The sequence below is a fragment of the Cornus florida genome, unplaced genomic scaffold (assembly GCF_030987335.1).
Source record: "Cornus florida cultivar Cherokee Brave unplaced genomic scaffold, ASM3098733v1 CherokeeBrave_3.0.0_Hap2_Chr01, whole genome shotgun sequence".
NCBI classification, from domain to species: domain Eukaryota; kingdom Viridiplantae; phylum Streptophyta; class Magnoliopsida; order Cornales; family Cornaceae; genus Cornus; species Cornus florida.
The window spans coordinates 122,015,487-122,159,665 of NW_026775571.1; the positions used below are offsets into that span (position 1 = coordinate 122,015,487).

Genomic DNA, 144,179 nt, shown 5'->3' on the forward strand with positions numbered 1-144,179 from the left:
GTTTGATTTGGGGTTCCTCTTGGGTGCGATTGGGTTCGTCATGGATTCGATTGGGTGGTGATGATGGTGGTAGAAATAGTGATATATATATATATATATATATATATATATATATATATATATATCTTCGATTTTGGGAAAGAAATCCCAACATGATTCACGTCGGCGGCATGGTTCAACCTGCGACACCTGCAATCTTTGGCGTGATCCAACTCTTCCATTGTTGTCGCAACGATAAACAAATCGATTTACACCTGCCATCGTCGCTTGATCAAGATCTTCACTAAACTCGCCCAAATCTGAACTCCCAAGAACCCTAAAAAATAGGAGTATCAATCATCTCCCACAACCATAATTCGGCTGTGATCTAAACTCTTTCATAAAGAGGATCGAACATATTGGTCACCTTACTTCAAAAATCGTCTCCCACTGTTGATGTCCCTAAAGAAAAAAGACGATCTTCCTCAACCTGGACGAGACTGTGGTTCACTCCACGCCGGAAAAGTACAATTTCATTATCCGGCCGACATGACAGTGTAGAGAGAATATGTAAAGTTGGTGTGGAAAGATAATAGAGGTGTAATTTTTCTGGACAGATGGATAGCTAGGATTGTCTGGGACCATAGATGAGGTAGTGCACTGGGACTACCTAATAATCTCGTTGAGGGGTAGTATGGGAAGTCCAAAAGGGCAATGTTGGTATTTAGGAGCATTTTTTGGTCACATGACATGCACATGTCGCTTTTTGGGGTCAGAAGCCCTCATTTGCTCACTTTTCATACTACAGGGGTGTGATTTGATTATAAGGGGTGTTATTTGCACTTTTTTCAAACTAGAGGGGTGTTTTTTGCACTTACCCCCTTTACAAATACATATACGTTTAGGTCCAAATTATCAATTATAAGGGTTACAAACGAAAAACACTCATATAATATGCATATAGAGTGTATAACCTTTTTAAAAAAATCTAAAAATAAGGCCTAAATGCTTAAAAGAGTAAATTGTTCTCCATAAGTGAATACAAAAAACGTAAAAAAATAATTAAATGTGAAATGATTAAAGTGCCCCTCTTTTTTTTCCTTCTTCTTATGTATAAGGGCATGATTGGAATTGAAAAAGGTATTTTCAGAATCTTATATTTTAAAAATGTCATGTGCAATGCAGATGATTAAATTTATAACCAAACAGTGACCTCAAGTCCTTTAATCATTTTTTCAAATATATACTTAAAAAAAACTTTATTAGTGATATTTGTCCAAAATTTAAATATTATGATTATTTTTCTCACTTTATCTTAATAATAATTACATAATTACATTTTTTTAAAAAAAATCATCATCCACCATCAACCCACCCACTATCGACCACCAACCGCCACTCACTCTCTCTTTCTTGCACCTGCGACTGTAGAAGCACAGTCGCACCACATGTCAGCAGCCTATTGGCTGCCGACTTTTGTTATTTTTATTTTTTTTCCTATTTCTAGGTCTTCCTCTCTCTCTTCGCTCTCTTTCTCTCTCTAGGTCAGCGGCCTTACGGCGAAGCACCTCCATTCCAAGCTGTCGACTCTCTCCTCACCATACTTGGCTTCCTCATCTTATCCTTCATCTAGTCCGTCCTGGATGCCCTCATTACCAGATCGTCCATGACAACATCAAAGCTTCTAACATACTTCTTGACGAAATGACTGCAATTTTGGGTTTGCAAATATGGGGTTCTCTTCCACTGTTTTGCGACCATCATGGACACCTCTGCAATTTTGGGTCTGCAAATATAGGTTTTTTCTACCGTCGATGCATACTCTCTCTATCTCACTCCCCCAACCCCCAAATCAAACTCCTATGCCAAATGCCTTTTTTGGTCAGTATACAATGGAGAGATGCAAAGAATTGAATTTACAAAGTTTCTTCAGCTTTGGAAGAAGAAGGTAGTGTTCACACACCGATTAGCATCATTTCACTTAAGTATATAGTTTTCAAAACGAAGTATTTTTTATGATGGGTAAAATTGTCTATTAGCATTTTCGGTAACAACCGGTGATCATAATGCCTTTAAATGCAATAAATCAGTAGTTTAAGGGGTTTTCTTGTAGTTCAGGGTTATTTGCAGAACACCAATAATTGAGGGGGAATTTATTGTTCTTTACCCTTTTATTAAATAATTCTTATATAAATTAACAAATTAAATATGAATTATGACTAATTCACCTTAATAATTTGATCAAAATAATATAATATGTAATGCACCATAAATATATTGAATATCATTCAATTGGTATGGATTTCATGAAAATTTAATAAAAAATGTTAATTACTGGTGTTTTATTATGTATAAATATTTTCGTTACAACTAAAAAAGAAAGATGCATGATTTAAGAAATTAGTTCATAATAAATGAAGGTAGCATTGGAGTAGCTTCCGTATTAGAAAGTCCTTTCATTATAAAAATCACACGCCTTCTCTCTCTCTAGGATTGTATGTAACGACCCAACTCCGGTGGATTCGAATCGCTATTGGGAGGTGCAATACAAGTTGGGTCCTTACTTGAACCTGTGATTGAACTAAAGGCAAAGTGGTCATTACGAGTCATACCATAGCCTATGAGTCGTATCAAGGCTATACTAGTCATTATTGAACGTTATAATGCGATTCGAATGGAATTGCGGATAAAAGTGCAATTTTCCAACATATGCAAAAATATGGAATTAAGATCGATCTTAGCTGGTGCATAAAAGACCCTCTTTCTGGTGAATAGTTAAAAGAACGATCTTAGGGGTCAAAAGATTGATCTCAAGGTGAAAAGATCGATCTTTCTAGGACAAGCTCTATGTGTTAAAGTCATAATTTAATTGGATTTGATTTCAATGGAAAAAGATCGATCTTAGAGGTCAAAAGACCAATCTTAGAAAACCAAAATGGTTTTTTTTGCTCATGACAATGCACACAAGCACTCCCTCTATCCTAAGCAACCCTACTTGGACCCTAGGAGCTCTCATAGCTCATCAAATACATTATAAAGATGTATATCAACAATATTTAAGCTATTACAAAGGATAAGAGTGATTGTACAGATCAAATTATCAAACAGTAGTAACAAATCTTCATTATATTGAATATGTGGCAAAAGGGCAAATCTGGAATTTTGTATGAACACAGACCACCAAGTGGTTCTTACAGCCTTATATTTTCAATACACACATACTCAAATGATAATCATAATGATACAATCATGGTATAACAACAATAGCTCACAATAGGCCTTATATAGTAGAAAAACCCTAAAACTAGGGTTTCAAAGGTTAAAACCACAAATGACCATATTCTTATGCAAAACTCAACTTCAATAACATTGATTTAGCTATATAAACTTGCTCAAATGATAAGAGTGCAACTCACAACAAGATATAAACTATATATAATCATATCAGAAGGCTAAACCAGAAAATGCAAGCACCGATGGAGGTTTGAGACATCAAAATCAACTACAGCAAAAATATGCATATGAATACTAGTTCTGCATTTGTAAAATGGTAAAACAAACTTGTCTTAACCTCTGGAAACCTTTAAAATGGGCTCAAACCTGGATTGAACCTCTGGAGCAGTCCTCAGCAGCAGCAAACCAGTAAATCCACAACCTTGAACATTAGCTTCAAATGTATACACATACCATATGAATCTTTGAGTTGAATTAGCTCACAAATTATTCTCAAAACTCAGATTATATTCATTGTTCTTGGTGTCCTCCAACTTCATTGCCTTGGGATATAAAGAAAATCACAAGCTGGATGGAAAAAGTAGTGGTTTCTAGGAATTGGCCTTTCGTGACTTGTCGATCTAAGGTAGAGGAAAATGGTGACCATGTCATCTTATGTCGTAAGTGTTTTTTCATTGAAATTTGTACTCGATAATTTGGAACAACTGCTCATAAAAGGGACAAAAAAGGCAATGTTCCTTAGAGGACGACCGCCACGATCTCTCCTTTTTTAACTCGAGAATCGAAAGATGCATCAAATAATTTATTTTACTTTTCGCACATGTCAAAGAATTGTTCTATGGAGAGTTCACAACTTTTCTTATGAGATGGTGCTCTTAAAAACATTATTCAATGTAAAATGAGACAATTCAGCTCCTAATATATATATATATATATATTCTTGAGGTATAAACAAAGTCGTGATTTTAGTAACAAGCGGTATTATTTATAATAATAATTAAAAAAAGAAAAGTGGTATATATGTAATCGGCCAAGCTTAAAAAGACAACCTTAGCTCGGCCAAGTTTCAGACCAAACAAGCTGTATTTAACTGAGTTAATCCATTAATATCTCAACAGTCCATTCATGGGCTTCACTACACCTGTTTCACAATTTGAAGAATTGTTGTGTAACTTGAGCGGAAAATTAATTTAAACCCAACTGCGAATCTTTAGACGGGTTTGGGGGTAAGACTTTTATGTTTCCAAGTCTAGATATATATATTTTATTTTAAGTGAAAGCAAACACACACTCGTACTGTGGCCTTCGTAGAACTCAAAATATTACCTTTGAAGAGGACTAGAAGTCGATTGTCAAATAAGACATTCTTATTTTCCACGTGTGTATGGAAATGCATTTGTAGGGCCTGGTAACCACTCCACCTAGTCCGCTTCATTTGAGGGAGGTGTGATGTTGAGAAGCTGTGATATGAAGTATTGAGATTGAAAAAACTGATTGTGCTGCATATTTATGGGGACAACAACCCACTGATTATAGGAAATTAGGCTATCAACTCTAACATAGGAGTCCAGTCGAAGAATTTTCCCATCAGCAAGATTGAGCTGTGAGACAATAGGTTCATTTGGCAACTAGTAGTCAAGCCACATCATTCTATCAGTACCAGCTCCAACTCTGTACCTTATTAACCCTCTTGCCATGTCTTTGAGCTTGAGCAGTCTCCTTCAAAACTAGAGCTGAGTGAAGAAGCTCTTACATTCCAAATGCTTTTAGTCTTCATGAGGTATTTATGAGTCCATGCAACCCAAAGACTCCTTTTTAGCACAAAGTTTCTAAATGTGCTTTAAATTTGAAACTCTATTTAATAACTCAAGAAATGGAAAGCCCAGCCCTCCATGAATTATTGGCCTACAGATAGAGCCCATGGTGGCTATATTGGAAACAAAGGTAGCTCCTGATAATATTGACAAATCCATAGAACTATCTCTCCTGGTTGGTCTCTTATACATGATTATGACTTCTCAAATTTGGGAAGAGTTTGGATTCTTTGGAATCCTGACATGCTTAAAGTGGAACTGATCAATGCAAATAGGCAAGTTATGCACTGCGTAGTGACCATTATTTCTGACAGCTCTAGATTCTATGCTTCATTTGTTTATGGTGCTAATGATGATGTAGAAAGATTGGAGCTTTGGGGTAGCATTAATGAGCATTCTACTCTTTTTTCTTTATCCCCATGGGTCATTCTTGGTGATTTCAATATCATTTATTCCCCTCTTGAAAACTATGGGGGTTCTCAGAGGTGGACAACAGCAATTAATGACTTTAGGGATTGTCTCTATCACTCACAGTTGGAAGATTTAAGGTTCTCAGGAATTCAGTATACATGGAATAATATGAGCTTGGGGCAGGCCAACATTGTTAAGAAACTAGACAGAGCACTAATTAATGATAAATGGACAACCTCTTACCCTATGTCAGACTGCACATTCTTGCCTCCTACCTTATCTGACCACAGCCCCATCCTAATCAAGCTGGGCTCACCTTCTAGAGCAAGGAAAATTCCATTTAGATATTTCAACTCTTGGGCTGCTAATCCTCTGTTCATCTCCACAGTGGAACAGGTTTGGTCCACTCCTATTTGTGGAAATGCAATGTTCCAGGTCACATAGAAGCTCAAGTCCCTCAAAGTGGCACTTAAGCTCTCACGGAGAATGGAGCTCACTCAAGTTTCTTCACTGGTGAATCACTCTAGACAAGCTCTTGCTTCTTTTCAAATGCTCCTTGACTCCAATCCCAGAGATGCGCAGTTGAGACTACAGGAGAAACAACTTCTGGCACAGCACTCCAGAGCAGCTCTTGCTCAGGAGCAGTTTATTAAGCAAAAAGCTCGAGTGAAATGGCTGAGAGAGGGTGATTGCAACTTTAGCTTTTTCTTTAAGGTGTACAATTCTAAGCTCAACAGGAGAAAAATTACCTGCCTTACTGCAGGAAATGGGGATACAATTACCTCTGAACCACTTGTGATTGCAGAGGCAGTTACTCACTTTCACAGCCTTTTGGGCAGCTCACCCCCACATTATCCAGGCCTAGAAGCATTACAACCTTTTATAACCAAAACAATTCCATCTACACTTTTACCGATGCTGTGTTCAATTCCTACTGACTCTGAAATTAAATAATGCTTCTTCTCCCTCAGTAAAGACAAGTCTCCGGGTCCAGATGGCTTCAATGCTCATTTTTATCATATGGCTTGGCCAGTGATAGAAGAGGATGTGACTAAGTCCATCAGAAACTTTTTTGTTAGTGGCAGAATGCGTAGAGAGGTTAACAATTCTTACATTGCACATGTCCCAAAGATCCCCAATCCTACCACTCTCAATGATTTTAGACCCATTTTATGTTGTAACACCATTTACAAATGTATTGCTAAGCTTTTGGCCAATAAACTAAAACAAGTGCTACCATCCATCATTGACCCTTGCCAAAATGCTTTTGTAAAAGAAAGGCATATTGGGGACAGTGTGTTCCTAGCATAGGAGCTTCTTCAGGGTTATCACAGGTCTCTCTCTCCCTAGGTGTGCAGTGAAGATCGACCTTAAGAAAGCCTTTGACTCAGTGGGGTGAGACTTCCTGCTTGACACTTTGGCCTTGCTTGGGTTCCCCCTCCTCTTCATTGATTGGATCAGAGCTTGCATCACTACTCCATCTTTCATAGTTTCCCTAAGTGGAGAGTTTCATGGCCATTTCAAGGGGTCAAAGGATTACGACAGGGGATCCAATTTCACCCCTTCTTTTTGTTGTGCCTATGGATGTACTATCATCTATAATTAAGAGATTCATTGTTGATAGCCTAAATTTTAAGTATCATTCTAGGTACAGGAAATTAGCCATTTCCTACCTAATCTTTGCGGATGATCTTCTTCTCTTCTCACATGGAGACTTACCCTCTATAACTACTCTCAAGCAGGCACTTGACCATTTCTTTTTGCTCTCAGGCCTCTCTATTAATAGCTCAAAAAGTTCATTTTTTGTCTCTGGAGTGGACAATGCTCTAATTGGGGACATCAAAGAGCTACTTGAGTATGAGCATGGCACACTACCTATAAGGTATTTGGGAGTCCCCCTTATCTCTACTAGACTTACTGCTAATGATTGTAGAGGGCTGGTGGAAAGGATCACAGGAAGAATTAACCATTGGTCCACTAAATTCCTCTCATATGCTGGCAGAATGCAGCTAATCCAATCAGTGCTATACAATATGATCAATTATTGGTCCAGTCTCTTTATCCTTCCCATGTCAGTCATCAAAGAGGTTAATAAGCTAATGCGAAATTTCCTATTGACAGGCACTGATTTTAAGCACACAAGGCCAAGGTTAATTGGGAAGTATGCTGTCAACCCAAAGAGTGTGGGGGCCTTGGGTTCAGAGGGCTTGAGGTTGCAAATGGAGCAGCAGCTCTTAGACATATTTGGACTCTCCTTTCCAACCAAAGGGATAATCTCTGGGCTCAATGGGTGAGGGTTCAGCTGGTTAGAAACAAATATTTCTGGAAGGTTAATATCCCACAGTTCTGCTATAGTAATTGGAAAAGAATCATACAGCTTTGTGGCCTAGCAAGATCTATGATTAAGACGAAAATTGGGAATGGAGCATCAACCTATTTTTGGGAGGACAATTGGCTACAAGGAGGACTTCTATCCTTAAGAGTATCATATGACTTCATTGCACACTCTCCATTCTTACTTGATGCAAAATTAACTCAGTTTATCCAAGATGGGCAATGGAATTTCCTAGAGCTCCTTACTAATCATTTTCCCGAGCTAGCCAACATTGCACCACCGATTCTGTCTGCTGATCGCTCTATTTGGATCCCATCACCATCGGGTATTTTCTCATTGAGCCATACAATGGGATGGCTTGAAACTCGGAGATAGGCAAAACCATGGACTCACCTAATCTGGAATCCCTTTCAATACCAAGATGCAAATTCTCTTTCTGGCTTGCGGTGCAAAATAGGCTACCCACTCTTGATCGAAGCAGCATGAGTTCCTTCTCTGGAGCCAGAAGTTGTCGTCTCTACAACTTAGTTGATGAATCGCACGGCCATCTTTTCTTTGCGTGCTTCTTTACCAGGCCAATATGGATTGCTCTCCAGCAAAAATGCAGATTCCGCTCGCCCCCTTCATCTTGGGTTGATTTTGTTGAACGCGCTGGGCACGCAGAGATCTGAGATCCTCGGTGAACAAACTTATGCTCTCCACTGCCATCAACAGGATCTGGCAGGAATGCAATAATAGAATCTTCACCAATCAGAAATCCACGCAGAACATGGTGTTTAGACAAATTGTTAATATGGTACGATTGAAATTACTCACCATCACAATCAAAGACTCCTCTCTTGCTCGGCGGTTGCAACTGGACTAAGAATTGCCGTCATTTATCAAGCCACCGCCTGAACCGTCGGATCGTGTCATTTAGGGTTCGCATCCCTCTGTTCTCACCGGAAGCTTGTATAATTCAGACACGCATAGTCTAGGGTTCTCTAGACTAGAAGTGTCTCTATAATACTGAGGTTGGACTGGGCCGATCTATGGCTTTTGTTTGGGCTTAGCCTGTTTTTTTTTTTTTTTGCTGTGATAACTCTCCCATTCTATATCTTCTCCCTTTATTCTCTCTCCTCTGTTTTCTCTCCTCTATTTATTTATTTATTTATTTTTGGGCTGTGATAACTCTCAAAGTAAGTTGTATAGTGACTTTTAACCCCCCAAAAAATATATATATATATATATATATATATATATATATATATATATATAAACAAATAATAATATAAAAAGGAAAAAAATTGCTACGAGTGAGACCAAAAAATTAATAAATTTAGGAAAAATTTCACTGACACCCCCACTAGTTTGACCAAATATCAGTCTAAAACATCTTTCGAAAATAACTATCACTTAGGTCCATTTTTACTTTTCCGTTACAGCCTCCGTTAAAAACATGGAAAAAGACATGTTTGCCCCTAATTTTTTAATCATATTTATTCCAAAATATTAGATAACGGAAATGACTTCTTTACCCCTACACACACTGTTTCTCTCTCCTCTATCTCTATATGGCTACAAGTCGCAGACCCAAATTTCCCCTTCTTCCCCTTCACTCACCGGTGGGCGAAGTACCGGCTGTCTAAGCCACCGGCAACCAAAATTCGCTTCTTCTTTGATGTTGATTTTGCTGGTACTATTTGATTGCCAGAAGAAGAGACGCTCGCTTCACCTAAAGCTGTGGAATCATTCATGGCGGATGAGTTATTAAAGTTTGGTTGTGTTGGGAAAACTAGAGGGTAATATTTTGAGATTGTTGTGGGAGAGGTCAAGAACAGAGAGGTTTCGAAAACCAGAGAGATGAGCTAAGTTAGTGAACCTGTTTGTAGAAAGATTGAGGACTTGAATCGATGAAAATGAAGCTATATCTGAAATGGGTTCGAACCCAATGGTCCCTCCGAATTGATTCTTGGAGAGATTGACTTTGGTGAGAGATGGGTTGGACTAGAACCAACCTGGAACAGAGCCTTTGAGAGAATTGTTGGAGAGGTCAATGGTTTGAAGGTGAGACATGTTTCTGAGGAACCACCATGAGAGAATACCAGTGAGGTTTCTGGAGGAGAGGGCCGGAGTTGAATCTATGGTCTTCGGGATCGTTGCAATTTTCCGGCGGAGAAGTGGTTGGTGCAGAGAAGAGGTGGTGGAAGGAATTGGGCATAATTTCCTAAGTGGTCTACCGCACAATTTCGGATTTCCGAAAAATGATTTCGTTTCGTGGTTGAAGAAAACAGGTGATTCCAGAATCTCTCCGGTGAAATTGTTGAATGACAGATCAAGAGTGGAGTTCGCCGGAATTTTGTCTGCGAAATAATGTTTGGACAGAAAATGAAATTAAGAATATGAATGTAGTTGGTGGTATTAAGTATCGAAATATATTGTTTTACAGGTATGCGAGTACTGTTTTAGTAATACATAGTGTTTGTATGAAATAGAGTACATGAAATGTTTGGTTTTCCTGTTTCCACCATTACTTCTGACAAAAAATTGGAATAATTTTTATTTTCTTCTGAGAGAAACGAAGTGTGTTTTTTGACAAAGAACCAGTATTCGGTACTCTGAGCAATAAAGCAACTGGGAATTTCCTGCAATGTAATACCCCTAATTTAAAAAGGATAGGTTTGGAATTTATTTTATTGTTTAAATTATATTTTTATTTATTTAATTATGAATTGGTTTGTTTTAATTAAAAATTTATTTAAATTTCATTATGAGTTTATTGGGTTTTATGTTTATACCTTGTTTTAGTTTAATTGTTTTCATGGTTGTATTTTGATTGCATTTAGTTATTTTTTTTAATTAGGATTAAATGCTTTATTTGATTTAATTTAACTGTTTAATTGATTTAATCTAATTTAATAAAATGGTTTGATTAATTTAATTTAAGTGGTAATTATTTTAATTTAATTGTATTTTTAAATAGGGTTTTGTTTTAAAAGTCAGTTGTTGCCGACGTAGGTTTTATTAGGTTTCTTTGGGTCGGTGAGGATTTTTAGGAGGGTTGGAATTAATCTAGGGTTTAGTAAAACCCTATAAATATATGTGAGATGTCTGTATAGGGTTTTTAGAAAAACAAACAAAACCCTATTCACGTCTCTAGAGATAGAGAAGCAACAGAGTAATTTTGTAGTGTGAATCGTCGGAAAGCTTTAGAGACGGCGTAGAGATTTTGAACAAAGATCTCAAAGGCAAGTTCTAACCTTACTCTCTCCCTTATACTCGTGTTCTTTGCATATTAAATTGGTTCCAGGTTTATTATATGATTTTAAAACAAAAAATAGATAGGCTATCTGTTACTAGGACGCAAACTGTTAGTCCTAGGTTTGGTTTGATAAACTGTTAAAGCTTGGAACTGATCTTGCATTGTGCTTGGTTAAATCCATATTAGTAAGTATAATCAAGGCTTAAACCAACATTAGAATTTACGGGGAATTACTTAGAAATTTCTGGTAATCAAAATGGTGATCTGTAGAAGGGTTTAAACGTAGCCGGAGAAGAGAACACAGAGCAAAGGAGGGGGAGAGCCGGCTCCTTTAGGGTTTGGAGCCGGCTCTACATGCTTAGAGGCGGCTCCAAGACACTTGGGAGCCAGCTCCAAGGCCATGGAGGCGGCTCCAAGGTTTTCCAGAGCCTGCTCCATTTGGTTATCTCCAGTTTTCCACGTTCCGTGAGGTTTTGTTCCAGTTTTCAGTGAGATGGCTTTATGGAGATTGATTTTCTAAGTTATCTAAATGGAATGGTTACTGTAATGGATGGTTTAACAAGGGTCTGGAGTGGGATTAAGTTCCAAGGTATTAAAGGTTGCACCATGATTTTTACTAGTTTTCCTACACTCCATTTTGCTTGGTCCTGAATGTATTTTCATGTTATAATTTCTTCATTATGTTAAAATTTTATTTTAGTTCAATGAAATTGATGAGTAATGATTTTTAATTAACTCTATATCATGTTGGAAATCAATGGAATTAATTTTTAGTTACAAGGTTGATGTGTTAAAACAGTTGGAGTTTGGGATTGCATAAACTGCTAGTATTAAATTCTTGTGCAAAGTTTATGTTTTAATTAATTTTGGTAACTGAGCAATGAATTTAGTGGACTCTGGAATTAGTTGGAATCTAATTTAAACATCTAAGACTCTTAGGATTGAAACACAGTTTAACAGAAACTCACCGGAGTTGGAAACAGAAGAACAGAGAAGAAACGGCTTAAGTTTTCAAAGAGACGGCTCATAGAAGCAAAAAGAGCAGGCTCTTTGCAACCAAAGAGCAGGCTCCAAGCAAAGAAAGAGCAGGCTCTTTCATTTGAAAGAGCAGGCTCTTTCCCGAACTTCTAGTGTGACGTATTCTGTGACTTGTTTGGCTACGGAACTCGGATTTTGGATTTTTCAGAAGCTGTAGGAAGCTATACTTGGGTGTTTTGAGATGTTCTAAGTCTAATTAACACTTGTGAGAGTGGATTAAAGTATAATAAACCAGTAGGTGTTTAGAGCTTAGATATTAGTAAGCATCGACGAAAGTTGTTCATTGTAATGCAGAGGAATTATACTTCTACTGAATTTAATTTATATTCTCTGTGGATAGAAAATGGATTAATATGATGCTATTAATAGTGACAAGCATGGTAATTAATATAGTTAAGGTTATTGTACTTGTCATGGATTCGTGGACGAGAAGGATGAATTATCTGCATGCTCAGTAATATGATAATTTATAATGGAGATGTGGGATGAATATGATAACTTATATATTTATTTTATGTTCGTCATGGTATTAATTGATTTGTCTTATGGTTTTGGTTTGTCAATTACTGGAGTAGGCATGCTAGTCTATATCTCTATTTATGCTTATTACGGTTCAGTTGCTATGTGCATTGTTTATGTATGGTATCAACTGTTGGATGGATTGGATTGTATGTACCGGTATGGGACGGTGACATACTAGGTTTGGACAGCACAAGTTGCTAAGTTCTACCTATTTGGAATGAGGGTACGGGTTATTAAATAAATCCTCCTTATATGTATGTAAGTCGGTGCGGTTGACTACGCCGAACGACTTAATGGATTTCTTGTGGATGGATGGAATTGGAGTTTAAATATATTTTATGGTACCGTGACATGAACTTGAGTCTCAGAGTCAACGGTTAGGATGCGTATATGCAGTTGGATGTGTAGCTGACTGTGGGGATTGAGGTATACCCTGTTTAGGCTTAAGTACTCATACCCACTCAGGTGCGATTTGTGTGATGCCTTCTATTCAGGTTGAGACCCTCTTCATGGTCTAGCGAGAGTCCAGTAGTGTGGATATATATTTATGTACGGACTATTAGCTATTGTTGAACTATTTAGTATGTACATGCGTATCGGGTCTCTGCTTGGATTGCAGTAGGATAGAACTTGTTCGTGGGCCTGACCCACTCCTATTTTACAGGTGTATGTCAGTTCTAGGCTTGAGCTTGTTCGTGTGGAGCAGAGACGGTCACTCATTCTTCCGACGATGTAGGATCTCTTTCTAGATGTTCGACTTGGATTTTATCTTCAGTTTTACTTTGATTCAGTTTGGGATTTTTATATTAGGGGTCCACTAGAGATGGATTCCCGAGTTGTTAAAAGATTGGAGATTTTGGATTGTAGGATTTTAAGTTATTAATATTTTAAGGTTTTTATATTGAGGATTTCTTTTATAGTATCTTTCCGCTTATTCTTTTATTTCTGAAATCATTTTTTTGTAATCTGTGTTCATTTAAAATACTTTAATTGTTTGATATTCCCTCGGGTTTGGGCCTGGGCCTGATCAACCCGTGTCTCGGATCCGAGGGGTATCACATGCAACAACTTCCATTTTCTGTTTCCCACTATATAAACACATTCAATTTCTTAAAATGTGCGATAACCCTTAAAATTTCATTAATTTCCTTAAAAAAATATATATGAATGGATGATTTTTCTTATTTTAATTTTTAAATTTTTTCTTATTTTTCTCTTTCTCTTTTTAAATTTCATTAATTTCTTTACAAAAATAAAATTTTCTTATTTAAAATTTCATTAATTTCCTTAAAAAAATATATGAATGGTTGCTTTTTCTTATTTTATTTTCTATTTTAGTTTTTAAAATTTTTCTTGTTTTTCTCTTTCTCTTTTTAAATTTCATTAATTTTCTTAAAAAAATAAAATTTTCTTACTTAAAATTTCATTAATTTCCTTAAAAAAATATAAAACCGAACACTTGTATGACGTATAATAGCCCTCAATACTAAACTGTATGATGTTGATCACCTACTTTATTTATTCTTGTATATGGAAAAGGAAGGGTAAATATGTCATTTGAATAGTCAACCTAAAGTCAAATGAGGGTAAACATGTAATTTTAATCATTAAAAAAATAATTTATTGGGTCAAACCAAAGTCAAAGGGCAAGAATGTCGTTTTACATGTAAAAAGTGGTCTGACACACCCATCAACTAACTTTTGGGGTGTGAGTGAAAAACGGAATAAACGTTTGTAATGTGAGTGATAGTTATTTTCGAAAGATGTTTTAGACTGATATTTGGCCAAACTAGTGGGGGTGTCAGTGAAATTATCCCATAAATTTAATATAAAAACATTTTTTTATATGCTTTTTTGGTATTCAACAATTAAAATAATTTAACAATTTGTATTTAAAAATATTTGGGTAATTGGGGTTGGGTGTGTGTTAATTAGCCCATTTAATACCCAATCCTTTTATGACCCATCATAAATGGGTTGATAATAAGTTATTAACCCACTATTAACTTGCCTATTCATGATCAGCCCAAAACCCGCCCAAACCCGCCCAATTGCCGCCCCTACGATAGAGGAAGTCAAACATAGGTGATTGGTAGTGAACCAGCTTCAAATTGCAGCAATGAGAGAATATCTAATTTGGTGCTTCCATCAACCCCAGAGAAGAATGTAGAACTTTTAACACAATTAATTGATAATCCAGAGTAAGTAAGGAAAGTGTTAAAAGCTGTAAATAAAACATGGACTAATGCAACATTTCCACGTGAGAACAATAGAATATCATCTGAAAAAGTTAAATGTGATAAAGCAAACTTGCAACGTCTGATGGCATTGTTGATAGAAAGGGTGAGGACCTCCATTGCAAGAACAAAAAGCAAGGGTGAGATGGGATCACCTTGCTTGATGCCTCTCCTACCTTTGGAGAAGCCAAACATTTCTCCATTGAGTGATATGGAGTAAGAGGGTGATGTGATACATTGGGCAATCCAATGAACAAATTGTTTACATCAAGGATGAACTGCCAATGTAGAGAGTCAAATGCCTTTCTAAGGTCAACTTTTAAGGTACAACTAGGTGGGTGGGAGGCTTTGTGGTACCCATTAAGCAACTCATGAGCCATGATAATGTTCTCGGTGATTTTCCTACCTTTAACAGATGCATTTTATGATGGACTAATTAGGGAAGGCAAGACTTTTATGATGGACTGATTAGGGAAGGCAAGACTATACTCAACTTAGCTGCAATTAGCTTGGAAATGCATTTATAGATCAGATTGCAACATGATAGAGGTCCAAAATCATTAACAGAAGAATGATTAGGCTTTTTAGGGACTAAAGTAATGTAAGAGCAATTGATATTAGAGAGCATCCTCCCAGAGGTGAAAAAGTCCTTTATAGCAGCAATAACATCATGACAGGCCAAGCATACTTGAAGAAACATGAATTAAAACCATCTGGACCAGGACTTTTAAAAAGGTGGAATGAGAGGATGCTACTCTGGATTTCCAAGTCTATGGGGATAGCTGTGAGGGTGGACAAGAAGTGGGCTGGAACAGACTTGAAAATGAGAGTAGAGAAAGAGTCCATACCTAGGTAATGTATGTAGGTTTGACCAAGTAAGGATTGAAAATGAGTAAGAAACTCCCTCTGCAGATCCTGGCCATGAACAACCACCCCTTCTGAATTCTCAATGGAAATCACCTTCCTTCTATTGGCTTTAGATAAGAACCGTTTCATAAAATAGGAGGTATTTTGATCACCCTCTCTTAACCAGAGCTTTTTGTTTGAAGAACAATTTTTCAGCAAGACACAACTCAGAAAACTAAGCAGCCAACTCCTTTTCATTAAGTCTTATCTGATCATCAGCAGCGTTCAAAACAAGACTAATTTGACACTGAGCTAACTCTTCTCTACTGGCCATCACTCTAGAGGCAATGCAACATAGTCATTCTTATTGAGAAGCTTAAGAGGCTGCTTCAAAGCTCTAAGCTTCATAATCACTCCGAACATTTTAGTACCAGAAACTTCCAATTGCCAGCCTTGAGACACTATAGTAAGAAACTTGTCATTCAAAGTCCAAAAGTTAAAGAACCTAAATGGAATATTTCTCTTAGGGGTGATAGAGCCAAAATTGACCACCATTGGTGAGTGATCAGAGACACCATATGGTAGAAAATTACATTCAGCTTGTGGGAACTGCATCATCCAAGCTTGGTTGATCAGCACTCTATCCAATTTCTTTGAAATATTAGCACACCCAAAACTCTTTTTGGTCCATGTAAAGTAGATATTTGAGTACCTAATATCTTCCAACCCATTTTTGTGAAGGCAAACCCTGAAGTCCTCCTTACCTGTGGTCCACCTGAATGCACCTCCAAATGATTCATTGACATGTAGGAGGACATTAAAATCCCCCGTAAGAATCCAAGGAATATTAGGATTACATTGAAGATTCAAACTTCTCCAAGGTGATTTTCTATCATTGGCAGCGTTAGCTGCATACACAAAGGAGACAATGCACTTGATTTTGAGGTCATTGAGAAGCACTGTGCAATTAATAACTTGGAAATTTTTAAAGAATGAGATTAAGGATGGAATCTGAGGGTTCCAAAGGATCCATACCCTTCCCATTACAGAGGAGCTGTAATTACATCTAATGTGCTAACTTGGAGCAATGAAATTGTGCAAATCATCAACATTATCCACATTGACTTTAGTTTCTAGCAGAGCCACCAAACATAAATTGGAGTCCTAGGTTCTTAACCTCTACTTGCCTGAGAAGAGAGTTCAACCCTCTAACATTCCAAGCGGCCCAGATTATTGAGAGGTGCTAGTGGGACTACACAACCCCCTAAACCCCTTAACGGTAGCTGCATTAGATAAACTAGGTTTTCCCTTTTTTGCCTTCTTTTCAATTTTGGAAAGTTTGGTGTGCACAGGCTTTCTAGACTTGAGAACCTTGTTCATAATAGGTGAGTAAGTGGGATCATGTGTCCTTGAGTTTGAGACTGAATTATCATCACAATCAGAGGATACAACCAACTCCTCAGATTTATCCTCTTCCCCATAGGCTTGATCACGAGGTAATGTGGCAAATGAGTTAGAGAGTGGCAAGGCCTCAAGAGGAAGTGTAAGACCTGGTGAAGCAGGCAGATGATAGGTTTCCACGGATATTGAACTTTGATGGTGACCAAGTTATCTCCTTTTGTTCTGAATTGAAATGAATTTGGTAGTGAAGAAAGAGGATTGATTTCAACACATATCATTGCAAAGTCCAACCAATTCCTTTCTTGTGTATTAGAGTCAGCAAAGAGTGGCCTCCCAATTGCACTGGCCAAATAACTGAGGCCTTTAGGAGACCAGAGTTCAAGGGGTACATTAAAGAGCTTGATCCAGATTGAAATAGAACCTGGTGCCATATCTCGAGGAGAAGATGAGTTTTCTTGTCAATGCCTTAGAGAGATTGGTTTCCCTGCAAAAAACCACTGCCCTCCAGCAAGAACACTACTACATTTGTCAGGTGATTCAAACTTGAAGAAGAAAGCTCCATCCTTGTAATCGACAACCTTCTGTAACCCTTTACTATCCCAGAATTTATGAGCCAACCTAGAAATGAGCTTAAAGGGCATCCTTTTCTGAAAGAATCCCAAAAAGGCAATTTTGCCAAATACACAGCACCCTTCAAACTGTTCATAAAATGTTGACACATTAGTAGTTGTGGGCCTTGTGGCTCACAAGAGCATCGCTGATCAAATAACACGCAAAGAATGTGTGCTAAAATTTTGTGAGGCAAACTGCTTCCAAACCAAAGCTTTGATACCAGAGATGCAACCTTGGATTTAGTAAAAGTCTACAAAAATGTAAGAAATGATAAGAGAATTTTATGTGAATAGTGTCTGGAAGCACCAATCTATTAAGCATGCTACAGAAAATTTAAAAACCAAGAACAATCAAATCGGACCTAGCTAAAAATATGAATAATCAAGTAGCAGTTGAAGTAAGAAATATTTAGAAAATAGCTTTATTCAATAGAGACTTAATCCAACATCAAACAGTTCACTATTTGCCATAAATGTTTGTATAAATTAACTACCAAACAGAACATTATAAGCTCAAACAAATGTTGGGAAAGAGGAAAATCAATGATGCAGATGATATAAAGGAAGATACCGAATCAAATTGTGGACTTCTGCGAGCCAACAGAAGTGCAACAAACTGTGTGGAGGAGACTTCCAAACTCCCAAATAGTCCAATCCAACTTCAGAGAGAATATTCATAGGAGAATGAGAAGTCCAAGAAGATCGAAGGTGTAGAGAATGAAAGAAGGGGAGGAAAAGGAAAGTTGAGAGGTATAGGAGCTAGATCAGATTAGAGATAGAGAGACTAGAGAGAGAGGACAGGCCCTGATGTTGGACCAAAAGTGCTCTGCTATCAATTGATGTAGTAGAACAACTAATGAAGCTCTGAAACCAAATTGATGTGGAATAAGAATGCTGGGATACTAAATTTTTGATGTTGAAAGCAAAGGACTCTATTACCACTTGATATCAACCCCACTAGGTCTCTTCCAATGTAACCAACAAGCTTTGAAATAGGCAAGAAAAAGGTATCTTAATTAACTTGAGATCCTAGCAATTTTTGTCTGGGTTAACTTATGTATCATATCCTCATGCAATCCCAAGTGCCAAGTCCACCTGGTTATTCTAATCCCTGTTTAATTTAGACTACAAATCAAATATGCACAAGGACAACAATCAAAATCTATAACCTATAAAACAGCAGTAAGCAAAATTGAAGAGTGCAATAATCTGCAGAATCTAAACGCAGCACAAACATAATAGTCATTTTCAAATGCTTGTCAAGACTAAATTAGAAAGATAGAGATGACATACTACCACCTCCAACAGCACAGTCACATTTCTTAGAGATATATGGCTTAATCCTCCAACTAAATTGTATTTGGTATTATGACAAAAAACTAAAATTTGTGCCAAATAATAAATTGAGAGAAACCCTAAAGTGAAAAGAGTAACTCTCCTCCTCCTCTATTCGACCCAATTCGCAATTATCCGATCAAGTAACTCCTCGGACAGTTTCTTCTTCTTTACATTATTATTACGATCACCTCCAATATCCCAAATGGAAATGGAACCCAAAGCCTCATCCAACATTTGCGCTTCTCTAATCCTCGCCTCACTCAATAAAGCCCTATAAATCCTCATCCGCGTCTCCGAGCCCGGCACCAAATTCGCACCTACCATTGCCCGAACAACCTTGAGAGCATCAAAAACCATCCTATTCCTGCAAAATCCATTGACCACAATGGCGTATACAACCGAATCCGGGAAGCACGGAGAGTCCGGTCTGGACATCCAATTGAGAATTTTCATTGCCTCCTTGACCTTGGGTTTCTTAGCCTTGTTGAAGTAGGAAAATAGGAGCATCTTGGTAATGGGTAGGAGAGAGGGGTGAGCTGGAGGGTTGTGCTTGAGGCGGTTCAAGAAGGACATTGGTTGGGTGAGGTCCGGCTCAGCAGAGAGGCGGTTGATGAGGATGGAAACAGAGAGTGATTTAAGAGGTGGGATTGGGTTTGGGTTTGGGTTTGCAACGAGGGCTGCATCGACGAGGCGGATTGCTTCTGGGAGATGGTTTGACAAGCACAGGCGAGGGATTACGAGGTTGATCTCTGTGATCTCTTCTTGAGTTAGACTATTCATATGTTCTTGTGTTTCGACATCATCATCATCATCAGAAGAAGACGACGTCGATAACGACACTGACTTGGGTAATACCAAGATGTGAGAGATGACTACTTTTGAGGGTGAGTAGAGGAATGAAGGGGTAGAGACGATACCAAGTTTTTCCAGGAATTTCATTTCATAACCGTGGACAGTCGTCGGTTCCTTCCTTCCTGCTAGTAGTAGCTATGCTCGCTCACTTGATTTTCCAAGCAAAATAATCAAATAAGGCCTCACTTTCCAGCGGACAATATTTGGGTCCAATCTAGGTTGGATGAAGTTCATCCAACTTGATTATGTGGACCAATCAATGTAAGACACGTGTTTAAAAATAAAAATAAAAATAAAATTAAGTTAGGTATTACACAATTATTTGGGTTTGACCAGGGACCAAAATATCCCTATCTTCTATTTCTTCATTCTCTCTCTACTGGTGGCTTGTCTAATTCAGTGGAATCTGAGTGTGTTGTGGAGGAAACCTTCCAAGGCTGTTGGCCAAGGAAGGCGAAAGAGAGGGAAGAACCGTAAGGGCGAGGGATGAACAAACTGTGAAGCGATTCAATCATGTGACTGGTTTTGGGTTCATCGCTCCGAGTGTTGGCAACGACGATCTCGTGGTCTACAGGTCCTCGATCCGAGATGGGGGCTTTTTCGGTCTTGTGGAAGGTGAGTCGGTAGAGTTTTTTGTCGAGTATACCGAAAATCGTATCAAAGCCGTTGACGTCACCGGCCCAATGGAGTCGCTGACCCAGGGTGCTATCCGCCGCGGCGGTTATGGGTATGGAGTTATTGGTGGTAATTAGTAATATGGTTGTGTTTGGGTTTGTAATTGCCAGAGGAGCTCTAATTTGGGCGAAGGTGAGCTCTGATTTGGGCGAACAGGAACGTTGATTTGGGTACGATCTTTGATTAATTTGGTCTTGTTTATAATTGGTGATGAGGTTGTGTTTGGTGGGTGAGGTGGTAATTGGTGTTTGTTGTGTTTGGGTGCGAAATTGGCTTCAGTGTGTTTGATGGAATTATTGATGTTGCAGAGAATGGAATAAAGCCTGAATTAAAAAAATAGGGTTTTTGAATTCAACCCAGAGAAAATTAGGGTATGAACAAATTCTAGGTTCTTCTTCTCTTCTCTCGGTGCTATATATGCCTGCCTGTGTGCGTACAACTGTGTGTATGTGTGTGTCTATATATGAAGATTAGGCTTTTGAGCATAGTTGCGGCTGCAGGTCAGAGGAGGAAGAAGGGGGTGCAGATTAGAGAGAGAATGAAGAGGTAGAAGATAGGAATATTTTGGTACCTTTAAAAATGTTTTAGTAACGGGTCAGACTCGAATAAGGGTAATACCTAATTTAATTTTAATTTTATTTTTATTGGTCCACGTAGTCAGGTTCAGGTTGGATGAATTTGGTGGGTTGAACCCAAATATTGTCCCCGGCAACAGTGGTTATCAATTCTAAGAAGATAAAGTCTAGAAAACACCCTCCTAATTTTAATTTAGTGCATATTACATCCTTTTATTTTGTGCATATAAGTCCAAACTAGATCCTATAATGTTGCAGCTAACCACCGCCTGTCAGATTTTCGATAGAGAATGGGGTTAGTAGGTCATGTGTCATGCACATGACAATTCTAAAACATAAGAAAAATCCAAAATTGTCCTCTGATATTCCGTAATTGCCCTCACCAGATTCAAGGTACAACTGCTTGTGCTAGCCTAGACCCTTACGACTTCTACAAGCTTTTCTCGACCATGTGAAGAAGAATACATGATAGCAATACACTTTAGTATTCATATGAAATTCTGAAATCTTACATTGCATTTCTTAATTTCACTATTTCATATTCCTTCAGTTATGTCATGAGTATTGCACAGTATTGTACTCATACTCACTCATTTGGTTCAAGCACTGTTTATACAATCAGAAAAGTCCTATGGAGTTGACTTATGGGTCTCTGTTAACAGGGGTGGTCTCTGTTTTGTCTGCCGTTGATGAAGATGGTGCAGGAGGAGAGAACGGGTCAATGTGAAACAAAAATAGATCGGTGTGAGAGAGGGGTATTTTAATATATTTGTAACTCATCGGAAAAGAAGCAAAAGGGACTAATTCGCACATATTTTTTGATAAAGGGGTGGTTAACAAACATGAGGGGGTTATACGCACAATATGCATATTAAAGGAGGTTATCTGCAGCCGATCCATTAGATAATAAAAAAATAAACACTGATTACCACTTTGAATTAATTTTTTTATACAAGAATAAGTAATTAAATTTAAAGTATTAGTATGTTTTACCATTATTCTTAAAGGTCACGTCTTCTTATATATCTCAAAAAATTTCCTTTGGGTTAATGGACTTTGAGTAATTTGAATATAAATTTTTTATAGTTTAGGACTTGTCCTTAAATTTAATTATGCATTAGTATACAAGAAATGACATTATTTAGAACACAGGATCTTTACTCAAATTTACATTTAAATTTTAAATCCTCTTTTTATTTTAAAAAAAGAAAGAAAAAAAGAAAGAAAGAAAATCCATTATCACTCTATTTACAAAAATAAATTTAAAAAAAATCTGACCTTAGCATGTCCAACCGTTGTGTATATATTTTTGTGTAAATCTGATGTGTCAGAATAGATTTACACAAAAATTTTGTACTACTTATTTTTAGCTCCAATGGTTGTTTTATACCTTTTGTGTAAAAAAATATCCCCCAATAACAACCAACCACGTGTCATACCCAAGGCCCTACATAACTTTTACAAAGTTACTTAATTCATTTACTTTTTCGCGATTAAACCCCACGTCCCAATCCTTCTCAATTAGGAAAAAAATAATAATTTGCCCTTATATTTCACTTTCTACAGAAATAAAAAATATACAACAACAATTGCGATTGAATTGACTAATCACCAAAAAAGAAAGAAAAAAATTATAATTTGTGTAATTGTATCAAACAACAATTATATAAAATCGTGATTAAAATATATATCTAATCTTTGGCTAGTATAGATTTATTTCATTAGAATAGAATATAAAAGGATAAAAAATCTAAAAAAACCCTATAATCTAAAAAAACCCTTTGTACAGTAACCCAGAGGTTGAAGAGGAAATTCTCAGAGAGATCGAAGAGAAGTCCGATTCGCCGATTTACGAAGAAGTGAAGGACATGGTTTACACACACGCTTCGTTGTGTGAGAGCATGAGACTGTACCCGCCGGTCCCCGCCGACAGCAAAGAAGCAATGGACGACGACGTCTTACTGGATGGGACGGTTGTGAAGAAAGGGATGAGGGTTACTTATCATCCTTATGCAATGGGGAGGTTGGAGAGGTTGTGGGGGTCAGACTGGGAGGACTTCTGCCCCGAGAGATGGTTGGAGAAGGAAGCGGTCACCGAGAAATTGAGGTTCGTGGGGAGGGATGCTTACACGTACACGGTGTTTCAAGCGGGACCCAGGATTTATCTGGGGAAGGAGATGGCTTTCCTGCAGATGAAGATGGTGGTTGCTGGTGTTTTGTGGCGGTTTAGGGTGGTGCCGGCGATGGAGGAAGGTGTAGAGCCGATGTTCATATCGTACTTGACGTCTAAAATGAAAGGTGGTTTTTCGGGGATTATTAAGGAAAGGGATGACAAATTTTAATCTTCTTCAAGTCCAGTTGTGTTGTTACATGTTGCTGTTGTGTTGTTTGTAATTTTCTCAATACTCTTTGTGTTAGCCCCTTGACGGTTGTCCAAGGGAAGACATGGGCATTTCAAGGCCATGCCATGTCTTGGGAATACTTTGGCTTTGGTTAGACAGCCATGAGGGTGCTCAGTGGGTTGTCAGCGTGCACAAGATGCTCAGCGTGCACACAAGATGCTTAAAAGGATGCTCGGCGTGCACTGGGGGTGCCCAGTGGCACTTTCGTAAATATGGCGAAAAGTGGAACTTGGGGTTTTGACTCGGGATCTTTATGGGAGGTACCTTGAGTCCATAGAAGCTGGTTGGCGCAGACGGCACTTAATTTGGATGTCGGGAAAGGCTTGAAAGACCATTACGACTCCTCAAGCATGGGTGATATTTACTCCTGTCAGAGTGCTGGATTTCCTTAAGACTATACTAGGGGGGGTCTGTTGAGCACATCAGTTGGGCTATGGCATGGCTTGCTTAGAGGGCTTAGCCAACGTGCATGGGCACGTGTTGCACCATTCCAAGATGGTTGCACAAGTGGGGAGCATCCAAGATATTGAAGGGCAAACAAGTGGGCACCGACACGCGCGCTGGTGTGCAGCGGCGCGCGTGCGGGCGTGCAGGTGGACGCGCGGGTAGGCGTCCAACCTAGTGTGCGCGAGCGTCTAGCTCGGCGTGTGCACAGGCGTCCAGGTGGGTGTACAGCCACGGGCGTATGAGGGTTCAAACATGGCGCGTGAAGAAGGGCACTAGTGTGTGCGCCGGTGTGCACTTTAGTGTGCACCCGAGCGTGCGCACGGGCGTGCATGGCTTGGCACGCCGTGCACTCAGAAACATATATATGTGGGTGCAGATTGGTGGACTTGGCTTGGGTTAGGTTCACAAGGTTGACTCAGATGTGGCTAGAGCATGGACAACACAAAATCATGGCTTGCGGTTACAAAAGGTGGTGGCTTAGTAGGCTCGGTCGGTTGGGGGAAGTTACTAGCACTTCCCACTCATCATGGGAAGTGGGGGAGTGCTGAGTAACCTCCCAAACATGTGGCACAATTCTAAGAGGACCAACACACAGGCGGTTAAGGGTGGTTTCCTTCACTATGCAGAATGTAACTTCTTGTGGTTATGTGGCATGAGCAGAACACGCCAACAAGTCTAGCAGTTGGGCTTGTCAACTGCATTATAGTGCTGGCACATTTAGAGGGTGCCAGCACGACCCTAGGTGGATGGGGGTGTCATCCATCATCTTAGTGGGCAGTTATGGGCGGTTTTGAGAGTGGCCTATATAATGCTAAGGTGGGCTTTATAGAGGGACAGAGAAGAGGGTGTGAGCCTTGGTTGTTCCTTGTACGAACTCATGTTCCTTTGTAATATGTTTAATATGAGCAAAGGTTGGGGCTTGTCCCTGTAAACTGTGTGTGCCTTCTTTACATTTCTATACTGTGTGTATTGTGTTGTTGTGTTGGCTGAGACTTGGTGGCCCCAAGTGCCATTGCAGAGGCAAAAATTCGTGGTGTAATTTAGCCCTGTGACAATTGGTATCAGAGCCCCGTTCTACGATGGCTGGAGGTAATACACGTGAGAGAGTTTCCCATTTGGAAGGGTTTGTGGGTTTTCCTACAGACACAGAGGTACAAGATGGTGCAGAGAGCCTTGTTGTTCAAATTGAAAACTTGGCTTCTGAATTGGAGATCTTGAAGACTGATCCTGATGGGTTTGGTGACTTCATGCAGGCCACCAAAGAGCAATTGACCCGTATCTCTGAAGATGTTGAGTCGTTGACTGACGTCTTCAAAAAGAACCTGAAAGACCTTGAAGATGAAGTGTCCTTCGTGAAGAGGGCCATTCATGGGAGTTCTAGAGGCGGTGGTGATCCTCTTTCGCAGAAGATCAAGGTGTCGGATCCCAAGTCTTTCAGTGGTACCCGAAATGCCAAAGAGTTGGAGAATTTCCTATGGGACATGGAGCAGTACTTCAAGGCTGCTCGGATCCACGACGGCGAGAAGATGACCATTACAAGCATGTATCTGTCTGGTGATGCAAAACTATGGTGGCGCACACGGACAGAGGACGATGCTTCTGCGGGTAGGCCTCGAATTGAAGTTTGGGAGACCCTTAAGAAGGAATTGAAGGACCAGTTCTTGCCTCAGAACACTGCATGGATTGCAAGGGAATCTCTGAAGAAATTGAAGCACACAGGTACCGTTCGTGACTATGTGAAGGACTTTAGTTCCTTGATGCTGGACATTCGAAATATGTCAGAGGAGGATAAGCTGTTCAATTTCATGTCCGGATTGCAACCATGGGCTCAGGCAGAACTCCGTAGGCAAGGTGTGAGGGACCTTCCTACTGCCATGACAGCGGCAGATTGTCTTGTAGATTTCAAGATGACTTGGTCTACTACACAAGACAAGAAGAAGTCTAAGGAGGGGAAGAAAGATAAAGGCCAGTCCTTCAGGTTCAAGGACAAGAAGAAGGACAAGAATCAAAAGAAGGATAAAGGCGGTGGCTTTGTCAAGGCCAAGGCAGATTACAACAACAAAGGGAGTAGTAGTGGGACTAAGCCCAACTACGGTTGTTTCATCTGCAATGGTCCCCATCGTGTTAGGGATTGTCCCAAGAGGGAGAAGCTGAGTGCTATTGTCGCTGATTCAAAAGGAGACTCAGACTCGGAATCTGGTCCAACCCGAGTTAATCCTCTGCAAATGCTGAATGCTCTTACTGAAGAATAGTCCATGGAGTTGAAAGGGCTCATATTCATTTAGGTGACGCTGAACGGCAAGGAAGTTTTGGCAATGGTGGACACGGGAGCCACTCATAACTTCATTGTGCAGAGGGAAGTAAGTAACTTTAATTTAAAGTTAATTCCACATGCTAATAAGATGAAAGCTGTGAATTCTGAAGCCAAGCCTGTTTTAGGCATGGCCACCACTTATATGAAAGTTGGTTGTTGGGAGGGCGTAGTTAGTCTTATGGCTGTACCCTTAGATGATTTTGATCTAATTCTTGGAATTGAGTTCCTTACGAAAGCCAGAGTGGTAGTTGTGCCATATTTGGGAGGAGTTTTTATTTGGGATAGGAGTTGTCCATGTTTTATTCCATCAGTGGCTCTTTATGGGCACCAAAAGAAGGAAGATCGTAAATATGGCTGCATCGAAATAATCTCTGCATTGCAAGTGAAAACAGGTTTGAAGAGGGGAGACTCTACCTTTCTTGCAGCTATGATAGAGATTAAACCGGACCAGCTTGTTGAAGTTCCGGATTCTGTTTCTGAAATTCTAGAGGAATTTGCAGAAGTGATGCCACCAGAACTACCTAAGCAATTGCCCCCTCGACGTGCTGTTGATCATAAGATTGAGTTGGAGCCGGGTGCAAGGGCTCCTACTCAGGCCCCATACCGGATGGCACCTTCAGAATTGGCTGAACTGCGTAGATAGTTGGATGAGTTGCTGGAGTCTGGCTATATTCAACCATCCAAGGCACCGTATGGCGCGCCAGTGTTGTTCCAGAAGAAGCAGGATGGCTCAATGCGGATGTGTGTGGACTATAGGGCTCTGAATAAGGTGACTGTGAAGAACAAGTATCCAGTGCCCAATGCCGCTGATTTATTTGACAGGTTGTCAAGGGCATCCTACTTTACTAAGCTGGATTTACGTGCAAGCTACTGGCAGGTGCGTATAGCAGAAGGAGATGAACCCAAAACTGCATGTGTAACTCGTTATGGGTCTTATGAATTTCTTGTAATGCCGTTTGGGCTAACAAATGCCCCGGCAACCTTCTGCAACTTAATGAATAATGTGTTTTATGACTACATCGATCGCTTTGTTGTTTACTTGGATGACATTGTAGTCTATAGTGAGTCATTGAAAGATCACTTAAAACACTTGAGATTGGTTTTCTCAAAACTGAAGGAGTTTCAGTTATTTGTCAAAAAGGAGAAGTGTGAGTTTTGTCGCCAAGAAGTGATGTTTTTGGGGCATTGGATCAGTAAGGGCCATGTCAGAATGGATGAGAGAAAGGTGAAAACCATCATTGATTGGTCTGCACCTACCAAAGTGACAGAATTAAGATCTTTTCTAGGGTTGGCAAACTACTACAGAAAGTTTATAAAGGGGTATTCCAAGAAGGTTAGTCCTTTAACGGACTTGCTGAAGAAGGACAAACAGTGGGTTTGGTCTGAGGAGTGCCAGAATGCTTTTGAGATGCTTAAGCAGGCAGTGTCTACAGAACCGGTCTTGAGACTGCCTGACTTTGGTTTGCCATTTGAAGTGCATACTGATGCCTCTGATAGAGCAATTGGTGGGGTGCTAGTCCAAGAAGGACACCCATGTGCCTTTGAAAGCAGGAAGCTTAAGGATGCTGAACAGAGGTATACAACTCACGAGAAAGAGATGACTGCAGTGATACATTGTCTTGACGCATGGAAGCACTATCTATTGGGTACCAAGTTTACAGTGGTGACTGATAATGTGGCCAATACCTACTTCAAGACACAGAAAAAGCTTACTTCAAAGCAAGCTCGTTGGCAAGAGTTTCTTGGGGAGTTCAATTTTGTGTGGGTTCACAGACCTGGAAAGCAGAATCAGGTTGCTGATGCCTTGAGTAGGAAAGAAGTGCAGGAGTATGTGGCGTCATTGACAACGGTGTATACTGATTTCCTTGACAGAATCAAAGAGCAATCTCAGTCCGACAATGCCTATCAGAAACTTAAGCAACAGGTTGCTGATGGTGAAGTCAGAAAGTACTGGATTGAAGGTAATCTACTCTACGCCAGAGGAGGTAGATTATATGTTCCTGTTGGAGGTTTGAGATGGGAACTAATGCGGGAAATGCATGATCCTCAGTGGGCTGGACATCCAGGGGTGGATAGAATGTTGGCGTTGATATCCAGATCATATTACTGGTCTAAGATGGAGGATGACATAGAGTTATATGTCAAGACTTGCTTGGTCTGTCAGAAAGACAAGCATGAGAGGAAGAAGGAGGCAGGGCTACTGCAACCCTTGCCTATACCAGAGCGTCCATGGTAATCAGTTTCAATGGACTTCATTTCTGGTTTTCCTAAGGTGGAAGGTATGAGATCTATTTTTGTGGTTGTAGATAGATTCTCTAAGTATGCAATTTTTATTGTTGCACCACATGCATGCCCAGCGAAAGTTGCTGCTGGTTTATTTCATAAGTTTGTGGTGAAATATTTTGGCTTGCCCAAAGATATTGTTAGTGATAGTGACACCAGATTTACGGGAAGGTTCTGGACAGTGCTATTTGGCTTGATGGGTTCTGAACTGAAGTTCTCCACAGCAAACCATCCTCAGACTAACGGACAGACTGAAAGGATGAACCAGTTATTGGAAGAATATCTGAGGCACTATGTCACTGCAAGTCAGAAAAATTGGCTGGAGTTGCTAGACACTGCACAATTCTCTTATAATTTGCACAGGTCTTCAGCAACAGGAATGAGTCCCTTTGAGTTGGCAACAGGGTAACAACCTTGCACACCACAGGAGGTGGCAGTGCAGAGGACTGGTGAAAGATGCCCTGCAGCATACCGATATGCCGTTCCATGCAAGAGATGGTGGAAGAGGCACAGGACAGCCTTGCCAAGGCTGCGAGAAGGATGAAAAAGTATGCAGATAGAGGGAGAAGGCCATTAGAGTTCCAAGTGGGAGACAAGGTTCTGTTGAAGTTGACTCCACAGATTTGGAAGAAGATAAGCAGCAAGACTGTTCACAGAGGGTTGATTCAGAAGTATGATGGTCCATTTGAAGTTGTGAAAAAAGTGGGGAATGTTGCTTACAGATTACAGTTACCTGAGAGACTGAAGGTCCATCCTACTTTTCATGTGAGTTTCCTCAAGCCTTTTCATGAGGACACTGTAGATACATCAAGACAGCAGGCTAAGAGAGCCCCACCTGTTATTTGGTTGCAGTTTAACAAGGAGGTGGAGAAGATTTTGTCTCACCGGACCCAGGGTCAGAGTAAGAAAAATCGCAGAACTGATTACTTGGTGCAATGGAAAGGATGCAGTGAAGCAGAGGCGAGTTGGGAAAGAGATGTGACATTATGGCAGTTTGAGAAACAGGTAAGGGAGTACTTGGACAAGTCAACGAGGGCGTCGACTTCTTCTGGTGGGGGTGGTTTGTTAGCCCCTTGACGGTTGTCCAAGGGAAGACATGGGCATTTCAAGGCCATGCCATGTCTTGGGAATACTTTGGCTTTGGTTAGACAGCCATGAGGGTGCTCAGTGGGTTGTCAGCGTGCACAAGATGCTTAAAAGGATGCCCGGCGTGCACTGGGGGTGCCCAGTGGCACTTTCGTAAATATGGCGAAAAGTGAAACTTGGGGTTTTGACTCGGGATCTTTATGGGAGGTACCTTGAGTCCATAGAAGCTGGTTGGCGCAGACGGCACTTAATTTGGATGTCGGGAAAGGCTTGAAAGGCCATTACGACTCCTCAAGCATGGGTGATGTTTACTTCCGTCAGAGTGCTGGATTTCCTTAAGACTATACTAGGGGGGGTCTGTTGAGCACATCAGTTGGGCTATGGCATGGCTTGCTTAGAGGGCTTAGCCAACGTGCATGGGCACGTGTTGCACCACTCCAAGATGGTTGCACAAGTGGGGAGCATCCAAGATATTGAAGGGCAAACAAGTGGGCACCGACACGCGCGCTGGTGTGCAGCGGCGCGCGTGCGGGCGTGCAGGTGGACGCGCGGGTAGGCGTCCAACCTAGTGTGCACGAGCGTCTAGCTCGGCGTGCACACAGGCGTCCAGGTGGGTGTACAGCCACGGGCGTATGAGGGTTCAAACATGGCGCGCGAAGAAGGGCACTAGTGTGTGCGCCGGTGTGCACTTTAGTGTGCACCCGAGCTTGCGCACGGGCGTGCATGGCTTGGCACGCCATGCACTCAGAGACATATATATGTGGGTGTAAATTGGTGGACTTGGCTTGGGCTAGGTTCACAAGGTTGACTCAGATGTGGCTAGAGCATGGACAACACAAAGTCATGGCTTGCGGTTACAAGAGGTGGTGGCTTAGTGGGCTCGGTCGGTTGGGGGAAGTTACTAGCACTTCCCACTTATCATGGGAAGTGGGGGAGTGCTGAGTAACCTCCCAAACATGTGGCACAATTCTAAGAGGACCAACACACAGGCGGTTAAGGGTGGTTTCCTCCACTATGCAGAATGTAACTTCTTGTGGTTATGTGGCATGAGCAGAACATGCCAACAAGTCTAGCAGTTGGGCTTGTCAACTGCATTATAGTGCTGGCACATTTAGAGGGTGCCAGCACGACCCTAGGTGGATGGGGGTGTCATCCATCATCTTAGTGGGCAGTTATGGGCGGTTTTGAGAGTGGCCTATATAATGCTAAGGTGGGCTTTGTAGAGGGACAGAGAAGAGGGTGTGAGCCTTGGTTGTTCCTTGTACGAACTCATGTTCCTTTGTAATATGTTTAATATGAGCAAAGGTTGGGGCTTGTCCCTGTAAACTGTGTGTGCCTTCTTTACATTTCTATACTGTGTGTATTGTGTTGTTGTGTTGGCTGAGACTTGGTGGCCCCAAGTGCCATTGCAGAGGCAAAAATTCGTGGTGTAATTTAGCCCTGTGACACTTTGTATGTTGTATGTTGTTTGTTTGTTACATGTTATTAAGGTTGGATAATGATTTTAAAGACTAATATAGTTTGAACGTAATGAAGGGCCAAGACATTATTTATTATTGCCTAATTAAGAGAAATTATTGTATCATTTACATTAATTATAATTTGTATCATAAACAAAAATTAAATAAAATTGACATATTTCAATTAAAATTGACCGAGAGTTTATAGTATTTTAGTATATGAAAATATCTCATCATCTAACAGAGTTTACATTAATCTAACAGAGTTTACATGTAGTCCAAACATTGAATTAGTGGTACCTAAATGTGCACATAATCTCCTCTCTCGACCTAATATGAATGGGTGATTTATCATAGAAGCGGATACTTGTAAAATTTTCTTATTTTTCTCTTTCTCTTTTTAAATTTCATTAATTTCTTTAAAAAAATAAAATTTTCTTACTTAAAATTTCATTAATTTCCTTAAAAAAAATATATGAATGGGTGATTTTTCTTATTTTATTTTTCTATTTTAGTTTTTAAAATATTTCTTATTTTTCTCTTTCTCTTTTTAAATTTCATTAATTTCCTTAAAAAAAAAAATTTCTTACTTAAAATTTCATTAATTTCCTTAAAAAAATATATGAATGGGTGATTTTTCTTATTTTATTTTTCTATTTTAGTTTTTAAAACTTTTCTTATTTTTCTCTTTCACTTTTTAAATTTCATTAATTTCCTTAAAAAAATAAAATTTTCTTACTTAAAATTTCATTAATTTCCTTAAAAAAATATAGAACCGAACACTTGTATGGCTTATAATAACCCTCAATACCAAACTGTATGATGTTGATTACCTACTTTATTTATTCTTGTATATGGAAAAGAAAGGGTAAACATGTCATTTGAATAGTCAAACTAAAGTCAAATGAGAGTAAATATGTAATTTTAATCATTAAAGAAACAATTTAGTGGGTCAAACCAAAGTCAAAGGGTTAGAATGTCTTTTTACATGTAAAAAGTGGTCTGACACACCTGCCAACTAACTTTTGGAGTGTGAGTGAAAAACGGAGCAAATGTTTACAATGTAAGTGATAGTTATTTTCGAAAGATGTTTTAGACTGATATTTGGCCAAACTTTAGGGGGTGTTAGTGAAATTATCCCTAAAAAGAAATGTTAAGCACTCATTTTGGGCTAGTTAAATTAGGCAATAGATTGGCCACTCATTCAGCCTTATAGAGTCAAAAGTAAGTTGATACACTTTTCTAATCTTTCCGTTGCTGCTATTAAAATACCAAATAGCCCCTGTGCCGCCAGCTGTTGCTCTTCATTTTCAACTTCTATTTGAAGCCGTTTGATCTGAAGCCACCAAATTAAATCCCTTGGATCATTGTAAGGAGGAGTTGTTTCCTTAGCAACTACCAATGAAAACTTTTATAGCAAAGCACTATTCAACACTATATTTTATAATTTCTTTTACATCCACGACCAATTGAGCCGTTTGAACTATTTCGTCTTTAATTTAAATTTCTCTCCAATAGTTCTTAACGTGTGACCTGCACGAGAAATGACCAGTACGTCCTTGATAGGACTATTAGTGTAAACCTGCTATATATGATTGAATAACATTGTGCACAATTAAATGTATTAAGAATACAAAGCAAATATATCATCTCCATACACACTTGAATTGACATTAAATTCAACACCTTCAATGGTTTGTTGTCATTAAAATATCTCGTTTACCTTAGGCTAAAAAGCTTTGGGTCAACACAATCTATTAATTGAATGATACATTATATTTTATTTTTACATAAAACTTGTCTCTATGTGATGAATCAAGATCTATGTATGAAAATCCCTCAGAAAGTTTTTAAAACTTACACGTTTCCCATTAGTGGTATCAGAGCATGGTTTGATTCATTACTAGAGATCATGTTTTTTTTAATTTTAATTTTTTATTTATCAAAATCATCATTCATGGATCCAAATTATATATGCATATATATATATATATATATATATATATATATATATATTGATGTATGATTTAATATATTGATATATATTGATACATGATGATGTATGTATAATTGTGAATAAATGATGATATATATTTGGGCCATGGATGACTCTTATAGGTTAATTAAATATAATTTTATCTTTAAATGAATGTAATTAAAGCTTTGTTTTAGCTATTTGAAAGTTTAATGATATAATTTAATTTTTTTCATTGTATTTCAAATTGTAAAATTTATTTAAAGCCATGTAATCTTCATCAAAGGATGCTATGAAGCTTTAAAAAGGTCCAAAAGGGTTAAATTAGGCTTCAACAATTTTCTAGAATTTTTTCGGAATTTTTCTGGAGTTTTTTGGGCTTAATTTAATTTTCTGGAATTTTTATTTAATTTTCTGCAATTTTCGGCGATTTTTCGGCGACCGGAGCATCGCTTGTGGCGCCAGAGGAAGACAAGGGATCTGGTGCGGCGCGGTACATAAGCCTACTGTGCACCCGGATCCTCAGTCGCTGGATCAAATCAAGAACAGGAGGTTAGATCCGGTGCAGTGCACCCACATGAAGACTTGGTGCATGGGATCACGCATCGGATTTGGCTGACGTGTCTTCCAGGCTCTTGCAAACGCGTGCCTGCACGTGCCATGTGCTGCAGCGCCCCTTAGGTGCGTGCCAGCGTGTGGAGGCACGTGCCACGCGCTGCTGCACCCCCTAAGCGCGTGCCAGCGTGTGGGGTCCTCCGGGCGCGTTCTAAGGGCTGTTTTACTTCTTCTATCGCGTACCAGCTCCTTACACTTGTTTTTAAGCCGTTGGTGGATGGCTGTACAATAAGAATAGTATTTAAATGTTAAAAGCTGATTTCATTGGCCATTTTATTTGCTTTTGTCTGTAGTTTAATTATTTATGTGATGCATGGAATAATTAATTACTGATTATTATTGTTCGTGCATTGGATCCATGATTTTTTTATCTAAATGACTTGTTTTATACTAATTAAATTATGAAAATTAATTGGATTTGATTACTAATTAATTAGAGGGCACTTATTGGGAAACGAAAAATTATTTTTTGTAAATTTTTTTAAAGTGCGCCTCAAATTAAATATTAGTGAATCATTTAAAAATCCAAATATTTTCTAAATTTAATTAGATTAAAATCAAGGCGTTTTGCATGCATTAAATCATGAATTGAAAACCCTAATTATAAATAATTAAAATTTGAGTGGGGGAGGGGATTTTTATAATTACCCCATGGCCTTCGTTATTATAACCATTGTAATTAGATTTTCAAAAATAAGGCTCTACGCATGATTGAAGAGTCTAAGATTACAAGAATGGTTGTCTTATGAAAATAAAAATATTAAATGTTCATTGTAATTAAATCTTTAAAAAATAAGGCCTTACACATAATTTAAAGAATCTAGATTATAATGACAAGATATTTAATGTTTTATTTTTTGTTGGAGTATTAATAACGTTATACACTTAATCTAAAATCAATAGTGTTAGCTCCCCAACGGAGTGGTCTACACTAGGTGATTTTAGAAAGGCTAAACATAATCGGGAATCATTTCATATATATAGACAAAGCATTGTCATAAGAGATATGGAAATGATGGGATTTGTCCGCCAATAAGAATAATGAACTTCGTCAACTGAACAAGTTATTGGCGTATTGGTTATCCGATTTTTCATGCAAAGTGGCCAAGGGACCCACATATTATTATTTTAATGGAAGTGCTCGTCTAATAGCAAATGAATCTCAACAATAGTAATAATGAACTTCTCTATCAGGATAAATTATTGACATATTAATTGTGTGATTTATTATGCTACGAAGTTGAGGGACCCACATTAATTAAAAGGGATTGTTCACTAATAGTGATAATGAACTCTTATTCTATTGAGATTTATTATAGTATGTGGTTGACAAACTCATTTTAATTTTAAATATGCATGATAGTATTAAATAATTCACCTTGCTTATTGTATGAATGCATTTATATTCAGATTAATTATGTCTAATCTATTTAATCTGCTTACTAACATATTCAATGCAATTGGACCTCTTTTAATACGGACTAGAAAAGTAACTTATATATTTTATTCACAACGTAAGGATACAAAATGTATTTATTACTCTTATACCTAATCTTTTTACTTTAAGATACCCAATTTGACATTAATGCTTTTAATAAGTGAAATAAGGCAAATGATATAACTTGGTCCAATATTTTAGAGTTTATCTCGAATACGCTCCAAAGCTAATATTTGCATTATTTTATTTTCATCAAGCATCATGTTAAATGTCAATGAGATGTTTTGGTGAGATTAGATATAGTGTATGCCTTAGTACTGTGTCAGACTTGAATATCATTGAGATAGCCTAAGGAACTCCAGTAAAAGATCATATTTTGAAAATGAATGTTTATTATTTAAAAATTAACTGGAGGTCAATAAGGCTGATTTGGGTGGTAAGTTTCAAGTTGACATGATTATTGCCTTATTACCAAACTTGTTTGGCTCTTTTAGAGTGAACTAAATAAGGAACCAGTTTGAGTTCATACTCGCTAATATTTTTATAGAGTTGGTAACATATGAAGGGATAATAAAAAATATAGGCGTTCCTATTAATCTAACCTAGTCTATATCATCTTCTTCTAGGCTTAAATGGACAGGCAAAGGAAAAGAAGAAGGATTACAATAGGACTAGGCTAACACAAAGTATGGGGATCTAAAAGATTAAAAGAAATAAGGTAGTGTATGTTGAGGGCAAAGGAAATTGTTTCTTTTGCGGCCAATTAAAACACTTAAGGAATAAATTGTCTGAGCAACTACGTGGCATAGAAAATATATATTTAATCATTGAGCCATGTTATGTGGTTACATCTATTAATTCTTGATGGATAGATTTTGGAGCCACTAAGCATATTTGCAATTCATTGCAAAGATTTCAGGAATCCAAAAGTCTTAATAATATGGATTTATATTTGTCTTTTGACTGGATGCCAAGGTTGTAGCTAAGTCCGTGGGAGTATTACATTTAAAATTAGAGAGTATGGGGATATTAATATTAAATAACTATCTTTATGCACACATGGTAGATGCAATCTTATTCTTGTTTCACTTTTGGCTTAAAAAAATTGTACTGTTACTTTTGGTAAAACTGCTTTTATAAAATTAAATAGATGTGTGATTGCTTCTGGTGCATTGAAGATGGTTAATATACTATAATCATAAGTTCTTAATATTTGCATGATGTAGAAACTAATGTTGCATTTTCTGGATTGAATGTTAAGAGAAAATTTGTTATTCCTGACTCATTGTATATTTAGTGTCTATTATTGGGTTATAATCAGTCAAAATAAGATTCAAAGATTGGTCAAAGAAGGTTTATTACCTAGTGAGGCAGGGGAGCCTAAACCAATTTGTGAATCCTGTATTAAATGATAAATAACCTTAAGGGCTTTAATTAGCCAAATGAAATAGACATAAAGAACAATTGGAGTCGGTACACACTCACACGTGTGGTCTTATGAACATCCAAGCATGATTACTCACGTTTTGGATAAATTTACCTGATGCAATACAAGTCTTAAACTTTTGGTATATTCAGAAAGTGTCAAGAGTGATGTGCAGCACAGATTAGGTAAACTTATCAAAACACTTCGATCTGATCGTGGATATGAGTATTTATTGGGATAGTACAAAGACTATATGGTCAATGAGGGTGTAGTGTACCAGTTTTTTCGCAATTGACGCTCAATGAATTGAGGTGTCAAATAGGAATAACAGAATTCTGCTTAACATGGTTAGATCTATGATCAGGTATGCTTCATTATCTTTTATGAATTGTATTCCATCTTAGTCTGTCTCAAGGATATCTTTTGAGGTGTGTTTTTTTTTTTTAATACTAAATCTTAGTTTGAAACACATGCACATATGGGGTAGTCTTGCATATGTGTACTTGATATGGACAAGTAAGTTGGAAGCAGATCATATGCATGATAGATTTGATAGCTACTCTAAAGGCACTAGGATGGATTATTTTATGATCTCAATGATAAAAGTTGATTGTTTATACTCACTGTTTATCTAAAGGAGGATCAAATTATTAATTTTTATACTTAGTGGCATAATGTTAGAGAATTTGGTATGAGTACCAGTTGTACCACATATGAACACACTTATTAAAGAGATTAAGAATTATATATGAATTCCTTATTGATGCATCGGCATCATCTAGTACACAGATTCCTGCATCGGTACATTGATGTAGTGGGAGGATTATCATCCAATCCGACAGAATAATGTTTTTAGGTGAGATATTTATGGACATCCCTATTAAACATGAGTTGGACCCAATAAGTTACACGGAAGCGTGAACCGATATGGATACAGATCGTTTTGGTAAGTTGCTATGAAATCAGAGTTGGAATCTATGTGTTCTAATAAAATCTAAGATCTTGTAGAACTTTCTAGTAGGGTGATACCTATGGAAGATAAGTTAATCTACAAAAAGATATCAGAAGATTTCTTAGTGAATGAACCATGTGTGTACATGGTAATGTTATTAAACCAGAAGTTTTGTCATCAGTAAAGAGGTAGTTGTTCAATTATTTTGAAATGAAGGATCTTCAAGATGTAAGCTATGTACCTAGGATCAAGTTTTTGCAAGATCAGGTTAAAAGAAAAATAGGCTTATCTTAATAATCCTAAATTGATAAAGTTTTGACCAGGTTTGGTATGAAAAACTCAAAGAATGAATTCTTGCTTTATTGACATGGATTACTCTCTTTAATAAGTAGTTTTCCAAGACTAGCAGAAGAGATTGAGCAAATGAGACTGGAATAATATGCTTCGGGATGTGGGAGTATCATTTATGCCATGGTTTATTCCAGACAGGACATCCGCTACATTGTAGGGATAGTTGGTAGATATCAGTCCAATCCCGAACTTGATAACTAGTCTGTTGTAAAAAATATTATAAAGTACTTTAGGAGAACCAATGATCTCATACTCATTTATGGATGTGATGATGTGGTCCCAGTCGGGTATGCTAGTTCTAATTTTTAATCAGTTGTAGATACTATAAGGTCCATAACTTAGTGTCTGTTCACTCAATGGAAGGAAATCAATTGGTAGATTGTTAAGCAGATTTCAACTGCTGACTGAAACCTGAAGGTGGAGTACATTGCAGCCTTAAAGGCAGCAAATGAAGCCTTTTGGTTTGATCTAACTGATTTAGAGGTTGTGGAGCATACTAGCCTACCTAACGAGCTATATTACGACAATAGTGCAGAACTAGTCTAAACCAATGATCCAAGGCTCCATAGAGGAACAAGGTACATTGATAGGAAGTATCATGTCTTACATGATATTGTCCGGTAAGAAAATGTACTAATGGTTAGAACATTGCATTGGAACATAACTTTATTGATTCATTAACAAAGGTGTCATTGATCAATAGTTTTGATCGTCACCTGGATAACATTAGAGTTAGATGCCATTAGAATTAGCTATGAGGGCAAGTGAGAGCTGTTGGGATTTATATTCCCTGGCATAGCAAATTCCTATTTGAATTAAAGTGACATATGTTCCTAACATATCTAAAATATTTATGCTTTATATAATTAGTGAATTCAATGTATTATGTTTCGATTCATTATGGAATTGATAGTGTCCACTTGATTACAAGAGATATTTATATATGTATGTGATGACGATCAATACATGAATATAAATAGTAATCATAAATATTTCATAGTCCGCGTTAGGTTGAGATATATTGCGAGAGCCGTCGTATGCAATTGCTCCCTATCACCATCATGACATTTGACTCTTAAGCATGAGAAAAATATAGACTCTTTTATTAATTAGTAATTACTTTGATTTGTTCGGCGGAATCTTCGGAATCCTTAGACCGGCACTTTAGGTAATCATGTAATTAATAATTAGAGGGTTATATTTTCAACATTTGCATCATTGCTACTTGTATTTATTTTGTATTAATTATGGTTGATCACAAAGTAAATTCGAAGGCATTCGTGTGTTTTTAGACAAAATGATTTATTATATATTTATTTATTTAAATTATTATTTTTGTCAAATAAATGTTTTATTGTGATAAAGTCAGATATAATCAAAGGTACCAAAATAAATATATTAATTAAGTAGTCGAATTGATGGCTTTATTTTTTCGATAACTAATTATGCATAGAGGGGTCAAAGTGCAACATTGACTTAGATGTTATTTATTATTTAATTAGAGTTCAATTAATTTCTTTTAGTGGAGAAGAAATTAATTTATGAATTAATTGAACTGGGTCTATGGATAAGACCAATTATTAATTCATTGTAACCAAGAAAATAATAAGCCCAAAGTATTTTCACTTATAACCCAGCTTGATGTTGGAATCCTATTAAATTTGAGATATGTGAATTAGAGATTGAGAAGGATTTATTGTTTTCTTTCCTTATCTTTATATTGCCTATATATACATGGTCCATGTATATTTTACGGGAGACTTTTGGAAAAAAAGGAATATATTTTATCTCTTTATAATTTTAGGGTTAGTTTTCTCATCTAATGAAGGCTCCCACAAGCCTAGTTTTCCAAAGTTATTAATGGAGACTTATGGGTAATTCCTAAAGGCGAGACCATTACCAAGAAGATGGAGATCCAAGGAGAAGGTATCTTGCTAAGGGATTTATAATAAGTGAGAACATTCACTTTAGATGAAAGATTTAAAGGTTTACTCAAACCTTTGATGTAAATATTTAATCTATTAATTGAATCATACTTCATAGTTTATTTTTGCATAAAACTTGTTTCTATGTGATGAATCAAGATCTATGTATGAAAATCTCTCAGAAAGTTTTTAAAACTTGCATGATCATAGTTTCCTCCGTCGAATTGAGTTTACAGTCACCTTCCCCAACTGTGTTTGACAAATTTAATTCCAAGCACGCTTGAAGGGCAACACGCAACACCAAACCTTCTGTAACTGTGGCTGATGGTGTATGGGAGAAAGAAATAGAGGCAATTCTCAACAAAATACCTTCATGATTACATAGAACAAGCGCCCCCCTGCATTCGAGTGATCTCCCATTAAAAGAAGCATCGACATTCAGCTTATAAAACCCAGTTGGAGGAGGGTACCATAAAGACCTATGGTTGAGACTGGGAGAAGGCTGTGACCGCATTAACTGGTGTTGACGACGAATCTCTTGGCCCTAAAAAAAATCCTGAATCGTACTGCCTGCTATATCTTTAGGCTCCATCTTTTTCTGATTAAACTCCCCATTGTTTCAACTCTTCTATATATGCCAACAGATATAGAAAGCCAAACCCGCACAATAGGGAAAACAATTCATTTCCTTCTAATCATCAACAAGAGAAGCCCAACGTCTAGGCCAACGCATTAGGAGTGAAACAGCAAAATCTAGCCTTAAAGGACACATTTTCCATACTCCTTAGGATTCAGGACACATACATAACATGTGGTCAACATTCTCGTCGGTTAGGCCACATCTTTTGCACACAGAGTAGTCAATGATACGCTTCAACTTCAAATCAACATTAACATGGATCTTTTCATGCAAACTTTGCCACAAGAAGAACTACACCTTCCTAGAAGAATGAACCGTCCAAACATTTTTCCATCCCTTCCTAAGTTGTTGAAGGTAGCTGCATTGTGAGTTTTGTGGAGGGCCAAATGACTGGGAGTGAAAAATACCTTTAAGATAAGAGAGGGCTAAGAAGTATGCACTATTTACTGAGAACTTTCCTTTCTTTGACCAACTCTAGACCTTCATATCTTTCCCCTTCGCACTACTCACTGGTAGTTGCAAAATCTTCAATTTGTCCCTAGTGTTTAAATTTGCATTAATAATATCCACCTTCTAAAAATTATTACAGTCGTCAATAAAATCAGCCACCAACCGAAGACGTCCCCGATTCCTCTTTGATAAAACCCTGCAATTTGATTTTCCTGGAAGCCACGGGTTAGTCCAAATGTTAATTGACTGCCCATCCCCTATTCGCCATTTTAGTCCCAATTTAACAATTACTTTTGCAGAATTTAGGCTTTTCCACATCCACGAGGCTCCCTTCTTGCAATCAGATTCCAAAAATGAAGAATTTCGGAAGTATTTTTGCCTTGACATTTGAACAAGTAAAGAGTTATCCGCCGTTTCTAAGCGCCAAGCGATCTAATTTCAGTAATGGATCAGTTATTACTTTAGCGGCGGCGGTGGCGGTGGTGGTTGGCCAGTAGGTGAATATAATATATAAAGAGAAAGTGGGTAGAGAATGAGAGAGATGAGCTAAATGAAGGGTAATATGAGAATTTTAATTTATTCATGACATCAGTAAATTCCATTGTTGACTCGCATCGACTGTTAAAAAAGGAGGTATGTCTAACAATGTTTCATTTTTAGGGGAAGTTCGTGTAATTTTGTAAACCATAAGTGAAATCCATGTAATTATGACAAACTATAAGAAAAGATCATGTAATTTATCCTTTGATTTTCAAGTTACTCTAGATCAATTTACTTTTATCTTTTTTCATCTTAAAAATGGAAAGAACAAATTGTTACACAAAAATCATGGAGTTATAAATAATGTTTTTTCTATGGACATTAAAAATCAAAGAGGCCTCTTTTAAATTTTTTGCATGGAAGATGATAATAACATACCACTTTAACTAAAGATTTGGTGGTAAAACAATAGATATACGACCTCCACAATTACAAAACCTTCATCCGCTTCAAGGTGATCAGAATAATCACTGCCTTTTAACTTATTTTTATTTTATAATAAAATATTTACTACAATGTGAGACGAGCAGAAATATTGAGAACAAGCGTGGACTCTGTTTCTTTTTAAGAACAAATAATAATAATAATAATAATTCTTCGAATATACATTATATGACTCTTCGGTGGACCTTAGGAATGTGAGATCTCCTTTTCACGCCTTGCCAATGAAATCCACATCAAACAACAGAACTGAATCAGGAGGAATAATACATGACCCTGCAACGTTAAATTGTTAAAGAATCAAGATTGATACCAGTACCAGATTGATTAGCAAAGTTGATTATGATAAGATATCTCACCTCCTTTACATCCAGCTCCTCTCATGCCATATCCGAGTTCTGGAGGAAGCTTTAGTGTGCGTTTCCCCCCTAAATTAAATAAAGACAAAATATTGTCAGTGCTTGGCTTTGTTATAAAGTAATGTTATACATATATAATAAATTCACAAATTTTTATATGTCTAGTCGGAGATTTTTTTTTTTTTTCAACAGCAAGAACAAGGAATTTTATTGCCAAAATCAACAAGCATCAATACTACATTTAGCAATCAGCCCAACTGGGAAATTATCTTCCCACAATTTATCACCTTTCTCCTCAATAGCTTGACTATATTAAATTTTTTCTTCATTTGTAGTCTGTTGATCTAGTTTCTGTACCTAGAGGAAGATGCATCTTGCTTCATCGCTTTAACCACTGCTTTGGTATCCGATTCCAAGATCACATCCCGTGAACTCCACTGGTGCACCAAGGATAGAACTTTCCTGATAGCCAGTGCTTTGGCTACTGTGGGGTTTGAAACACAGTTGAACTAGCATAAAGCAGCCTTAACCAACTTTCCCTACAGTCCCTAAACACCATACCATCAGCTGCCAGTTTTTAGAACACTAACTCGAGGTTTACTCCACTTAACCAAATACTGGACGAGCCATCCATCTCCTTTTTTGGACCTCAATAATGCCAAAATAACTTCCATATACTCCATGCACTGAACAGCAAAGAATTAGCAATATCAACGCTTCACACATCTGCTTTGAAACACCCACACATTTCTGGCCTTCCAAATTTGCCAGTTGTACGTGCAAAAATTTTGACACTTTAGAATGAAAGACAATATTCAAAGAGAATTGCTTAATGATTGTGTAAGTGTTAAAGGTTCCGGAGCTGATTGTGTTAACTGCACTCAGCTTTCTCAACTTGTGGACTTGTCTGAGCCTTGACCTGTATGTCTATTCTGTTTCTTCCTCTTCCTCGGGTTTTCCATGTATAGCATGAATTACTCGTATGGGATTTGCTTCTGCAGTTGCTTTCTTGTTGCCTGCTCCCACCTCCCCTGGCCTTGTTTGCTCCTTGGGCTGGACGTACTCGGCTAGGTCTCCTTTAGCAATCATGGACTCCACTTGTTGTCTAAGAGTCCTACAATCATTAGTAGTGTGACCATAATCTCTATGAAAAGCACAATGCTTACTCTTGTCCCTCTGCTCGAGAGGTTGCTTGATTGGAGGGGGAATCGGGAACTTGGATTTATTCTCCTAGAAGAGCCTGGCTAGAGTTGTTTTTATGGGAGTGACCCTTTCCTCGGTTTTTTGCCTCTTCTCTGCAGCTGAGAAGACCGAATTTGAAGGATTCCTCGAACTCTTGGTGCCGAAGCTTTTCTCTTTTGACTTACTCTCAACCGAAATCAAGGTTGAGTGGTGGCTTCGGTTTGCTTCGTTCTCTTCAAGCCTTATGTAACTCTGTGCTCGGGCATTGAGTGTAGGCATATCCGGTGGAGAGTACTTAATCAGGGATGTATGGAACTTGGTACCTTGGGTCATAGCAATTTTGAAAGCTTCCACGGCTGTTGGCTGTTGGCAATCAGGGATCCCTGCTACTTCCATATTGAACCGGGTGTTGAAGGTTTGCAACTCCTCTCCTTTCATCTGCCGCAAGGCAAAAAGACCGGATATAGTCTTCTTCTATTTTTTGTTATTGCAGTACTGGGCAAGAACACAACACAAAGCTCCTCGAAACTTGAAATTGACTTGTGGGGTCTATTTCTAAACCTTTCTAAGGCAACTCCTGCTAGACTTGTTGGGAAGGCTTTACATATGAGGCGGTTGTTGTGTGTGTGCATGGCCATCTTTTGAGCATAGCGAGCAAGGTGGTGAGTCGGATCTCCAGTTCATCAAACGGGGTGAAGTCTTGAAGGTAAGCAATCTGAACTTTTCTGGGATATCCATTAACTTGATGTCGTCTGTGAATGGGGTCTTGATTATTGATGTTGTGAATTCTCTTGCATCTCCTCCGGGAAGCACATGTCTTCATAAGCTGCACCCAACCATTAGCAAAACCAATGCATCCCATGACCTTCAACAAACACATTTATTCCACCCAATCATAAGCTATGCTAATATCTAGGGGTGGCAATTCATGTTTGCGGGTTGTGTTCGTATCGTGTTAAGACATGAGTATTATGTTATATAGGTCAACACAACACGACACGATTATTATCTGTGTCAAGAAACCTTGACATAAACACAACACGCTTATTACATGGGTTAACACGACAAAACCCACTTAACTTATTTAATAAATGCGACAAGACACGTATCAGTTCCCCTTCACGTAATGGTCAAAGATGGTCAGAGATGACATCATCAAAAAAGTTATTTATAATTCCCAATTGGCCATCTAATTTTATTTAACAGTTTGCCCCCTCATTATTTAAAGGTAAATTATACGGACCTCCCCTATGATTTGCCATAATTACAGAGACCTCCCTTATGGTTTGGTAATTTACACAGACCTCCCTTAAAAATGAAACTAACCTACACGAACCTCCCCTCCTAGTGACGGACCGTCAAATGAACTAATGGACCTGTCTAATTTACTAAAATGCCCTCAATTTATTATAGTAAATGACTTATATACTCTCAATAGAAATAGAAACGGGCAAAAAATACTATTTAAAATACCATATGTTATCACTTTACCCATAGACCCATTGTTGCGTACAGTACCATCACCAACCACTTTTTCACTCCATCACCACCTCCATCATTCTCAAAATCCATTTCTTCTTTCCAGTTCAGAACTCCACCAAGACAATTAGCATCATCATGGTCATCATCAATCAAAGCATCATCATTCTCTTCCCCTCTTCCTCCAAATACCTTAAATTGTACATTTTTAGATGAAATCGTGGACTTTTTGGGTTCTTTGGGTCCATAGGTCTCCCCCTTTCTCTTATTTGGTTTTTATACAGCTCTTGGGACGCGTTTCCCTTTTGAACGCTTTCTAATATATTTTTATTTAAAAAAAAAAAAAAAACCCCTTAAATCCCAAATTCTTGAAACCTTAAGGGTCAGTTTGGTTGGATGGGTTTGAAGGGAAAGGGAAGGGAAGGGGATGGAGGGTTATAAGAAAATTGTGTTTGGGTAAAGTTAGCGGAGGGAAAGGGAAGGAGAGGGAGGGGTTTGGAGGGTTATTTATAAGCAACGTACAGTAATTTTTTAACCTTCCAAAATTGGGAGGATAAGGAAGGAAAGGGAAGGCAATGGCAGGCAATGGCATACAAAATATTTGTTAAGCCAATTTTACCCTCAAATTTGCTCTTCATATTAGGGCCTGTATTATTGGCCTGCATACACCAACTCTCGGGATTTCTCAATTGCCCAAGAGAGCCGGCTCCAGCAATTACTTGAGGCGGCTCCAAAAAAAATGTGGAGCCGGCTCTACAAAAAGGAAGAGCCGGCTCCACTCGGCACTTCTCAAAAACCCATAAGAGCCGGCTCCATGATTATGGTTGAGCCGGCTCCCTTCAAGTGTCCTATTCCCATTATATCTCGGCACTTCCTAATTTGGGGTCATTATTTGCAAGAAATTGGTGGATCTGTATGTTCGATCCACTTCATGCCTTGGGTTGTTAAGTTTTTTTTTTTTATAAATAAAGTCAGAAAGAACCTAACTTACTGTTTTATGTTGTTGATCATCATTGATTACATTTGTGATCAAACCCCTCTCACCCAAAAAAGTAAGAAGCCAAATTTAAAGATTAAATTAATGATCATTTTTTTACTTTTCTCTGTTGTTACTTACTTGAAGGAAGATCTAGTAATTGGGTTTTCTATGCGATCTGTTGATTGTTTCAGTACTTACCAATATGATTATTTCATTGACTTTATTATTGTTTTGTTGATTTTATCATCTTTTTTGTTGAAGGAAATCAAACTTTTAATAGGAAATTCATTTGTGCTCTTGAGTATGAATGTTATTTCAACTTCATTTTAGGAATAAAAGTGAGTTACATTTTATTTATTTATTTTTTATTTTTGGGTAAATTGCATTTCTTTTTCTTTGTTTTACTTCTGCCACCTAACATGACATAAAATTGGTTCCCAGAACAATTTTTCTTGAAAGGAGCCGCCTCCCATTTTGGGAGCCTGCTCTACTCATATTGGAGCCTCCTCTACTTAAAGTAGAGCCTGCTCCATTCATATTGGAGCCTCCTCCACTTTTACTTGAGCCGGCTCCTTTTATAAGATTTAGCTTACTTTGTGTCCTACAACACAAAGCAAGCAATTAAAGAAGATCTACACTAGTTTTGTCGAAGACTTTTACATTCTCCTCAATATAGTTTAAGCAACCATCATTGGGTACAAATGCAGCGATCTTCTTCCCATTCTTAATCAGCTGCACACGAGCAGATTTTCTCATGGCAGAGTTGGGTTGCTTAGCCTCAATACCACTGCATAAATTAGTTAAGTGCTGTTGAGTTTTGAAATATTGATTTGGAAAGAGAAGATGAATGTGGCATTTGCTACCAAACTGAGCCTTAGAACCGAATCTTGGGGCAAAAATATTGTTGCATATTTAAATCTAAAAATTTATCTGTTAAAATATATAAAGGGCATAATAGTAAATTTTTTATTATCCTTCCCTTTCCTTTCTTTTCCCAAACATGATTGTTATCCTTCCCTTTCTTTTCCTTCACTAATCAACCAAACACGATTGAGGATTAAACTTATCCTTCCCTTCCCTTTCCTTCCCTTTCCCTTATAACTAATGTTATCCTCCCCCTTCAAACCCATCCTACCAAACATAGCCTAAGTGTAAAACCCCTAATTTCAAAAGGATAGTCTCGGTATTATTTTAATTGTTTTAATTGCATTTTTAATTGTTTATTTGATTTCTTGGCTAATTGTTTACTTGTTTAATTGATTTAATTGTTTATGTGTTAATTGAATTATTTGTTTAAATTAAATTGTGTGCTCAAATTATGTGTATTCCCTTTCTTTGTTAAAATTAATTGTATATGATGGTCTGCATTTGTTTAGGAATTTAATTATTTTATTTTTATTTTTATTTTATTTTATTTTTATATATTTTTATTTTTTTAAGGAATTGGATATGGATAGTAGTATTGGACCAACCAATTGGGTCTCATGGACTACTTAGATAAGTGGTTTAATGGGTACGGATAATTATCCATGGATAATTATATATGTATATATAATAAATAAATAAATATATATATATATATATAAGGAAAGTCCTTTAGTAATAATCTGATGTATATTTATATATTATATATAAAAAGGAATATACATAAATTATACGTAACATATATTTTAGTTACCTTTTTAGTATTTAAATTTTATTTTATTAGTTTGACTTGGATTAGGAAAAGGAGTATGGTTATTATTTAGCCTATATATATATAACTATATGGTTGTAAAAGGGACTAAAAAATAAGTCATGTAATATATTTTAGAGAGAGAAAGAAGGAAGAAGAAGGAAGAGAAAAAGGAAAAAGGAGGTTAGGGTTTTTATCAAATCCCTAAAGGCGAGTTTTAATTCTGCTCTTCTCCTTTGATTCGTACCCTATGCATGCTAGATTAATCATATGTTCTTTAAATATATTAATTGAATCAAATTATCTGGATTAATTTAGAAATTTCAATTCGTGTTTTAATAATAGGTTTTAATTTTTTTTTCTTCTTCTGCCTACATTGTTGGTGGCCTTGGTTTTATTTTTAATTTATTTAATTATTATTTTTTTTCATGACTTATGCTAGCATGAATCAGTGGTGTATTTAAATTTAGAATTAAAGTTGTTCCAACATAAATTTTCATGACTTATGCTAGCATGAATCAGTGGTGTATTTAAATTTAGAATTAAAGTTGTTCCAACATAAAGCATGCACATGAAACGAGGAGGTCAATACAATGGTGGAAAAATAATAATAATAATAATAATAATAATAATAATAATAATTAAAGAAATTTAAAATAAAACCAAGGCCACCAACAGTGTAGGCAGAAGAAGAAAAAAAAAATTAAAACCTATTATTAAAACACGAATTGAAAATTTTAAATTAATCCAGGTAATTTGATTCAATTAATTTATTTAAAAAACCTATAATTAATCTAGCATGCATAGGGTACGAATCAAAGGAGAAGAGCAGAATTAAAACTTGCCTTTAGGAATTTGATAAAAACCCTAACCTCATTCTTCCTTTTTCTTTTCCTTCTCTCTCTCTCTAAAATATATTACGTGACTTATTTTCTAGCCCCTTTTACAACCCTATAGTTATATATTTATAGGCTAAATAATAACCATACTCCTTTTCCTAATCCAAATCAAACTAATAAAATAAAAAAAATAATAAAATTTAAATACTAAAAAGGTAACTAAAATATATGTTACGTATAATCTATGTATATTCCTTTTTATATATAATATATAAATATACATCAGATTATTAGTAAAGGACTTTCCTTATATATATATATATATATATATATATTTATTTATTTATTTATTATATATACATATACAATTACCCATGGGCAATTATCTGTATCCATTAAACTCCTTATCTAACTAGTCCATGGGACCCAATTGGTTGGTCCATTACTACTACCCATATCCAATTCCTTAAAAAAATAAAAATAAAATAAAATAAAAATAAAAATAAAATAATTAAATTCCTAAACAAATACAGACCATCACATACAATTAATTTAAACAAAGAAATCGAATACACATAATTTGAGCAGACAATTTAATTTAAACAAATAATTCAATTAACACATAAATAATTAAATCAATTAAACAAGTAAACAATTAGCCAAGATATCAAATAAACAATTAAAAATGTAATTAAAATAATCAAAATAATACCGAGACTATCCTTTTGAAATTAGGGGTATTACATTATTCCCCTTTAACAAAAGCGAATTTCGTCCTCGGAATTCGCCCTTACCTTCTTCTATAATATCTGGAAACTATGAGCGAATGACATCCCCTCGTTCCCAAGTAGACTCAGCCTCATTATGGTGACTCCACGGGACACGTATTAACGATATGACCTTATTGTGAAGAACATGATCCTTACGGTCAACAATGTGACACGATGGCTCCACATATGTTGCATCCGGTTGCAACTCAATCTCACCCACATCTATATGCTTATAACGATCCTGATCTCGCAAAAATTTCCGCAACATGGAAACATGAAAAACATTGTGGACTTGATGCAAGTGGTCCAGAAATGCCAACCGATAAGCTACAGCTCTAATCCGATCCGTAATCATGAAAGGACCAACAAAACGCGGGGACAATTTCCCTTTCTTCCCAAAGCGCATTACTCCCTTCATGGGAGACACGTTGAGTAGAACCTGATCGCCTACCTGAAACTCCAATGCACGAGTACGACGATCTGCATAACTCTTCTGTCTACTCTAGGCAGTGCGCATACGATCCCTAATAAGAGCGATCTTTTCAGAGGTGTCCTTAATGAACTCAGGACCCAAAAATCTGCTCTCACCAACCTCCATCCAACAAACAGGAGATCTACATGGTCGACCATATAATGCCTCAAACGGTGCCATACCAATAGTTTTCTAAAAGCTATTGTTATATGCGAACTCCACAAGTGGTAAATACTCCTCCCAGTGGCCCTTAAAGTCAAAGACACATGAACGAAGCATATCCACAATTATCTGATTAACCCTCTCGGTCTGTCCATTAGTCTGAGGATGATAAGCAGTGCTAAGATGCAACTCTGTACCCAAAGCCTGCTGAAAACTCTTCCAAAATCCTGACACAAAGCTTGAATCCCTATCCAATATAATAGATAACGGAATGCTATGCAACTTCACAATCTCTGTAATGTAAAGTCTCGCCAACTGTTCCGAAGTGTAATCGGTGCGAATAGGCAAGAAATGAGCTGATTTGGTCAACCTATTAACGATGACCCAAATGGAATTGTGATTCTTGAACGAATTAGGCAATCCCTCCACAAAATCTATAGAAATGCTCTTCCACTTCCACTCCGGTATATGTAATGGCTGTAGTGAACCTGGCGGTCTCTGGTGATCGATCTTGACCATCTGGCAAATACTACACTTAGAGACAAAGATAGCAATGTCCTTCTTCATACCTGCCCACCAAAACTGCCATTTCATATCCTGAAACATCTTTTCTCCTCCTGGATGAACAGAAAACTTAGAATGGTGAGTCTCAGTCATCACATCTTTCCTTAAATCATCAGCAGAAGGTACTACTAAACACCCTTTGTACCTCAAGCCTCCATCAGTCCCCATATGATAAAATGGAACCTCCCCAGAGCTATCTCTGCAACTTTATCAATGCACGGCTGATCTGTGAGTTGTGCCCTCAGTACCTTGTGAATGATAGAAGGTGTAACTACCATACAAGCCATAAAAACATCGGACAACTTATCAATTGTCTTCAAAGCATCCCACTCAGTGGCAAATAATGAAGAAAGGCTAGCATAGGGTCGGCGACTGAGCGTATCTGCCACCACATTCGCTTCCTCTAGATGGTATTGTATAGAGAAATGATAGTCTTTCACAAACTCTAACCATCGGCGCTGTCTCATATTCAGCTCCCGCTGAGTGAACAAATACTACAGACTTTTGTGATCACTAAATAATCTGAAAGACTCTCCCAACAGATAATGCCTCCAAATACGTAAGGCAAAGACCACAGCTGCCAACTCCAAATCGTGTGTTGGATAATTAAGCTCATGAGGCTTAAGCTTACGAGAACCATACGAAATTGGGCGTTCCTCCCGCATCAAAACGCACCCAAAACCTTGCAAAGAAGTATCTGTGTAGACAAGATACTCTATCCCGCTCTGTGGCGTAGACAGAACCGGTGCAGAAGTCAACTTGCTCTTTACCTTATCAAAAGCTTTCTGACAGTGTGCATCCCATACGAACCGTACACCCTTCTTAGTCAAATGAGTGAGTGGTCCCGCTATCTTCGAGAACCCCTGAATGAACCTACGATAGTATCCTGCCAATCCGAGGAAACTCTGAATCTCCGCAGGTGAAGTAGGTTGTCCCCACTCTACCACTGCTGAGACCTTGGCTGGATCTACCGCTATCCCCTTCTCTGACACTACATGACCCAGAAACTTCACTTCGCGGTGCCAAAATTCACACTTCTTGAATTTGGCATATAACTGGTATTCACGAAGCGTCTGCAACACTGTGCAAAGATGTCTAGCATGATCGTCCTCCGACTTAGAATAAATCAAAATATCATCAATGAAGACAATGACAAATTGATCTAAGTAAGCCCAAAAGACTCAATTCATTAAATCCATGAAGACTGCTGGTGCATTAGTCAATCCAAAAGGCATGACACGAAACTCATAAGAACTATATCTAGTGAGAAACATTGTCTTAGGAATCCTGCCCCCTAACCCGAAGTTAATGATATCCAGAACGCAGATCAATCTTAGAGAAATATGTAACTCCCTTCAACTGATCAAAAAGATCATCAATCCTGGGCAAAGGGTACTTGCTACGAATAGTCACCTTGTTCAACTTCCTGTAATCTATACACAGTTAAAGTGAACCATTCTTCTTCTTCACAAACAAGACTGGTGCTCCCAGGGTGAAGTACTCCTATGAATAAAACCCTGGCAAGTTTTAATTCTTCTCTTCTCTTTTGATTCATACCCTATGCATGCTAGATTAATTCTAGGTTCTTTAATAAATTAATTGGATCTAACTACATGGATTGATTTTATGTGGGTTAATAATGGGTTTGTAACGAATTTTCATGTCTTGATAAATAGATGCATATATTTTGGTTATAATGTTTCAAGGTGTGTTTATATAATGTTCAATTACTAGTGGGATAATTCTAGAACATAAATTGATTCATAGGATAATTAACAATGGTCAAAGGAAAAAAATAAAAAAAGAATTTTCGATACATCAGTTTGTGTACCTGTTGTGAGTGAAGTAAAAATTTGTGATTCTTTATAAAGTTGGCAGGCCGAATGAGGAAGCAACAATCTGTTTGGTAAGTTTGGTATTCTAGATTCTAATAATTGAATTGTAAATAAATGGGTTTGTTTCCTTTAGGAATGGTGCACGCCAAACGAGGAAAGAAAAATACTATGCAAGCCACACATGCAACTAAGTGCGGCGTCAGATTGTTGATTGTAGTTTGTAATTGAAATTTTATTTATTTTATTGCTTTGTCTTCACAAGGCACACGCCACACAAGAGGGAAAAAACAACATGTGACAAACTGTTATGTGGGTCATGAATGAATCTGTTATATAAGAAAATTTTGTTTTTGCTTTAAATAAATTTTTATGTTAATTCGATTGATTGATGGGTCTATATTAAATATTTAATTAATTTAAATAGATTCCTTAATAATTGGGTTGCATGATTTAAAGTACTCATGCTAAGTATGAAATTTAAGTTAAAAGGTTAAATTAATTAAATATAGTTGAGTTAAATTATTTAAATCAGTTATTTGGAGTTAAATAAATTTAATCGAATTGTGGAGGAGTACAATTAAATTAGAATTGTTATTTTTGCTCAATTAAATGTAAAGGATGTATATATGATTTATATCATGTTTGTGTGGATTATTAAATGTAGATGTTGTTTGCATCTTTATATGGATATAGAAACCTTTATATGGTTATATTGTGGATTAATGCACCATTATGGGATGGGGACATATAAGAGAATGGGTTAACTAATAAAGTTAAGTTCTACTTATTTTCTTATCAGGTCAATGGAACAGTTGGATGACATATTATTAAAATAATATTTGGATAGTTTATTTTGATGGTTAAATAGGACGGATTTTACATATATAATTATACGCCATGATATGAGCTTGAGTCTCAAGATCAATGGTTATGGTGCGTATATTGCCATGGATGTGTAGCTAGATATGGTGTAATTGTGTATTCTGGTAGGTCTAAGTACTCATGTCCACTATATGTGCGTTTTGTATGTTGCCTACTATTCAGGTTGAGACAACTCTATAGTCTAGTGAGGTTCCTTTAGTATGTATATATCTATATATGGACTATTTAGTTATTATTGAATTAATGATGTGTACGTGTATCGGGTCTCTGTTTGGGATGTAGTAGATTAGAACTTGTTTGTGGGCCTAACCCACCATTATTTTTTAGGTGTTCGTCAGTTCCAGTCTTAGAGATTGTTCGTGCCAAGTAGAGATAGTCATTCACTATTCCGACTCGATGTAGGACTCTTCTTCATGTTTTAGTTATTAGTTTTATATTCCGTTCAGTTATTTTAGTTAGGATATTATTAGGGGTCCACAGTATAGATTCACGAGTTGTAGTTTAATTAATTACTGGTATGAGGATGGGAGGATTTTATTATTGGATTTTTAATTATTTTTTTATTTGAGGATTTTTTTTTAAAATAAGGATTTATTATTTAGTTCCCTTCAGCTTATTATTTATTTATTTATTTATTATTCTTTTTGTATTCAAATGCTTGTTTAAATATTAATTGTTTGATATCCCTTGTATTCTGTGCTCGGACTTGATCACCCGTGGTTCTAGAATCGAGGGGTATCACACTAAGCCCTTCCCTTTCTCTCTCCTTGAAACCACCTTCATTGTCATCGTTGCCACCACCTTCCTTTTCTTTGCCCACTTTAATGTTAAAACCATCATCGCTGCCCACATTTCACCCCACCCGCAATCAAAATCGCACCGTTTCAGAGATCAAACCGGCCAACCAAAGATGAAGACAAGTACCGAACTTCAACAACCCAACCGGAAAGCCATTAGCTTCCATCCATGAAAATCGGTGAAGATTAGAGCTACACCGATCACACCAGTGAGAGCTCAACTTCGAATTTATGCTCTTCTTAGTGACAAAACGAAGACCTAGATGAACTTAAGATTCAGTTACAGTGAACCTCAATTCCGGTGTACTTTAGTCCGATGAACTCTAGCCCATAATCTACAACAATTAATTAATGGGCGAAGACCGTAGAGCAGGCAACTCCGGTAACCATGAACACTGGTGAAAGCTCTTGGTTCGTTCTCTGCGAATACAACGCATAAGCTTCATCCGAATAGGCACCCCATCGCCGACGAGCAGTAATTCCTCACTCCGATTCATACGCCGCCGAAGACATAAGAGGCTGATGAGTGCTTCAGCCGAAACAACAACTCTTCCACTAGTGCCATCCTTCATCAATGCTGTTGTGACCCAATCATCTGGCAGGCTTCGTTTTAGAGAGAGAAGGTAATGAATAATGTCTTGGTCAATGCTGACTTAATTTTTGTTGATGTGGCTCTTTATGATTGGCTGGGACCTCACTAATATATTAGTACCAATCTATGGAAGGGATAAGGGTGTTATGGGCATTTTACTTAATTTAATACATGACGTCGGCACAATCCGTTATTAACTGACGTTGACTCTAACAGAAGGGAGGCCTGTGTAGGTTAATTTCATTTTTAGGGGAGGTTTGTGTAAATTCCCAAACCATAGGGGAGGTCCTTGTAATTATGACAAATTATAGGAGAGGTCTGTGTAATTTACCCTTATTTAAATGAGAGAGAGAGAGAGAGATTAAATGTAATGTGGGCAGACCACCTTACGTCCCACCACATAATTACATCCCAAAAATATTGTACCTGTTTGTGTAAGTAGTACGTGTGAGAAACAGAGGTAGACTCTCTCTCTTAACTCTCCCCACCAAAGCTTGTTCCGATAGGTAGGTGTGTATATACAATTAATTTCAACCAAACTATTTGCCTTCTTCAAAACCTAGATCTTAAGTTTTTCTGGGTTAACTTTCACTTTTGAAGGTAATAGCATGTTTTCATGATCCTGAATCCTTTGTTCATTCTATTCAAAAACCTCGTGTCATAATAATGCTTGTTAAGGCCGATGCACCTGATCAAACCATCAAAATGCTATCCGTTTACATGGAGAAAGGAAATTGTATTATTGATGGTGGTAATGAGTGGTATGAGTACACTGAGAGGAGAGAGAAAGCCATGACTGAACTTGGTCTGCTTTAAATTGACCTGCTTGTGGAAGTAGTGAGATGCAGACAAGGGTAAATTAGTTATTTTGTGCCCTTGTTAATTATGTCAACCAACAATGTCAAATAAGGGGGGTCTAATTGAAGATTTGCAAATGGGAGGGGGCTAACTAACATATAGATAAAGAACAAGGTTCTAAATGAATTTTGCCCTAAATTTTTCTAAGTTACAAATTTTGCAGAACTAATGCTCAAATATTCTTTTGATTAAAGACCAAATCACAAATGCATTACCTATTTGACCATCCAAATTAGTACTACAAGCTTCAATTCGACCAAAGACCTCAACATTGTCGACATTGCATACGGTGTAAGAAAAATACCCATCTTAGACATAGGAAAGAATGTGTCAACAGGCCGATCAATCATCCCAGTTCAACAATAATTTTCAACTAAGAAGCTATAAACAGTGCTAGGATTTGAATCATAACTCCAGAACTGAAAACATCAGTCCCCCAAAAGCCAGACTCTTTTATTGAACACTCGTCGAGCTAGATCGAACAGTCTCTTACTAAAAAGTACATGTACAATACTACAGAAAGACGAACACTGTGATTGAACCCTAGATAATTCTCGAACCACTCGAAGAACCGGATACTAGGTTTTGAGCGCTTACGATAGAGAATTGATTATACGTGGTCGGATTGTAGTTTAGGGAGAGAAAGGGGGTCTAAGTGTTAAAGGTTCCTTGGTGAAATGCGTTATGGGTTTTTGATAACGGAGAGTAAAAATTGATGGATGAAAATTAAAAATATTTGGTCTATTAATGGGGTTTATGATAATGCAATGCAGAATCCTACGGACGTTCCTTAGCCAAATCAGAATGCCCACTGCCTTCCTCACCGCGTGGACTAGCTCGATTGACAAGGAACCGTTGGCGATTCACTGGAGAAGAGCAAAATCAGGTAGACTCTGAAAGAAAAGAAATAGTGAAACCCTCTCCTAATTAGTAGCCAGTCACAGGCTGAAGGATTTGTTCGTGGGTTCAATTTTAATGAATCTACTAGTGAAAGGAAAGGTGGGCAGTGAGTGACGGTGGAGGTGGGTGGTTGGAGTGGTGGAGGTGGCCAATGAAGATAGATAAGGGGTTAAGGTGAGTGGGGGTGAGGGTGGTTGGTTGGTTGGAGTGGTGTAGGTGGGGAGTGGGGAGTGGGTCGTTGGAGTGGCAGAGGTGTGTGATGGTAGAAAAGGGTGTGTGTGTGTGTGTGTGTGTGAGAGAGAGAGAGAGAGAGAGAGAGAGAGAGAGAGAGAGGAAACCCTAATGTGATAAGAGGGGAAAGAGGTACTTCATATATAAAGGATAAAAGAGTCATTTTATTTTTTTAATCTTATTACATGATTTTTAATGTCCGTTAACTGTCTAACGTCAATAAGGGGTCAAAAGATCAATTTCGACCACCGTGTGTAATAAGAGCAAACCTCAAAGGGTGTGGATATAATTGGCCAATTTTTTAAAAAAAATTATAAATATCATGGCATAACGTGTGTAATAGGCCTAAACCGAGTAATCTTAGTAGGATTCTTGACTTTTGGAACTAAAACCAAATTGGTGTGCTTATGAGCTTTCAACAAATTCCCATTACTTAGGAAATCATAAAAAGCCTCAAGGAGATCAGCTTTAACTAAATTCCAGTACCTTTGGAAGAAAACTATTAAAAAGCCATCTGGATCCATCGCAAACACTACTTCCTTTAACTCCTCTTCAATTTCCAATTTTAACAAAAGCCTATTATCATCTTCACTCACAAGTTTTATATGATTGAAAACCTAACCAGAATCAGTCCAATGCTCTGAATGCAATAGTTCACAAAAATGCCCTCTGCTTTCATCCTCACACCAAATGCCCTCTGAATTTTTTCTTCTTTGTAGAGTTCTAGAGTGAAAATTATCTAGCATTCTTGTCCCCCTCACTAAACCATTGCACCCATGATTTTTGCTTCCAATAAAGCTCTTCTTTTTGCCACAACCTGTTTGATTTCAATTTAAGCTCTCTATGTCTGTTTGCATTAAACTCATGGTGCTCTTGAATTATGTGATGTTGTGGCCCGAATTTGGTTTTGGTAGACCCGACAATCCGTTGATTGAACTTTGTGTGGGCCTTGAGCCCACCAAAGCTTTGGGGGTTCAGGGGTAGCGTCCCTGAGGAAAATTTTTGACCCGTTGGGTTAGTACTCTCTCATGTAGGGTTTGGGGCTGAAACTTGTAATCTTCTGTTTTTCATATGGTGAAACTGTGGTGTTCTTATTTTTCTGTCGAGTTTCTTGGGTTCGTCGTGTTTGTAGTAACAAATTACCTTAAGCTCAATCTCACTTTCCCGAATCACCCTATCTGCAGTCCAATTTTTTGACCTAACCCAGTGTTTCAACTCCTCTTTACGGTGTTGAGGTTCAATTTCACCATGAACATAGAGTCCACTTGGACTGCAGAGTCCCAAGCCTTCTTTATTGTATCGTGAAACTCTTCTTCATCCAGCCTTAAAGCCATATGATCTGTATCGATGACTTGCAGATGTTTGCCTTCAGAAACAACTTGAGCCATTCCTTCTCATTAAGCCCCCGTCAAGACCTTCATGAACATTGGCACCTCCGTTCCGTTGATTATTCCAAGTATATGGGTATCCTCTACACCCAACTTCTAAAAGCTTGCAATCTGTAATGAATTGATTGAAAGCCTGAAAAGTTCATCGAGGACAAGTCATCCCCCCAAAATTTCATCATCTGATCGAATGTTAATAGAATCACCAATAAGGAGACAATGGTGAGAGCTCTGAGCCAATTCCATCACATAAGCACTCCCATTGATTTTTCCTGATCCCATCATCCACTGCAGCATAGACACCACAAAAATTCCAAGCATAGTAACCTTGATTGTCCCAAAAAAACAGCAGAAATATGGAACTGATCTGCATTTCCTAAATCAACCTCGGTTTCCTCCTTCTACAACAAAGATAAACCTCCCGCCAATCCTAGAGGATCAACACACATCTTGAAATCGAAAACTAAGCGACCCTGAATATTCTCCATGAAGTCCTCCTGCTGATTCTACATGAGTAGGTGTTTATATCATAACTATTGACTAAAGGTGCAATTAAAGAATGATACATACCACAATATGGAGGAGATTAGTGGTTATACCTACCAATGAAGTGATAAAGTTTGGTGGGAGATTTTTAAGGCTGCTAAGTAACTATCAACAAGGAGATCAATGGTCGAAAATGGATTTGATGCGCTTCCAACCAATCAAACTGTTCCATGATGTGTAGATGGTTAGAAGGCAGTAAAAGCAGTGACAAAAAGGACATGTGGCAGCATAGGAAGAAATGTGTATCTAGAGTGTTTATCAGCAGTTATTGTTAGAAGTAACCACAAACTTGAAGTAACTATAAGTAGTAGATTTGGAAAAAAAATGGGCTCTCTCACACACATCAACAACTTGTCCTTTATATTTCTGTACTTTATATTTAGTAATATAAAATTTGGGTCCATGTTCCTCCACCCATGGAATTGAAGTGCACCAAACGTTTAAAAACTCCAGCAGGTCCACCAGGACCGAATGTAAATTCCTTTATCTCCTTGAACTTTCTAGGGACTGATCTTGATGCTCCCCTAGTCCAAATGAGCCTTAGTCACAGGGCGTTGATTCTGTTCCCTGTGTGTCTTTGGTGGAGATGGAGATCAGAAGATCATCCAAAGGACGAGCAGCCTAATAAGCAGGCCAGTAAAGCCGTAGAAAAAGGGCCAGTAAATAACCTATTTTCTGGTATTGATACCCTAGTTTGTACTACCAAGCTTAGTTTCCTTGTAATCTAGACTTTTATTCCAGTATTTAGTTAATGAAATTTATCTTTTCAAGTAATCTTCTTCTAATTATCTCAATTTCAAAATCCTTTTTGCAATGGTAAACGAACCTAAAGAGGGGTCATTCCCTCGCCTGATACAATTGTCATTTATGGTCAGTTATTGGGCATAGTTGTTTTGCATCATTCCATTGAGCTCTCGACAAACTCTGGCACAACTGTATGGCCTCATATCTTAGCTGAAAGAAGGAAGTTAATTTTCTGCCAATTAGTAGGTCTTTTTTTATTACTTTTTTATGTCTATAGATAAATAATTACAAAAACTTTTCAAAAAGAAAGTATAGCATTTACTTCGAGTTAGCACGTTAACTATAGATGATATGTTCATACCAGCAAGCATAGGAGGGATTCCATCTCCGCCTAGAATACCTTGGTCCCAGCCTTTAATAACCTATGACATGCATAAAAAAGATTGATCATCATCTTGGTTGGCTAGTTGTTTAAGCTTATATATTAAGAACCAAAATAAATAAAATAAAACAACCCCAAGTAACATCTTTGGGAGTTGTGCGCCCGCGGGGGGAAGCTCCGCATGCATTACTTCTTGAGAATAACTTGTTTGAATTGTCTAAATTATTTGTTCTTCTTTTGTTATGCTAACGCAAGGCCATTTTGAGGTTTCATTAAATTTCTATGCAAAATAAAGTTCTTTTCTGGAGCGAATGATGAATTCTATTGAACTTGCTTACGCTGCTACAATGGTGAACCTCAATTACATCATGCAGTAGAGAGTTATAGGCTGGAGTAATTCAGATTGAATAGAAATTGCAGTTTGTCAAAACTTTTTAGGTAAATTACACTCACACCTTGCGATAATTGCATTTATTATACACAAGTGGTGAAATTTTTAGAGGTGTTCAAATTTCTATTACATGAGTTATGGTTTTGCTATCAATGCATGTAACTTGTGTTAATTGAGTGTGTTTTTTTTCCCTGAATGAGTCGATTGTATTAAAGATTAAGCAATTAAGTACAAAGCTAATAAGAGGCAGCATACCCCCTCTGCACAACATAATCCAAAGGCAAACCCACTTCCAATAGCGAAGGAAGAGGAAGAAAAAGAATAAAACCATAGTGGGAAACAAATCACAGAATAGAGGTGATGTCCTGCAATCGGTACCCCAAAATGTCCATAACTTCCCACCAAGCAGCATTGGCAATGACTTCAGAAGGCTTATGAGAGTTTACGTATCATATGTTTGTTAATTGAATGTTGGATTAATTACAACAACACCCCCTGAGGTTTGACATAATGACAACTATATATAAGTTGGGCCATTTTTGAACAATGACACCCCCTTAAGTTTGTTAAAGCTAACAAAGGCAACCCAATGGTCCTAAATCACGATGAATTGACAATATTGCCCTTTGACACATTCAATTACCAATTTATCCAATTTAATTTTTTTTTATTGACAAAAATACCTTACCCAAACCAACAGCCACCACATGAACCACGTGACACTGTTGTTGACAAAAACCCACCATCATACATTAACTTAAACCGGCTATTGTAGATTGGTGTTTCAATTATTCGCTTTGTAGAAGGGAATGGACTCGTTGAAAGAGGAGGATAAACGAAGAGCTGCCGAAGACGGCGACGGAGACCATCGTAGCGTCGTGGTGGAGCTGCCACTTGGGGATGCCGCGGCCAATTTCGATTTGGAAAGCGCCGTATGCAGCCATGGATTGTTCATGATGGCCACTAATTTCTGGGACCCACTCACCAAAACCCTCCAACGCCCACTACGCTTCAATTGCGATGACAATGGTGAAGAAGTCTCCGTATCTTCTCTCCTCGTTCGCATATCTTATCCCTCTGACCCTCCTCTCTCTCTCCACATTTGAGTTTTCGGCACGGAGTTCCTCTCTCCTCAGCACCAACAATCGTTGTTGGTACTGAATGAATGTTTCAAACCCCCCTTTCTCTTTCTCTCTCTAAAACCCATCTCTCTCTCTTATTGTCTTCTCAACCCAAATTCTGCAGCAGACCCATGGACCCATCTCCACCCATCGTATTATCAGAAAGATTCAGAACAACCAAAACAAAGCTTTCTTGATATCGAGCAATAAATCTGTATATGATTTTAAATAGGGTGTGTGTGTTTATGGAAACAAACCCTACCGAGATCATAAGCTATATATATATATAGGAGAGGATTGAAATTGTAATTGGATTTCTGATTATGTGACAATGATTATGAAGAAGGTGTTCAGAGACCCCTGCAAATTCACTAGCGTTTATTGCGACGACTACAAGGTGATCGCGTTGAATCCCGGTGATCCAAGGGCCGGTGCACCCGGTCTTACCGGACGGCTCGATCCTGCCATCGGCAAACTCTCCGCTCTTGCCCAATTCACCGTCGTACTAGATCGTATCTTCTGTTTGGTCCCTCTGTTGGTGTCCAAAACCCTAACTCGGCTCGACCTCAAGCATAGCGAACTCTCCAGTTCTTTCTCATCGACCACACTCCCTCCTTTGCTCCAATACTTTTCTTTTGTCCTGCTCAGCTTTTTCCACAACAAACTTGGCCTTTCAGCTTCTTGTGCCACAATTGGCGTTGCCTCAAGCTTCTTGTGCCGTGATTTGTTCGTGCCCTTCGCTATGGGTTGGATCAAGATCGGGCTCCATGGTCATGTCCTCGGGCTTTGCGCCACCGATCGACCAGTTTGGTGAGGATTAAGAGGTTGTGGGTATGTTTGATATGTGGTGGCGACACCTTGGCCGGTGATGGTGGGTGGTAGTGGAGGCGATGGCGGGTGGCGGTGGGTGGCAGTGGTGGCGATGCCACTGCTCTCTTCCCTTTACTCTTCCATGGGCAATAGTGTATATAATGTATGTATATAAGGGTAAAATTGACTTTTCATGAGTTCTGATATTTTATAATAAAATTGAATTAAATATTGAAGGGTAATTTCGTCTTTTTCAACGTTTTAAGGGCTTGTTTGGATCAAAATTATCACAGGGGGTGTCTTTGTTCAAAAAACAGCTAAGTTTTATATGGTTGTCAATATGTCAAACCTCAGGGGTGTCGTTGCAATTAACCTTTGAATGTTCTACTATCAATTATATATATCACATGTTTGCCTATTGAATATTTTACTGCCAATTATGTATATCACGTGATTGCTTATTGAATTTTTTCTACCAAATATGTATCACATGATTGCTTATTGAATTTTTTCTACCAAATATGTATCACGTGTTTGCTTATTTCTAGGTATACAAATTGTGAAGTTTGTCCCTTTAGTTGTATGTGTTGGGATTATGTGCCCTAAAAGCTAATTATTTATTTTTGTACTCGACATTTTCTTAATAAATATGATTTATTATTATATTAACTATTCAGGCATTGGGCTTTTCATATGTTCGTATAAGGTGCATCATAGTCCTCAAGTTGCATTATAGGTGACTTAAGTATGTGGATGAGATTTACATACAAGAGATTTGAGCTCACCGGTTTCTTGTATTGTTCGCAATTGGTGATAAAAGTTGGGCACTTTTATATATAAGACTAACTCACTTGACTTCTATAAGATAGGATGGTTTGTCTCGACCATTGAGGTAGTTGACTCTAAGTCAATATGTTAGTGTGTTTGGATTACACTAAAATGGATCACCATAAGATCACATCATTCAAATTACTATCATTATTTTAGTGTGATTCTTATATACTAAATGCATTAGGCTCTAAATCCTGCGAGATTTAGTGGAATCAAGTTTCAGTGTTGGTCACTTTGACTTACCAATGTGTGAGATTTTTTAAGATCAATACCGCGATATCTTGGGTGACTAATGTTGGAGTTGAGGGAACACAAACACTCAACATGAAATCCACGCTCTTTATATGAGTAAAAGAATATCCCCCTTGAAGCAATTTAGTAAGTTTTATCACTAGAACCTGGCCAAGGCATTTTAGTAAAAAGTTCACTAAAACTATTATTTTTTAACTATTATTTAGTTAGAAAAAATTATTTATTTGATTTTTTAATTCAATGATCATAAAGTTTTAAATTGATCACTTAAGGAATATAAGATATAAGTAAGCCTTAGGTGGAGCGGTATTTAATTTTTCTACGACTACTTATAAATATTCTGTAGTTAAGGGATTAAATGCAACTATTTAGTAGTGTTGAAAGAGAGAGAGAAAGAGAATATATGAAAAATTATATGTTATTGAGTAAGTAATACAATAATACAATGGTGTTTATATAGGAGAAGCTACAGTAGTAGGTGAGTGGAGAACAAGAAAACCCTATACATGGTAATTCTATATATGGTAATGAGGGGTAGGTGACAACTCATACAATACTAATTGTACACATGTGACAACTCATATAAAACTGTAAAACACTCCCCCTCAAGCTGGAGAGTAAATGTCAATAACTCTCAGCTTGCTACATATGAAATCAATAGAGTTCTTAGGAAACGCCTTAGTGAAGATGTCTACCAGCTGTCTACCAGAAGGAACAAAAGGTGTAACAATATCATTCGAGTCAACTTTAGATCTGTTCAAACTAGAGAGAGAGAGAACATGGTGGCTACACAATGTGTATTTCATATATCAAACCCTAAGCCTACTACAATGGCTTATATAAAGATACAAGACTCAGCTAATTACACAATGACCTTACCAACTATATGTAATTACATAATGACCCAAAATATTCTAACACACCTCCTCAAGCTGGAGAGTATATATCAAATAATCCCAGCTTGGAACAGATAGTCTTTAACCGATTATGACCCAATGCTTTGGTAAATATATCAGCTAATTGATCTTCAGACCTCACAAATGGAGTAGAGATGCTCCCACTTAATATTTTTCCTCGAATGAAGTGATAATCAACTTCAATATGTTTGGTCCTCTCATTTAACACAGGATTTGATGCAATATGAACAGCTGCTTGATTATCACAGAACAATGGAGTAGGAGTTTCAACCGTCAACCCAAGTTCTTTTAGAAAATGTTGTATCCAAGTCAACTCACTAGTTGTATGGGTCATTGCCCTGTACTTAGCTTCAGCACTAGATCGAGCTACCACCGTTTGCTTTTTACTTTTCCATGTAACAAGATTTCCCCCTACAAATGTGCAGTAGCCTGTAGTAGATCGCCTGTCTGAAGGAGAACCAACCCAGTTAGCATCTGAAAAACCTTCCACCCTGAGATGACCATTTGATTTATATAGTAACCCAAAACCTAGAGCTTGCTTGAGATATCGGATAATCCGAAGAATAGCAACCCAATGTGGCATTCTAGGAGCTCCCATGAACTGACTTACAACACTAATTGCATATGAAATATCAGGTCGAGTGATAGTAAGATAAATTAATTTCCCAACAAGGCGACGAAATTTGCTCGGGTCATTAAATAGATCACCCTCATCAGACACAAGTTTTGTATTTGAATCCATAGGAGCATCAACTGGATGACCACCCAACATACCTATTTCTTCTAACAAGTCCAACACATATTTGCGTTGAGATAAACTTATACCCTTCTTGGATCTAGCAACTTCAATACCCAAGAAATACCTAAGTTTACCCAAGTCTTTAGTATGGAATCGATTTTGCAAAAACAACTTCAACTTAGCAATGCCTTCAGAATCATCACCCCGTGATCACAATATCATCTACATACACCACAAGAAAAATGAAGCCAGCTTTAGTGCACTGGTGAAATACCGAATGATCGGTTTGGCATCTGTTAAGACCAAATTCTAATGCCGCCTCAGAGAATTTTCCAAACCAAGCCCGTGGAGATTGTTTCAATCCATACAGGGCCTTTTTAAGGCGACAAACAGTGTGACGATACTCCCCCTGAGTAATAAACCCAGGTGGTTGCTCCATATAAACTTCTTCAACTAAGTCACCATGCAAGAAGGCATTCTTTACATCCAATTGAAACAAAGGCCAGTGACAATTGGCAGCAATGGAAATAAATACCCGAATAGAAGAAATCTTAGCAACAGGAGAAAAGGTCTCATCGTAGTCAATACCATAAGTCTGAGTATACCCTTTTGCCACCAGACGAGCCTTCAACCGCTCAATAGACCCATCGTGAAGGTATTTAACAGTATAGACCCACTTACAACCAACCGTTTTGGAGCCTGAAGGTAAAGGAATAAGATCCCAAGTCCGATTACGGTGCAAGGCATTTATTTCATCTACCATGGCGTTGTGCCAATCCGAATTAGAAAGAGCATCCTGCAAAGTCTTGGGAACAAAGTTAGAAATGGGATGTGCAGTAACACACGACCGAGTACCCTTACGGAGAGCAATAGGCAAATCATTAGGCAAAGTAGATAGCGTCAGATCCGAAGACTCTGAAGGAGATGGAGGGAGCGAAGTAGGCGGTCGAGGTCGTCGAGTATAAACCTGCAAGGGACAACAGAGCGAGGAGGTGTGGGAGCAGGAACTAGAGAGGAAACAGTTGGCATAGGTGGCTCTATAGTAATATCGAGGGGGGTAGTAGAATCAGAAAAAAATGGGAGAGACTCAGAAAAGGAGACATCAGTATTAGTGAAATAGCGCTGAAAATGAGGACTGTAGCAACGATAACCCTTCTGAGTGCGAGAATACCTAAAAAAAAAAAACACACTTAATGGCACGGGGTTGAGTTTGTTAAGATCGGGCCCAAGGTTATGGACATAACACACACGTCCAAAGACCCGAGGAGTAAGATTAAACGATGCAGAGTCAGGAAATAAAACAGAATGAGGAGACTTCCCTTTTAACACTGACGAAGGCATCCGATTAATAAGATGACAGGCTGTAAGAACAGCATCACTCTAAAAACGCTTGGGAACATGCGTATGGAATAAAAGGGCACGACATACTTCGAGGAGATGATGATTTTTACGTTCAGCTACTCCATTTTGTTGAGGAGTATAAGTACAAGATGATTGATGAATGATGCCTTTAGCATGAAAATAAGTCTCAAACGGGTCCGAGAAATATTCTTTGGTATTGTCAGAACGTAAAACTTTAATGGAACATCCAAATTGAGTTTTTATTTCTTTGCGAAATATTTGAAAAATAAACAATAACTCAGAATGATTTTTCATTAAAAACAACCAAGTCATATGAGAATGATCATCCACAAAAGTCACAAAATAACGAAATCCATCAAGAGAAATATGTTTTATTGGGCCCCATAGATCTGAATGAATTAACTGAAAAGGACTAGCAACACGATTGGTAGCTCTCGGTTTGAACAATACACGATAATGCTTACTAAACTGACATGCTTCACAAGGCATGGACTCAACACGACTAAGACTAAGACTGGGGACTTAACGCTACAAAACTGATAAGGATGGGTGGCCAAGACGACAGTGCCACTGGAAAGGAGACAAAGATGATTGAAGAGCCGTGGGAGATGGTCCAAGATCAAAGTAATACAAGCCACCTACTTCATGTCACGTACCAATCTTTTTCATCGTCTTGAGATCCTGAAAAATACAACAGGAGGGATAAAATGTAACGGAGCAATTAAGAGATTTAGTAATTTGACTAATGGACATCAAATTAAAAGGGAATTAAGGAATAAATAATACAGAGGAAAGGGACATATAAGAGGTGAGTTGGGTGGTTCCCACACCCAAAACTTTAGTGGAGGAGCCATTAGCAAGAGTAACACTTCGTGATGAAGGAACAGACTGAAAATCAGATAAGAGATGAGAACTACCAGTCATGTGATTGGATGCGCTAGAGTCAAGAATCCAGGGACTCTGACGAGAGGATAAGAGATATGCAGGTGCACTACCTGATTGGGCAAAGGAAACCATGGAAGATGAGGTGGAAGGCCGTTGTTGAGACATAAACTGAGCATACTCATTGCGGGAAACCGTCATGGTGACCATAGCAAGCTCAATAGCCACTTGTGGAGCATTTGGTGTCGCAGAGAAAGAAGAATCCCCTTCATTAGAGGTTACTCGATGTGCATAGGAAGAAGGTGGTGGTTTCCCATGAAGATCCCAACAGTAATTGACAGTGTGATTAGTAAGACCACAGTGAGTGCAGAGTTTTGAGTCTCTGCTTCTGCCTCTGCCACGACCACGAGCACGAGTAAACCGACCGCCACTGCCACGAGAAGGCTGATAACCACCCTGCTTCACAACTAATGCAGAACGTTCACTGCTAGGAGGAGCAGTGACACCACTTGAAGCACTCCCGGAAGCGCCACTAGATAGAGTAGCACGCTGGAGTCTAGAGAACATATCAAAAAGAAAGGGAAATGTAGGGCTACCCAAAATCTGTGCACGAACTGATTCATATTCAGGTGACAACCCCGTGAGAAACCGAACAACATTAAAATCCTCACGTTGTTGTTGCATACTCTTCACATCAGAGGTGATAGGTTGATACAAGTTCATTTCTTCACAAATTCCCATTGACTGGGAAAAGTATTCTGCAAGACTATGAGTACCTTGCCGGAGGTCAAAGAATTATCTGCACACCTCATAAATTCTGGTGATATTACCAGTACCTGAATATAGTTGTTGGAGGCGATTCCATATCTCCTTGGCAGTATCCAAATATAACAGGTGGGAGCTGATATCTTCTTCAATACAATTCAGTATTAAGGAAATGATCTGAGCATCCCTTTGGTCCCATGAACTGAAATCTGCATCACTGTCTTTAGGCTTATCCTTAACCAAATGAGAGCTAAAGCCTTTGGCTTTCAGAAAAATAGCTACGGACTTGGCTCATAAAATATAGTTCTTACCATTGAGCTTGACAGAAGTCATGGGAAGATTGAAAGAAGCAGAAGAAAACAGGTCTGAACCAGCAGCCATGGAGAAAGAAAAAGAGAGAAGAAAACCAAACTTGGGAAAAAAAAACTGAATCCGGATCTGGGCAAACGGGCCAGATCTAGGCAAACAGGCCAGATTTGGGCAACTGGGTTTGGATTTGGACAAACGGGCCAAATCAAAACCAGTTCTCTGCTATTCTGGTTTTAGTAATCCAAGGTTGGGATAACTTCACACCTGTAGCCAAACACCACCCTTCTCTTTCACAATCAGCGCCGGCAAGAACCAGATCTATGCCATCGACCATAAACTCCAATCACCCAAGGTTCGCAATGAAAAATCAAGGCTAGTACACACCCTAACCCTTGCAGCGGTGACGACGGTAACCCAACACAAGCAGCGATTTAACAACCAAGCAGAGAGGGTTCGCGATGATGGAAACTCTGCAACTTGCGACAGCCAAGGCAGCCTCGGCCTACAAAACGAAGGATTTCAGATCTGAGAACAACAGACAAGAAGTGCTGAAACCATAACACCACGACAGCTTCAAACCTCCGGCTTGAACAGAACGACGGCCAAACCTTTCGTGAAGAACAGAATCGACTTTGATCTCGATTTTGATTTGTAGAAGAACACCACAGATGCAATCACAACCGCAATCTTAGTTTTCCCATTGTTTCGTACCGCTTTAATACCATGTTCAAACTAGAGAGAGAGAGAACATGGAGGCTACACAATGTGTATTTCATATATCAAACCCTAAGCCTACTACAGTGGCTTATATAAAGATACAAGACTCGGCTAATTACACAATGACACTACCAACTATATGTAATTACATAATGACCCAAAATATTCTAACAAGATCAAATGAAATGGCAATCTACTTTAATGTGTTTAGACCACCTCCAATGCTAAAAGCTATTTTCGCATGCTAAATCTATATTTTGACAGGTGCTACAGTGTCAAAATGCTAAATTTTTGCAATTCTGCTCTAATGGTGCATTTCATGCAAAATACTATTTTTTGACAAAACTACCATTCTTTTTCAACTACCATTCCCACCATTCATATTTGCATCAATTTTTTATGTTCTTATTAGAACATACTAATGCATCTAGAGAGGTAGATTACGCATCCTAGGTGGAATTGAGGATGAGAGGGGAAGAGAAAATACAGACCCAATTCATTAACAGAGCAGCATTAACAACACAACCAAAGGGGAAACAATAAATCAGCCATGTGTGTGTACAGAGACAGAAATAGATAGAGGTATACATCTCAGGGATGAGTGAGAGACTAAGAACCAAAATTAAACTACTAATTTGACTAGGTATTGGGATGAAATAAATAACTATCACAAAATTATATGGGAAACAAACACATACATAATTATATACACAAAATATAGAGGGTTTTTATAGCTTTGTGATGTTTGATCTGAAGATTTTAAGCCCAAAAAAAAAAAAAACACCACCACATTTACACTGAATGGAGGAAATATTGACTTGAAGTTTTAAACATAGATAAAATGGGAAAAAAAAAAGAAGAAGAAGAAGAAGAAGAAGAAGAAAAGAATCAGAGGAGTTTAAGAGAACTACTAATCCAGACTAATCAGAGGATAGAACTCAACAGACAATTTAAAAAAAAAAAAAAAAAGGAAATCAACAAATTGAGTTTTAAGATGATATAATGGCAAGAGTTTCCTATTACGGTGTTCATAAAAGTCTGATAAATCTCATTTGATATAAAAATAATCCCAAAAAAAATATTTAAGAAGAAGAAGAAGAAATTAATATATATTAATATATGAGGCAACATGAACAGAAGAAGAGGACAAAAGAACACCCAAACTTGCCGTCCTGAAATTACTATTTTCTTAAATCAAAATATCACATAATACAGACCCAATTCCTCAATTTAATTGCAGAGACAAAATTGACAACAAAATTACCAATCCGAGAAGATATATATATATATATATATATATATATACACATATATGAGGATGAGAGGGGAAGAGAAAATATAGATCTGAGAAGAGAGAATTTACTGATTGTTTAAGTGCCGGTCGTCATCGATAATTGCCGATCGTTGCAGATGAGAGGGAGAGAGAGACGACAGGGCAACGAAAGGGACAGATATAATGCAACGAAAGGTAGAGGAGAGGCTGATAGGATTGAGGGAGAGAGAGATGAAACTGCGTCGTATAGAGAAATGAGACACTTGCCAAAAAAAAATTGGCAGCTGTTACATTTGAGAGGAAATTTGAGAGTCCAAATGAGAGCCCATTTTTCACCCCCTCTCATATTTTGAGTTTAAGAGCCTAAAATGAGATAGCATTGGAGTTGCTCTTAGTCCTCTCATGGTAGACTGGATTGCTAGCAATATGAATAGCTACCTGATTGTCACAATAGAGAGGAATTGGGTATTGGATTGAAATCCCAAGTTCTTGTAAAAGAGTTTTCAACCAAGTAAGTTCACAGGCAGTGTGTGCCATGGCACGATACTCTGCTTCAACACTAGAACGAGCCACAACTGATTGTTTCTTACTCCTCCAACTTACTAGATTTCCTCCTATGAAGGTGCAGTAACCCATGGTGGACCGTCGATCAGAAGGAGAACCGGCCCAATCTGCATCTGTGTATCCCTCAATCCGAAGATGTCCAGAAGATCGATAAAACAGATCACGTCCCGGAGTACCCTTGAGATACTTCAAGATGCATACAACTGCCTCCATGTGAGGTACCCGAGGACTAGTCATGAACTGGCTCACAACACTGACTGCATAGGAGATGTCTAGACGAGTGATAATGAGGTAAACAAGTTTACCTACAAGTCTCCGATACATCTCTGGATCATCGAGTAGGTCACCATCATCCACTTTAAGTTTTACATTAGTCTCCATGGGTGTAGCTACAGGTTTCAAACCAAGATATCCAGTATCCTATAATAGATCAAGAGTATACTTCCGCTGAGAAAGACTAATGCCTTGCTTTGACCGAGCCACGTCAATTCCTAGAAAATACCGAAGTTTGCCCAAATCTTTAGTAAGGAAGCTAGAACTCAAGTGATGGATTAGAACTTGTATCGCATCTTTGTCACTACCGGTGATAACAATATCATCTACATACACCACAAGAATCACAATACCACGTTTCGTTTTCTTAAGAAAGAGAGAGTGGACAGCTTGGCTTCTGGTCATACCATGAGCTGCCACTGCTTTACTGAACTTATCAAACCATGCACGAGGGGACGAGGGGACTGTTTGAGGCCATAGATAGACTTCTTGAGATGACACACAAACTCGCCCTTATACTCATACCCAAGTGGTTAGGTCATATAAACTGTCTCATTAAGGTCACCGTCGGTGTTGGAGGCCCATAAGGTGCTGGATTGGGGCAAGAAATCTTGGGGTGAGGCTCAACTCCTTATTGACCCCTGGTACTTTAGGGTTGGATGTTCGGGTTTGAGATTGAGGCTCAATTTCCGGCGAGTCATTCTGTATGGTCTGCCGCTGCACCTTTGGTGTCAGAAGCTCTTCGTTGCCATTGGTGACGCATATGGCGGGTTTAGAGATGTGGAGGCCTTCAAAATGAGTGATACGGAAAGAATTGTGATCACTGTGGCTGGGGGTGGTGTGATTCCGGCGAGTGTGGTTGTGGAGGATGGAAGATGGGCGTTCAGAATCTCGCTTTCTAAAGAGATCGATCCGATAATGGTCCCGCTGAATGGGACATGTTCCGGAGAAGGTAATTCGGGATCACCGGAGGCGTTGGCTTGCATCTCTCGTTCGGTTTACAGTCATGGAGGTGGGGATGGAGCTAAGCCGGTTTTCCATCAGAGGGAGATGCAGAGTAACCAGATCCAAGGTCAGGGACGTGTGAACAGCCACGCGCCCAAGGCACGTGGAATTGGGAAGGCTTCGTCTGGGACACGTGGTTGGAGGAGAAAGGATAACCGTTTTGAGTGGATGACAGCTACCCTCCCTCGTGCCGAGTCACGTGCTACTCTTGATATTTTAAATTCATCTTCTTTTGGACCGGGTGGTGTTGGGCCTAGATTTCGTGGGACTCATGCAGCGGGTTCAAAAGCCACTGGGAAGGATTCTTATGCGTGGGGTGGGCCTTGGTCATCCATTGGGCCGAGGCGGGTCATTAAGTCCGTTAAACGGGATGGACGATCTAAGCAATGTGGGCCTCTTTTTTCCTCTGGACCGGTTCAGGTGAAGACAAGAGTGGATAAAGGAAGGTTGGTTAAATGGGGCCCAAACAACCATCTCTCAATTTCCTTCCACAGTGGGCAGCCCATTGCATCCTTAGAAGCAGGTCAAAGTCATGGCATTCCAGAAATTGACTTGGTTTCGTCACAGAGAGTTTCGACCTCACGTGTTTGGTCGAGAAAGGAGAAGGTGAATTGGGTGAAGGTGAGTTCGAAGGTGTCAAAAGGGGCTGGGGCTAGCTCAATGAATTTCCGGCATGGGTCGTGCTGTCAGAATTGACTATTGGGTAACAGATTTGAAATTCTTCAGTCTGGTTTTTTGGGAGATGACGAGAAAGGCGAATGTGTCTCTATTAAGAAGGTTGTTCCATCTCGGAGTTTGCCGATTATTCCCAGTAAGAAATGGACTAGGAAGGACAAACAGATTTGGGTGGCCCGTAAGGTGTCTCATTCGTGCCCAGGTATGTCGAGTTCCTTTCATGCCCGGAAACCTGCATCTTCTTCTATTTCTGCTTCTACTCCCTCTTGCGAGTTGAATAGCAAAGGCGGTAAGATTGTTGCTGGGAGGCATCATTTGCTTTCACCTGTTGTTGAGGCTGAATTGGTGGAAGGGATGATCTCTACGGTTGGCTCGGAGTTTGGGACTGTTGGGCCGTCAGAAAGGGATGGGACGGTTTGCTTGTCTGGTGACAGGGAGGTGGATAGACACTCTGTAGTGATCGCCGAGACTTGTTCGGAATTTTCCTCAGCCTCTAGGTTCGATTCTTCAGGGGAGGAGATGGGTAGGGAGGCTAAGCTCCGTTTGGGTGGATCGGAAGGGGTGTGCTCTTCTTTTAAGGGTGATACAGTGGCTTGTCTGAAGGATCCTGTGCCTGATGTGGTGACTGTTTGCGTGGGTAAAGATATCCGCATCTCCCTCAGCGAGGAATCAGCTTCTCTTTTGGTGAAGGAGTTGCAGAAGCACAGATTCTCGATCGATGACCATTCTGTTGACTGTAACTCGGTCCCGGTCACACAGAGTGATGTGTTGGGTTTTAGAGAGGACTGGTTATCATCTGTTGATGAAGCTGTGGAGGCCAAGGGAGGTATGACTGATGGGAGCAGAATGGATCAGGGGAGTTCTCTGGATATGATTTTGTGGGAGGAGGAGGGTTTTGCTAATTTGGGGGTGGTGGACCCTTTGGCTGTAGTTCATCCAGAGGAGATGGGCAGCAAGGTGTGTAGGCAGGAAGGTGAGGACACTGGATTGGATTGGGTTAAGGCTAACATTGTGGCTACTTGTGATCTACTGGGGGTCTCATGTAAAGGAAAGCGTGATCAAGCCTTAGCAATCCTTCAGGCCACGGCAGAGGGGAGAGAAGGGGAGATGATTCAATTTTCCAGAAGGAGGAGTAGAAAGAAGAAGAACCTGACTCCGGGAAAAGGGGAAAGGGAGCTTAGAAATTTGTGCTGTGATGTGAATTATGATAAGGTAAGTGGGGGGGAGAAGGAGAGGGGTAATGCTAAGGGAGGAGGGAGGGGTAGGGGGGTGAAGGGGATGATTGTTTCCTTATGAAGTTTCGAATTTTATCTTGGAATGTCCGCGGTCTGAACGATCCGGGCAAGCGCAGGGTGGTGAAGATGGCAGTGAGGAAATGGGGGGTGCACTTGGTGTGTCTTCAAGAAACAAAGATTGATTCTTTGTCTGATCGGGTGGTGAAAAGTCTGTGGGGCAACCGCTTTGTTGAATGGGAGGCGTTGGATGCTGCTGGGACTTCAGGAGGTGTTCTTATTATGTGGGATAGGAGATGGCTGACAAAAGTTGATGTTTGCAGAGGGAGATTTTCCTTATCTTGTGCTTTTGTGATGGAGGAGGATGGCTTCACTTGGGGTTTTTCTGGGGTGTATGGACCGGTTGATGATGTTGAGAGGGATGGTTTGTGGGAGGAGTTGAGTGGGGTGAAGGGGAGGTGGTCTCTTCCTTGGTGTATGGCAGGTGACTTTAATGTGGTGAGATCTCCGGCGGAGAGGTCTACAGTTGGCCCATGGACCCAGGCTATGATGCACTTTTCTGATTTTATTGATGGCCACCAGCTTATTGATCTCCCCCTTGAGGGAGCTTCCTTTACTGGGTCCAGCGGAAGGGAAGTTCCAACTCTCTCTCGCATTGATAGAGTCTTGATTTCAGGTGAATGGGAGGAGAAATTCCCGGATGTTGTTCAGGCAGTTTTGGCTAGGGTGACGTCGGATCACATTCCTTTGGTTTTGGATTGTGGAGGTTTGAGACCTCGCAGTACTCCTTTCAGATTTGAGAACATGTGGCTTCGTGCGGCTAACTTCTAGGAACTTGTCCATTCTTGGTGGGAGGAGAATCTGGTGGTGGGTACATCGAGCCATATTCTTGCCGGAAAGCTTCGAATCTTGAAAACAAATCTTAAAAGGTGGAATAAGGAGGTATTTGGGAGCTTGGTGTGGAGGAAGAACAGGGCTTTGGCTGACATTGCGGAGATTGACCGATTGGAAGGGGATGGTGTTATTTCGGAATCTCAACGCAGTAGAAGAGCAGCTTGCCAGGCAGAATATGTGGAGATTGCTCTTTTGGAGGAAATCTCGTGGCGTCAGAAATCTCGGGCATTATGGCTCAAAGAGGGGGATCGTAATACGAAGTTTTTTCACAGAACTGCTAATGCTAATAGGAGGAGTAATCATATTGGGCGGATATGTGTGGATGGTGCAGTTTTATCTTCGGAGGAGGAGGTGCGAAGTGCTATTGTCTCTTTCTATCAAGGACTTTATTCTGAGCCTCTTCGTTGGAGACCTCGTCTAGATGGACTTCACTTCAATTCTATTTCTGCCTTGGAGAGAGATGGGCTGGAAAATCCTTTTTCGGAGGAGGAAGTGCTGAAGGCTTTAAAGAGTTGCAATGGTGATAAGGCTCCAGGTCCAGATGGTTTCACGATGAGATTTTTGCTGGAAAGCTGGGAGGTGGTCCGATATGAGGTTATGGGCACTTTTCATGAGTTTCATTCCACGGGGCGATTTGAGAAATCGCTTAATGCATCTTTTATTGCCCTTATTCCTAAAAAGGGTGGTGCTTCTAATATCAAGGATTTTAGACCCATTAGTCTGATCGGGTGCATCTACAAGATCATTGCTAAAGTCCTTGCCTTTAGATTGAGGGAGGTCCTGGATGGAGTTATCTCTGAGTCTCAGAATGCTTTCGTTGGGGGTAGACAGATTCTGGATTCCGCTCTTATTGCTAGCGAATGTGTGGATTCTAGACTTCGTAGTGGGACTCCTGGTGTTCTGTGCAAGCTGGATATTGAGAAAGCCTATGATCATGTTTGCTGGAATTTCCTGTTCTATCTGTTAGAAAGGATGGGTTTTGGTGAGAGATGGAGGAAGTGGATTGTTTATTGTGTTTCCACTGTCAGGTTTTCGGTGTTGGTTAATGGCTCTCCTTCGGGATTCTTTGGCAGTTCTCGTGGGTTGAGACAGGGGGACCCTCTCTCCCCTTTTCTTTTTATTATTGTTATGGAGGCCCTTAACAGGCTGATGAGAAGGGCGGTGGATTTGGGTTTTCTTAGGGGTTTCAAGATTGGTCCTGAATCAGTTCAGCAGTTGGAGATCTCTCATTTACTTTTTGCGGATGACACTATTGTTTTTTGTGAGGCTGATATTTCCCAGTTGAGGTATCTGCGATGTGTCTTGGTTTGCTTCCAGGCTGTTTCTGGTTTGAAAGTTAACGTGGGAAAGAGTGTGATTGTTCCTGTGGGGGAAGTTCAAGAGGTGGACACTCTGGCTGCTGTTCTAGGATGTGGGACGCAACGCTTTCCCATCTCGTACTTGGGTTTGCCGCTGGGGGACTCGGCTAGGAGGGTGGGAAGTTGGAACCCGGTGATTGAGCGGGTCGAGAGAAGATTAGCGGGTTGGAAAAAACAATATCTGTCAAAGGGCGGTAAAGTTACGTTAGTAAAGAGCACTTTGTCAAGCCTTCCAACGTACTTTCTTTCGCTTTTTCGTATTCCAGCCGCTATTGTTGGAAGACTAGAAATGCTCCAACGTAATTTCCTTTGGGGGGGTCGCGGTGAAGAGTTTAAGTATCATCTTGTCAAATGGGAACAGGTTTGCAGGCCTATTCGGTTGGGAGGGCTTGGAATTAGGAGATTGGCCACTTTCAATTGTGCTCTTCTTGGTAAGTGGCTTTGGAGATTTGGTAAGGAAAGACATAGATTATGGAGAAAGGTTATCTCATGTCGTTTTGGGGAGGAAAGAGGGGGGTGGTCAGCTAGATCAGTTAGGTCTGTTGGCGGAGTGGGGGTGTGGAGGGCTATTGGTAAGGGGTGGGATGCCTTTTCCAAACATATTAGATTCAGAGTTCGGGATGGAAGAACTGTCCGGTTTTAGGAGGATCCATGGTGTGATGATAGGCCCTTGGCCCTTTTGTTTCCCAGGCTTTTTAGGATTGCTGTTGACAAACATGCAATGGTTGCTGACTATTATCGCCTTGATAGTGGAAGGTTGTCTTGGGATGTGCGTTTCCGGCGAGCTTTTCAGGATTGGGAGCTGGATGATGTCACTGGGTTTTTGGCTCTTCTTTACGGACAGGAGGTGGAGGGGTCTGGGGCAGATTCTTTGATTTGGGTGCCTTCTTCTCAGGGAATGTTCCAGGTTCGGTCCTTTTTTGTGTGCCATTCTGGTTTTCATGGTACCTCATTCCCATGGAAGACGGTGTGGAGGTTTAAGGCGCCTCTTAGGGTGGCCTTTTTTGTGTGGACTGCTGCTTGGAGTAAGATTTTGACGTTGGACAACTTGAGGAAGAGAAGACATATCATTGTTAATAGGTGTTGTCTTTGCAAGATTAATGGGGAGTCGGTGGATCATCTTTTGTTGCACTGTCCTGTGGCTCATGATTGTTGGAGTTTGATGTTTGGCCTGTTTGGTATTCATTGGGTCATGCCTCGGACATCTTGGGAGTTGTTAGATATGTGGAGGGGCCAATGGGTGGGGGCTCAGGTCAGAGTTTTTTGGAGGGTGATCCCTTTTTGTATTTGGTGGAGCCTTTGGAGAGAGCGTAATGGAAGATCTTTTGAAGGAAAGGAATCCTCCATTGGGGTGTTAAAATTTGCTATCATTTGTAATTTGTTTTGTTGGGGTCAAGGGAGAGACTACTCCTCTCTTGAGGAGATTGTTGACTTTATGAGTTCTTTGAATTCATAGGCTCCGTTTTGTCTTTGTATAGTTTGGGTCGCGTTCCCCTTTTTGAACGCTTTTAATACAATTTACTTATCAAAAAAAGGTCACCGTGCAGAAAGGCATTTTTAACATCAAGTTGATGAGATGGCCAGTATAGATTAGCTGCAAGAGAGATTATCACACAAACAGAATTCAGTTTGGCCACAGGAGAGAATGTCTTAGTATAATCAAGGCCATAAGTCTGAGTATAGCCTTTAGCAACAAGTCAAGCTTTGAGACGGTTAACAGTACCATCAGGCTTCTGTTTTACAGTAAAAACCTAACGACAACCAACAACCTGAGTATCAGCAGGCTTAGGAACAAGGTCCCAAGTATGATTCAATTTTAAAGCGTTTTTTCTTCTTCCATAGCTTTTCTCCACCCTAGATGAGAAAGTGCCTCCCTGTAGGACTTGAGAAGAGCAATTGACGATAATGACAAAGAAAAAGCTTGAAAGGAGGAAGATAATTTATTATACGATACGAAATTAGAGATAGGGTGATTGGTACAAGACTGTTTACCTTTTCGAACAGCAATAGGTTGATCAAGATTAAAGTCCAAAGAGATGGAAGAATCTCCAGGCGTTGAAGCGACTGGTGGAAGTGGCAAGGCTGGGTTTACTAGTTCAGTCGTTGGAACATGATCAATTACTCTTTTCCGGTGACGAGCATAGACATGAAGAGTTGGTAGGATGTCAAAATCAAAAACTGGAGTTGGAATAACAGATTCCTGAAGAACAGAGTCCTCCAGGCGACTGCCTTCCTAAGAATAATAAGGACCATCCTCAAAGAAAGTTACATCTGCACACACAAAATGTTTACGAAAAGTTGGACCGTAACATTTATATCCCTTTTGAGTGCGAGAATAACCTAAGAAAATACATTTGTGAGCACGAGGATCAAGTTTGTCTCGTCCCGAGCTTAGATTATGAACAAAACAAACACACCCAAACACCTTTGGAGGAATGGAAAAAGGATTTTTGTCAGAAAACATCATTTGGAAGGGTGATTTTCCTTAAAGGACCCTAAAAGGCATGCGGTTTAAAAGATAAGCAGCATCCAGAACTGTATCTGCCCAAAAATGTTTTGGAACATGCATTTGAATTGTTAAGGCACGAGCGATACCTAGGAGTGGGCCATCCTTCAGTTCAGCAACTCCATTTTGTTGAGGGGTATCAACACAAGATGTTTAATGGATAATGCCCCTTGACTCAAGAAACTTTTGCACAACATTAAGTTTATATTCAAGGGCATTGTCAATTCTAAGAACAAGTAATTTTGCATCGAACTAATTTTGAATTTCAGCATAAAAGGATTGAAAAACAAAGAATACTTGAGATCTATCTTTAAGAATATAAACCCAAGTTAAACGTGAATAATCATCAATAAATGACACAAAATAACAAGCACTAAATAAACCAGTAGTACGAGCTAGTCCCAACACATCCGAATGTACTAACTCAAAAGGTTTTAAACTTTTATCAAAACGAGACTTAAAAGTAGCCCAACGACGTTTACTAAGTTCGCAAGTAATACAATTAAACTTAGAAAAATCAACTAAAGAAGGGACCAAGGCTCAAAGACTATTTGAAGAGGGATGTCCAAAGCGGTAAGTTGAAGAAGAGGTGGATGTAGAGTTGTCGAAACAGTAGTTGGCTGGAAGTAGTAAAGACCATCCTTCTCAAACCCCCCACCAATCGTCTTCTTCGTCTTGAGATCCTGAAAGACACAACGGGAAGGAGAAAAAGTAAATAAGCAATTTAAATCTAATGTGATTTTGCGAACTGATAATAAATTGAATGAAAATTGAGGGATATATAAAACTGATGAAAAAGTGAGACCCGAAGTGCGGAAGGTACCAATTCCATGAACAGGTGATTTGGCACCATTTGCTATAGTAACAACCGATTATGAGAAAACATGAGAAATATCATAAAGAAGAGATGGGTTACTTATCATGTGATCGGATGCCCCTTAATCAATGATCCAAGGTGTAAAAGATGAAGCATGGAGACACGTATTACCTGAAGTAACGATAGTAACGGTGGAGGAGGGCTGATTTGCACGCTCACGCTTTACCAGTTTGGTGCTGGTGATTAACCCAAGAAGATGGGATTCCTTAGTATCCATCACAAGAGCTGCCGAACAAATGGGATATAGTAGCGAGAGGGAGCCCAGATAAGAGAACCAAAATCTAGCCGAGATGAACCCGAGAGAAATTATCGAGGAGAGAGCCGAGGACGGATCCGAGAGAGATTGCTGAGACGAGAACTGAGATCACCGAGGAGAGATCGCCAAGAAAAGATTGAGAGAAAGCGAAGATGGAATCAAGATCGGAGTCTGAATAAGACTAAAAAAAAAAATTTAAAGAGGGATCGATTTCCGCTCTAATACAATGTTGAAAGAATATAGAATATATGAAAACTTATATGTTTTTTTTTTTTTTTTTTTGATAAGTTAAAATATATTAACAAAGGCACTCAGAGGGGAGTGAACCCTTAATAAAGCAAACAAAATACGCAAAATGCGCCATTAAAACGATAAGTTGTCAACAAAATCCAAAAAGTTATCCGTAGATGGGCAATTTTTCCCATTAACCCAAGAATAAAGAGAATGCAAAATATTTGCCTTAATAACCCACACTGGCGACTCCTTTCCCTTGAACGATCTCCTGTTCCGCTCGTGCCACAGCCCCCACCAAATACAAAGAGGTGCAACCCTCCACGCCTTCCTAACCCGACTGCCCATTGGTCTCCCTCTTCAAGCCTCTAACATATCCATCGTGTTACTTGACACCACCCAGTCTACACCAAAAACATTCAGGACCAAACTCCAAACATCCGCTACCACTTTACAGTGCAGCAAGTGATGATTAACCGATTCGCCCGCCTTCTTACACATGTAACACCAATTAACTGTTATTTGGCGTCTTTTTCTGAGATTGTCAAGAGTAAGAATGCTGCCAAGCACCGCTGTTCACGTGAAAAAAACCACCTTCAGTGGAGCTGAAATCCTCCATACATCCTTCCAAGCGAAATCGTTGCTTATCGAATTCGTAAGACTGATAAAACAGCCTCACCTTAAACACCCCTCTAGAATCCCCCATCCACACCATCTCATCCCTTTCTTCCCCCTCCATCACTTGACTATAAATTAATCCCATTAAATCGGTAAACTCCAGCAACTACCAATCATTAAAATTTCAGTGAAATCTCACATCCAAACTAGCTCTCCCATTCTTTAGCCTAAAATAATCTGCCACCACCGCATGCTTCTCCTCAAACCATCCTAAAGAGTCTAGGAAATCTACAAGCCAACACCATATCCCCACACCAAACATCCGTCCAAAACCTTACATAACGACCATTCCTAACTCTAAACTATATCCGCTTAGAGAATTCGTCCCAACCCCTCCTAATACCTTTCCATGAACCCATACCTGTTGATGAAGACACACTCTAGACATCCAACCTCCCTCCTCTTCCCCAAACCGACAAGTAATAACACGCCTCCAAAGCACGGACCTTTCGTACCCAAATCTCCATAGCCATTTCCCTAACAGAGCTTTGTTAAACATTTCCAACCTGCGAAGCCCCAAGCCTCCTCTTTGAATCGGGGTGCACACTTTCTCCCATTTCATAAGATGGTACCTTAAACTGCTCCCCAACACCCCCCCACAAAAACTTCCCCTAAATCTTATTAAGTCTACTAATCACTGTTCTAGGGATTGGAAACAAAGACATAAAATATGTAAGAAGATTAGAGAGGGTAATTCCATATATGGTAATGAGGGGTAGGTGACAACTCATACAATACTAACTGTATACGTGTGACAACTCATACAATACTGTACAACAAGTAGGATAGGATCATGTTGTAATTTCTGAATCCTAGAGTGCAATTGCAATAAGATTGTGGTGATTATTTTAATTAATTAGATATGATAAAGTTATGAGATAACTCAATCTATATCCTATTGGAACTGGAATAATGAAGCCTTTTTATCCTCATTTCTAGCCCTAATTATTATATTATGTCATTGACGTGAAGTACAGAATACATAATAGCTAGAGTGAGAGATAGAGGGTTCCACAAACCTGCATTATGGGGTCATAAAGGTGAAGCTTCATTGGTGTTCAAGGCCAAAGGAGAGAGTGTTTTCGTATTGACGATCAGAAAATCGTCCAAAGGTATCAAATTTTTTCAATGGTTGCTGATTTGATGAAAAATCATGTGGTAAGGATCCTAAAAAAAATTAAATCACTTCCGGTTTTCCTTCAGTGTGTTAATTATTCTTTTTCTTTGGGTTCCTTTTATTTTTCTTATTTTTGTTACTTTGTAATGGAAGTTGATGTAGGATCTCGTGATACATTATTTTTTTAATACATATTACACAGGAAATATTTGTGCAGCTTGTCCCTTTAGTGTTAATTTAATTATTCTTTTTCTTTGGGTTCCTTTTATTTTTTAGTTTGCAATGGGAGTTGATACACCATGATCTTGTGATACATTAATTTTGTAATATATATTATACAGGAAATGTAAATCCATATGGGTACCATTATCTAGAGTTATTTTCTGACGTATGTAAGTGGCATTTTAGTATGCCCACACTCAAAGTGTGTTGACAATGAATATAGACTGTCTTGTTCATATATCTAAGGAGAAAATGCTGATTGGGGAGGATAGTGACTCAATGAAAATGTTTGAATTGCATGTAGAAAACAGGGACATTGATTTGTTTTTACAGCTTGATGGTGTAGGCCATCCTTTAGCTACATCTGGGGATAATGTATCTCCACCATGTGTTTTTGAGATTGAAAGTGATCGAAAAAGTGAGGATGAGGAAGAAGAAACTTAAGAAGAGGGATCAGATTTAGTTTTAATTCTAGTGATGATGAGGAATGGCATACTCTAGTTGATGAAGATAAGATCATAAGAGTGGTTCAATTGTTGAACTAGAAGAGGAGAGACTAGATGATAACTAGAAAGCACGGACACGGTTACAACACGATATGGACACGGAAATAAATCAAATCTCAAAAAAAAAAAAAATACATGGCCCCAGACAAAGCAAGGATAAGCCAAAAAAAAAAAAAAACAACTTTTTTCAATTTCTCAATAATACCATATACATTTTAGGGGATGTCTCCACATTTTCTTCTATTTTTCTATTTCTCTTCATTTCACTCTTACATTTTGATATGAGAAATGAGAACAAAGCTTCTGGCAAAAGAACAAACAGAAGATATTAATAAGCTTATGTTGTTGCTGTGCTTTTAAGCCTAATTTTTATTTTTACACTTTTATCCCATTAGAATTTAAAATTTGGGCTGAGTCCCATGGTTTAAAAATAAATAAATAATAATAATAATAATAAAACCACAAATTGACCCTACCGTGTCCCGGGCCTCCCAGCCTTGTATTTCCGTATCCACCCATGTCCTTGGCGTACCTCGGTCGTGTCCTTGCCATGCCCGTCTCAAAAAAATAATCATTTAAAAATGTGGACACATCAATCCGTGCTGGACACATGTCTGATCGTATTCCCAGCGTGTTCGCTTCTGAATCTGCCACGGCACCTCCAACAAAGTGTCCGTACTTGGATGATAATCAGTTGATGGATTATCAAATGTAGATTCTAATGTATTTTCACATAGCAGTACTAATGATTTAAAAGGGGCTACTATCTATGTTTATAAGTACTTCAAGGAAAAAGTTTTAACTATAGGGAAGGGGGAAAAATACAGCTTGAGGATGGTCTATTATCTGATGATGTCAATCACTTTAAGCCTGTTTTGAAGGATTATGCAGTTCAGATGGGTTTTGAGCTTAGCTTGTGAGGGAGAATAATGAGAAGGCTACATCACTGCCCATCATGGCAACCATGGATGCAATTGCAGAATCCCTGCATCCCTCTTGCCTCACAAGGTCGCCTATAATATAAAAACTCTTGGGTAGGATCACAGTATCTGGTAGATTTAAGTTTCAACCTGGCACAAGATTGGATTGGATGCATTGCATGCTGAAATCGAGAGATTAGGGTAGATGTGCCAAGGATGATTCATTATAGGGTTAGGAGGAGAGCACAAGAGGCAAATGAAGGAATTCATGGACAGAGTTGCCTTAATATGAAAATGAGATACTACGAACTAATCCTGAGAGTGGTTAAGATGAGAAGGAACAAGATCATGCCAATATGTTAAAGAGCATATTTATTTCATTTGCAGTGATTCAAGAAGGGTTTAAAATTGGTTGCGGACCATACATAGGGTTGGATGGGTGTCATTTAAAAGGTCTGTATAGGAATGTTCTGTTAAGTGCAACAAGCCCTATAGCTGTTGTTGCAACAAATACATAAGCAAAAATTCTTGGCCTAAAATCTTTGTGTAACCTGCATGATATGATTGGTAACAGTGTTGAATCATGTACTTGGACATTCACCAGTGATGGTCAGAAAGGTGTGCTGCAAGCTTTAGCTAATTTATTCTTGAGAGAAATTGAACTCCATTCAAAGGAAGCATATAATTGGTTGGTCAAACATCCTTTGGAAACTTGGTGCAAGCATCAATTTGATCCAATGGTAAAATGTGACAGTGATAAACATTATTGTGGAGTCATTCAATTCCTTGATTAGTATAAGCTCCAACATGTTCCGAGTTTCTTGAATACAAACGAAGTCAAACTAACGCTTAGGATACAAAATAGATTTCATAATGGAGAAGCTTTGGAGAGTATTGTCTTACCCTAAAGTCAGGAAGAGGTTGAATAGGGTAATCACAAAAGCTGAAAATTGCGCACTTATTTGGACTGGGGGACATGAATATGAGATATAATGGAGTTCAGAATGCAATATGTTGTCAATTTGGAGCACAAAACTTCCTGTTTTAGAGCGTGGAAGATATATGGAATTCAATGCAATCATCCAGTTGCATGTATTGTGCACAACAAACTTGACATTGCAAGGTTATATGACAGCTATTTCTCAAAGGATATGATCTAAGAGTCTATAGCAATATGCTGTATCCTATTCATCATGAGAGTAAGTGAGTGAAGAATGGGAACCCAGTGCTGCTTCCAGAACTTATTAGGGGGGCTGGAAGACTTAAGAGGGCAAAGGGAAGGGAAATTGATGAACCAGAAACCTTGGAAAATATCTATTGGGAGAAAATATAGGGATTTGATCTATATTGGGAGTATCTTTAGGGATTGGATTTGATCTGATCTTAATTTGATTTTATATAATATTATTTTCATCATGTGCCTATTAGAGGCATAGGATCAGTGATTTGATTTACATTCCACTTATATAATATTCAGTCTGTAATATAAATTAGGAGTATGACTAATGAGAATTTGTGGCTTACAAGAGCCTTTTACATTCAACTTGGTATCAGAGCCAAGAACACGACACACACTCTACTGCTTGATCTCTACTTCATCTTCTCTTGGTTCATCCTCTCCTCTTTTTGTGTTCTTTAAATTTTTTAGTCACCCAACCACTAAACCACACCCAAGCAAACCAAACCCCTTCGGGGGTATTTCCTCTTCCCTCCATCGCTTCATGTGGAAGAGGGGTCTCTCTCTAAACCAATGACCGGCTCGGTTGTTATGTGTTGTTGACGAATCGTCCAGCCTCTTTTTATTCTCTGTCGACTTCCGCAAGGTCAGTACATGTTGTTGACGAATTGTCCGGCCGAGTTTCATTGTTGCAGACAGAGCTGCTCATTTAGAAGACTTCTCCAGCCCTTGTGACTTGCAGACAGCAGTATTTACAATCAGCAATTCGGTAAGAATTTGCGACTTGATTCTATATCATCACAATCTAAGAAATGGAATACGTTCAAACTAAGGATAACACATCCTATGGGCATGGTTCCCAAGCCCAAAGGATTACTACAGTTTTATTAAATGGAAAAAAAATTCCGCCTCCGTCGAGATCAGTGAGACTTTATTTAGGGAGTTGGGGTAAAACTGGATATTTATTGGGCACTATTAAAAAACCAGCACCTGCTGAACCCACGTTTACACAATAAGACATTGATAATTGTACCATTCTTAGGTGGTTATTCAATTCTATGGAGCAGTGTATTTAAAATATGTTTATGTATCATGAAACTGTCACACCTAATGGACCGCTCTCACTAAGACTTATGCTCATGCTTTTAATGAAGCTCGGATCTATGAGTTGCATCGAGATATCTCACGAGCTACCCAAGACGATTTGAAGCTGTCAGTTGCAGATTACTTTGCCTTCCTTTAGTCACGTTGGGAGTAACTTACTCACTACAAGTCCCTTGGTGATATCTCAGCAAAGACTACAGGATTATTAAGGCTAGACACAAGCGCCATCAGATTTATCAGTTTCTTATGGGACTCCATCCAGGATTTGAGGCCCTTCGTGCTCAAATTCCGAATACGACACCTCTATCCTCTCTTTTTGAGGCTTTTGCTATTATTGATGCGGATGATTGTCGACGTCTGGTTACACCTTCGATGGCTCCTGCTACACTTCTTGCACCTGACACTGATCAGATAGCATTACTCGCTTCTTCTATACCATCTGGTACTCGTAACTATGGCCGTGGTAGTAACCGTGGATGGGGGAGTTGCACACTGGAAAAACTGGTCATGCCAAGGATAGGTGTTTCCAGCTCTACCCGCACCTCAGATCTAGCAGCATTACAACTTCTTCTACTACTGCTATTGTCGAGTCCTTTGGTGCCCATGAGCCAACTGCTCCTCCGCCTGGATGTATCGATATGCATCAGTTGCATACACAAATTGGGTCTATTATCCGGGATCATTTATCACAGGCATCTCTCCCTTCAGCTACATCTGCTGCAGCTCACTTAGGTACCATCCCTTCAGCTACATCAATTGCAGCTCACTTAGGTACCCCATTTGCATTCCATGCCTCTCAGTCTGGTATTATTCCTCCAACTTGGTTATAAATTCTGGTGCTTCCAATCACATGACTGGTGAGTCTCGATATTTTTCGGATATGGAAGCATCCTTCGGGCAGGTACACCTTACTGATGATTCTTTTACACCGATCATTTGTAAAAGTATTGTCCCTTTATCTCCTAATTTGTCTTTACAGTCTGTTCTTCATACGCCTAACCTTTCCCTTAAATTATTATATGTTAGCCGCTTAACTCGTTCCTTAACCTACTCAGTGACTTTCTTTCCTGATCATTGTGTTTTTCAGGACCTAGCTACGAAGAGGATTTTTGGCAGGGGTATGAGAGAGACGGGTCGTACATCTTTGGGACATCTCCAATTCTTGCACATGCTTCCGTATTACCCGACTATAGAAGGCATTCTTTTACGACCCAAACTCTTGATTTATGGCATGCTCGTCTAGGACATGTTAATTTTCAGCATTTGTTATTTTTGTTTCCTGCATTACGAATAGCTTGTAGAACCCATCAGTTTCGGTGCGTTGTGTGTGAGCTTTCTAAACACACGCACCTCTTATATTTCGCACATGCGTCGTAGTCCTTGTCTATTTTATCTTATTCATTCTGATGTATGGGGACCTTCCCCTTTTACTTCTTACTCTGGTCATAAATATTATGTGACGTTTATTGATGATTACTCTCATTATACTTGGGTTTATTTACTTAAGTCATGTTCTGAAGTATTGTCTACATTTATTTCTTTCTTACAAATCATTAAAACCCAGTTTAATATTATTGTTAAAACCATCCGGTCAGATAATGGGAGGGAATATATCTCTAATGATTTTCGGTCTCATCTTAATCAATTGGGGATTCTTCATCAGTTGACATGCCCTTATACACCAGAACAGAATGGAGTGGCGGAACATAAAAACCGCCATCTCATGAGTGTTGTTTGGTGTCTTTTACGTGGTATGCAGATTCCTCAATCTTATTAGAATATGGCAATTCTCAATGCAGCTTTTTTGATTAATCGAACCCCTAGTCAAACTTTTAAAGGGTAAGGTTCCATTACATATTTTGCAACTAGACAACACCCTTTTCCCTATTACTCCTCGTGTTTTTGGATGTACATGTTTTGTTCAAGACCGACGTCCTACACGTACAAAGCTTGATGATAAAGCTATTCGTTGTGTTTTTCTGGGTTATTCGACTATGTCGAAAGGAACCGTTGTTATGACCTTAATACTCGTCGGATATATCATTCTCTTGATGTCACTTTTTTCGAAGATGTTCCCTTCTTCGGCACATCTTTTTTGCAGGTTCCGTCTTCTTCTACTCCATCAGTGACTTTCTCACCCCTGGCTCGGCCTGCACCAGTTATATCCTCAACATCTCCTCCTGTGGGTCAGCTCGAGCTTCACGTATACACTCGTCGCCCACGAGATCCCCCTCATGCTACCCTGCCACTGTCCCTTTGTGGTACAGGTAATCCTAACGCTGCTATTCCTAATTCTACTTCAGATCCTACCTTGTTATTCCTAATTCTACTTCAGATCCTACCTTACCTACTTCTATTGTAGATCATGCATCGCCTACTTCTGATTCTTATTTGCCTATTGCTCTCCGCAAAGGTAAAATGACTTGTTTGACTAATCATCTTATTGCCCAGTTTGTTTTTTATCAAGGACTTTCACACAATTACCGAGCCTACCTTGCTACCACCTCGGCTATTTCCATCCCTCGAACTGTACCTGAAGGGCTTTACACAAACTCCGGAGAAGGACTTTAATGCCACTTTTGCTCCGGTCGCCAAGCTGACTACTGTTCACCTTCTTATTTCCTTAGCGGCTTGCTACTCTTGGCCTCTTCACCAGTTAGATGTGAAGAATGCCTTTCTTTATGGGTATTTGTCAGAGGAAATTTATATGGATCCTCCTCCTGATTTTCGGCATCAGGGGGAGTATTCTAGGAAAGTGTCACCTTTTAAAATCCTTATATGGACTGAAGCAGTCACCTTGGGCATGGTTTCACCGATTCAGTGATGTAGTTATTTCTATGGGTTTCACTTGATGTCACTCAGATCACACATGCTTCTTCCGTTGTAGTCCAAAAAATCGTTGTGCCATTATTTTAGTACATGTTGACGACATAATCATCACATGAAATGATGCATCTTTCATTGACAAGGTAAAAACAGACCTTAGGCAGGCTTTTGAGGTTAAAGACTTAGGTCCTCTTTGATTTTTTCTTGGTATTGAGGTTGCATGCTTTAGGCATGGCATTTCGCTCTCTTAGCGAAAGTATGCATTAGACCTCCTACAAGACACTGGTATGCTTGGGTGTCATCCTGCTTCCTCTCCTATAGATTCGACGCATCGGCTTCATACCGAGTCTAGAGACCACCTTCCAGATCCGTCTGCTTATCAGCGCCTTGTTGGCCGCTTAATTTATCTAACAAACACTAGACCTGATCTCACATTTGCGGTTAGTGTTATGAGTCAGTTCATGCATGCTCCTCGGACCTCACACTTAGATGCAGTATATCGAATTTTTCGGTACCTCAAGTCCTGCCCAAGACTTAATCTATTTTACAAATCCACACCAAAGCCTCTTATCTCGTGCTACACTGATGCTGATTATGCTGGATCTTTAACTAACCGTCGCTCTACTTCAGGTTTTTGTACTTTTCACAGGTGCAATTTAATTTCTTGGAAAAGTAATAAACAAAGCGTTGTGTCTCGTTCTTCTGCAAAGGTAGAGTACCGTGCCATGGCTCAGGGCACTTGTGATATCCTCTAGCTTCATTCCCTATTGACTGAGCTAAGATTCCCTGTATTTAGTTCATTAACTCTCTTCTATGATAACTGGTCTACTATTATGCTCGCATCTGACTCAGTTCTTCATGAGAGGACAAAGCATATTGAGGTTGATATTCACTTTCTCAGGGAGAAAGTGCGATGTGGAGTTATTAATACTTCCTTCGTTTCTTCTACTAATCAACTTGCCTATATGTTCACAAAGTTAGTAGGACAATCTGCTCTTCACTTTGGTACTGGCAAGCTAGGCTTAGTTGATATCTTCGCTCCAACTTGAGGGGGAGTATTGGGAGAAAATATAGGGATTTGATCTGTATTGGGAGTATCTTTAGGGATTGGATTTGATCTGATCTTAATTTGATTTTATATGATATCATGTGCCTATTAGAGGCATAAGATCAGTGATTTGATTTACTTTCCACTTATATAATATTCAGTCTGTAATATAAATTAGGAGTATGGCTAATGAGAATTTGTGGCTTACAAGAGCCTTTTACATTCAACTATATCATGCATTGACTAATGTAGCATATGCAAGGGTATGGGACGGGGGCGGAGGCAGGGGTAGGCCAGTAGGGGCTATAGCTCCCCCAGAATTTTTATTAACTTTTATTAGTACTGCCTAAAATGAAACATAATATGGATAAATGCATACTTGGCCCCCTCAGAATATTTTCTAACTATAAATGGTTTCTAACTTTCTATTAAAAATACACTACTTTCTTATACTTTTTTTTTTTTCCTTAAACCTTTCAATATTATATTAAACTAAGCCCAATTGCAATAATAGATAATATATTCACTTTACTTTAGGATTGAACGTTTTTAAAATTTTTCCTTAATTGTCTTAGTGTCTATTTTTTGTTTGTTTGTTAAGGAAGTTTGATATAAACCAAAAAAAAAAAAAAAAAAAAACACCGCTTCTTTAAATAACTAATTGATTGATTAATTTCAGGTTAATTGGTTATACGATGGTCAAGCTACCAATAAATTTTTTTTCTTAATTGGTACTCACACACATGTCTCCACCTAGACTTGAACCCTAGTCAAGCTACCAATTGATAATATGCGAATTTTATTGTCTCAAAGATAATTATTTGGTCTTTTTGATTAATTTTTGTACATATTTATGTAATTTTTTACTAGATATGGGCCATTTTTTTTTTTTTTTTTTTTTTTCACAAATTGGCTGACGGTTGGTTTGATAAATTTTTGTATGAATATAATCGATAATATATATATATATATATATATATTTGGCTTAAAATAGTCTTGTATTAATTGTAAGTTCAGCCCCCCAACCATAGAATCCTGGCTCCGCCCCTGGTAAGGGGCACAACAGGATAGTGGTTCAGGAAGAGGAGCAAGAAGAGGTTTAGGAGGAAGAGGAGCAGGAAGAGGTTCGTGAATAGGCAGCAGCTATGGAACCGATGTAAGGGTTGTAACATGATACTGTCCATTTTGTTTTACGTAACAGCTGCAACTATGTAACTTTTTTTTTTTTGAAAGGTGCTGCAACTATGTAACTAGTTAATAGGAAAGGGAGGGGAAATGCCCCCATCAACTTCTCAGCATACTGGTGGTAACAATGTAAGATGTTAAAATGGTAGTTATTTTTGTAGAAAGTCTCATTTTTTTTACATATCTAACATGTTATGGTTGTCACTTTCGTAGTTCTCAGTTTGCAGAGTTTTTCCTACACAAAAAGTAGGAGCCAAATTTAATATTATCCATCTTCAGTCAGGTACTTCAACATTCTTCCATTCATTCTTCAATTTGTTCCAAATGATGCCAGCATTGGATTTTTCTTTCTTTCTTTTTTTAATTTATTTATTTATTATTATTATTAGTTATGTAGGCTATAATGTTAGGATGTAATTAAGTAGTTACAATCTTTTTTGGATGTAATTATGTGGTAGGACGTAACTAAGTAGTTACAGTTACAATATTTGGGATGTAATTTTGTGGGCTTTTGATATGGTAGGTAACTAAGTGATCAAATAAACAGTGACTGACAATGTCAATTTAGGTATAAAGTTTATAGTATATTTGCATTATGTGATGTGTTTTCTGTATAGAAATTTGAAACAAAAGGGAAAATTCTCCTTGCAGTGGGCTTGAGTTAGTTCAGATATGGCCTGTCAAATTACAAGATATGGGGCTATCAAATTATGAGCATATTATAATTAGTTGAATCCTTAAACATTAGAGGCTATCAAATTAGTTCAGAAATGAGGGTTTGATATCATTCTGAAGCTTTTATGATTGGAGCTCTATTCAGTAAATTTTGAGAAAAGAAGATAATGTGAACAAACAATAGACATGAGAAGCACAAATTAGAAAAAAACAAAGAACTTCCATTACATATTGATAGTGGCCCATAAAATAAATTTCATTCAAGAGGCAACTTAATGCCAGGGGAGGGAAATTGTGGTAAACACACTTGGAACCTCAGGAGAGGGGAGTAAAGTGTAATTATGTTCATTCCTACCATCATGTATGATGATATAAAACTTCAGGTGATGTGAATCTAATTTACACACACCTTTTTGGTTGTGGATGCATGTAGTAGTGGTGCTGTTATTGTTCATGTAAACCATTAATTACTCACAAATTTCAAATTAAGTACTATAAAGGATTTGGGCAATGTAGATGTTTACCTTTTTATATATAAAATAATAGTATTTGTCTTCAAAAGGAGGAAAAATATAAATTTCTCAAAATCAATTGAGGTACTACTAAATTATCATATTATTAAAGGTTAGAAAATTTAGATCATTGTAGCTTGTAGCTTGTAGCTAGATTGACAAATGCATGATAACCTGAGAAGAAAAGTGTATAATTCATTCTGTCAAGATCAAAACACACTTTGAAGTAAGCTATTCCATTTCAATTAATCAGTCAAGTAATTATGTACGGGAACAAATATTTACTTTTTTAGTACTTCAACTAAACAGTTTTTCATAGTTTATCAGCAATTACTTTTTCTATAATCAGTTATTAATAATCTTTTGTAAATCCACTTGACCTACTGCCTTGAGAAGAGTAGGTGAAAGTTAAGATGATGAAGTCTTAAGTTGTATAAATGTCATTGATACATATATACAAAAATTAAAGAAGAAAAATGCTACTTTTCTGTCTAGTTTAATTGAGAAATTGCAACTAGCAATCTGCTTCAAAGCTTCCCCATTCCAGCAGTATTTATCAGTTTACTATATATGCAGAGAGAAAAATAAAAATATGGAACTAGCTAACACCGTTCAATTAAAACTTGCCCCAAACATGGGAATTGAATGATCAGTTGCTGGAAGGTGTAAGAGAATTACCTCACCAACACCAACACGAAATATAAGAGGCTTGCCGCGGTTGTAGCTGCTATCAAAGACCTTCCCATTTTCCAATTTCCCTATATAATGTGCCTTTGCAGTAGGCATTTATCCATTCACAAAATTAGACACAATACAATGTTAACTGTTAGTAACAACTATCATAATATATATATTATTCGATGTCCAGTAAGAGCGCCTTGGTGATGTATGATAAAATTACTCTTTAAGCTATATAAACAGTATAGACTTTTCAACCAATAGGCTGACAATGACACCGCCTTCAAAAATCTATGTAGATAAACAACATTGGTGGCACCCGGCATCAAACACTACTACTTACCAAGCCGAGGCCTTTGAGCTGTGAATGGCAGAAAAAAATAAAAATAAAAATAAATAAAACACCAGATAGACTGATCCTTCCCTCCCAAAATAACATAGTACTCCAATTAACTACGGTAGATTACCTTAATCAGTTGCCCTTTGACAGCCTCTGGGCCAGATCCCACAACCTTATCGCAAAATGCGAGGCCAGAAGGCGCCACCGTTAGCTCACACGACGACGACACGGTGGCTTCTGCTGCTGCTACAGGTTGTGGGTGTAAAAGAACATCAACGAGGACGATGCCGAGACCAATAATATTAAAAATTGCTTCTCTTCTCTTCATGAGCAAAGGCTTGTCATTTAGTTGCAATGTTGATGGTACTACTGGCCCTGGGTGATGAGGGGAAGAGGTTTTATTATGGTAGTAGTTACTTGAGGTAGCTGCTGATATTGCTAATGGCGGGGGGGTTAGAATTAGATTGTTGCTGATCATGGGTAATAGAAATTTGGTAGTATTGCTCATCATGATGAACTTTCGGTTTCTCGGAGCACAATAAGAAGACTCCCAAAGGGAAAAGGAATGGGAATAGGAAAATAGCAATGACCTCATCTGCCTCCAGTACCTTTAACAACCTAGATTTTGAAAGAAAAATTGAAGGGGGTGAGAAAGGATTGGCTTGCCCTCTTTTCTCCAATACAGCAGACACTTGCTGAGAATGGGTGGAAGGGACATAATAGAAATGTTATCCACAGTAGTTATCCACAGTAGTCAGCAACCGGATGTTAACTCTAATAACTCTACTAGAACAATGCCTGCCTTTGCTGCATAATTAGGAATGTTCTTGTGATGTGATCAATAAAAATATGACATATTTAAAAAAAATTTAAAATAATTAATAAAAATTGTTTAGATCTTTTTGCTGATACTTTTGATATTTTCTATTCCAACTCGTTCATATTGCAAAAAAAGCTAAACAACTGGCTCAAACATTAGTAAATTAATCACAATTGTAAAACTCCTATTATTAATGAAGTTTAAGAAAATCAATTTGGCTACAAATTGCAACATATTGCAACATGGGGTGATAAATCTTAAAATTTTGGATGCTATTAGAGTTATGCGTATTTGTTAATTGGCGGCTTAAATCATCTCTAAAAATTGGATGTAAAAGATTATGGTTTGAGAATGGAGAGAGTGACAAGCAGTGGAGGTGGTGGAAGTCGGTTGGCAAAAGAAATGATTAATATTAGGGTTTTAGAATTAGAGAGATGGTGGGTATCAATGGAAATTTGGTGGGAAGAGAGAAGGAATCGTAAGTTAAAGAAATGAAGAGCCCGCTATCAGGTCTCACACACGCGTGAGGGAAAATTTTTTTGGATGACATGTGAAAACATCCTAATGATACCAGTTTTTTTATTTTTTTTATTTTTTTACACATGTCATGTTATTGTTGATCCATATCAACATAGAAGGAGAGCCCTATTTATGCAACCTAAGGCAATCTTTATCCCTCTACTAATACAATTCTAGCGGTTAATTTGGGTTACCTTAATGAAAAAATAATAGAGTAATAATTTGTGTTACCCATAAAATTTAATGAATATTCAACTAGTTTATATTAAACTACTCTAAAACACAAAAATAAATAAATAAAAAATTATTGCAAAATTGGACATAATAGAAATGTTATCCATAGTAGTCAGCAAAGGAACAACTTAAACCCAACTTAAAATCTAATCTAATTCCAACTTGATGTTCATCTCATACAATTCGAGCAGTTATTTTAATAACCATACTTCGATTAAACTATTCTAAAACACCAAATTAATTCAGATTCTTACAAAAATTAATTCTCTAAATGGAAGGATCTCATCAATGTCCATGAATGATAAATCATAGATCGAAACGGACTCGAACCGCTGACATTAGCCGCAGGGTAAACCACCGCCTCTTAGGTCCCCCAACTGATTCTACCATAAAGGCCAACGATAGACAATAACTCCATCCCCCCCTCCCGGAACACAGCTTACAACTTTCGTCGTACTATGCTCTCCGAATAACAACTCTTAAAGTGTTTTTTTTTTTTTTTTGGTAAATAATTCTTCAAAGTGTTAATATACAACAAATTAAAATTTAAATAAAAAAAATGAAAATAAAAGGTTATCATCCTTTGAATATTAAAGGGTAAATTATACTCACATCTCTTGAAATTTGTCCTATTGACAGACATATACAAGTTGATCTATTTTTTAACAGTGATGCCCCTCTGTTGGGTTTTGAATGTCCTGGTATAGCGAATTTCTATTTGGATTAAAATGACATATATTCCTGAGATATCTGAAATATTTATGCTTTTATACAATTAATGAATTCAATGTATTATGTTTCGATTCATTATGGAATTGATAGTGTTCACTTGATTACAAGCGATATTTTTACATGTATGTGATGGTGATCAATACATGAATATAAATAGTAATCATAAATAGTTCACAGTCAGTGTATTATAGATGGACTCATTATTAATTAAGACTTGAACTATATCCGCGTTAGGTTGAGATATATTGCGAGAGCCGTCATATGCAATTGCTTCTTATTACTGTCATGGCATTTGACTCTTAAACATGATAGAAGTGTAGACTCTTTTATTAATTAGTAATTACTTTGATTTGTTCGGCCGAATCTTCGGAATCCATAGACCGACACTTTAGGTAATTATGTAATTAATAGTTAAAGGGTTATATTTTCAATATTTGCATCATTCCTACTCGTATTTATTTTGTATTGATTATGGTTGGTCTCAAAGTAAATTCGAAAGCTTTCGTGTGTTTTTAGACAAAATGATTTTCTATATATTTATTTATTTAAATTATTATTTTTGTCAAACAAATGTGTTATTATGATCAAGCCGGAAATAATCAAAGGTATCAAAATAAATATATTAATTTAATAATCGAATTGATGACTTTATTTATCCGATAACTAATTATGCATAGAGGGGTTAAAATGCAACATGGACTTAGAGATTATTTATTATTTAATTGGAGTTTAATTAATTTCTTTTAGTGGAGTAGAAATTAATTTATAAATTAATTGAATTGGGTCCATGGTATAATGTATCGGGCCAATTATTAATTCAATGTAGCCAAAAAAATAATAAGTCCAAAGTGTTGGCCTAAGGATTTTTATCTAAAGGTTAAGCTTATTTTTGATGATTACAAACCATTAATGACGTTTATGTACTAATATTTTCATTGAGTTATATATAGTTCATATCTTATATGAAGAGCTAGATGAGCCATTTCAAGCATTCAAGTACTCAAGCTATGGACTCAATGAAGCCTCAAAGATTGCAAGAAATCAAAGAAAGACTCAAACTTCAAAGATCAATCAAACAATTTCAAAGAAGAAAGCAAGTCTTCATCAAGCTCAAAAGATCATGGTCAGGGAATGGAGAAAAGGGTAGATAGGATGGTGAGAGCTTTAGATTTAAATGTTAAAGCATATTTGAATATCTTCTGAAGCTCAAGTTTTTAGGTTCATGCATATTTTCTCTAAAAATCAGTGTTTAGAAGGCCTAATATCTTTCCATGAACTTTACTTATGCATGCTCTCATAATAGGAAGTGCACAAAACAAGATGTGTTTCATTCTTAGTCTTACACAAGGATTGGAGACGCCTCCCAAATGTAGGAGCCTGCTCTTTGCACTCCAGTAGCCAAATTGTGTGTCGTAGAAAGCATTTTGTGAATTGGAGCCGCCTCCCAGTTATTGGAGCCGCCTCCTATTTATTGGAGCCTCCTCCAATTTTTTGAAGAGCCGGCTCTTCTACGTTATTTGAATTTACAACGGCACTTTTCTGCATTTAAGTCTTCCAACTACTTCTAACAGACATATTAAGCTACGGTTGTCTATATAAGGAAGGCTCATTTACTGAAGTAGTTACACCACTGAATAATACATTCAAGAGAGCATTCAAGAGCATTCAATAAGCCATTTAATTTCTTCTCTGAGCTTTCACTTTCAACCATCACTACATTCTCTCATCCTAGAACTTGAGCTTCATTAATATTCTGATATTCTCTAGTTGTGAGCTTACACTTGTATATCTATTGAGAGAGATTCTTGTATTTCATTTACAAACTTTGCTACAATCTTGTAAGGGTTGGTGTGACCCAAAAGAAGCTTAGGAGAAGGGTGTTCTCCTAGCAAGGAAAAGAAGCAAGGTCTTGCTTCAAATTTGAAGGTTTGCTCTCCACCATTAAGGAGAAGCTCTAGTGAATTTGGGAAGTCTCAAGGGGGATCTTGAGCCGAGGAGTAGGAGTTTCCGAACCTCGCTAAATCACGGAGTTCATTGTTTGCATCTTTCTATCTCTATCTCTTTTTTTACTTGTGCTATATATTGCTTAATTTTTCCAATTAATCTTTGCATAATAGTTGTTGTAAAACAAATTTCATAAATTGCGAAAATTGGCCATTGACTCTATTCACCCCCCTCTAGAGTCAATTAGTGGTTAACAATTGGTATCAGAGCCTAATCTCTAGAAAAAGATTAATCATCTTAGAGAACGATCATGGCCAATACAAACTTTCATCAAGAAGGTCAATCTAACAATAGACCCCCTTGGTTTGATGGAAGTGACTACAACTATTGGAAAATCAAAATGAGAGCATTCTTAAGAGGCATAGATGTAGATGTTTGGAAAGCCATAGAAAAAGGAAACCATGTTCCAACCAAGATAGTAGAGGGTGAAAATGTTCCAACACCCGATATTGAATGGACCCTCAATGACCGTAGGCTTATACAATGTAATGTCAAGGCTATCACTAATCTCTATTGTGCCTTAAGCAAAGACGAATTCAATAGAATTTCGGATTGCGAAACGGCTAAAGAAATTTAGGATAAACTTAAAGTTACCTATATAGGTACTAGTCATGTTAAGGAATCCAAAATGAATATGCTTGTCCATAAATATGAACTTTTTACCATGAATTACAAAGAAACTATTAGTGAAATGTACTCTCGTTTTACTAACATTGTTAATCCTTTGAAAGCTCTTGGAAGAAAATATACATCATCCGACAATGTAAGAAAAATCCTTAGATCTTTGCCAAAGAATTGGGAAGCAAAGAAGACCGTCATCCAATAAGCCAAAGATCTTAACACACTTCCCATTGACGAACTCATTGGTTCATTAATGGCTTACGAGCTAGAAATGAATGATAGAGATGAAGAAACTCAAAAGAAGGATATAGCTCTACAAGCTACTACCAAAGAAGTTGCAATTGATAAGGCTCCTCATGATGAAGAAGAAGAAGAAATTGCTCTCATTACCAAAACCGTGAGAAGAATCCTTCAAATGAAGAAGTTCCAAAAGAACAACAACTTCAAAAGAAATGGGTCATCTAGTGAGCAAGGAAAAAGAGAAGCACCTACTTGCTTCCATTGTGGAAAACCGGGGCATTTCAAATCCGATTGCTATGCCTATAAAAATGAAAAGGAAAGGAAAAAGAAAGGAAAGGCCATGCAAGCTACATGGGAGGATGATGATTCAAATGGATCCGAAAGTGACGATGAACTCAATGAATTGGTTAATCTTTGCCTCATGGCCGATGACGATGAGGTAATTTCTAATCATGACTCATTTAATTTGGAAACTACTTATGATGAATTGGTTGATGCACACAATTACTTGCTAGATGCCTTTAGAGAATTGCATGATGAATTAGGCAAAATGGTTCAAAAATGTGCTACTCTAAAAAGGGAAAAGAATATCATCTCTCAAAACCTTGAAAAATTTCAACTTGAAAATGAAGCTTTGAAAAAGGAAAAAGAATTAGCTAAAGAATCGGTTTCAATAGATTTAATTTCTGAAAATAAATCATTAAAAATTATGATTGAAGATCAAATTGAGACTTTAGCAAAATTCACAAAAGGTAGAGAAAATTTGGGTCTCATACTTGGAAAGCAAAGAAATGTTTATGCCAAGGATGGACTTGGATTTGATCCTCACAACAAAAATTCTTGTTTATTGAAAAAAAGAGAACCTTTGAACAATTACTTTGTTAAAAATTCCTCTTTTAGTCCACAATGTAATTATTGTAAAAAAATAGGACATAAGATCAATCATTGTCCTATTAGGCCATGTAGGACAAAAGAAGTTTGGGTTATTAAAGGGACTTATACACCTCTTCCTAACTCTCATGGACCCAAGAGAATGTGGGTACCAAAAGAAGATTATTCAAATTCCTTTTGTAGGTTTGCTTGAAGTCTCCATATTTATCCAAGGACAAATGGTTTCTTGATAGCGGATGTTCAAGGCATATGACGGGAGATCAATCAAAATTTCACTCCATCAAACCTCATAAAGGAGGAAGCGTCACATTCGGTGACAACTCAAAAGGCAAGGTCATTGGCATTGGAACTATTGGTATCTCCTCCTCCTTATCTATTGATGATGTGTTACTTGTTAAGGGCTTAAAACATAACCTATTTAGTATTAGCCAATTATGTGATAAAGGATATGATGTTTTGTTTAAATCGGACAAATGCATTGTCAAAAAGGATAATGTTGAAGTTTTCCATGCTCTAAGAAATGGTAATGTATATTCTTTGCTTTTATGTGAACTACACGATCAAGATGTCAAGTGTCTTGTATCCTCAAATGAGGATAGTTGGTTGTGGCATAGAAGGTTTTGTCATGCTAGCATGGATTTGATTTCAAAACTATCTAAGAATGAATTGGTCAAAGGCCTCCCAAAGACTAATTTTTCTAAAGATAAAACTTGTAGCGCATGCCAAATAAGCAAGCAAATCAAGTCATCATTTAAAAGGAAAAAGGATATAACAACTTCAAGACCACTAGAATTAATTCATATGGACTTATTCGGTTCGGAGAGAATTGCTAGTCTTGGTGGAAAACTCTATGCATTTGTCATTGTGGATGACTTCTCTAGATTCACTTGGGTATTTTTCCTTACACATAAAAATGAGGTTCATACAATCTTTACTAAATTTTGTAAGAGAGTCGAAAACGAAAAAGAATGTAAGATCAAGTCCATTAGAAGTGATAGAGGTAGAGAGTTCGACAACCAAGATGTGGAAAGATTTTGTGATGAAAATGGATACAATCATAATCTTTCGGCTCCTAGAACTCCTCAACAAAATGGAGTTGTTGAAAGGAAAAATAGGTCTCTCCAAGAAATGGCTAGGACTATGTTAAATGAACATAATTCTCCTAGATCTCTATGGGCCGAAGCTGTTAGTACCTCATGCTATGTCATAAATAGAGTCATCATTAGAAAACTCCTTAATAAGACTCCTTATGATCTTTGGAACAAAAGGAAACCAAATATTGGATACTTTAAAGTCTTTGGGTGTAAATGCTTCGTGTTAAATGACAAAGATAATCTAGGAAAATTTGAACCTAAATCAGATGAAGGTATTTTCCTAGGATACTCTTCTCGTAGCAAAGCATTTAGAGTGTTTAACAAAAGAACACGAGTGGTTGTGGAATCAATACATGTTGTATTTGATGAATCACTATTATCCCCTCTTAGATGCTCATTGGATGAAAATGAAGATGTGATTGAGATTGAAAAGAATGTTGAAAATCTTGATTTAAATGGTCCTTCTCATAAAGATCTCTCCAAAGATGTTCCAAAAGAAAGTCACTCTCATGAAGACACTCCTCCTAAGGCTTGGAAGCAAGTGCTTAATCATCCAATAAATCAAATTATCGGTGATCCATCTAAAGGTGTAAGAACTAGATCTCAAATGAGTAATATTTGCAATTATGTAGCTTTTGTTTCCCAACTTGAACCAAAAAATATTCATGAAGCCGAAAATGATGAATCTTGGCTTTTGGCCATGCAAGAAGAACTTAACCAATTCGAAAGAAATAAAGTTTGGCTTTTGGTTCCAAGGCCTAAAGACAAAACTATCATTGGCACAAAATGGGTATTTAGGAACAAAAAGGATGAATCGGGAATCATAGTAAGAAACAAGGCAAGGCTTGTTGCTCAAGGATATAATCAAGAAGAAGGAATTGATTATGAGGAATCCTTTGCCCCCGTAGCTAGACTTGAAGCTATAAGAATGCTCCTTGCTTTTGCATCCCATAAGAACTTCAAGTTATATCAAATGGATGTAAAAAGTGCTTTCTTAAATGGTATCATTGAAGAAGAAGTATATGTTGATCAACCACCGGGCTTTGAAAGCTATAATTACCCAAACCATGTTTTCAAATTATCAAAAGCCTTGTATGGTTTAAAACAAGCTCCAAGAGCTTGGTATGAAAGACTAAGTGGTTTTCTACTTGTTAATGGTTTTATTAGAGGTAAAATTGATAATACTCTTTTCCCTAAAACCATCGATAACAACTTATTGGTCATTCAAATTTATATTGATGATATTATCTTTGGATCAACCAATAGTGTGATATGTGAAAAGTTTGCTTCTAGTATGCAGAATGAATTCGAAATGAGCATGATGGGTGAACTTACTTTTTTCCTAGGATTACAAATCAAACAAACACTTGATGGCATTTTTGTTTGCCAATCTAAGTATGTTAAAGATTTGCTAAAGAAATTTGGCTTGGAGGAAGTCAAACATGCCCATACTCCAATGAGCTCATCTTTGAAACTTGATAAAGATGAAAAAAACACTGATGTAGATATTAAAAAATACAGAGGTATGATTGGTAGTCTCTTATATCTAACCGCAAGTAGACTGGATATCATGTTTAGTGTATGTTTATGTGCTCGTTTTCAATCTTGTCCTAAAGAATCTCATTTATGTACCGTTAAACGAATCTTTCGCTATTTGAGCTATACCACATTCTTGGGACTTTGGTATCCTAGACATACATCATTTGACCTTGTTGGTTACTCGGACGCTGATTTTGGTGGATGCAATGTTGATAGAAAAAGTACTAGCGGGACTTGTCACTTCATTGGACAATCATTAGTATCTTGGTCTTGCAAGAAACAAAATTCCATAGCTCTATCAACGGCGGAAGCCGAGTATATTGCAGCCGGTAGTTGTTGCGCTCAAACACTTTACATTAAACAACAACTAGAAGACTTTGGACTCTATTTTGATCACATTCCTATTATGTGTGATAATACAAGTGCAATATGCATCTCTAAAAATCCTATTCAGCATTCAAGAACAAAGCATATAGAAATTAGATACTATTTTCTTAGGGATCATGTTTCTAAGGGTGATATTGATCTTATATTTGTGACTACTGAAAAGCAATTAGCTGACATCTTCACAAAACCACTCCAAGAGGAGAGATTCTGTCTACTCAGAAGAGAAATTGGAATGATCACAGAGCAGAATGTCATGCAGTGAAGTAGCAGCAGCAGAGCCGGCTCCAATCTAAATAAGAGCCGCCTCTATAGAAAACAAGAGCCGGATCATCTCATTCAAGAGCCGCCTCTCCAACCTGTATCCAAGAAAATCACAAATCCTAACTCTCGGTATCTCTAGAGCCGGATCACAAAATTTCATGAGCCGGCTCCCCAAAACCTGCATCCATGTCCAAACTCTCGGGATCTCTCAAAACTCATCAAGAGCCGGCTCCAAAAATCAAGAGCCGGCTCCAAAAAGCTCTTGAGCCGGCTCCAATTTCCCATGAGCCGGCTCCAATCAAGTGTCTCTCTGTTTATTACCTCGGGCAGTAGTCATTTTGAAACAATCCACCATTCCAGAGAGCATAAACCGTGAGAGCTTCTTCACCATGAGTATGGGTGCTTCCACTTATAAGGTTTCACAATGATTCCATCCATCATGTAAATGTCTAGTGGCCTTCATTCTGCATCTTGATTTATTTTCCTCTCACTGTTGTGCGAAAATTTCTCCATCTCAGGTAAAAACTTCAACCTCATTTGTTCTCCTTTCTTCATTATTTCGTCTATCATATATATGTATTGATCCATGCTTTGATGTAATACTCCATGAATTGCTTTAAACTCATCTTAAATTGAATTTTGTTGCATGAATTCCTTTCAATTTTGAACAAAATTTTGGTTTAATCTCCTTTATATTACATGTTCAAACCCTAGAAATGTCATATTTTGATCCAAAATTTTGGTCTTGCTTCATGAATCTAAGCATTCTCTTGTGGATTATGTTGAATTTCCCTCTTGGGTTTACATTTCCATAATATTTTACCAATTCCACATGAATTGTCATAATTGATTCAACATTTCTCAAGACTTAATTTTCTATCAAACCCTAGAAAATTAATACTTTCAGCAAATTTTTTTTGGGGGTTGCCTTGTGAATTCATTTCTTTTTAATTTATTCCATTAAAATTCCATTTTAAGTCTACATTTCAAAATTCATTTTTTTTTTTTAAATCCAACGACAATCACATTGTTGCTCACAATTTTTTTTGGGTTTTCAAACATAGTTTATTTTATTGTTTTGTTCTCCAAATTGTCTAGATATGAAAAATTTTGTTCAAAGTCTTTTGAAAATGCCTCCATATCTTTCAAAATTAATATAAGTTTAGTTTTTAAATTGTGACTTGTTTAGGTCCCTACTGAGTTTCCATGGCATCATCCTCCCGTAGAAGGAATCCTTCTCGTGGCAAAACTAGGATCACTTAATCTCATGACTCTATCCCAAATGAACAAACTCCTCCTCCAAGTCCAATTCAAATCTCTGCCACAAAGTTATATAGAACTCCGACTCACAAGAGGCTATATGAGAAAGAATTTCTTCATAGGAAAGTGGCCAAAGGAAAGATTCTGTCACACACAATTTGTGATGACCTTAACCTCAACACCTACAAACTCTTTAATGCTATTGGCCTTGGGTCATTTGTTGGGATGAAGAACAAGTATTATCCAAGACTTGTTCAGTTATTCTACACCCACCTTGAGAAAATGCCTGGTGTAGAGAAGTTACAATGCTATGTGGCTGGAGTGGAATTCGATCTTGATGTTAAAAGCATTTCCAAAATCTTTCATTTTATGGATGATGGTATTCAATTCTACTCTCCTCAAAAATGGTTCATTGGGAAAGATTTTGACAAACTAGCAGCCATTCGCCAAATGAGCTATGATTCCCGCACTACCAATATCAAAGAAGTCAAATCCAAACAATTGACTATGGAAGCTCGATTGATCCACAAAATTATTGCATACTCCATTCTTCCTAAAACCGGCAGTCGCTCAAAAGTCTCTCGCATGGAAATCTTTCTGATTTGGTGTGTCTTAAATGGAAAAGATTTTGACTTGGCCTACATTATCTTTCATCACATGTTGGCATGCAAGAAAAAGAAAAAAAAAACTCCACTCCACTATGCCATGGTTCTCACTCACATTTTCATGGCTAACAAAATTCCTCTTGACAAAAGTGAATCAGCCAAACTAGGCCCAAGAGATATCCTTGATGCTTTCAATCTAGACACAATGGGGCTAAAAAGGGATCCCGATGGTATGTGGTTTTATCCTAGGCAGAGAAGATTCGAAGAGGCTAGAGCTCGTGGAGAAGAGATTGAGGATGTTGATGATGGGGATGAGGAAGAACATGAAAGCAATGACAGTGCTGAAGATGAGGATGTTCCAGTTGCATATCGCTCAAATCATGATCTTTTATTGGAACTTCTAAATGTTTCTCGTCAAAATCAAGCCACTCTTCAAGAACAACAAACCACTCTTGAACACCAACAACAACAACTTGACGAAGTGCTTATGACTGTCACTCATATCAGTGAAGACTTTGAAGCCTTTCAAAAAGGCCTTGAACCCCCTCCTCCTTCTACTTAGAACAATATCACCTCGTCTAAAAACTCTTTTTGTGCACTCACTTGTTTTATCTGCTTTGAAGAAGCCTCTTTTTACTTATGTCGTTTTTCTTTTGAAGTCTTTATCATGATCTATGCTTTTGTCTAACATCTGCTAGTTATGTTTATATTTTCCTTATCTACTGTTTTGACTTCTGTCATCTATAAAATGACATATTTCCTATTTTATTGCCCTTTAAATTCTCATTCTCTAATAGTTCATGACTTGGCATGTATTTTCTCTTTCATAGAAGTAAACTTTTTGAGATGACAAAGGGGGAGAAAGATGTGTTATTATGCTATGTGTCTACTCTACTTTTTATATATATCTTGATTGATGCATATTGATAGGGGGAGACTTATAAAAATATCTGTAAAAAGTTAAATGAAATCAAGCATGATATGATACTTTAGATATGCTTATTGATAGGGGGAGCACTCTTTCAAATACAACTCTACTTTATCAATAAACACATCAATGTTTTGTCATCATCAAAAAGGGGGAGATTATTGGCCTAAGGATTTTTATCTAAAGGTCAAGCTTATTTTTGATGATTATAAACCATTAATGACGTTTATGTACTAATATTTTCATTGAGTTATATATAGTTCATATCTTATATGATGAGCTAGATGAGCCATTTCAAGCATTCAAGTACTCAAGCTATGGACTCAATGAAGCCTCAAAGATTGCAAGAAATCAAAGAAAGACTCAAACTTCAAAGATCAATCAAACAATTTCAAAGAAGAAAGCAAGTCTTCATCAAGCTCAAAAGATCATGGTCAGGGAATGGAGAAAAGGGTAGATAGGATGGTGAGAGCTTTAGATTTAAATGTTAAAACATATTTGAATATCTTCTGAAGCTCAAGTTTTTAGGTTCATGCATATTTTCTCTAAAAATCAGTGTTTAGAAGGCCTAAAATCTTTCCATGAACTTTACTTATGCATGCTCTCATAATAGGAAGTGCACAGAACAAGATGTGTTTCATTCTTAGTCTTACACAAGGATTGGAGCCGCCTCCCAAATGTAGGAGCCTGCTCTTTGCACTCCAGTAGCCAAATTGTGTGTCGTAGAAAGCATTTTGTGAATTGGAGCCGCCTCCCAGTTATTGGAGCCGCCTCCTATTTATTGGAGCCTCCTCCAATTTTTTGAAGAGCCGGCTCTTCTACGTTATTTGAATCTACAACGGCACTTTTCTGCATTTAAGTCTTCCAACTACTTCTAACAGACATATTAAGCTACGGTTGTCTATATAAGGAAGGCTCATTTACTGAAGTAGTTACACCACTGAATAATACATTCAAGAGAGCATTCAAGAGCATTCAATAAGCCATTTAATTTCTTCTCTGAGCTTTCACTTTCAACCATCACTACGTTCTCTCATCTTAGAACTTGAGCTTCATTAATATTCTGATATTCTCTAGTTGTGAGCTTACACTTGTATATCTATTGAGAGAGATTCTTGTATTTCATTTACAAACTTTGCTACAATCTTGTAAGGGTTGGTGTGACCCAAAAGAAGCTTAGAAGAAGGGTGTTCTCCTAGCAAGGAAAAGAAGCAAGGTCTTGCTTCAAATTTGAAGGTTTGCTCTCCACCATTAAGGAGAAGCTCTAGTGAATTTGGGAAGTCTCAAGGGGGATCTTGAGCCGAGGAGTAGGAGTTTCCGAACCTCGCTAAATCACCGAGTTCATTGTTTGCATCTTTCTATCTCTATCTCTTTTTTTACTTGTGCTATATATTGCTTAATTTTTCCAATTAATCTTTGCATAATAGTTGTTGTAAAACAAATTTCATAAATTGCGAAAATTGGCCATTGACTCTATTCACCCCCCCTCTAAAGTCAATTAGTGGTTAACACAAAGGATTCTCACTCATAGTCCAACTTGATATTGAAGGCCCATTGGATTTGAGATATCATGTTACTTTTAGAGATTGAGAAAAATATAATGTCTTTAATTATTATTTTATTTTGCCTATATATACATGGAGTCCATGTATATTTTAGGGTACGCCTTTGTGCAATAATTTTTAGAAGACAAGAAAAGTTTTTCTCTCTCTAGAATTTTAAGGTTAGTATTCTCATCTAATGGAGGCTCCCACAAGCTTAGTTCTCCAAGGTCATTCATGGAGGCTTATGGGTGATTCCTAAAAGTAAGATCATTACCAACAAGATGGAGATCCATGTAAGAGGCATATAGTAAAGGGATCTACAATAAGTGAGAACATTCACTTTAGAAGAGAAATTTAAAATTTACTCAAACCTTGATGTAAGTTTTCTATCTCTAATTGAATGAATCATCATGTTCTTCATGCATAAAACTTGTCTCTACACATGAATCAAGATCTTTATTTGAAAATCCCTCATCAAGTTTTAAAAACTTCCGTTTCCCCTGCACTCTTATGTTTGATAAAGTTAACAAAAACATCCGCAATTGTTTTTTGACACTTTGAATTGACATTATTGCCATTTGACTTCTTAGTTGACCTATTTGAACAATAGAATTACCTGTTTTACCTTTACAAGTTATTTTATTGGATAAAACTAACCCTCATTACTATTTGCTTCATTCTTCGTCAACCAAACTATATATATATATATATATATATATTACAATAAAAATCTCTAAAGATATAAACAAACCCATTTACTTTAATCTACAACACTCTCTGTAATAGTAATTGTGAGAGACAAGCATGACCTTAGTAATTTCATATAATTAAAATGATTGAACTTAGTTTCTTACATTTATTACAAAGTCATAACTAAAAAAGACAATTACATATGCATTAAATTTCTTACTATAAATTTTATATTTATTCTCAACATTTTATTGGATTCCAACCTCATTAGCATTTTATGGTCAAATAATATGATTTATTTTCTAAATTGTAGCATGATAAACACAATGACATGTTTGGGAAGGAGAAATAACTTCATATATAGCAAAAGACATATTAATTAGAAAGAATTGGAAAAAAGTAGTTTAAGTATTATTAAATTTTTTAAAAATCATTGACAAGATGCTTATTCAAGGGTATATATACCGTATCTACAATACTTGAACTTGTCAAAATTATATTATATGCCTCGCGTATTATTTAACTAATATTAACATAATTTTTTTGCCTCGCGTATTATTTAACTAATATTAACATAATTTTTTTTTTTTTTTTGTAAAGTAGGAACTTGGTACCGTTAGGCCATTGACCTGTTGGTTAATATTAACATAAATATTATAACAAGCATACTAACATATATTAATTAAATCTTAGTTAGCGGCAACATATTATATATATCCAATGATTCTACTTTTAATATTTGTTTTCATAATATTAATTAGCCGACAAACATATATACATCAATTATTTCGTCACCCTAAAATTAGATAGCACCATTCCTTTCCCACTAAATATTACTGGCAAAATGGTCTTTTAGTTTAACTATTATTTTTTTATTAGAAAGCTTTAAAAAGACGAGGGTAATAGACATTTTATAATATTTTATATGCAAAAGCTAATAATAGAGGTGTCATTGTTAAAAAAAAAAAAAAAAGAGTTAACTTGTATATAATGTCAATAAGACAAACTTTAAGGGGTTTTATTGTAACTTACCCATTATTATATATAATGTACTTAAAATTTATATATATATAATAATATTAGAATACAAGTTTGGTTCGAGTTGCTACATCTCAATCCAAGTCCTGCTTTAATTGAGTTTGGATTGAGATTTTTTAATTAAAGCCTAATCTTAACCCAAATTGCACCTCTGCTCGGTAGTAGCTGTGTAAATGGGTTGGGCCAAACCAAGAGGCTCTTATGCACTGAAAAAAAAAATGTCACCTGATGGTTTTATCTATTGTCGTGGATTTAGAGCATTTGGATGGATTAAAAGCACCCAATAATTTCTTACACTCTCCCACAGCGACTCTGTCCCAGAATTTCTAACGAGTAATCGGCTGAAACCACTATATTATTTGATTGATTGTAATTTGTGTATATTTGCTTAATTATAATTGTAATTTTAGTATATATTAACTCACTCTATCCAATGTCAATGGGAGGTTTAAGGTCTAAATTTAAGGTCCAAAAAAGAGGAATTAAAAAAAAACAGAAAGGAAAAAAATATATATGTGGAATGTATTTTACCTAAATTAGCGGAGTATTTTTATTTGTATTTTCGGGTACTGCTTTGGAGAAATAATATGTAGGATGTAGTTTACTTAAATTATTCATAACATATTCATGTTCTTGCTGAATAGTAAAGATATCATTTTTTTTAAGTTCTCAAGGAGAAACATTTTTAAAAATTCATGCAAAATTAACACATTCTATTGTTAATCCATAATTTACCAAGTCAAATTTTTATATATTTCCCGACTCTAACCACATCTGTGCGCAAAAAGAAAAAAATCAAAACTCTCTTTGGGAAGGTGTAAAGCTGTTGGCTTTATTAGGTTACCGAGAGATAGATATTGAGGGTGATTGCAAATCTATTACGCAATTGACAATGCAGCTTTGGTTTGGGGAGATATGCTTGCTAGAAACAAAGGCTCCCGGGTTGCGTAATCACGTTTCTCATCTTCTGGTTTGGTGGGCAGAGATCCCCAGATGGATTCGGATGTTTGGCCCTTGCTGTCTGTAGCCATGGTTGGAATGTACTTTTTGTTCAGGAAGAAGAAAAAGAAAAAGAAAAAGAAAGCAAAAATAGAATTATGATACACAATTCGAATAATTCAAACCAAGCATAGAATTATGATACACAATTGGAATAATTCAAACCAAGCGGGGAACCAAATGCTTCCTGTTATAAGAGGGATTTGTCCTACATCGGATGAAAAAGTGATTGGGTATAAATGAATGGGTATGCAGGACTACCCAACAACTTAATCTTTTGGGTAAAAGGGCAAGTGCCCCCCGTTATAGTTGGTATTAGAGCCAGACTCAGTTCTTAATCCGATGTCACGCCAAGCACTCCTTTCGGAAGGCGTCCGGTTGAGCCACCCAGGTAGGAAGGGTGGCCCGATCGCAACGAGGGCGTTGCGACTTTGGGTGGGGGAGAATGTTACAAAGGAAGATTTGTCTCACATTAGATCTCGATAGGAAAATGATTAGGTATAAATGGGTGGGTATGTAGCACTACCCAACAATTTAAACTTCTATTACACTTTCCATCCTTTGGAGACACAATAATTTTCTTTAATGCCATCCTAATTTTTTTTGTAGGCCTAAATTACCATTTAGAGATTCAATTTATATATTTTTGTATTTTGTATGGTGTTTAGAGTCGGGAATTTACTATTATGAGTGTTTGGGATGGTTCCCCACCTTAGCCCCCTTTAAGAAAGAACCCGATCCTGATATCGCCTCATCTAGGTAATCTTGAGCCAATTAGGGATGGCAAAATAACCTATCATTTTGGGTATTGGTCCCATCCCTTCTCATTTAGAACGGTTATGGGGTAGTTAAATGGTTTTGGGCGAGGCATCGAGGTTAGAATTGAAAACTCACATGGTTATGGGGCGAGGATGGAGAAAAGTCGCTTCGCCCCGCCACATTTATAGTGATAATTTACAATTTTGTGTCCTTATACTTTTTTTATATATATATTTATAATAGGGGTGTCTTTTGCACATTTTTTTATATATCGAGGGGGTTAAGTGCAAAAAAAACCCCTCATAATATACAAAATGTGCATTTACCCCCCTATTGTTCGAAAAATCCCCCTACTTTTTTCAATTTGTGCAAATAAGGACAAATCATAATTTTGACAGTAAAATTACTAAATTAACCTTACTTTATCATTAGCAAAACAAAAAACAAAAACAAAAACAAAAAAGAAGCAAAAGGCAAAATGTCAAAATTAACTTTAAATTCATATTTTCTTTCTCAATCTGTTATAACATTGTAATACTTTATATAATTATATATAGTCCATAAAATAAACCCACTGACCAGCCTTATCTTTTATTTCATATCCGTAAATAAACCCAACTATTTTATAAAAGATTGAGACAACACTCCTTAACTAGTAAGGAATGACATGTTGTATTTAGGGCTGCAAATGAACCGAGTTGTTCATAAACAACTCGGGCTCGGCTTGTTAAAGTTCAGCTCGAGCTCGTTCATTTAGTAAACGAGTCGAGCTTGAGCTTGATTTTCAAGCTCGTTTAGTAAAGGAGCCGAGCTTGAGCAACATTGAGCTCGGCTCGTTAAGCTCGTGAACAAGCTCGTTAAAACTAAGGCCTAATTGTATTTTTTACCATTTTACATATAAATGGTTGTTTAGCTCATATGAGTATAAGTAGACCCAACTTATTTCATTTTACTAATGAGGTCCAAAGAGTTTTAGATCAATAGCCCATCTCTAAATAAATATTCATCTCAACCATTAGATTTTAGTTCATCTCAGCCGTTGGTTTGCAAATCTTAAAAGAAATAGACTCTCTTTTAAGCTCCACCACATGATTCCGTCAGCCGTTCATGACAAAACTCTCTTTCTCGAATGGAACATCTCAACTTCATGAATCCTCCAACAACCCTCCACGACACCATCTCCCCCTTTCTCTCTCTAACACAAGTAGTGCAAAATATATATGGATCGAGTCGATAAAATCATGTTTGCTTTCACTATGATAATTTGTTCCTTATTGTGTATATAGGTTTGATTTCATACTGAAATTGTGCTATGTATTTCTTCCCCTTTTTTTTTTTATAGAGATCAGATTTCAAGGATTCGAGATCGTTTGTACGTAATCGAGCCCGAACGAGCTGAGCCTAAGCTTGTGAAAACTTTATCAAGCCGAGCTTGAGCTTGGCATATCCAAACTCACACGAGCCCGAGCCGAGCCCGAGCACGGTCCTGGAGATGACGAGCCGAGCTCGAGTAATCCAAAGCTTGGTTTAGTTCATTTGCAGCCCTAGTTATATTCGTGTTGAAAGTTAAAATTGGAAAAAGGAATATGTAAAAATTTACAAATAAAAACTAAACAAGTCTACACAAATGAAAATACTCATAAAATTGATCCAAACTTCCTAATATTGCTTTGACATGGTCTCATCTGAATACAATAAGTAATTTTCCATCTATTTTTCCCTCTGTTTTTTTATATATCCCTTTTTTTATGATTTCTATCTATTTATACTGAAAATTTGTAACTGATTCTTAATTTTTTCTCCTGATCTTCTTGAAGAGATTGGAATTGGATTGCTGATTTTTTGGATCAGATCAAACAACGTCTTCCTGGTTGTGTTCTTTGGCTTTCTGCTGATATTTTGAAAGTTCTTGGGGCTTGCTAATTCCAGGTGCTCGGTTTTAGGGAGAGATACTTACTATCAATGACACTAAGAAATTTTAGAGAGAAAAAATTTAGAGAGGGATATTATATTTTCTCATAGAATGAGAGTTCTAGGAATGAAAGGAAAATATATAGAAGTTATAGAATTAGAAAAGAATATTTGCAAGAAAGATCACGTTTATATATATATATTTTGAAATAAATAATATCAAAAAAAATTAAAAAAAATTTAAAATGATGTACAGATGCAAAAATCTCACTTGACATACCAAACAAAATATAGTATCAGAAAAAAAATGATATTTTCTTGGAAACAAATTGCTAAACGGCAACATAAAAATATTTTAGAGAGAGAAAAATAATATTAGAGAGAAGATTTCATTGGATAGGTTTTCAAGTACATCCAAATAAACCCATTCACTGTTCAAATATATACAAAATTGGTAAGGCCATTCTTGTTACACAAAAATGGTACTTTTGGATTTTCAGAAAAAAATGACATCACCAACGACTATTTTTCATCAGATTTATTCAATAGGGCTTTCAATAGGGCTCAAAAGATGGATAATACAGGGAGTTATATGCATTTTTTATTTTTCTAATAGGGTTTTTTTTGCACATTTTTTATATATCGAGGGGTTTTTTTGCACTTAACCCTATATTTAATAATATCATATATATATTGTAATACCCCTAATTTTAAAAGGATAGTCCTGGTATTTATTTAATTGTTTAATTAAAATTTTAATTTATTTAATTGATTATTGGTTTGTTTGTTTGTTTGAATTAATTGTGCGTTTTATTTAATTGTTATTACTTGTGAATTTATTTAATTGTTATTTAATTGGATTTTGTTTTACTTTAATTGATTAATTGATTTACTTGTACTTAAGAATTAATTGTGTTCAGTGTAGTTAATTATTTTACTGAATTTATTTAATTGAATTTAGTTAATTATTTAATTGAATTTGATGTTTCCTTCTTAACGTGGTTGTATATAGGGTTGCACACGTATGGTTATAAATTAGGTTTACAATTCTTATATGTAGCCGACAATTATATATCATAGGTTAGTTTATAGGCCGGGTAAGTCAGTTAGGGTTTAATGGAACCTAAGATTAGTGGCCTATAAATATACGGGTAAAATTCTGTCTAGGGTTTTAGAACCCTATTCATGGTGGTGGAGGCAGAGAGAGAAACCAGAGGAGCAAACAGATAGTCATCGGAGAATTGAGAACGACGTCGGAGTAAGGCAAGTTCTAATCCTAAATCTATTCCTTAGGCTTGTGTTCTTTTCATCTCTAACACAATTCCAGGAATCTATAAAGATTAAAAGTGGATTTGTTTGCATGTCTTCATTGTTTTGTTTAAACTGAACGTAGCATGGGTTGCACTGCTTGTTTATAATCTTTTGTATGTAACTCGTAAATTAATTCACATAACTAGATGTTTAATTCATGTAAACTGATATATCAAGAGTGAAATTAGTTTTTAACACTCAGAGAAGCATTAACATTACACTGGTTCACATGGTTGAGTTTTTCAAAACAATGTGTGTTTTTGAAGGGAAAATTGCTCGTTCTAACTTCTTGTTGCATAAATCTTGTTCCGATTGTTGTCAAGGAGTGACTAAGGCCTTAAACTGTTTCTGGATCACACTGGGATATAATTGTAACCAGTAGTAGCCTTAGAATTTAAGACAAATGCACCAAACGTTGCCGGAGAGGACACAATTGGAGAAGATGAGCAGATTGGGAGTAAAGGGCCAAGGAAACGGCTCCCCACAAGGGGGAGCCGGCTCCATCAATGGTGGAGGCGGCTCCACTCAAAGGGGAGGCGGCTCCCCTTGTGGGGAGACGTCTCCTTCTTCCTTTGTTGTGTTTTTGACCCTCTGTGTTGATTCCAGACTGATTTTTGATGCTACGGGTGTGTTTAGGAGCCGTACCTGGGAGTTTTGGTTGGGATCTAGGATCTAATTAAGTAGTCAGAGGGCTTGATAATGCATGATAAATCAAGTATGTTTGCTGATAAAACAGTATATGATATTTAAGTAACTTAGCAGACTGTTTGTGGACTGAGGGTTTAAATTGCACAACCTTATGCATAGCAATCTGTCTGGGAATGGAGTTATGGGTTGTCCGTGTTTCTGTAGTAAATTATAAGCATGTTAGATTACAAGATGATTGTATGCTTATAATGGATAAATAATGAAAACATACATTAGTTGTGTTATCAATTCCTGAACAATTGTGTAGTAATATATGGTGCGCATGTAAATCTGTATACTCTGTTATGCTTACTTGGATTTAATTAAAAGTTGCATATATGATGAGTAGTTATCAATCATGGAATTGTGTGGAGCAGTGTTAAACAGGCTTGTTAAATAACAAAGTGATAACATGCTTAATGTGAAGTAGTTGATGGTTACAATTAAATGATTGACTGTCGATTGTTAGATTTGTTATATAGTTGATAATTACACTTATAAATTGTTTTATCAACTGCTGGTTATTGGATTACATGCACCGGTATGGGACGGTGACATGTCTAGGTTTGGATTAGTTTCAAAATACTACATCCTACCTACACGGAATAATGGAATGGATTTCAAAATAAATCTTACTTATGCTTAAGTCAAAGAAGCTCCACAAGCTGAATAACTAACTGGATTACTTGTTATATATGTTAAGTCAAATAAGCTGCACAAGCTGAATGACTAACTGGATTACTTGTTATATATGTTAAGTCAAAGAAGCTGCACAAGCTGAATGACTAACTGGATTCTTGATGGAAAGTTAGGATCGGACTTTAAATATATTTTTCTGGTACCGTGATATAAGCTTGAGTCTCGGAGTCGTCAGTTAAGGAGCGTATATGCAGTAGGATGCGTAGCTGGATATGAGAGGTTGAGGTGTACCCTGTTAGGTCTAGGTACTCATGCCCACCTATAGGAACGTTTTTGCATGTTGCCTTCTATTCAGGTTGAGACCCTCTCCATAGTCCAGTGAGAGTCCTGTAGTGTGAATATAAATATGTACAGACTATTAGCTATTGTTGAGTTGGTTAGAATGTATATACATATCGAGTCTCTGCTTGGATAATAATAGGATAGAACTTGTTTATGGGCCTAACCCACTTCTATTTTTCAGGTGTTCAACTGTTCTAGTCATAGGCTTGATCGTGCTGAGCAGAGACCATCACTCACTCTTCCGACGACGTAGGACTTCTCTCCATGGTTTACTATGGATGTTCTTTTAGTCGTTTTCTTTTCAGTTTGGATTTTTATTAGGGGTCCACTAGAGGTGGATTTTCGAGTTGTATTCATGGAGGTTTCGGAAGTTGGATTTATTTAATTTTTATCCGTTGAGGATTTTATATTAGTATTCATTTCAGCTTTATTATTTTACCTTCTTATTAATATTTTGTAATCTGTGTTCGTTTTAAAATATTAATTGTTAGATATTCCCTCGAGTTTGGGCCTGAGCCTGATCAACCCGTGTCTCAGATCCAAGGGGTATCACACACACACACACATATATATATAAAGCAAATCATAATTTATTCTCTGTTTGGTAACAAGGAAGGAAGAGGGTAGGGGGAAGATAGAAAAGAAAATCAAACTTCCTTCATTTGGTAAAAAGAGATGTAAGGAGAGAAGATAAAATATGAAGGATGCCTCATCATTCCCTTCACAAATTTTTATCCCTCCAAATATGGACGGAAGACACGAAGGAAAAAAGACATGGTTAGAATGTTCTTGTTGTTTCTTAGTTCTTTTTTGTTTAGGGAGAAGAAAAAGAAAAAGAAAACAAAAAAAGAAATATGATACACAATCCGAATAATTCAAACCAAGCGAGGAACCAAATACTTCCTGTTATAAGGGGAGATTTGTCCCGCATCGGATCCGGATGGGAGAATGATGGGTTATAAACGGGTGAGTATTGATGAGCACTGAATATTGCATATTCGAGCCCCTAAACGTGCGTATGTTAAGACCTTAAGTAATACTTCTATCTAGTTTTAAATTGATTTTAGTTTATTTACTTTTGTAAGTACTTTCCCAAAGAAAAGGATAAAATCGGGATTTTGAGACTAAAAGACTGATATCGAAGCTTACAAAGTTATCCCTGATCATCTGAAGCAAGCTTGGAGTCAAAATGGTAATTTTGGAAAAGTTTAAGTGCAAAAGCTCAAGCACAAGTTCCTTAGCTCAAGCACAACATCAACTGTAGCAAGAAAAGCAACCAAGGCCAAAAGGCTCGAGCATAAGTTCAAGGTGCTCGATCCTTTGCAAAAGGGCTCGAGCATAAACTCCCTCGGAATATGAAAAGACGCCTTGGAAGGTCCATGTTGCTAGAGCTCGAGCAGAGATCAAAAGGCTTAAGCACAACCCAAAAGGCTCGAGCAAAATGCAAAAGGCTCGAGCAGAATGCAAAAGGCTCGAGCACCCAAGCCAAGGTGATCGAGCACCCTAAAGAAGAAGATCCAAAATATTCTAAGTGTTGATGAAAAGACGTTTCGAAAATAAAGTGAAAAAAATGGCTAAGTATAGAATTCCTGCTCGACCACAAGTCAAAAGGCTCGAGTACCATCCAAAAAGCTCAAGCAGAAGCTTCTCTGCTCGAGCCTTTCCTCTTAAGTCAGATTTCTAAGTTACGGGATTAATTCTAATTAAGTTTTAATTCGTCTCAGACAAACCCAGATGACCCCAGAAGACCTAAAGCCCATCCAATCCTTAATAGAAGTCAGTTGTTTTTATAAAAGGATGCAGAAGGCCACAAAAAAACTCTCTCATTTTAGTTTTCTTTTATCTTAGATCTAGTGGCGGCTTTTAGGATTTTTCTGGTTTTCTCTAAAGCATTGAAGGTAAAGATTCACAGAAGAGAAGTACAATCCATGACGATGAAGTCCACAACAACACATAGATATATTGCATCGTCATGAGTAGCTAATGTCACCCGAATCCGATTACTATAGATTAATTCTTCTATACTTTAAGATTTTAACTATTTATGTATTTTGATTGCATGATTTTGAGCAATTGACTTAAATGTTCTAAGCAATTGGGATTTTAATAAAAAAAATTAGTTTTTGAGAAATTAATACATTGTCTTAGATTTAATTCTTCTTAAACTTTATTCAACCTATTCTTAGTATACAAGATTGGCGGCTAAGGGCTTCTCGGATAATAAGAATAAAGATCATGCAATAGTGTTCAAATTTTTTTTGTGAATGAATATTTTCATAGTCTATGCCTAAGGAAGATGAGTTATACTTAAACATCAGTTAGAAGTAGGTAGGTAGATAATTCGTGCCAACCAAAGATAAGTTATTATTAACTGAAATTCATGAAATATCTTTCTTTAAATCTGAATTAAATTAATGTTACTGAGTTTAATTCCATATTATACATAAGTGTTAAAATCCAAAGGTTGAACAGTTAACCATAGTATGAGGTTTGTGGTGAAGTCAATCCTTAAGATATTCTCTCTCTGATCCCAGTCCTTTATTTAGTTTAATTTTGTTTATATTATTGAATCACACAACACAACAAACAAACTCTCTTTCTAAATTAAAATAACATTAATTGAAGATTTGATAAACCATTATAGTCTCTGAGGTTCGATACTCTCTAACTAGCCCTATCCTGCAAATGATTTGTTCTATTGCGATTGGCATTTTATAATTAAAAATTCTACATGCATCAAGTATACAGCACTACCCAACAGCTTAAGCTTCTAAGTAAATGGGCAAGTGCCTACCCGTTAGAGTTAGTATCGGAATCAAACTCAGTCCTTGATCCGGTGTCAAGCCAAGTGTCCGGATGAGCCACTAGGGTAAGCAGGGTAACCCGTTCACAATGAGAGCGTTGTGAGTTAAGGTGGTGGAGAATGTTACAAGGAGAGATTTGTCCCACATTGGATCCGGATGGGAGAGTGATTGGGTATACAACATTATCTAACAATTTAAACTTCCGTTACATTTCCCATCCTTTGGAGAGACAATAATTTTCTTTAATGCTATCCTAAATTTTTTTATAGGCCTAAATTACCATTTAGACATTCAATTTATATATTTTTGTATTTTGTGTGGCATTTAGAGTTGGGATTTACTATTGTGAGTGTTTAGGACAGTTCCCCACCCTAGCCTTTTTTTAATAAAGAACCAAATCCTGATATCGCCCTATCTAGGTAATCTTGAGCCAATTAGGGATGACAAAATATCCTGTCATTTTGGGTATTGGTCCAATCCCGTCCCATTTAGAACGGTTATGAGGTAGTTATATAAATGGTTTTGGGCTGGAATGGAGATTAGAATTGAAAACTCACATAGTTATGGGGTAAGGATAGGGAAAAGTCGCTTCGCCTCGCCACATTTATAGTGAAAATTTACAATTTTGTGTCCTTAGACTTTATTTTATATTTATAAGGGTGGATAATACAGGGAGTTATGTGCATTTTTTTTTTCCTAATAGGGGTGTCTTTTGCACATTTTTTATATAGCGATGGGTTTAAGTGCAAAAAACCCCCTCATGATGTACAAAATGTGCAATTACCCCATATTGTTCGGAAAAAACCCCATACTTTTTTCAATTTGTGCAAATAAAGACAAATCATAATTTTTGTAGTAAAATTACTAAATTAACCTTACTTTATCATTAGCAAAAAAACAAAAACAAAAAAGAAGCAAAAGGCAAAATGTCAAAATTAACCTTAAATTCATATTTTCCTTCTCGGTCTGCCATAACATAACAATACTCCATATAATTATATGAGGAGTGCTAGTCATAATCGCGCAAGCACACCTCTAATTGGGTGAAAAATCAATTATAGAAGTTGTAATTAATGCCTCTTTCTTATTTAGTTGGAATTACAAAATTTCAACTTTTAGGACCAAATTACCCTTTTATATTTCTTCTTTACTTTCTATCCTACATGTACGTGTACATATATAACATTCATTCTTTATTTGCTTACATACCTTATTCTTCCACTCTTATTTTTTTCAATTGTTTTTAACTATATATATATATATATATATATATATATATATATATGCTCATTGTGGATGGTTTCTCTCCCCTCTCTTCACTATGTGAATTGATTGTTTCTTTCCTTTTATTATTATTTTTTCAATTCTTTCGTTTTCTTTGTTCTCACACACACATATATAGTAGTTAACCATATTGTGAATAAATTAGAAACCATACTTTTCTTGTTTCACATATTAACAAAAACTCAAAATTTATAATATTACTTTAATTAAAACTCAATCTCATAATATTATTTCAATTAAATTACATAAAACCCAATTAAAAATCCATAAGGTGAACATATATATAAGACAATTGAACCAAAAAAAAGAAGAAGAAAAAAGAATGTAAAGAATGAAGTGTAACGATATATATCGAATCATGAACGAAAATAAAGACAATAGTTAAAAATAAAGTTAAATATATGTAACAAAGGAAAGAATGAAGGTTATTAGGTATACTCAAGATAAAAAAGAAAGAGAAAATAATTTAAAAGGGTAATTTGATCCTAAAAGTTAAAGTTTTATACTTCCAAAAAAATAGGAAAGATGCATTAATTACAACTTATATAATTGATTTTTTAACCAATCAGATATGCGATTGTAGTCGCTTGTGTGACTGTAAATAACACTCCTCTAATTATATATACTCCATAAAATAAACCCACCGCTTAATCACCAGCCTTATCTTTTATTCCATATCCGTAAATAAACCTAACTATTTTAAAAAGATTGAGACAACATTCCTTAACTAGAAAGGAATGACATATTGTATTCGTGCTCAAAGTGAAAATTTGAAGAAGGAATATGTACAAATTTGTAGATAAAAACTAAACAAGTCCACACAAATGAAAATACTCATAAAATTGATCCAAACTTCCTAATATTGCTTTAGCGTGGCCTCATCTGAATACAACAAGTAATTTTCTATCTAATTTTTCCTCTATTTTTTATATATCCCTTTTTAATGATTTATGTCTATTTATATAAAAAATTTGTAACTGGTTCTTAATTTTTTCTCCAGATCTTCTTGAAAAGATTGGAATTGGATTGCTGATTTTTTGGAGTGGGTCAAACAAGGTCTTCCCAGTTGTACTATTTGGCTCTCGGCTCATACTATGAAATTTCTTAGGGCTTGTTGATTCTAGGTGCTCTGTTTTAGAGAAAGATACTTACTATCAACAACAGAGGGAAAATTTAGAAAGAAAAGAAATTTAGAGATGGATATTATATTTTCTTATAGAAGGAGAGTTCTAGGAATGGAAGGAAAATATATAGAAGTTATAGAATTATAAAAGAATATTTGCAAGAAGGATTATGTTTATATATATATATATATATATATATATATATATATATATATATATATATATATATTGAAATAAATAATAACCAAAAAAAATTAAAAATGATGTACAGATGCAGGAATCTCACTTGACATACCAAATAAAATATAGTATCATAAAAAAATAAAAAATAAAAATGATGTTTTCTTGGAAACAAATTGCTAAACGGCAACATATTTTAGAGAGAGAAAAAAAATATTAGAGAGAAGATTTCCTTGGATAGGTCTTCAAGTACATCCAAATAAACCTATTCACTATTCAAATATATGCAAAATTGGTAAGGGCATTCGTGTTACACAAAAATGGTACTTTTGAATTTTCAAAAGAAAATGACATCACCAACGGCTATTTTTTATTAGATTTATTCAATAGGGGCAGTTTTCTCAAAGATGAATAATACAGGAAGCTGTATGCAATTTTTTTTTTCTTTCTAATAGGAGTATTTATTGCACATTTTTTTTATATATCGAGGGGTTTTTTGTACTTAACCCTATATTTAATAATATCATATATATATATATATATATATATATATATATATATATATATATATATATATAAAGCAAATCGTAATTTATTCTCCCTTAAGTAAGAAGAAAGGAAAAGAGGTGAAGGGAATATAAGAAAGAAAAATCAAACTTCCTTCATTTGGTAAAACAGATGTAAGGAGAGAAGAGAAAATATGAAGGATGCGTCATCATTCCCTTTACAAATTTTTATCCCTCTAAATATGGAAAGAAGTGATAAACACTGAATATTGCATATTCGAGCCCCTAAACGTGCGTATGTTAAGACCCTATGTGATACTTTTATCCAATTTTAGATTGATTTTAGTTTATTTGCTTTGTGGGTTCTTTCTCAAATAGAGGGATAAAATCATGATTCTGGAGACTTAAAGACTATTATTGAGGCCTATGGAGTTGTCCCCGATCATCTGAAGCAAGTTTGGAGTCCAAAAGGTGATTATGGAGAAGTTCAAGTGCAAAAGCTCAAGCACAATTATCCTAGCTTGAGCACAAAATGGAATGAAGAAAGAAAAGACACTACGGCAAAAATGCTCGAGCATAGAATTCTCTACTCGAGCAGAAGTCCAAGGTGCTCGAGCCTTTTCCAAAGGGCTCGAGCATAAACTCCCCGGGAAGATGAAAAGACGCTTCAAAAATTCCAATTGCCAGAGCTTGAGCCTTTTCCAGAAAGCTCGAGCAGAATCCAAAAAGCTCGAGTAGAAGCTTTTCTGCTCGAGCACTCCAGTCAAGGTGATCGAGCACCATGAAGAAAAAGTCCAAAAATATTCTAAGTGTTGATGATAAAGACATTTCGAAAAATATTTGAAGAAATTTGGCTAAGTATGGAATTCTTGCTCGAGCTTTTCCCAAAAAGCTCAAGTATAGCTAGAAAAGATCGAGCACAAGATTCTCTGGTTGAGCCTTTTCTCTTTAGGTAGACTTTTTAATTATGGGATTAATTCTAATTAAGTCTCATTAAGTCCCAGACGGGCCCAGATGACCCCAGAAGACCTAAAGCCCATCCAACCATGGATAGAAGTCAATTGCTTCTATAAAAGGATGTACAAGGCCATAGAAAAGAAGTTATTCTCTCTTGAAAATAATTATAGATCTAGTGGCAGCTTTTAGGGTTTCTGAAGTTTCTCTGAAGCATTGAAGATGAAAATCCACAGAAGAGAAGTGCAGTCCATGATAATGAAGTCCATAACAACAAAGATGATATCTTTCATCGTCATGAGTAGCTAAATCCTCTATTAGGGCATTGATGTAACCCAAATCCGATTACTATGGTTTGATTGTTCTATACTTTAGGATTTTCATTGTTAATGTACAATTGATTGCATGATTTTGAGCAATTGACTTAGACCTTCTAAGCAATTGAGATTTAATTGAATAAATTGGTTTTTGATAAATTAATCTCTTGTCTTAGAATTAACTCTTCTTTAAATCAAAATCAACCTATTCTTATTATTTGAGATTGGCGGTTAAGGGCTTCTCATGACAATAAGAATAGAGATCATGTAATGGTGCGTAAATCGTTTTTGTGAATGAATGTTTTCATAATCTATGTTTAGGGAAGATGGATTATACTGCAAAATTAGTTAAAAGTAGGTAGGTAGATAATTCGTACCAACTAAAGATAGGTTATTATTAATAAACATTCATGATTCATTTTTCTTTAAATTGAATTAAATGGAGTTATTGAGTTTAATTCCGAATTATACATAAGTGTTGAAATCCCAAGGTTGAGACAATTGACCATAGTATGAGGTTCGTGGTGAAGTCAATCCCTAAGATCTTCTCTCTTTGAGCTCAATCATTTTACTTAGTTTACTTTTTGTTCATGTTATTGAATTGCAACCAAACAAACAAATCTTTCTTCTAAATTAAAATAGTAATTAATTGAAAACTCGATAAACTACCATAGTCCCTGAGGTTCGACACCTTCTAAGTAGCTCTGTCCTGCAAATGATTCGTTTTATTACGAGTGGTGAATAAACAGACACAGGAAGACACGAAGAAAAAAAGACAAGGCTTTTATAAAAGTTTTTAGGGATAATTTCACTGGCACACCCCTAGTTTGGCCAAATATCAGTCTAAAATATCTTTCGAAAATAACTATCACTTAAGTCCATTTTCGCTTTTCCGTCACAGTCTCCGTTAAAAACATGTGAAAAGACAACTTTGCCCTTATTTTTTTAATAACATATATTTCAAAATATCAGATTAGTTAAAAGACAATTATACCCCTGACAATGAATGAGCATTGGGTAGATGGTGTTGTTGGTCGTGGTGGTGGTGGTGGGTGGTTGATCGGTTGATCAACTACACATCAACCTTCGCAATAGCACGAATCATTGTAAAATAGGGCTATTGGTCGGGTAAGTCGAACCACTGGGACTGCGCTAGTCTAAGGCAACCTAAGTGTCTAGAGTCATTCTTAGGATGATGAAGGGGTGTTCATAGAGGTTTTGTTTGTTGTCACTTAAATTAGGAATTCAAAGTGCATAAAACACTAATTTGCAAGGAATTTAGGATGAAAAGATTAAGAAGAGGAGACTAGGGAAGTGAATCCACCTCCATCCCTATACATATGCTAGATTAGACCTAAATTGGGGGAAAAACAACATATGATGGTCAAGACTTACATAGCAACACATGGTTGCCATATAAGTAATCAAGAGGTACATTAGGTCTCAAACAAGTATAATCCATCAAAAGATAAACATGCTTAGGCTACCTAACTAAGGTGTAGCTTATACACATTTACTTAAATGAGAGACTATCAAGTTCTTGACAAAATGATAAAGCACATGGAGTTAGAGATTAAGCATACACCATCAAAGGATTTCCTAAGCAATGGTCTATCAAAGTCACCTATCAACATGCCATGAAACCATTTCATAACCTTGCTTCCACTCTCACCATGAAAAACTCAAGCAATATGATTACTCTAAGACATAATCTAAGACAAAATAATCAACTTAAAGAAATCATCCATACATGTATCAACATTCATTACAACAAATGAGGTGCTCTTGGTTATGAAAAAATCATAAAATATACATGGCAAATCCCCAAAATAGACTATCCTAGGACATGCTTACAAGGGAGGGACTTCATCACCTCCCTAGAGAAAGAGTTAGTTACCCATTGCTAAGCTAGAAGAAGGAAGAAGCTCCATCCACGACTCCATTTTCGTGCTCCTACTGTAGCACTCAAGAACACCCTCCTCCTTGCTCTCTTCTCTCTCCTCTATCTTGCTAGAATATATGATCATGATATGTGTGGCCTTCCTTGCCTTATCTCCTTCAACAAAGCTCTCTTTCTCCTCCAAAAAAACATCCCCAACCACCTCATAAAGAAGTAAGTAGAAAATGAGGAAACCAATGCACAAGTGGCTGCCAAAATGAGAATTCCCGAAGGTAATTCTGCCCCAAATTTGAGCACTCTAAGCAAGGCCTCGAGCACTCGAAAATGGAGCAGATTGCTCCATGCTTGCTTTGATTCGCCCGGACCTACTTTGGTAAAACAGCCATAACTTTGCGCTCCGAACTCCGAATGATGAACCGTTTAAAGATTTGGAGAGCTGATTTAGAGCTTTAAAAACTTCATGTTTTGATGAAGACCCAAATCTCAAGTCTGGTTGATCGAAAATGGGGAGAAAGGCAGTACTTCAGTGCTGCCAGGCAGTTCTGCGCACCTCTGGTAACAAGGCCATAACTCTCTACTCCAAGCTCCGAATGATGAACCGTTTGAAGATTTAGAAAGCTAATTCAGAGCTCTAAATCTTTCATGTTATGATAGAAGTCCAGTTCTCGAGCTTTCTGGGTCAAAATGGCAAGCAAAGTCCTGACTCCACTGCTGATCTCGTGAAGCAATCTGCCCTAATTTCAAGCACTCGAAATAAGGCCTCAAGCACTCGAAAATTGGCCAGAATGCCCTATGCTTGGTTTGCTCTGCCCGAACCTATTTTGGTAAAACGGCCATAACTTTGCGCTCTGAACTCCAAATGATGAACCATTTGAAGATTTGGAAAGCTAATTCAGAGATCTAAAAACTTTATGTTTTGGTAGAGATCCAATTCTCAAGGATGGTTGGTCGAAAATGAAGATCAAGGCAGAATTTCATTGCTGCCAGGCAGTTCTGCGCACCTCTGGTAACAAGGCCATAACTCTCTGGTCCGAGCTCCGAATGATGAACCGCTTGAAGATTTGGAAAGCGGATTTAGAGCTCTAAATATGCTATTTTATAATGGAAGTCCAGTTCTCGAGTTTGCAAGGTCAAAATGGCGAGCAAAGTCCTGACTCCACTGCTGCCAGAAATTCAGAATTGTGCCTTTTGATGGCCAAAACTCCACAAAGCCTTGATTTTGCTCCTTTTTTGGCAAATGGACCTGAAAATATATACATACACACAAATGAAGATAATCTACTTAAATAATCAAATGATGGACTTAACTAATGCAATTTTGGGCGCTTGAATATACAATATTCGGCGCTTATCACACCCCCAAACTTACATTTTGCTAGTCCCTTAGCAAAACTACAATGAAAAACTTAATGAAAAGACAACCATGGGCATGCTACTACAAAAATATCATCCATGGTAAAATGAGATAGATACATAGCTCAAATACAACTTGAAACAGATAAAAACTGGAGATGGAGTCATTGGGAAAACTACCTTGCATATATGAAGCATTGATACAAAAATTGGCTAAATACATTTCCACATACATGCATCAACATCATCATCCATATAAATAACTCAATTGTCATCTCTTAAATGGAAATCAACTCTACTTCAGTGAAAGTGAATTGGATTCTCAACATGCGGCTTTTCTTTCTTTTCCAATTCCAAGGCACAAGTTTTCAAATCATTGAATTCCCCTTTAAATGAGGTCCCTAAGGCATGATTTTATTTACAAGACAACTTTTGTTGCTTGTTGACAATTTATTGCAACTCATAAGCGAAATATAGAATGGTTGTGCAATGCTAAAGTCCCTTAAGCTTTCTAACCAACCTATGTAGCAAGCGTTAGGCCAACAACTCCCAAACCAGATGGCTTTAGGGTGTTAAGTGTAGAAACACTCCAAAGGGCTTAATAGCTCAAGTTGGAAAGGCTACGAACTCTAGCGAACCATGTTTATTACAATTTTTTTGAATGACCGTGCAATGTTTAAGTCCTTTAAGCTTTCTAACCAACCCTTGTAGCAAGCGTTAGGCCAACAACTCCCAAACCAGACGGCTTTAGGGTGCTAAGTGTAGAGACACTCCTAGGGCTTAATAGCTCGAGTTGGAAAGGCTACGAACGTCAACTGGTCATTTTTTTTCTTTCTTTCTCAGTTTTTTTTTTTTTTTTTTTTTTTTTTTTCCAACTTAAATCATGCCAAAGATATTCATTTATCAGGTTCATCAAATCAGATTAACTAGGCCAAGGTCAAGGTTGATCAAGTTGCATGTCTCACAGTTAAGTTTCCAATGTGCATCTGTGCATTGTGAAGCTTATAAGAGTGTAAATCCAGCAAGAATCTAATTGAGACATTTATACGGACTAATTTGAATCTACATGATCATTTCAACTCAAATTTTTCTTTATTTTCAAAAATGTTAATTGCTTCTATACACAAGGTATTAAACATATGCTTCATCTCCGACAAGTGTCAAGTTATACTATCATTGCTTAGCAAAAATTATGAAACCAAAAATGCATAAATGCACCCCCAAACTTGAACGTCACATTGTCCTCAATGTGTGAAGACAAGCATACCAAAATAAGAGCAAAGGGGGGAAAAGAACAATAATACCAAGTGGAGTGACGACGACGTAGATGTGCAGCCATGTGAGTGCGCAACGGCGTCCCCCAAACTTGGACATGAAGACCTATCAAAACACAACTAAAATATACATGGAAAAGCATAGGTCTCGTAAGAAAAACCAAATAAAAACTCTAACCTGAAGTTTAGTGCAAGATGAAAAACAAAATAATGCCAAAAAAATTGATTTATTTATTTATTTAGTATTATTATTATTAGTATTATATCTATATATATATAAATATATATGTATATGTATATATATTTTAAATTTTAAAAGTTAAATTCTTTTTTTTTTTTTTTTTTTTTTTTTTTTAAGATATGCATGAGGGGTTGGTCGCATGAGAGGTTGGTTTGGTTGAGAGGTTGGTGTGCATGCAAAGGGGTGGTGAGGTGGTTGTGGTTAGAGGAGATGAGGTTGAGAGAGAGGGTGATGCAGGTCGTGGAGTTGGTGTTGATGGTGGTTGGGTTTGCATGGGGTTGGGTGATTGGTGCAAACCGAAAAGAGTGATGGGGTTGGGTTGCTTGGTGTGGGTAGGTTGGTGGCAGGGTGGTGGTTAGTTGGCATGCAGGGGTTGGCCTGGATGGAGAGATGCCGAGAGGTTGAGAGAGGTTGAGTGCTCGGGTGGTGAGTGAGAGAGCTTGGGTGAGGTTGAGAGGGGGTTCGAGCACTCGAAGTTGGACTTCGAGTGCTCGAAAAACTGGCAGTGGCTGCGGAACTGAAATGCCGAGAGGGTGGTCGTGTGAGCATGGGTGGTTGGGTGGTTGTTTGGTTGAGAGAGAAGGTAGGGGGTTGCGAGGTTGGCATGAGGTGGTTGCCGAGAGAGAGAGAGAGAAGGTAAGGTTGGTTTGGTTGATATGGTTGGTGCATGGTGAGGGGCATGCATGCATGGGGCTTGGGAGTTGGTTTAGTTGATGTGGTGGTATACCGAGGGTAGGTGATGGTTTGGAGTGTGGATGAGTTGCAGGCATGGGGTTGTGGGTTGCTGCTGCATGCTTGAGAGGATGAGGGTTGGGGTGGTGTTGTGTGGGCTGTGACGTTGTTTGGTGTGGGGGTGGATGCCGAGAATGAAGAGTAAATGAGGAAGAGAGATGCCGAGAGGGGTTGCTTGGGGTGTTGCAGCAGGTTGGTTGAGGTGAGGGAGTGAGGCTTTGGTGGGTTGGTTTTGTTTCGAGATAGAGAGATGAAGAATGAGGGATAGAGGAATATGGTTGCTGCTGGGGTTGTTTTTCAAGCACTCTAAGCATTGAAGTAGAGTGCTCGAAGATGGGACAGTAGGCTTGGGGTTGAGTGAGGAGAGAGTGGGGTGTAATTCGAGCACTCGACATGGGGTCTTCGATTGCTCGAATTAGAAGCAGTAGCCGCGGAACTGAGGTAGGCAACTGCAAGCACTCAAAGCTTGGTCCTCGAGTGCTCGAAATTAGGACAGTGGTGCAAGCAAGATTGGAGGCAGTAGCGAGCACTCGACAGGGAAGGTAGATTGCTCGAAATCATAGCAGTAGCCTCAGGATATTTGGTTTCGAGCACTCAACTGGACATCTTCATTGTGGGTTGACAATGGGCACTATTGCATGCATTGGATGCATTTTCATGCATGGTATGCTAGCATGGATGAATGATTGCATGCAAAAAAAAAAAAAAAAATTCATTCTTATGCATGCATGAATGCATGCATTTTTCATCATGGATGCATGCATGAATTTTTTTATTCTTATGCATTGCATGAATGCATGCTATGGAATCATTAAACTGGACTGCAACATTGAGATGGAAATTGTAAACCTCGCATGGCATTAGAAAGTGGCAACTTCATTCCCATGAAGGTATGCATTTTGAAAATGTGGCAACATTTTTCCATGAATGCAACCTTCCCATGCATGGAAAAAATTTTGAAAATTTTTGCATGTCATTCCATGTAATGCATGGGGAAAGTTTTAAACTTTGCATGCGGCAACCTAAATTCAAGCTATGCATAGAAAAATTTTGAAGCTTTGCATGGTATTCCCATGCATAGAAGAAATTTTTGAACTTTTGCATCGCAACATCATTCCAATTTTAATGTAGGGAAAATTTTTGAAGCTTTGCAAGATAATTCCAATCCAATGCATGGATAGAAATTTTTTGAAACTTAGCACTTTATCTCTAAAGCATGAAAAAAATTTTAAAATTTGCAAATTCAGTCCATTCCACTGCATGGATGGAAAATTTTTGGAAAAATTGTCAAATTGCTCAACATTTCTAATGCCTGGATGAAAAATTTTCAAACTTTGCATTTCATCTCCAATGCATGGAAAATTTTGGGGAACCATGATCCAACAATGCATTGAAAATGAGAGGTTGTGCACATGAGTTGCATGCCAAAGATCCTATGAAATTGCTCGAAAGCGATGGAAATTTTCGGGAATGAAAATTAGAGCTGAGAAGGTCTAAGAGGCCGGTCTAAAATTACGGAACACAACTGAAGACCATTTCAGAAAAATCAAATTTTTGGCTTTTCTAAACCATTTCCCAGAAAATTTCAAGGCACGAGCAATTTGAGAAGGTAGGGAAGCTTGGAACATCGAAATAATTTCTTCCCTTGCTTTGCTAAATTTAATGTCGATAGCTAGACGAACCAGGATCGGGATCCATTAGAGAGATGGATCCTTAACGCTCCGTATGCAACTTGCCTCCTTCATATGGTCTCAAACTTGGATCAATGAATGGTGAGGGATATTGATCCTTCCGAAGAGAAACAAGTTTGGCCTTAGAGGATTTGAGCATCGCTTTTAATCTCACTTTTTTTATTTTCAGATTTAAGCAAAGGTGTTGCTTGTTCGAGATTATGGAGGCTCGTTGAATGTCATTGTTTTGACTAACAATGGTAGGATCATGACCTTTCATATTTGCAATCTCCAAGTCATATACCTCATTGTACTCAAATGGTTTGTTCACAGGTTGAGTATCATGGACAATGATTCTAGATTGGGCCGGAATGATTGGAAGAATTTTCAGCAACTTGTCAACATTCTCCTTACCTTTGTCCGGTGGTTCACCCTCAAAATGTTGAGGTAACTCTGGTGAAGAAATGGAAGGAGATGGACAATCCCACGATAGAGATGGATTTGGTGCTTCCCATAAAGGAGAGGAAAATGGTGATGGAATATCAAGCAAGGAGTTGACTTCCCGAATGGATTTGTCCACACCAAAATCCTCAAAATCAAAAGGGACCAAGCAAGCATGTAGGGGATCCTCCGTTGAAGGAGGTGGGATTGGATTTTGAATGTGTTCATCAGCAATAGTGATTTCAAAACACTCATTGTCATTTGAAGGAAGTTGCACAGCATTGAAGATATTGAGCTTAACATTCATATTCCCAAAAGAGATATCCATCAATCCAGATCTACAGTTAATGGAAGCATTAGCTGTAGCTAGAAAAGGACGTCCGAGAATTATGGGAATGTGTTTTCTTGGATCATGGACTGGTTCCGTATCAAGAACCACGAAGTCTACCGGGAAGTAGAATTTGTTCACTTTTATGATCACATCTTCAATAATTCCCCGTGGTTGCTTAATAGATCGATCAGCAAATTGCAACACTATCGGAGTTGGCTTTAGATCTCCCAAACCAAGTTGTAGGTAAACCGAATATGGAATCAAATTCACACTAGCTCCTAAGTCAAGGAGGGCCCTCTCGATTTTGTTGTCACCAATGACACAAGAGATTGTGGGGGCACCCGGATCCTTATACTTCGGAGGAGTGCTGTGCTGAATGATCGCACTAACATTTTCGGTTAACCTCACTTTCTTTGGTAAATGACTTCTGGAAGTGCGCTTTTGAGTGCACAAATCCTTAAGGAATTTTGCATAAGGAGGAATTTGCTTGATAGCATCCAAGAGAGGAAGATTGATCTTTACTTGCCTAAAGACCTCCCACATGTTTTGAATTTTGCAATTCTTATTCCCAAAATGTGTCGACTCTTGAAGACGTTGAGGGAACGGAGCTTTTGGCTCATAAGTAGTTTCCACATTTGGGGTGACATGCGTGGGATTTCCGTGAATGGTATTTGGACAAAAAGAACTTGGATTTGGACTTGAAGAGCTTGAATTTGGATTTTTCAACGGAGGGTTTTTCTCACTTGTGTCTCCATCAACCTTGTTGTCAACCACTCTACCACTCCGAAGGGTGGTGATAGCTTGAACTTGTTCATGAGTCGGCCCACTCGGAGGAGGGGTTTCATCAATCATATGCATTCCTCTAGGATTTTCAAATGGTTGAGCGGGAAGCTTACCCTTGTCTTTTTGAAGAAGTTGGTTCACTTGGTTGCAAGCATGTCAAGAGATGCTTATTGGAATCCATGATTTGCTTGTTTAATGATTCCATCATTTGCACACTTAATGATTCCATCATTTGCTTGTTTGCAGCCACTATCTCATCAATTGGATTCACAGGAGGTTGAGTGGAGACATTTGGATTATATGGAGGTTGGTAGCTTGAAGAGGCTTGGAAAGGCCTACCTTGATATTGAGAAGAGGGCTGATTTTGAGGCCCTTGATTTTGAAGTTGGGAATTTTGTGGGGCTTGTTGCCTCCACGAAAAATTCAGATGGTCCCTCCAACCTGGATTATATGTATTGGAATACGGGTTATGCCCGGGCCTTGAGAACATGGCATTAGCTTGCTCTTGGTTGGGATTGGAAAATTGCTCCGGTGTGGGGCAATCTTCCGAGAGATGGAATTGACTAGTACATGAAGCACAAACCGAACTTGCCGAATTTTGAGACAATGAAGGGGGAAGATGTGGTGCCATCAATTGGTAGAATTTATGAGCAATGGCATCCACTTGAGATGATTCATCCCTTATTGATTTTTGTTGACAAGGATTGGTGTTCTTTGGAATGGTTGCGGTTGGAGCCCTACGAGAATTATGTTGAAGTGAATTTTCGCTTAAATTCTCAAGTAGGGTCCAAGCCTCATCCGCATTCTTGGACATGAACATCCCACCACAAGAAGAATCAACCATGAATCTATGGGTTTCGGTCAAGCCGGCATAGAAAGCTTGCACTAATTGCCATTTTGGGATCAAATGATGAGGACATTTTCGAAGAAGATCTTGTAGCCTTTCCTAAGTCTCATGGAGTTGTTCTCCATCAACTTGAGAAAAACTTAGAATGGAACGCCTCATTTGGTTGGTTTTACTCACCGGATAATACTTCTTAAGGAATTCTTGTTGCAATTGAGCCCAAGAAGTAATGGAATTGGGAGCGAGGGAGTTCAACCAATATTTTGCCCTATCCTTTAGGGAGAATGGGAAAAGATGGAGATGAAGTGCACTGTCCGGAAAACCTCTCAACCGGATGGTCGAACAGATTTCAAGGAACTCATCAAGATGCTTATATGGATCTTCATTATCAAAGCCATGAAATGATGGAAGCATTTGGATGGTGCTTGATTTGATCTCATATTGAGCTGCATCGATGTTTGGCATTACTATGCAAGAAGGAGAAGCATAGGTGGTAGGAATGAAATGATCTCTAAGAGTCATTAGTTCTACATTAGGAATTTCAACCCTTTCATTCCCCGGATTTCCTACGTTATCCCCCATTGTATTGAATTCAGTTTTAAGATCCCTTGTAAGAGTGGGTTCCCTAAGGTTCTGTCTAAGAGTTCTTTCGAGTGAATTTATATCAATAGGCGAGTCAAGTGTGGGTAGAGAGAGTGACCTACGGCCAAACATCAACAACAAAGCATAAATTCAACAACACAATTCATCATCAATACTCCACATACGATGTTCCCTTTCTCCTCAATTATCAAGACAGAAAATAAATGGCCACGACAAGGACCGATGCTTGTACACGAAATTAAACAAGATAATAGCCTCTACAAGGGCTTCACAACTAAATTAACTACTTCTAAAATTAACACATGTACTATATCTACAAGTTGAAACTAGAAGTCAAGAGACTTACCTGGGGTCCTCTAGACTTACAATTTGCTAGCGTTCCCACGGTGAGCTTCGAGTTCCTAGAATCTCACTTACAACACAAAAATGGTTAAACCACACAAGAAATATTCACAAAACACAGTATTCACAATCAAACTAAAATTAACCCTAGAAACTTCGATTGCTAAACCGTTTGCAGTCCCCGGCAACGGCGCCAAAAATTGATCGGTTGATCAACTATACATCAACCTTCGTAATAGCACGAATCATTGTAAAATAGGGCTATTGGTTGGGTAAGTCGAACCACTGGGACTGCGCTAGTCTAAGGCAACCTAAGTGTCTAGAGTCATTCTTAGGATGATGAAGGGGAAGGAATTTAGGATGAAAAGATTAAGAAGAGGAGACTAGGGAAGTGAATTCGCCTCCATCCCTATACATATGCTAGATTAGACCTAAATTGGGGGAAAAACAACATATGATGGTCAAGACTTACATAGCAACACATGGTTGCCATATAAGTAATCAAGAGGTACATTAGGTCTCAAACAAGTATAATCCATCAAAAGATAAACATGCTTAGGCTACCTAACTAAGGTGTAGCTTATACACATTTACTTAAATGAGAGACTATCAAGTTCTTGACAAAATGATAAAGCACATGGAGTTAGAGATTAAGCATACACCATCAAAGGATTTCCTAAGCAATGGTCTATCAAAGTCACCTATCAACATGCCATGAAACCATTTCATAACCTTGCTTCCACTCTCACCATGAAAAACTCAAGCAATATGATTACTCTAAGACATCATCTAAGACAAGATAATCAACTTAAAGAAATCATCCATACATGTATCAACATTCATTACAACAAATGAGGTGCTCTTGGTTATGAAAAAATCATAAAATATACATGGCAAATCCCCAAAATAGACTATCCTAGGACATGCTTACAAGGGAGGGACTTCATCACCTCCCTAGAGAAAGAGTTAGTTACCCATTGCTAAGCTAGAAGAAGGAAGAAGCTCCATCCACGACTCCATTTTCGTGCTCCTACTGTAGCACTCAAGAACATCCTCCTCCTTGCTCTCTTCTCTCTCCTCTATCTTGCTAGAATATATGATCATGATATGTGTGGCCTTCCTTGCCTTATCTCCTTCAACAAAGCTCTCTTTCTCCTCCAAAAAACATCCCCAACCACCTCATAAAGAAGTAAGTAGAAAATGAGGAAACCAATGCACAAGTGGCTGCCAAAATGAGAATTCCCGAAGGCAATTCTGCCCCAAATTCGAGCACTCTAAGCAAGGCCTCGAGCACTCGAAAATGGAGCAGATTGCTCCATGCTTGCTTTGATTCGCCCGGACCTACTTTGGTAAAACAGCCATAACTTTGCGCTCCGAACTCCGAATGACGAACCGTTTAAAGATTTGGAGAGCTGATTTAGAGCTTTAAAAACTTCATGTTTTGATGAAGACCCAAATCTCAAGTCTGGTTGATCGAAAATGGGGAGAAAGGCAGTACTTCAGTGCTGCCAGGCAGTTCTGCGCACCTCTGGTAACAAGGCCATAACTCTCTGCTCCAAGCTCCAAATGATGAACCGTTTGAAGATTTAGAAAGCTAATTCAGAGCTCTAAATCTTTCATGTTATGATGGAAGTCCAGTTCTCGAACTTTCTGGGTCAAAATGGCGAGCAAAGTCCTGACTCCACTGCTGATCTCGTGAAGCAATCTGCCCTAATTTCAAGCACTCGAAATAAGGCCTCGAGCACTCGAAAATTGGCCAGAATGCCCTATGCTTGGTTTGCTCTGCCCGGACCTACTTTGGTAAAATGGCCATAACTTTGCGCTCTGAACTCCAAATGATGAACCGTTTAAAGATTTGGAAAGCTAATTCAGAGCTCTAAAAACTTCATGTTTTGGTGGAGATCCAATTCTCAAGGATGGTTGGTCGAAAATGAAGATCAAGGCAGAATTTCATTGCTGCCAGGCAGTTCTGCGTACCTCTGGTAACAAGGCCATAACTCTCTGGTCTGAGCTCCGAATGATAAACCTCTTGAAGATTTGGAAAGCTGATTCAGAGCTCTAAATATGCCATTTTATAATGGAAGTCCAGTTCTCGAGTTTGCAAGGTCAAAATGGCGAGCAAAGTCCTGACTCCACTGCTGCCAGAAATTCAGAATTGTGCCTTTTGATGGCCAAAACTCCACAAAGCCTTGATTTTGCTCCTTTTTTGGCAAATGGACCTGAAAATATATACATACACACAAATGAAGATAATCTACTTAAATAATCAAACGATGGACTTAACTAATGCAATTTTGGGCGCTTGAATATACAATATTCGGCGCTTATCAGTAGTGGTTCCAAAAGTTGAGTGTTGCAGAAGAGAAAGAGAAAGTGTAAAGAAAGATTGGTGGTTGGTGGTCGGCGATGATGGGGGGTGGTGGTGGTGGTGCCGCCGGCAACTGTGGTTGCATAACCCAAACCCATTTTTGTTGTGTTAGAGAAAATGATATATTTTACAAATTTGGAATAACCAAAACAAAATTTTGATTAGAAGTGCCTCCAATCCAGTCCCCAAACACTGTAATTGATTATTCTGTTTTCATATTGGTGTGTGTGATAGAGAGAGAAAGAGATGAAGATGAATTAGAGGTTTTGCACCAAACACGCAGATCCACTAATAAAACCACAAAATTGATCACAAATCAACCAAGCCACACAAAACCACGGCGGCGATATGTGACCTTCCACTTCCAATTCCAACGACGGCGAAGAGAAGCGGACGGACAACGGCGATGATGAGTAAATTATTCGGTGAGGACCAGCCGATCCACAGCCATCCTCTCCACCGCCGGCCACCATCATCCAAATTGGGGAGTCAGTGTATTCATTCAACTAAGTGATCATTTTTCCAATGAATCGAACCTGAGAAACACCAGGAGATAACGCGAAGCAACGCTGAACAAGAGAGGAAGCGTAACCTATACACACAGTGGAGAATTGCTCGACGAGGGAATCGAGATCAGGCGAAGCCGGACAATGGCATATTCCTATAACGGCGTATATAACATAATTTGTAAATTTACAAATTTTTAAGGGGCCATATTGTCTTTTAATACTGATATTTTGTAAAAAAATAAATTAAAAAAATGAGGGTAGACCAAAGTCAAGGGTCAAACCAAAGTCAAAGGGTAAAAATGTATTTTTACATGTAAAAGTGATCTGACATACCTGTAAACTAACTTTTGGGGTGTGAGTGAAAAACGGAGCAAACGTTTGTAATGTGAGTGATAGTTATTTTCGAAAGATGTTTTAGACTGATATTTGGCCAAACTAGTGGGTGTGTCAGTGAAATTATCCCAAGTTTTTAAATTATAAAATATTCCTTATAATTAACACTTTCGTATTATCACATTCTCTTCTCTCCTATTCAACCAAAGAAAAAGAGGGAATGATACAATCTATTCTCTAATAATATTTCATTCAAATTTTCTTATCTCCCTTCCATCCAATTTTCTTCCTTCCTACCAAATGGAGTATTATTCTATTATAATCACTAATATCCTTTTGTATTATTCTCATTTGAGAACTTCTATGTATTGTTTTGATGTTCTTACAATAATTTTAAGTCTCAAGTTTTAATTTAGAAGTTGAATATTGTTTTTATTTACATAAGAGGAAAAAAAAAGGGCAAATTGTAAAAAAAACCCCCCTTTACTATTACCCAGTTGCGAAAAACCCCTTTATAAATATTTTTGGCAAAAAATCACCCTCAACAATTCCAAGGGGTGTTTTTAACTAATGTCCGTTTAAGTGGTTATTTGAGGAAATTTTTTGAACAAAATTACCCTTTAACAGATTATTCTTCAGACAATTTATTTATTTTTTCTCTCTTTTCTCTCCGCGTCAAGCAAGTCTTCTTATTCCTTCAAACACAAAGCTAACAGCAGCTCGAAAAACCTAATTGTTGAAAATTTATCTTTCAACACTGCTTGGACAACATGATATATCATATTTAAACAATAGTTAAGGCCCTAAGAATACTCAGCTATATTCACTTAAACTATGACTTATTTTTATTTATTTACTTTTATTATTGGTTTTATTTTATTTTTGGTTATGATTTCATCCATGTAATTGAACAAATCATTTGCATGTAAAAAGTGTTATGTTTCCTTTGGTTTCTTACCATCTTAATAATAAGAATATATATATATATATATATATATATATATATATATATATATATATATATATTTATTTATTTAATTTAAAAAATACCATCTTAATAATAAGAGTGAGTAAACTTTCTAGAAATTACCCTATATACTTTGTCCACATGGTATGTAATTTTCGAGTAGTAGGTGGTGGAATCAAAACAATTTTCGAGTACTAAATGACTTAAATATCTTTTATAATTATATTTTTGTGAATTGAATAGAGGGCAACGATGTCCTTTCAAATTAAATGTAGTCATATTTTTAAGTCTTTAACTTGAGTACATCAATTACAACAATTTCATCTCAAAAACTTACTTTGGGGTATTTCGTGTTCTCGATGTAAGTAAAAAAATTCAGATTTGAAAAAGAAATTATGTTGCTTTTTAATTGCCAATTTTAGTCCACTTACCTTGCAGTAGCATAATTCAATTAAGGAAAAGAAAGAAATTAGACTAAGGAAACATGACAAATTATTCATTATTTTTTTAAAAGTAATTAACTGTTATTATGACGGCTAAAGATCAAGTGCACTGAAGTAAATCTTGAGCTGCTTAATTTTTCCATCGCCAACGCCATGGTGGGTTTTCTCGCTCCTGTGCGGTTGGACTAAATTTTATTTTTTTTAATTATATATAGCTTAAATATGATTTTATTGACTTTCCATTTTTTGTTTTTTTTTTTTTTTGAAAATTTTCTTTGCTGCTTCACATACCTTACTTGATGGAGCGAGAGAAAGAGAAAATAAATAAATAAATAAATTGTCTGAAGAATAATATGTTAGAGGTAATTTCATCCGAAATTTTTTCTCAAACAATCACTTAAACGGACATCAATTAAAATTAAAAACACTCTCCCGAGATAATTGAGGGGAATTTTTTGCAAAAAATATTTATAAGGGGGGTTTTTCGTAACTGACTAATAGTCGAGGGGGATTTTTTGCAATTCGCTCAAAAAATAATTAGCACAGCTGAATTTTTTTTCATTATTTATTTTCTTTAGATATTTCACTTACTTTCTCTTAGTATTATACTAACATATGTAAGTTATAGTTAAATTAAGAAGGCAGATAAATTCAAAAATGAATAGATGATTCCATTCCTATATATATATATGTTATATATCTACGCACTTGTGTGAATTACCCTATTGAAGGAGAAGTGAGAATCAACATTAAATTATGTTTGTCTCTCTAATTTTATTTAAGAGAAAGATGACTCAAAATATAATATAATATTTTTTAAAGTGAAATATGTATTTATCTAATTATTCACACATAAAAATTAGTTCAAAGAATTATGGTTCTAGATTCGAGAAAGAGTTAACTTTTAAAACGGTTGCGAAAGAGTTCTAAACAAAATTGATTTCAGAATACACAATCAATTTTAAAATACACAAGATTAAATTATCATATCATCCGTCACAAAATTGGTCACCATATGGTATAAGGACAATATTCTCTTGTTTTTTCTTAAGTTCTTAGAGCATCTCCAATGTTAAATGACATTTCGGGCTGCCAAATCTATATTTTGAGAGGAACTGTAGTGTCAAAATACTATATTTTAGCAATTTTGCTCAAATGGTGCATTTCATCCAAAATACTATATTTTAGCAATTCTCACCCTCTATTAAACCAAGTCCAACCCACTTCTAGCTTTCCAATTCTTCTTTAACTCTGACCGTTAATTTCGAAATTACCTTCCCATCTTAACCATTCATTGCATTATGTCCCACATAATATTTTTAGGGCAAATCATTTCAACCTCCCGAATCGCCTCCATCTTTATTCTTGTTCTTGACTCTGAACTTCTAGATTGGTCCAAGATCTCCCACCAGATGAGCCTAGCCACCTCTACTGTTGACCTTGATAGACTCTCATGCCTCGTTGTTCTATTGAGGGTAGAAAGAGAGAGAAAGAAGAGGCGATGTTTGTGGACTGGTGTTGGGGTAGACGCAAAGATGAGAAAGAAGGTAGGTGGGTGTGGGTCTTGAGGTGGCACGCAGAGGGACTAAGAGGCTTATTGCATACACAACACCTTCTTCTTGTTCATGTTCTTCTCTCCTTCTGATGCTCCTTTTCTCATGGCCTTTTGTAGGTGATCTGAAAGCCTTCTTCACTTGACTCAATCCTCTCTCTCTCTCTGCAATTGCAAAACTATAAAATCTACAAGAATCAGAAGTTCAAAACCCATATATTTCAGTTTATCTATTTGTTTGCAAGAATCAAAAATTCAAAACCCATATCGGCATATCATTTCAGATTGTTCAAAAAATCAAAACCCATATCTTTCATTTTCAATCACCCGCTGTTCCAGTTCGGGTTTGCTGTTCGCAAGCTTCAGCCGCTATCTCTCAACTCTTAAGCTTGCCCCCCTCCTTTCTCTGCAACTGCTAACTCTCAAGTCGGATCTGTAAATGCCATCTTCGACCATGGAGAAATTGAAATCATTGAATTGAGAGAGAGAGATTGAAGTCAGATTTTGTATTGAGAGTTAGATATACAAACATACATATATATATAAAGAGAGAGATTGAAGTCAGATTGGGGACAGGAACGTAATGGACAGAGATGCCGTTCCAAACGACGTCGTACAGAGAAAGAGAGAAGGCCTGCCAAAAAAATTAGCAGCTCTTATATTTGAGAAAAAATTTGCCATTCTCAAAATTTGAGAGTCCAAATAAAAACTCATTGGAAAATCCATTTTTTACGCCTCTCTCAAATTTTGAATTTAGTAACCTAAATAAAAGGTGCATCGGAGATGTTCTTAAAAATCAAACCGAAAAATAACTACTCCACTGGATGATGTAGTTGGTAATTGGCCATCATTCCAGAGTAAATGTGGGCCTCAGGGCTACTAGCCGATTAATGTAACCCACCCTATTTCTGGATCTACTCTCCATTCACCACAGGACCACAAGGTTGGATTCAGATGGAGGTTACCTCAAATGACGAGGAATGACATCCTAGGGTCAGTTTTACCGGTAATTGGGGAAAGCTTTTTTCTTGCAATTATAACTCATTATTCTTACGTGTTACAGTAAAACTTGATCAATTAAATATATAGTTAATTACATTATATTCGTCATATATTAATCTACCTATAATATATAGATAGTCAGATATATATATATATTTAGATAGTCATATATTAATCTACTTACAATGTATAGATAAAGCGTTTGCTCGTAAAATGTTTTTTGTATTCTTATTTAATTTAATAAAAAAAAAATCAAATCAAAAGAATTAAATCTTAGCAAATGTTGTTTTTAAGAAAGTTTAATTGTAGTTGATTGATTTATCCACGTGGTCGGCTGAAATTGAAAAGTATGGGTATCGAATACTTTTCCGTTGCGGTGGTAAAAATCGTCAGTCGTCATCACCGTCTGGACACATCACCGTTTTGACACAATTGTCATAATAAAAGATATTTCTAAAGTCTTCCACGTGTAAAGAATACTTTTATTTTACACCGGCGCGCCCGTGACCTCTTGCACTTCTGTGTCCTGACACGCGACGCGTATTAGGACATATAAATCTTTATGCTCCTGTGCCTCGGATTGGACTTGGGAATTGATTATTTGTCCTTTTAAATAAAAAAAATAAAATTAAAAAGGATGTTTGATGTTCAGAGATGGTGGTAAAGTGAAAAAATGATCAAAATCCTCGTAAATGAACCCCACAAGGAGAGGTAGGGTTGTTTACCTCTAACCCTCTCCAGAGACGCTATAAAAAATGCGAAGTGGGAGCATATAACACATAGTTACAATAGGTGATTTGTCATACATATATACATATATATATATATATATATATAATTACAAGAGGTGATTTGTCACACACACCCACATATATATGTGTATATATATAGTATCGGAATTAGTTTCAATTCTTAATCCAACGTCAAGCAAAACATTTCATTTGAAATCCTTTCGGGTGAGCCACCCTGCTAGGTAAGGTGACCCGACCATAACGCGGGTGGGTATGAAGTACTACCTAATAATTTAAGTATTTGAATAAATGAACAAACGTTTACTTGTTACACAACTATGATGTATACTAAAAAAATAAAAATAATTTTCATTTTAATAAAAATTAATTATAGTTACTAACTAATTAATTTTTAACTAATTCATTATAAGTTCAAAATTTCATTAGAATATTACCTTTTTTTAGAAAAAAAAAAAACTAAATACTACTTATGTTAGAAGGGTAATATTATGCTTGGAAGTACTTTAAATATGATATAAAAAGAAAGTTAACATTTTAAACTAAATATTCTTTATTGCACCGATTTGCTACCAAAAGTTTTTGATTGATTATTTACATACATATGGAGAGTTTTATTCCATTTTATTTATTTACAGTATAGATGAACTAATTAAAAAAAATTAGTATAATAATTTAGTGCAACAAATCAATACAAATATTATTTTTTAAAATTTTAACCTAAACTTTATCTCTAATTCTAAATTTAAGACACCTACCAAATATAACATTTTCCAAATATAAATTATAAGATAGTTGTGCTAAAAAAAAAAAAAAAAAAAAAAAAAATTAGATACTCCGGTAGTTGATTAGAGTACCCCCATTCCCCGAGGAAGTATGAAGCTCACACTCACACGCCTTCTTTTTTTTATCCAATAAAACAATTACTTAATGTTTTACAATAAATTGCATGACAACAGATCTATCATATGTATCCCACTCATCTTTTTAAGAAAAAAAAAAAAAAAAAATGATAAAAAGGAAAACTTTTAGATTATTAACTGCGAAAAAAGCTGATGAGACACCAAGAAGAATACAAAAGAGAGAGAGAATTTGTTCTCACTTCTCGCTCTGCTGCACCTCTGGTCCGGCTGTGCGTGCTTCTGTTCCTCAACTTTATAGCTTTTAATCGTGGTGGTTCTCTCTCGTCTCTAATCAAGTTCAATGGCAAAAGAAAAAGAGAGGAACACGTTTGTAGGGGTTGCTTGGAACTGTGCTGCAGAGCTCAAATTCCTGATAACAGCTTTTCTCTTCCTCTGTTCCTTGGCCACTGTTGTTCAGTTCCTTCCCTCTCGTTTCTCTCTCTCAGCCTCCGATCTCCACGATTGTCTCTCGCGACCCTCTACACCCGCCAACAAGGCGGCGGCCATTGATGTGGATGCGGTGGTGGTGGGGACAGCCTCACCGCCCATTCCTGATCCCGTCCAACGATTTGATGATCAGGTCCTCGATGGAGGCATCATCAAGCGGGCCTTCAACCCCTACGGAGCGGCCGCATACAACTTCATCCTGATGAGCGCTTACAGAGGCGGACTCAACACCTTCGCCGTCGTCGGCTTAGCTTCCAAGCCTCTCCACGTCTTCGGCAGGCCAACGTACCAATGCGAGTGGGTACCCCATCTCGGCAGCACCCAAGGGTCAAGTACCACCACCGTCGGTCGCAAGATCCTTCCAGATTGGGGTTACGGCCGCGTTTACACCGTCGTCGTGGTGAATTGCACCTTCCCAGATGCCGTCGGCCATGACGGTTCAGGCGGACAATTAGTCCTTCACGCATCCACCAACGGCGGCGGAGATCGGGAATTCAATCTGACGGACAGGATCGAAGCTCTGACGGAAGCACCCGGAAGCTTAAACGCTTCGTACTACACATCACCACCAAAATATGATTTCTTGTATTGCGGGTCGCCGTTGTACGGGAACTTGAGTCCCCAGAGGGTGAGGGAGTGGTTGGCGTACCACGTGAGGCTGTTCGGCGAGAAGTCACATTTCGTGATACACGACGCAGGGGGAGTGCATTCAGGGGTGATGGAGGTGTTGAGGCCATGGATGGAAAAGGGTTACGTGACCTTGCACGACATCAGAGACCAAGAACGCTTCGATGGCTACTACCACAATCAGTTCCTTGCGGTGAATGACTGTCTGCATCGTTACCGATTCATGGCTAAATGGATGTTTTTCTTCGACCTTGATGAGTATATTTTTGTTCCCCCCAAAAATACTATCAGATCGGTTCTAGATTCGCTCATGGACTATACCCAGTTCACCATGGAACAGATGACCATGTCTAACAGGCTCTGCCTCTCCGAAGATGCCGGTAAAACTTTCAGGTATTATTATTATTTTTTTTTAGAAATGGAGTTTTTTTAGTGTCTAATTTTGCAATATTAATCCAACAATTGAGAAATTTGTCATAATAACTGTTAAATTTGGCTAAGATTGAGATTTATTTATTTATTAGGCATATATAGGGAAAATTTAACATCTGTAAAATTCATTGTCACTGATAGAATAGTTTTTTTTTTTAACATGTTGATTTTCCAGATATCTCGGCTTGCCAAAACTTTGTGGAAACAAATAATTGCTTTCATCTTCTATGTTCCACATTTTAGTTGTATTATAGAGTGAATTAGGGCGTCTAAGTGAAGAAGGCCTATATACTGTTTAGGTTGAAATTGACCCATAGCAACTCCTGCTGCCGAGCGAATTATGAGTTGTTAATATAATTAACTCGCCCTCATGGGTATGGGTAGTTTCCAGGCGGCGTTGCATTCATGTACGCACAGTGTGATAGGATCTATCTAAATGTAGTAGAATCCACAATGCTGCTGTGTCAATTTAGATGATTCTTTAATTTTTATGTGGACCACTGGAAGTGGGTGGGTTAGAACTTGTTACCAAGTGAATTTATTAATATGTGAGGTGTTTTAATTTTACTTTTTCCATTGTACTTCTGTGATTCATCGTGGTTCAACTATTGTAGTGAGGAATTCGAATTGCTCATTGAATTGTCATGAGCCACTTCAAGCATTATTCGTAATCTTTCCAGCCAGTTATCTTTCCACTTCAAGCATCATTGACTGGCTGCTCATCCAGTTTATCTAGCTCTTTGGTAGCCAGGCAATTTGTTGAATGTGGAATTATTTAACTGCATAGCGCCAATTGATTTTAGCAATTCACTAGGTTCTTGGTAATGGGTGTTGGTTACATATTATAGTGATGTTATTGCAGGAAATGGGGATTTGAGAAGCTAGTGTACAGGGATGTAAAGAGAGGAATCAGGAGGGACCGTAAGTATGCAGTGCAACCACGGAATGTGTTTGCAACAGGGGTGCACTTGTCACAGAACATATTGGGCAAGACAACACATAAGACAGATGGACGCATAAAGTACTTCCATTATCATGGGACCCTAGCTGAACGGCGTGAACCGTGCCAGCAGCTAGTCAATACAACAGATATCACCGTCGAAGGAATCCCTTATGTCATGGACACCACAATGCGGGTTGCTGCTGGATCTGTGAAGAGATTTGAACTTAAAATGATTGGGTCGAGATTGTAAACAACGCGGCAACGACAGGTTAATTATTTTGTTTTTCCTTTCATTTTTTTTTCAAGTTTTTAATCCACAGTCAGTAGTGGGAATTTTTCATTGTTTTTTGTTGTTGTTTTTTTGGATGTATAATAGATATAGATATAGATATAGATAGACACAGGTGGTATATGAGGTTTGTATAAAAGAAGTTACAGATTGTATTCATTGA

The 144,179-nt window shown here is 37.6% G+C and overlaps 3 protein-coding genes across 7 annotated transcripts in view; 2 read left to right on the forward strand and 1 right to left on the reverse strand.

Annotated features, from left to right (window-relative positions):
- Positions 1-20,082: 20,082 nt before the first annotated feature.
- On the forward strand, positions 20,083-23,451 carry LOC132282374 (cytochrome P450 94A1-like). Its single transcript, XM_059784035.1, has 4 exons — positions 20,083-20,120; positions 20,296-20,603; positions 21,772-21,826; positions 22,899-23,451. Exons 1-4 carry the CDS (start codon positions 20,083-20,085, stop codon positions 23,449-23,451), a joined length of 954 nt encoding a protein of 317 aa, XP_059640018.1.
- An 18,417-nt stretch (positions 23,452-41,868) lies between these two features.
- On the reverse strand, positions 41,869-93,477 carry LOC132268891 (peptidyl-prolyl cis-trans isomerase FKBP13, chloroplastic-like). 4 transcript variants are annotated; one of them, XM_059769794.1, is made up of 6 exons: positions 92,843-93,470; positions 92,719-92,736; positions 92,376-92,468; positions 59,467-59,527; positions 42,214-42,282; positions 41,869-42,130 (listed from the first exon to the last, which is right to left on the reverse strand). In XM_059769794.1, exons 1-6 carry the CDS (start codon positions 93,308-93,310, stop codon positions 42,066-42,068), a joined length of 774 nt encoding a protein of 257 aa, XP_059625777.1. In that variant the 5' UTR covers positions 93,311-93,470; the 3' UTR covers positions 41,869-42,065. The 4 variants fall into 4 exon arrangements, with proteins under 4 accessions (XP_059625777.1, XP_059625786.1, XP_059625794.1 ...); XM_059769803.1 differs by lacking the exon at positions 92,719-92,736 and having other exon boundaries at positions 92,843-93,466; XM_059769811.1 differs by lacking the exons at positions 41,869-42,130; positions 42,214-42,282; positions 59,467-59,527 and adding an exon at positions 78,693-79,046 and having other exon boundaries at positions 92,843-93,477.
- A 47,887-nt stretch (positions 93,478-141,364) lies between these two features.
- LOC132268913 (galactan beta-1,4-galactosyltransferase GALS3) overlaps positions 141,365-144,179 on the forward strand; it is a 3,097-nt gene continuing 282 nt past the window's right edge. The window contains exons 1-2 of one of the 2 annotated variants that reach the window (XM_059769839.1): positions 141,365-142,745; positions 143,647-143,995. In XM_059769839.1, coding sequence (XP_059625822.1) covers positions 141,580-142,745; positions 143,647-143,977 — 1,497 coding nt within the window. In that variant the 5' untranslated portion in view covers positions 141,365-141,579 and the 3' untranslated portion in view covers positions 143,978-143,995. Of the gene's footprint in view, positions 142,746-143,646 lie in introns of both variants that reach the window. The other variant, XM_059769831.1, reaches the window with a different exon arrangement.

Bases quoted from the DNA above. Each gene is read 5' to 3' on its own strand.
- LOC132282374 (XM_059784035.1), top strand. From the start codon at position 20,083: ATGAAGTTCATCCAACTTGATTATGTGGACCAATCAAT. The intron at 20,604-21,771 runs GTAATTAGTAAT...CTCTGTTAACAG, and splicing joins TGGGTATGGAGTTATTGGTG to GGGTGGTCTCTGTTTTGTCT. The intron at 21,827-22,898 runs GTCAATGTGAAA...CCCTTTGTACAG, and splicing joins GGTGCAGGAGGAGAGAACGG to TAACCCAGAGGTTGAAGAGG.
- LOC132268891 (XM_059769794.1), bottom strand. From the start codon at position 93,310: ATGAGGTCATTGCTATTTTCCTATTCCCATTCCTTTTCCCTTTGGGAG. The intron at 59,528-92,375 runs GTAATTCTCTTA...TGCATGTCATAG, and splicing joins TTCGTGTTGGTGTTGGTGAG to GTTATTAAAGGCTGGGACCA. The intron at 42,283-59,466 runs GTATGAACATAT...TATTTAATTTAG, and splicing joins AATCCCTCCTATGCTTGCTG to GGGGGAAACGCACACTAAAG.